This window comes from Ziziphus jujuba, chromosome 3 (genome assembly GCF_031755915.1).
Source record: "Ziziphus jujuba cultivar Dongzao chromosome 3, ASM3175591v1".
In the NCBI taxonomy this organism is placed as follows: domain Eukaryota; kingdom Viridiplantae; phylum Streptophyta; class Magnoliopsida; order Rosales; family Rhamnaceae; genus Ziziphus; species Ziziphus jujuba.
Window position 1 is genome coordinate 8,422,083 of NC_083381.1, and position 128,438 is coordinate 8,550,520.

General features: G+C 32.1%; 5 protein-coding genes, 1 long non-coding RNA gene and 1 pseudogene across 7 annotated transcripts; 1 reads left to right on the top strand and 6 right to left on the bottom strand.

Annotated features, from left to right (window-relative positions):
- Window positions 1-26,601: 26,601 nt before the first annotated feature.
- On the bottom strand, window positions 26,602-27,496 carry LOC132803082 (pentatricopeptide repeat-containing protein At3g18970-like; annotated as a pseudogene).
- An 8,104-nt stretch (window positions 27,497-35,600) lies between these two features.
- LOC112492370 (uncharacterized) lies at window positions 35,601-38,953 on the top strand. Its single transcript, XR_003056703.3, has 3 exons — window positions 35,601-36,858; window positions 37,494-37,572; window positions 37,743-38,953. It is a non-coding gene; the product is annotated as an uncharacterized LOC112492370 (long non-coding RNA).
- On the bottom strand, window positions 38,757-44,354 carry LOC107422145 (ATP synthase subunit gamma, mitochondrial). Its single transcript, XM_016031553.4, has 9 exons — window positions 44,132-44,354; window positions 42,824-42,867; window positions 42,505-42,657; window positions 41,918-42,031; window positions 41,706-41,833; window positions 40,759-40,881; window positions 40,553-40,672; window positions 39,992-40,113; window positions 38,757-39,016 (listed from the first exon to the last, which is right to left on the bottom strand). The coding sequence occupies exons 1-9, from the start codon at window positions 44,227-44,229 to the stop codon at window positions 38,947-38,949; spliced, it is 972 nt and encodes a 323-aa protein (XP_015887039.1). The 5' UTR covers window positions 44,230-44,354; the 3' UTR covers window positions 38,757-38,946.
- Window positions 44,355-60,662: 16,308 nt separating this feature from the next.
- LOC107422137 (pentatricopeptide repeat-containing protein At1g06710, mitochondrial) lies at window positions 60,663-66,589 on the bottom strand. Its single transcript, XM_016031543.4, has 4 exons — window positions 63,461-66,589; window positions 61,413-61,712; window positions 61,175-61,273; window positions 60,663-61,077 (listed from the first exon to the last, which is right to left on the bottom strand). The coding sequence occupies exons 1-2, from the start codon at window positions 66,476-66,478 to the stop codon at window positions 61,674-61,676; spliced, it is 3,057 nt and encodes a 1,018-aa protein (XP_015887029.3). The 5' UTR covers window positions 66,479-66,589; the 3' UTR covers window positions 60,663-61,077; window positions 61,175-61,273; window positions 61,413-61,673.
- Window positions 66,590-70,548: 3,959 nt separating this feature from the next.
- LOC107422119 (probable methyltransferase PMT19) lies at window positions 70,549-76,080 on the bottom strand. The gene is made up of 6 exons (XM_048476741.2): window positions 75,240-76,080; window positions 73,920-74,130; window positions 73,313-73,610; window positions 72,044-72,433; window positions 71,601-71,678; window positions 70,549-71,089 (listed from the first exon to the last, which is right to left on the bottom strand). The coding sequence occupies exons 1-6, from the start codon at window positions 75,915-75,917 to the stop codon at window positions 70,891-70,893; spliced, it is 1,854 nt and encodes a 617-aa protein (XP_048332698.2). The 5' UTR covers window positions 75,918-76,080; the 3' UTR covers window positions 70,549-70,890.
- An 8,113-nt stretch (window positions 76,081-84,193) lies between these two features.
- LOC107422143 (probable leucine-rich repeat receptor-like protein kinase At1g35710) lies at window positions 84,194-86,482 on the bottom strand. Its single transcript, XM_048476779.2, has 4 exons — window positions 86,458-86,482; window positions 85,567-85,728; window positions 84,798-85,186; window positions 84,194-84,641 (listed from the first exon to the last, which is right to left on the bottom strand). The coding sequence occupies exons 1-3, from the start codon at window positions 86,480-86,482 to the stop codon at window positions 84,801-84,803; spliced, it is 573 nt and encodes a 190-aa protein (XP_048332736.1). The 3' UTR covers window positions 84,194-84,641; window positions 84,798-84,800.
- Window positions 86,483-103,873: 17,391 nt separating this feature from the next.
- On the bottom strand, window positions 103,874-107,888 carry LOC107422129 (MDIS1-interacting receptor like kinase 2-like). Of its 2 annotated transcripts, XR_009638256.1 has the most exons (4): window positions 105,415-107,888; window positions 104,625-105,047; window positions 104,340-104,501; window positions 103,874-104,218 (listed from the first exon to the last, which is right to left on the bottom strand). XR_009638256.1 is itself a non-coding variant. In XM_060815564.1 (3 exons), the coding sequence occupies exons 1-2, from the start codon at window positions 107,882-107,884 to the stop codon at window positions 104,662-104,664; spliced, it is 2,856 nt and encodes a 951-aa protein (XP_060671547.1). In that variant the 5' UTR covers window positions 107,885-107,888; the 3' UTR covers window positions 103,874-104,501; window positions 104,625-104,661. The 2 variants fall into 2 exon arrangements, 1 of the variants encoding a protein (XP_060671547.1); XM_060815564.1 differs by having other exon boundaries at window positions 103,874-104,501.
- Between the last annotated feature and the right edge of the window lie 20,550 nt (window positions 107,889-128,438).

The following is a 128,438-nucleotide window of genomic DNA, read 5'->3' on the forward strand; positions in this document are numbered from 1 at the left end:
TTATCTATATAACTACTTATGGCCTACTGTTTTGTATACATCTTGACTTTTGTTTTTATAATATATGAGCTTTTTCCAATATTAATTGTGTTCCTATATAAACCATACTCTCAAATCTCTAAAATGTGGAAAAGTTTACAAAAACAATACATAACTCAAAGGAAAACCAAATCCATCAAGACTAAATATTGGTAAATATTTAAACCATAAGCAAAAATAAGCTATCAAATATTCTTTCTTTATCAAATAGTTCTTCTGTCAAAAGTATTAAATCAAAATAAAAATGATTATAGTTGTCGACCAAATTCTTGAGAAACAAAAAGATCATATAAAAGATCATACATATATGGAAATACGCATAGTTATAAAATCCGCTATCACACACTGGTGCTCCGAAAGTGTGTCCAATAGAAATATGTTAGACGTTTATTTTTATTCCCTATTTGTCGAGTTTTCATCCTAGATAAAATATGAATAGGATTGTTTTTTTCATTTTACACGCTAAGCCAATCTCCCTTCATGGAATTACAATTGTAATGAAAATATAATTTGTTGAATCTCAAATAAACTTGTTGCATTATTGCAAAGGGTTTGTCATTCCATCATTTCCTGAAATTAATTTTACATTCTCATTTTTTTTTTCTCTTGTGACTTATTGTTAAGCAGGTACAAAAAGGTGGATCTCTGAATTACCCCTCCTAAAAATGTTACAGAAATCCATGCTATATCTGAAGGAGCTTTCAAAAAATGGCCTGAATGGCTTATGAGCACTCCACCCAGAATCACAATTGACATGATAAAAGGAATTACAGTTAAGATATTTGATGAAGACACTCAATTATGGAGAAAGAGAGTTTCACATTACGATATCATTATGAAATCTCCAAATATCAGTAAAAAAAAGAAACATTATGAAGATGAATGGTGGCATTGGGAGTTTTATAGCTACACATAGGATCCGAAGATAAAAAATAGTGAAATAATGATCAGGTGAATTTCAAAAAATTTATTAGTTTCTTTTATGACTAGGATCTATTATAGATGTCCATAGTGTTAATAATAATTATAGTGAAAAAAAAAAAACCTCTGAAGTTATTAGAAGAAAATCAAAACATTTTCTTTACACCAGAGATATTCCTTGCCAAATCTCCCACTAATGAACGAACGAGTGGGAGTCATAGAAGAATCAATCAATTTTTCACTATCTTTATATCCTATTTTTCTATCTTTGTTCTCAACATATGAGAAGACAAAAAAATTCATGTATATTTTTTCTATCACTTTCCTTTTCCCTTTTATATCATAAATAGAAAACGATGGATATACTTTTACTTGAATTGAACCTCTCTTATTTTATCTTAAATAATTAAAACCTTTATACCTAATCAAAAGATCATATATGATAGGATTATTCAAAGATTATATCTGATAAGATAAACTTAGTTAATTGAAACATTTTTATTGATCACTTTGAATTTTCAAAATTCAAAATAGATTAGATAATATTAATTAATTAAAATATTTTTAATTAATTAAAACTAGTCATTTTGAAAACTATATCAAATAAGATAATCTTAAATTAAAACATTTTTAAATAATTAAAAATAATCACTTTAATTTATCTAAATAAAGCAAACACATATATCTTTTATTATTTAATTAAACAATTAATTCATAATTAATTAATTATGTTCAATTTTACAATATTTGTAATGACATAAATTTGTGATCTAGGAAACATTTTTCATGTATCATATTTTATTGAGTGACCTTAATTAATTTAAAATTTTATAAATCAATTATCCTTTTATATTCTTTATGTTCGATACAAGGATTTATGGAGATGAAGTGAGAATCTATGGGCCTATAATTTAAGGGCGGTATATTTAATCTAAAGTTTGAAGGATTTTAAAAGTGTTTAAAAGTTTGGAGGTATTCGATTTACATTTTAAAAGAGTGTATACAAATCCAATGATCTTGAATTTAGATTTTAATGGATTTGATAAAGGTCCATTAAAATCCAGGTGTATTCAATTAGGACTTTGTAGAATTCTTTCGAAATCTAATGGTATTTAAAAAGTTATTGATTTTAAAAGATTTCAAAAAACAATGGATTTTAATAGATTTGAAAGGATTTTAACAATGAAATTGTAAAGAAAATTGTCAATATGAAATCTAGCATTAATCCCAAAGATTTCGTTGGATTCTTATAAACTCTTTATGAAATCTATGAAATTCTATTACAATCTACCAAATCCTTTAAAATCTATAACTCATTTTAAATCCATTAAACTCTCGGTTGAATGTACCCTCTTAAGCTCCAATAAATTTGATATTTAATTAAACTCTTTAATTAGTATATCTAATTTATTAATTCTAGTATTACTCAACAAAAAAACTAGAATTGTAATATTAAATTATAGAATTAATTACATATAGATAGATCCTGCATAAATAGTTCATAATTAAAATTAGGTCCAATATCTGTTATCTTCTCTAATTATTCCTTTATCCTTGAATTTCAATTCTTTAATAAACAATTAATTCACAATCTATTGTGAATTTAGTGCTTTATTATCTAAGACCTAAACTATCATTCAAGGAATAGATTATATATTAGTATGTATCATTTCCAGCTATCTGTTTCATGATGTCTTCAACATACAAGGTTTTGTTCTTCATAAATACTTAACATTTCCTAGTAAATCAAAAGGCATCATGTCATAATTAGGATTCTGTTAAATATTCAGGATTAAGATTGTTCTATATATGATCATTAAATTGACAATATTATAACACTTCGTCTCCATTGGCAGATCTATCACTTTCTGCCGATATTATTTCCAATTTAACCATTGCATTCGGTATGAGATTTATTGTTTAAATCTTCCCAAGAGGTTAGCCATCTTTAGATTGCTCTTTCTTGAGCATGTTTAACTTTGGAGTTTCTTCGATGCTCTGAAAATGTTCCAGTGTTATATGAGTGACTATTGTTACATTTGAATCATTATGAGAGTGACTATTATTACATTTGAATCATTCCCTTATCTACACCCAGGCGATGTGGCATTAGACACCACGTACTTTGCCAATGCCCCACACTCGCCTACACTGGTCATCACAATCCACCCTTCTTAAGCCTAGTGTCCTCATTCGTGCATTTCTGATTGAGTATAGACTCTAATACCATCTAAAATTTCCCGCCTCCACCGATGAACCTATCATTCTCTACTGATATTGTTTTCAAGTTAGCCACCACACTCTGTATGGGATTTTTTGTTTAGAGCTTCTTAATAGGTCACCCATCCTTAGATTGCTTTCTCCTGAGCATGCTTAATTTTGGAGTTCCTTTGAACTCTCAAGCTAGCCCCTTTGACAAGGCATTAACATTATAAGAGTGAGTATTATTATATTTGAATCATCCATTGATTTACACCTGAATGATGTGGGATTGGACACAAGGTGGCCTACCAATGCACCGCATCTGTCCACACTGGCTGTCACAATATAAATACTTTGTACATAATGGAAATTATTAAAGATTCAATGTTCATATGGTTCGGAATAAGATTGTTCCATTTTTCATGGTAATGGACCATACTAGTAATTTTAATTAATTAAAGATCTCAAAACATTAATTATTAATCACGCACTATTTTAGATTATATCCCTAAACTTAATTTTCACATATATAACTGCTATATATTAAGTTTAAAGTCACATTAATAATCTTGAAATTTTCATGATATTTATAAAGTATTAATAATCATACATGCAAGCAAATATAAAAACAAATATAACTTTATTTATTAATCAGCAATATATTTATAGTAAATATGCTTGTAGGGCACTATACCTAACACTAAATTTAATGCAAAGAAAAACACCTTTGCTATTGTTTTTGAACATGGTCTAAATGGAACTTACATGATATCATAAGGCTTGAATCTTTAGTCCTATTCTTTATTTTCCTTACATTTAAGACCTTGAAACTTATACCTTATACAAAACAAGGAAAAATTGCACTTTAGTATCTTCAAATTTAGTACTGAGGTGATTTCCGCCTTGAAGTTTTGATTTCAGCTATTTTTTTGGAGTTTCAAAATTTATGCAAATTTGTCCAATTCTTAATAGCAACCATTAAATTTAACAGATGACATTAGCATGATGTCATGCTAATGTCATAACTCAATTTTAAAAAATAAAAAAATATTTTATTAAAAAATAATTTGCAAAAATACATTTATTATTTCCATTTTATATTTATGGTTTATTATTTTGAAAGTTCTAACCATTCCTTTTTAATGTAAAATAATATACCCGCAATCATAACTAAATATGTTGGACCTAAAATTAGACCAAGAAATAAAGATTAAAATGGAATGGAATTTTTGGTTTAGTAAAAACAATTTTACTTGACTAAAAATTTAAAATATTTTTTTACGCCTAAACTAAAATAAAGAAGACCAAAAATTAAAAAAATAAAAATATTTTTAAAAAGTTGAAAAAATACATTTGTCATTTTTTCATTTTATATTTATGATCTTTTACTTGGAAAATTGTATGTAACACCCCACTTCCTTGGCAAATCTGTTAGTCTTTATAGATCTTGCTCCAAATTCAATATAGAATTCTTTTTTTTATTTTTAGACTTTCTCAGGAGATTACCCATCGTTGGACTACTCTTGCTTGAGGATGCTTAGCTTTAGAGTTTTTTCAAATTCTGAAACCAACCACTTTAAAAATCCCTCGGCATTCTGAAAGTGACTATCATTACAATTGAACTATTTTCTATTCCACATTCAGACGATGTGAGATTGGACACCAGATAGCCTGCTAGTACCTTTTGTATCTACCCACATTGGTTGTCACAATCCAACCCCCTTAGGTCCCAGCATCCTTGCTGGCACATTTCTGGCTTGGTACAGGTTCTCACACCATTTGTAACACCTCGCCTCCATTGATGGACTTATCACTTTTTACTGATATTGTTCCTAATTTAGCTACTACACTGGTTTTTTGTTCAGATCTTTTTAGAATGTCACACATCCTTAAACTACTCTCGCTTGAACATGTTTAGCTTTGGAGTTCTTTCGAACCTTGAAACCAGCTACTTTGAAAAACTCTTGGCATTATGAGGGTGATTATTATTACAATTGAACCATCCCTTGTTCCAAAGGGATAGATTGTGATAACCAGTGCGGGATGGTGCAAGAAGCATTAGTAGGCTACCTGGTGTCCAATTCTACATTAACCGGATGTCGAATAAGTGATGGTTCAAATATAATAATAGTCACTCATATAATGCTAAGGCCTTTTTAGAGTAGTTGGCTTCAAGATTCGAAAGAACTCAAAAGTTAAGCATGTTTAAGTAAGAGTAGTCCAAAGTGGATGACCTCCAAGGAAGCTATGAATAAAAAATTTCATACTAAGTGTGATGGCTAAATTGGGAATAATATCGACAGAGGGTAACAAGTCCACCAATGGAGGTTGGGTGTTATAAATGGTATCAAAGCTCATACTCAACTAGAAGTGTGCTAGCAAGGATACTAAGCCCCTAAAGAGGGTGCATTGTGACAACTAGTGTGAGTGGGTATAATAAGCACTGGCAGGCTATCTGATGTCCAATCCAACATCGTTAAGGTGTAGAATATGGGATGGTTCACATGTAATGATAGTCTCTCTCATAGCGCCGAAGTTTTTTCGAAGTAGTTGGCTTGAGGGTTCAAAAGAACTGCAAAATTAAGCATGCTTAAGCGAGAATAGTTCAATAATTGGTGACCTCTTAGGAAGCTTTGAACAAAAAATCTTATACTGAATTTAGTGGCTAAATTGGAAACAATATAGATTGAGAATGATAGGTTTGCTAGTAGAGACATGGTATTACATTGTATCTATTCTTTTTCTATTAAAATTAAGATATCCATGAGCATAATTAAATGCTTTTTGACCTAAAACCAAACAATGAAAATTAAACTAAAATTAGAATTTTGGTGCAATAAAATTAATTTTATTAGACCAGAAATTAGAAATAGATCAAAACACCAAAATTAGACTAAAAATTGAAAATTAAAATATTTAAATAATTTTGAAAAAAAAAATAGATCATTGCATAAAGTGAAATGAAGGCGAAAATGGAGTGAAAATGGAAAATAGACCGGAAAATAAACCATTCATAAATGGAAAAATAAAAATTAGGCGAAAAAAAAATGGAGGCCATTTTTCCATTTTTCCATTTTGGTCCATTCTAATTAACTTTTCTATTTTTCCATTTTTGACTTCCATTTTGGTTTATAAAAATGTCTAAGTTTTTTTGATTTTTTTTTCAAAAAAATTATTTTATTTTGGTCTAATTTTTATTTTGAATTTTGGTCTAATAAGATAATTTTTACTAGACCATAAAGTCTAATTTTATTTTCATTTTAATTTTTTTTTGTCTTATTTTAGTTCCATAAGTGTTTAGTTATGATTGTGGGTAATATAATTAAAAAAAAAAAGGAATGCATGAAAATTTTCAAATAAAAAATCATAAATATAAAGTGGAAAAATAACAAATATGTCTGTTAATAGTTTTTTAAAATAAAATTTATTTTCTTAAAATAATGTTTTTATTTTTAAATTTTTTGGTTTAATATTTATTTTGGTATTTTGGTCTTTTTCGGTTTAGGCATAAAAAAATATTTATAATTTTGGTCTAGGAATGTTCTTTTTATTAGATCAAAAATTCTAATTTTATTTTAATTAAATATGTTAATTTATATAAAAATGAATGGATACAATTTTACAAATAAAAAGCCATAAATATGAAATGAAAAATAGCAAATGTATTAATTGCTTTAGTTATGATTATGGGTATTTTAATTTGAAAAAAAAAAAAAACAAAAGAAGACATGGATAGAATTTTTTAGAGAAAAAACAATTAATATAAAATGAAAAAAAATAAAAAAATGTATATTTTTTTCAAAATTTTTAAATTTTTTTTACAAAATATTTGTTTTATTTTTGAAAATTGAATTGTGAAATTAGCATGATGTCATGCTAACATCAGCCATTAAATTTAAAAATTGGACAAGTATGTATTAATTTTGAAACTTTAAAGTCCAAATCGCTGAAATCAAAAGTAGGAACAAAATTGCATCAACCTTAAACTTCAAAGCACTAAAAGTTGAAATTTGCCATCAGACAATATATATATATATTGAAGATGATATGCAGTTTCAATTTAGAAGATACATAAGACCAATAAAGATACTAGTCCATATATTTATTAAGATTTCATGTTAATACATAGAATATTATTTCGCTTTTATTTTAATACAGAATGTTTCTTCTACTCCTTGTGAAAGTTTTTGTGGTTGAACAATTTGTCACTCCCAGAACTAGTTGCTTCAATCCAAAACCAATTGCAATGGAGTAGGCAGCTAAAGATTAATGCAGCTATAGATTAATTACCCCCTGGATTTCCCCCGCTAGGAACCTCGTGCTTGTTGTATATGGGAAGACTGTATTGGCCCCTTTGCGAATTATGACCCGGATTTCCCCCACTAGGAACCTCGTGCTTATTATATAAGTGAAAACTATATTGGCCCTTTTGCGAGTGATGAATTGGATATGATCCTCCTGAAGTTAATCTTTTTAAACCAGCTAGAATACGTGCTGAATTCTGTCTCTTTGAAAAATCATGATGGATAGCATCTGGTTCTTCTAGAGATTCTCTTTTGATATTTGACTTCTCTGAAGAAGCATGGTGGATGAAATCTTGTCGTCCTTGAAAAAATCTCATGGGGCCTAAAATGAATTGTGCATCTAAAGCATAAGTTCTCATGAAGAGTATTGAGAACAAAATGAAGAGCGCGATTGACAACTTTGTAGTAGCTAAGTTAGCCATTTTCTGAAGTGAATGCAGCTTAAATTGGATTAGTCTTTCTGGTGAAAAAGATAACAAGTCGGTCCTTATATAGGACAGAATATGAAGAGTTTTGGAGTAATAGAATAGTTTAGGTGTCTAGATTCTAGAACAACCTATCTTTGGCAACAGAGATAAATTTAGGAAGTTATACATGTGGCTGATTTCTATTGATACTATTAGAATTGTACAACCAATGTTCTTTTTTTTTTTTTTTTTGTTAATTAATTAATTTTGGAAATAATTGTGAATAATAAAGAATGCAAGGAATATTTGACTGTTGAGATTTCTTTTGAAGATTACCTATGAATTTAATTAATTGGAACTATTTTGCATGAATCTCTTATTTTGGTTTTTTGGAAAGAAGTTTATTGCTAAAAGTGGCACATAGAATGTTAAATCTTTGATTACATGGGACAATACAATAGGCTGTCAAGGGCTGGTACAAAATTAAATGGCTAAAAATAAACACTAGGTGGTCTAAGGGTCAACACTAAATAAAAACTAAATAATAGGTGGAAAGCCTACTCTATGTTGAAAACCAAAATTAAAAATGTGAGATGTTCTAGTGTAAAGAGATGTAGTAGAGGTTGAGCTCCTTTCAATGAGCAAATGAAGCTTCAATATAGAATAAGATAAGCCACCCATAAATTTCTTTTTTTTTTTTCGATGTAGAGTAATTGAAAACCTTTTATTTTTTAAGTTTTGATTTTATTTTTCTCAAATTTGGATTGTTTAAGAGATAACTTCTAATTTAAAAAAAAAAAAACAAAAGCAAAATTAAAAAAGAAAAAAAGAAAAAAAGAAGAAGAATAAAATCGTTGGCTATTATCGCTTGGCTTTGCTCCTTTTTTTTTTTTTTTTTTTTTGGGGATATGAATGGTGTTTTAATTTTATCAAATTGGATTGTTTAAAAGCTAGCTTCATGTAAAATAATTAAAAGGAAACAAAATTAAAATAAATATTTGCAAAGTAAAATAATATTTTAAATAAATTAAAAATTAACTCATATAATATTTTTACAATTTGGTCAACTATTTTTAAGTTTTGCTGTTATTTTTCTCAAATTCAGATTGTTTAAAAGATAGCTGCGAATTTAAAAAAGATAAAAGCAAAACTTCTTTTTTTTTTTTTTAAAAAGAAAAGAATTAAAGCCAACATTTTTAACTAAAAGCGTTGGATATTATCACTTTGGCAAATGCTTTTAGTTAAAAGCGTTGATTTGCTTCTTTTTTTATTATTATTATTTTTTTTTTGTTTGAATGGTATTTTAATTTTATCAAAATTGGATTGTTTAAAAATAGCTTCATATAAAATAATTGAAAGACAACAAAATTAAAATAAATATTCGCATAACAAAATAATATTTCAAATAAATTAAATATCAACTCATGTAATATTTTTACAATTTGGTCAAATATTTTTTAAGTTTTTCTTTTATTTTTCTCAAATTTGGTTTGTTTAATAGATAACTCTGAATTTGGAAAAAAAAAAAGTAGAAGAAAAGCCAATGCTTTTACGTAAAAGTGTCGGCTAATATCACTTTTATCGACGCTTTTGTTTATAAGCGTTGGCTTTTCTTTTTTTCTTTTTTTCTTTTTGGGTTTGAATGGTGTTTTATTATTGTCAAAATTAGATTGTTTAAAAGCTAGCTTCATGCAAAATAATTAAGAGACAGCAAAATTAAAATAAATATTTGCATAACAAAATAATATTTTGAATAAATTAAATATTAGCTTATGTAATATTTTTACGATTTGGTCAACTATTTTATATGTACAAACAAAAACAATTAAACTACCATGCATACATAGTCATTGGGTTGAAATGTTTGAGATCATAATTGATATCCATTTACCTTTAAATTGGCTGACATTCTCTTGTGACCAAGTGACACCTTTATATTGTACATGAAAAAATTATGTTAAAAAATTATTAACGCATATATTAAAGATAATTTGTGGATACCAAGCGGTTATGAATGAAAAGGTTGGAGGCCACTACAAATAATTTTAAAATTTTAAAGAAATTTTAATTTGATTAATATTTTATTCATTTTCGTGTATATTTTTAAGCATTTGCAATATTTTAGTATATTTCATCATATTCTAAATGGTATATTTAATGTGTCATAAAATTAAAAGCAAGAAATTCAAACAATAAGTTTTTACAATGAAAAGCTTCAGCCAAACATTTTCAAAATAAATAAATATATCACATTTTTATTAATTAAGACTAAGGTTCAAAATATCGATATCGATGAAAATGTCGAGAGTTTAAAATACGGAAATTTCTATGGAAATATCGGAAAATATCGAATATCGATAAAAAATTATAAAAAATGATGGAAATTTGTTTTAAAAAATAGAAATTTTTATTGAAACTTTAGAATTAGCTCATTTAATCCATCAATTATCAAATTGATTATAAAACTTGCTAAAATATTGAATAGATGTTATATTCTTCTTAGTGAATTGATTTATAATAAACATTAATGACCATAAATGAATTATTATTAATAAAAATATGTAAAAAAATACATATATGATAAAATTATTTATTAACTAAAATATATAAAACAATTATTACATTTATATTGTAGTTCACAAAGGTCATCTTAATACCATATAGAACTTCGAGATGGTTGAAAATCATCGATTTTTTTTCTCATTTTGATTTTGAGATGTAAAATGTGAGAAGTAGTTATGAAAAGATGTATCTCCTTGATAATTTGACATATAATTATTAATATGCCAACCATATAGATCTTGCATTATTGGTTAACTATATGTATAACTACTACTCTCTTATGGTTGAGTTTGAGACGGTACCCATGAGTTGCTACTTGATGACATTCCATAAATATCCATGAAATAAGGATTATGAAAATGACGTCCAACCCTTATAGATCCAAAATTCATAGAAATTGAATTTTTTTCTTGTTATGACATCTCATTCGCTTTACGTATATAGTCTTTTCCAATTGCACCGAATCCTTGACCTGCATCTCTACTCCTATAATCTTCATCTTGTATTGCATGTGTGTAATATTATTCACCAGTAAATGGGCTTAATCCAACTTCTCGACTTGATGATTCCCTTTGGCCACTACCTCTTCTAACTTCTAATTCCGATAATTTATTGAAATTATCTTCATTACTACTAGAGTTAGAGTGATTACTAAGAGTTTCAAATTATGAATGTGTACAACCTGATGGAGCTGAAGCACTAGTAGTTCTAGTTGGCCCTCTCATAAGCCTTTGAAATGAATCATAACTACTAGAATTTACTTCTTCAGCAATCACTTTTTGAACATTTATTCCCTCTTTTTCAGCTTGTTGAGCAATTTTTGGATTAGGATTCCCATCATCACCATCTTCCATTATAGTTTCAAATATTATTGTTGGATCCAAGTCTTGATGATTTTCTTCTTCAGCTTCCATATCCCTTAACTTGAGTTTCATATTACAATAACAATAGACTAGTTTTTCAACTCTACTATATGCTAGTCTATTTCTTTGTTTTGGTATGTATTAGTGCAAAGGTGCTCCAATTTCTTTAACAGGCACAGGATGATGCTGTTTGTGACAAAACTTTCAATGCCCATTTTTTTACTGTAGGTGTACTATCACCATACATGACCCACCATTCAACTGTTACAAAATAATTATTATATAATTACATATTTGTACTATTACAATTGATATTCACATACTACAATATTTAAACTTACCAGGAGACATCTCTTTTCTAGAAGCAATTGCTGTTGGTCTTGCAAATCCTTTCCTTGCATCTTTGAAGTATGTAAGCTATAAAATAAAATTAAAATAAGTTATAAACCCTTAAAATATATTATGTTAATATACTATCATCATTATACCTCCTTTCCAAACTGGCCAACTGTGGTTGATTTAGGATTCAATGTAGCATAGACATCATGTACAGCCTTTATAAGATTACAATCTTCTCCAACCCCACGTCTATATTGATATTGAGGATTCAAATAATAAGCTATATAAAAGGAAAAAAAAAAAAATATATATATATATATATATATATATATATATATATTTGTTTAATTAGAGATAAATAATGAAAGATATAAATTATAGTACATTAACAAAAACATAAAATTTTATATAAATTGACTATAAGCTTATACCTGCGGCATGCAATGGATGCTTTAAGGTTTTATCCCACCTATTATTGATAATCTTTAATATCCACTTGGCACCATGAATTTTGTCAAGTTCCTCTTTAATTATCCGCATCAACTCATACACTACTCCCATTGTTGGATAAACCTCAGTGTCAACGATACGTAAAAACTTATATAAAGGCTCAAATAATTGACATACCTTATGTGCTTGATCCCAGAAAGTATGATTAAGTATTATATTTTCCACTGTTTGACCTTCTTTTGATGCACTATAATTATGATTAGTTCAATCAGTAGATGTGAATAGTTGCTTAAGTCCTGTTTTCCTTTTAACTAAGCTATCAAGCAAAAGATAGTTTGTGGCAAATCGTGTAAGTCCAGGACGAATGATGTCACCTTTGCAAGTTTCAATCATCTTTGCTAGCAACCAATTATAATTGTAGATGTAAGTTGTGATTGTTCTAGCTTGCTTGATCACATTAGCCACATTCTCATTCTTCCCAATATCTTTAAACATGAGATCAATGCAATGTGTTGCACATGGAGTCCAGTACAAATTGTAATCTCCCATCAAATTCTTCCCAGCTTTAACAAATGCAGAACCATTATTTGTTACAATTTGTACCACATTTTTCTTTCCAACTTCCTTAATTCAATTGTTCATATATGTATTTATGATCCATTATCTGGTTTGAAGCATCAATGGATTTTAGAAAAACTGTGCTTCCTCTTGAGTAAACCATGAAATTAATAATAGATCCTAGTGGGACCCATCCATCCATCACACATGATTGTACAACCATAGGTTTCCCATTTGTAGACATCCTAGTGGGACCCATCCATTCATCACACATGATTGTACAACCATAGGTTTCCCACTTGGCTTTCATTTTGTTTACATGGTCTTTTATCTCCTCATACTCCATATTCAAATATTTTGTGCTGATCTCATAAGAGGTAGGAGGTTCTATACCTGGTCCTGCTTGTTGGCATCCTACCACCAAATTCTTGAAATGATGGGATGATGCTTTATTTGCTGGTAAAATTTCATAAATAAAAAATTTACTTATTATTCTTCCCATACTATTTTTTATTTTTCCTTCAGAAATTTTTTTTTTAATATTTTTTTGCTTTGCTTAAGAGGACTTGTATAAGCTTGGTGCAACAAATCATGATTGTGGTTCTTTAAGACCTCTGTGTTCATTGTATTGCAGGTTTAGTATGACTACTAGATTCGCCTCCTTCAACTTGATATCAAACTTTGTGAAGATGACTTCTTTCCCACTTTGCTTGTTTAGAAGCGCGAATTGCCTCCCGATAATCATTTTTCTCATGTGGATCCATCCCAGGTGGATACACTGTCATCATCATCCTCATCATCCACATCATATGCTCCAGTATGCAGTTGTCCTCGTAAATCTACACGAATCTCTTCCATTCTATTTGCTTTTTTGATCTTATGTTGTTGTTTTCCTTTTAACTAATCTGTTATGAATTTTTTTAACTCCAAGAGGCACTTGACCACAAGGTTGTACGTTGTGTGAAGGATCAATACCACTAAGGTGTTACTTTAATCGTGTTACCCCACCACTCTTCATTATGCGATTACAATATTTGTATATTGTTCCATTTTTATTACCTTCAATTGGAAAACGATGTTCCCATGCAGGGTCGCGTTTGCGTCCTCCACAAGCCATTATCTTATAATAATAATAATAATCATAACAAAAGCATAAGAGTAACAGTAACAGTGACAACAACAATAACAATAACAATTTTAATATTTGTATATGAATATATATATATATATTTGAATATTTGTTTGGAATTAGGTATAGATATTTGTATAGAATTTGGTCATCATTGAATTTGAGATTTGATATATAATTTGAATGAAATTGGGAAAGAAATTAAATTTTTGTATATACATACAAGGTCAAATCTACAATTGAAAAGGGGTAAAAAAATATAAATGCCACAAATTTTATTAATTAAATTTATAAATTTGAGTAAGATATCTATTGATCACATAAATGAATCACAAAAAGAATTAAAATATTCTCTTCTAACTACGAAAAATAACTTAGTATAATAAAAAAATCAAGATCTTTAAAATTAATAATTCGTTTTTAATGTATGTACCTGGTACGGTAATGATTCCTTACAGCTCTCCAATGCCTTGAGTCTAGATGTTTACAATTGGAAAGGGGACAAAAATATAAATGCCAAAAATTTTATTAATTAAATTTATATATTTGAGTAAGATATCTATTGATCATATAAATGAATTACAAAAGGAATTAAAATATTCTCTTCTAATGATGAAATTAAATAACTCTCTTGTAATATATGCACCTGGTACGAAAAGGAATACTTATGGCTCTCAAAGTCTTGAGTCTAGATGTTCTCTGCTATGTTATCAAATATAAATATATTTGACACTATAAATAAATAAAAAGAAAAATACTATAATATAAAACACTATATAAAGAAATAACCAATATATTTAGGCAAACTAGTATACTTTAACAGCGTATATTCTAGCCAACAAATATATATATATGTATAAGATTTATTTTCTAATCAAGTTTTTATTTTTATTTTTTATAAGTTTTTACATATTATTTTATGAAGTCTTGTTTACGTAGAAGACAATATGAAAAAAATGATGGAGTGGGTTTTTTAAGTTATGCATTTTATCCAACAAGAAAAAAAAAATTGTATTTTCAATCACACATTATAAATTAAGTTTAAGGTATATATTAAATTTGGGTTTGTAAATCTAATCATTTATGATTACTACATAAATATATATATATATACACATGTTACATTTTCACCATATATATATATATATAGATACATATGTTAATATATAATTAACTAGAGCTTACAATTAAGAATTCGAATAACAATAATACAAGTGAATTAATGAATTTAGATCTTAAAGTATAAAAGTAAATATAAACTTTTTTTTTTAAAGATAAATAAACTAACTTGTAAAAAGGATATTCAAATAAGTTGTATGAAAGAACTTGAAATTTTGTAAGAACCGAAAATATGTATGAGAAACAATGTTAAGAACAAAGGCATCAAACTTGCTCTTTAAATAAAATAATAATGTAAATTTTTTTTTTTCATAGAATATTTTATAATCAAAAGCACACCCATGACTCATGAAGAATATTTTCAGAAGCAGTGCTGGCAACACTTGCTTTAACACCCGTTCTGCACTCTCTTGTCTCTACATATTACACTATCCTTTACTTTTTGCCAAAAACAACATATATTTCATATGAAATATAGCGCACATTTCTTCATTTTAATTACACAAGTGCCCTTTATGGACATGGTTTTCTCTTTTTAAACTCTTTTTGCTTTTAAAGTTTTTTTAATAATATTATATGCACGAAATTGCCTTGGATGGGATTAAAGTTGGTAAGAGCCATGGGTCACCGAACTACTAGAGAATTCAATACACACATCTATATTTTTTTAAAAAAAATTCAAGAGGATTTAGTATTGAAATTTTAATTTTTTATTAATATTAAAATTATTAAATTTATTTTTATTTTAAAGACATTAGTGTCATTAAAAAATCTATTTAGAAAGGGCATTTGTGTAATTAAAATGAAGAAATGTGGACTATATTTTATATGAAATATGTATTGGTTTTGGCAAAATATATAAAAGACACGTGAAATTATACAAAGACAAGAGAGTGCATAGGCAAGTGTAATATATAGAGACAAGAGAGTGCATAAGCAATGGCCAAACACATATTTTTTAATTTCAAAACTATATAATGATGTACTAAGATTCTCTGGCATAAAAATATCTTTTTAATTTTAAAACTATATAATACTATTGTAAGATGCTCGGTGGCATAAGAAATTCGTGGAGAATATTTAGTTGATTGATATAATTGAATTATATATTGCCTTCTTCTAAAAAGAAAATGAAAAATAAAACCTGTTTTAACTTATGAGGAATATATTTTAAACAATTTTCTTCTTTAAAAATGTGGAAAAAAAAAAAATTTGTGAATTGTCAGGAATTTTTTTTATTTTTCAAATAAATATTATTATTTCACATGTATATATTTCATCATCTATTTATCCACATTTGTAAAATGGATATTTCCGACAATAAGATTTACCAGGTTCAAAAATACAATCTATAATTTTTGTATTTTTGCTTTATCGACATTAATAAGTAGAACTTATTAATGTTATTCAATTCAGTTTATTCTATTTTGCTTATATCACTAAATGTCTAAAAAGTAATTAAAGGGAAAAAAAATTATCAACGAAGTTAGTTTGATAAAAGTTTTTTTACTAAATATCAATAATATTTATGAATTGTTTAAACAAATTAAAAAATTTTGTGGATATTTTTGAAATTTTAGTGAAAATTTCATGGAGATTTCGCAAATTTTCATGAAAATTATAGATTTTTTTAACTTAATTGTTAAGGATTTCATGTGGATATTTTATAGAAATTTCCATAGAAATTTTGGTGAAATTTCAAAAATTTTGATGATAATATGAAAATTATATCTATTTCTATACCTAAAATTTATATCGACCCATCCAAAAAATGGAAATATCGAGGAAATTTCGGATATTTCAAACCTTGACTAAGACTAACTAGCTTTCAAATTATTAAATTTAAAAATTTTAATTTTAAAAAAATTATTAATTTAAACAATAACTTCTTTAAAATGAAACACAAATAAATTAAATGAACAGCTTTAGTTATTTTGCTTCATATGAATCAAACATAACATTAAATAATATTGTCAAAAATAATAATAATAATAATAGACGACACTTTTCATATAAAAAGAGTAAGCTATCACATTAAATTTTAAAAAAATTTAAAATTTTTTACTTCGCTTTGCTAAGTGTTATATTTGACTGTATTATCAAGATGTTCAAACATTTATATTTAACATTTTAAATGCAACATTGAATCACTATACCTTAAAACATTAAATATACATTGAATCAATAACTAGCTTTTAAACAATCGAATTTTGACAAAATTAAAAGAACATTCAAAAGAAAAAAAAAATAAAGAAGCAAAACTGATGCTTTTAGCTAAAACCATCAGCCAAAGAGATAATAGCCAGCGCTTTAGCTCAAAGAGTCGGCTTTGCCTCCTCTTTTTATTATTATTTTTTTAAGTTTTGCTTTTATTTTTTTCAAATTCGGAGCTATCTATTAAACAATTCAAATTTAAAAAAACAAAAGCAAAGCATAAAAAATAGTTGACCAAATTGTAAAAAAATTACATGAGTTAATATTTTTTTTATTCGAAATATTATATTATTATTCAAATATTTATTTTAATTTTTTTGTCTTTTAATTATTTTGCATGAAGCTAGTTTTTAAAAAATTAAATTTTGACAAAATTAAAAGACCATCCAAACAAAAAAAAAATTAAAAACAAAAAATAAAAAAAGAAGCAAAGCTAATGCTTTTAACTAAAAGTACGGGCCAAAGCGACAATAGCCAATGCTTTTATCCACTTTTGACAAAAGTGAAACACCATTCAAACCAAAATAAAAAATAAAAAATAAAAAAAGAAGCAAAGCCGACATTTTTAATTACAAGTCTTTGCCAAAGTGATAATAGCCAAAGCTTTTAGTTAAAAGCGTTGGCTTTTCTTTTTTTTTTTTTAAAAAAAAAAATTCAGAGATATCTATACAACAATTCAAATTTGAGAAAAATAAAAGAAAATCTTTAAAAAAAGAAAAGAAAAAAGAAAAAAGAAAAAGAAGAAAAGCCGACGCTTTTAACTAAAAGCGTCGACAAAATTTATAACAGCTAACGCTTTTACATAAAAGCATCGCCTATTTTATTTTTTAAAGTTTTATTAATATGCATATAATTATGTAAATATATGCACATAGATAAGTTGGAGAATAAGTAGTTAGTGAATTAACACAGTACATAAGATACAGAAATTAGGGCTTGACATATCCGTGTATATCTGGCTTATGAAAACTTGAGTAGAGCAGTCTGTCTGATAGGCAGTACTATTGTTGTCACTTTGTTATCTCTTTTGTAAAATAAAGAATTTTATATTGATTCAAAGGCTGCATTTAAAAGGTTAAAGATAGTGTGTGAAGAAATTGGTAGTATCGTTTAACATACCAATTAGCAATATTAAGTAAAAATGACAAAGTGTTTTTTTTAATTATTTCAATAATAATAGGTGACGCTTTTAGCAAGGAAAGCATCGACTAATTTTGTTTCTTTTTTTTTTTTCCCCTTTTTGTTGTGCTTGCAGTTTTAACTTAATTTTTTGCATTTTTAACTTATATGTTTGTTAAATTTAAGAACTTCAATTTTTTTTTTTTAATATGAAAACATTAGGCGATGCTTTTCTCATCAAAAGCATCGCCAATTTACCATTTTTGTTTGCAATTTTCTTTTTCTTTCATTTGTTTTATTTGTGGTTGCCTGGTTTGTGTAAACTTGAGTGGAAAATTTGGAGAACAGTGTGACCGTTAGGCAATACTGGTCATGTCAATTTGATATCTGTTTTGCACATTAAAGAAATTTATATTTATCCGATGATGATCTTAAAAAGGTAAATATTGTTAGTGAAAATCTTGGTAATACAATTAAAGTTTTTTTTTTTTTAATTTGAAGACAATAGCCGACGCTTTTTTTGCTAAAAGAGTTGCCTATTGTCTTTTCTTATTATTATTATTATTTTTTTGCAATTATAAATAATTTTATCTTTGATTCAAATGTATATAAATACTAAATATATTAATTTGAAATATGAAGCAAAATAATTGATCTATTTGTTTAATTTATTTGTGTTTCAATGTTAACTTAATTAGCAATGTGAAGTGAAAGATATATATATATATATATATTATATAAATTGAATATAGTAGGCGATGCTTTTTACATCAAAAGAGTCGGCTATTATTTGTTGTTTTTTTGTTTTCTGGCAATATTAATAAATGTTATGTTTGATTCATATGAAGCAATATGAAGCAAAATAATTAAAGCTATTCATTTAATTTATTTGTGTTTCATTTTAAAGATCTATTGTTTAAATTAATAAAATGCAAACAAATTTAAAAATTTTAAATTCAATAATTTGAAAGATAGTTAGTACATAGTTAATCAAAATATAATATGTTTATTTATTTTGAAAATGTTTGGCTTACGCTTTTCATGGTAAAACCGTCGCCTATTGTTTGAATTCTTTTTCTTTTAATCTGTTGACACATTAAATTCTCTCCAAATTTAGTCACATTTTTCAGTCCCCTTTCTTTTAAAAAACTACATCAAGTACAAGCCCTAATAGATGTTAGCTTCAAGAGCATTCTATGAAAGAGTTGAAGAGACTGGTTTTTGGATTTTAACCTTTCCTTTGCCATTGTCGCCATCAGGAAGCTAGGTTTCTCTTTGTCACCATCGCAGTTAGTTGGGGTTCATCTTCCTTTGTTGCCATCGGTTAAGTGGGTTTCTTCTTCCTTTGTTGCCGTCTGTTAGGTGGGATTCTTCTTTCTTTGTTACCATCAATGACCTGTGGTGGGTTTGGGTTTTTGTTTCATTTTAAACATAGGTTAGCTAGGTTTATTCCTTCCTTTGTTTTAGCAAGTTGGGTGGGTTTGTCTTGCTGTTTGCTGTATTACATGGGTTGGAGGTGAAAAAAGCTTGGGTCATGGGTTGTTCTTCAAATTTAATCGGCGGATTTTCTTAATCTTGCTTTGGTTGATATTTTGTTTGCAATTTTGCTTGAGATTGGATTTGCTTCGGTACAGAAAAAATAAACATTCAATATCATTGTTTTAGCTTTAGGTTTAGTGAATAATATTTTTCATATTTTTTTCCACTGTCTAGATTGAACAAGAGCGAAGTTAACCGAATCACACAGTTTCCGAAACATTAAGATGGATAGCAGATGGTTTACAATGGGTGGTAACGAAGCATGAAGGATACGAGATTAGAGGGGTTTGATTAAACACTTTAGATAGGGATAATAAGCGATCATCCAGAATAGTGGTGTGAAAGTAATTGTCAAAAGTGAGCATTTTGCTAGTGCTAAGGACAATAATCCTGTTTTAAAGAGAAATCTAGGATGTCAATTGCACTATGTTTTGAATTCTTGTATTCAAGTGTGATTGGGTTGACAGTAGTGGTGTGAAAGTTGATGAGATGAGGTTTACATGTGTTAACTTAAATAAAATTATATGTAAATTTGACCCATTCATTATGGCTTCATAAGTTCAACAAGTATTTTATGTCGAGGATCAACTTGATTTGAGATGGTCTGTAGTTTTAACTCCACCTCAACATGGTACTTTTGTTGAAGAAGATGTTCTTGGCGATACTACGATGGCTAATAATCCTTTATGATACAGTTGCCAAGTGTGGTTGAAACTGATAATGAAGATGAATGTTAGAATGGTTATGTTCGTAATAACTGCGAGGGGATATGGATAAAAAACATGCCATCTACTAAATAAATTGGTAAGTAGGTTCATTAACTTATGTTTAAGTAATTATATTAGTTATTATTGTTTTAATTAATTTTTTATTCATTTCTTATTATGTGTTTTCCATTGTTAGGAGAAACGTACAATGCCAAAACTTAAAAACAACGGTAATTTTAACATTTTCATTTACTAAATTATTTTATAATAATTAATATTTAATTATTTTGTATATGTGTTAATAATTTTTTAATATAATTTTTTGTGTGCAGTATGAGAGTTTCATTTGGTCACAAGAGTATGCCAACCAATTTAGAGCTAAATGGGTATCAATTATGATCTCAAACCTTTCATCGCAATGAGTATGATGCATGGTAGTTTAATTGCTTGTGTTTGTGTATATAAAATAGTTGACCAAATTATAAAAATAGCACATGAGTTAATATTTAATTTATTCAAAATATTATTTTGTACACAAATATTTATTTTAATTTTGTTGTCTTTTAATTATTTTGCACGAAGCTATCTTTTAAAAACAATTTAATTTTGACAAAATTAAAACAATATTCAAACCAAGAAAAAAAAAAGATAAAAGGCGAGAATTTTATGTAAACATGTCACCAAAGGTGAGAAAAGCATATGCTTTTTATTTATTACATTTTTAGTGACTCTTTCAAGGAAAGTGTCGACTATTATATAAATATTTAGCAATGCTTTTTTAAAAAACGTCGCTAAAAGTCTAAAAAAAATCTGATGCTATTTAGAAAAGCATCGCTAAAAACTTAATTAATAACTGACGCTTTGCCCTAAAAAAACAAAAAAAGCAATATCTAAACAAAAGCCGATGCTTTAGGGAAAGTGTCGCTAAAAACTTAAACAATAGCCGACACTTTTCCTTAAAAGCCTCGACTTTTCTCTCCTCTTTTTTTAGACTTTTTAGTGACGCTTTTTTAAAGTCGGATATTCTTGAACATTAGCGATGCTTTTTTAAAAAAGTGTTGGTTATAGATCTAGCGATGCTTTTTAAAAAAAAAAAATTGATTTTTTGGAGATTTTCAGCGAGGCAATACTTTCAAAGCGTTGTTTTTTGTTTCATAGTTTTATGACACTATATTGGGCGACGCTATGTGAAATATCGGTATTTATTTTGTACGATGCATTAATTGCATCTTCTTTCATTGTGATTCTTATAATGAGTGTGGATTCTTTTTATGTGGCATAAAAAAATTATATTGGCTAAAATTAAGTGACATAAATATACAATTAATTTTAAAATTATTCTCCAAAGTTAATGTGCATAAAGCTATATATGGCATCAAGATTTGATTGTAAAGTATATAAAAGCCAGTAGAACATATCATGTAACGACCTATTCGGAGAAAACACCATAAATTTAAATATTTGAGCGATTTAACCAAGGTTGAGCAAATTCGATCAAAATTTAAGTATGACAGTTTTTTTTTTCTTTTAGTGATGGAATTTGGTTTTACCTCTTATATCATTGCGTAGAGCTCGTACATATGAGTTCTTAGACATGTGAAACATCGAAATCGAAGCTATAGCTTGAAAGTTATGGTCAAAACAAGTTTGTGGCATTTTTATAATTATGGAGCACAAAAATTAGGTTAAATTGGGTCATCTTCTTCCTCTTTGTACCCCAAAATGGCAACCATCATTGTTGTCTCTCTCTATATGTTTTTTCTTCTAAAACCCACAATTTCAAAAGCTCATAACTTACTTTACTAGCCTCTGTTTTCTTTGTTATTTATGGTATTGGAAAGCTTGCGTGGCGAGGAATATTTTAACAAAGTCTAACTAGCTAGCTGCCAAATTCTTGCAGGAAAGTTAATGGATTCCATTTTTCGATCTCCAAAATTTGGGTGCTTTTCACATATTTTTAATCTTTTGAGCTTACTTTTGGTACACTCCAAGCTCAAAATTGTCTCCAATTTTTCCTAACAAAAAGATGAAGTTTTAGCAACACTTTCTCTTCAATTTTCGTGCAACCTTCGACCACCATTAATTTTATATGAAGGTAGATACTTACCCTACATCTTTTAAGCTTTATTTTGATATATTGATTGCATAATTTGGTTAAATATTTTTAAAAAATCAATTTTAAGTACAAGGGTACTTTAGGTTTGACAAAATTAGACCATCTAAGGATGTTTTCTTTTGCTATTCTTGTATATTTTAGATACTAATGGTGTATAAGGATTTATTGAAGTATTAATTTCGAAAATTATCAAGTAGATGGAAAATACCCCATTTTATGGTTAAAACATAGTCGATTTCAGCCAACCCCAGAGGGAGGGAGGGAGGGAGAGAGAGATAGCCTTTTTTTGTGCATGAGGGGAAGAACAGAGAGAAAAAGAAAGAAAAAGAAAATGAAAATTAAGATGACAAGTGACCCTCTTAGGCTATGACATGTGGCACGTAACCAATTAGTGACATGTGGCACTTGTTAGAAATCCTTTTAAATATTCCTTTATATGTTTTTTGATAAAAACAACTAGACAAAGTCAGTCTTAGAAAAATAAACACAACTTTACAGATCCATAACTTTTCAACCGTAAGTCTAAATGAAGCATGCCGCTAGTCTAGGGACTCGTATCAATAAACACTATATGATAGTATAGAAGTCAAAGCCATAATTTATACAGATAAAAAAATTCAACCTTGACCCCGCTCAATGAGTTCAAATCGTACTTTGATTTGACCATAACTTTCTGATCTCAACTCTGATTTTGGCATGCTATACTAGTTTATGAACTCAAGTCGATGTGTACTTTGCCATGATGCCTCGGTCAAAGTGAAATTTCTCTTATAACAAAAAGCCAACTTTTGTACCCACTTGGTCAAGCCAATCAACTCTAATCAAACTTGGTCAAAAATTCAAAGTCGGAGTGTTTTCTAAGGTCGGGCTATTATAAAAAGTTCGTTTGAAAAATTTACAACAAACTAGCATAAAACATTTATAATACTTAAATTCAACTCAACGTACATCACCTTGACAAGTAAACCAAAGTACAAGTAAAATAATCATTAAAAAAAAACTTAGACCACTTCTCGATTTGACCAAAAATATTAATCCAAAACTAGAATTAAGAACAATATACCAAGTAAAATTCAACCCTATAAAAATTTACTTATAACATTAGGCAAAACAAACATCTTAAACTTGAATAGACCAAAAGAAAAAACTTGAAAATACAAGGTCAAGCTTTATGGTGTAACCTTATAAAAACAAATAATTTTTCTTTTGAGAAATCAAACAAATTCCAATCAACAAACAACATTAAAGCTGAAATGTGGTTTACAAAAGAAAAACCAACTAACATCATAGAAAAATAAATAAATATAAAATTTAAAAACCATTACACTCTCGATTTGAAGAATTCACAAAACTATAATACGGTTTTAAACGTGACAAGCAACATTAATACAAAACTAGCATTAAACTTCTAAAATTAATACACTTTCTCCAAAGAAAAATTTGGAAGATCCAACAAGAAATTTAAGAGAAAAGTTGGAATTCTCTCGGTTTTAACATACTATTACACTAAGACCAAAAATTTGTTTTTAAAATGTTAGATATATATAAATATTGTGTGAACTTGGCGTAATCAATAACTCACTTACAGGCTCACTTGTGCCATTAGTGGGCCTGACTCATTTACTAACTTATGTAGTAGGGTCCTTAAGCACATACTTTCTATAATACTCCAATTGATCTATTGGATTGGAGAATCAACTCTCTTTAGAGATCCATTTGACTTATCCATATTACTATTATTATTATTATTATTATAATATATATTATGAAATTATTACTTTAGTGTGAGTTAAAGTAATGAGTAAGTCATGTGACTTCCACGTGACTTCAGTTTTTAAAGGCTTAGGTTTTATTGATAGGGCAAATAAGTGAGAAAATACACATGCCATATTTCTTTAGGATTTTGAGAGATCACTTCAGATATATAATAGAGGGGTTAGAGAGCAGTGTGTCCATTATAGGTACTGCTATTATGTGTTTTCTACTTTGCAAATTGCAGATTAAGTTTATCAATAACTGCATTTGGAGGTTAATGGTTCAACAATCAATCTGTTAAAATTGAAATTAATTATGTGTATTTGATCCATATTTATTATTATATTTTCTCCAACAATTGGTATTAGAGCCACACACATAATAAAGTTCTATGATCTCTTTATTTTGTTGACTATATATGTATCGTCAGCCATTGATCTGGATCATATATATGTTCTTTTTTTATTTTATTTTTCCTTTCTCTGATTTAAATATACATATAATGGAAATTATGTTCCTTGAAATAAATTTGTTTTGGAACTTTTTCATGAAAATGTATTTTTGATAAAGCCATGACCTAATTATTTTTAAATGGTATTTTTGTATGGAATGGAATATTTTTAAGCCCTTATTTTTGTCTGAAACAAAGCAAAACTATGAAAGCCATTAAAAATCTGTGGGTATACCAACTTGTTTGTTCTTTGGTTTTGGGTTGATATTAATAAAAATTGGACCTGGATTCTGCTTGCCCACCAACGGACAATTGGATCCAATTGGAATGGCTGAAAACGACGATCGAAGGGGCTGTTTTTTCAGTGGGTCAAAACCAGGTCGCTCAAACCATTTTCTTAGAACCAGATTAACCCGCAAACCCAGATGGCTTTGGAAGATAACCCAAACAACATGTCATTTGGCAATGCTAACATAATCGTGCTAACGTTAGCATGTTGTCAGTCGACGTGTCGTTGGTGCTGACATCAACATGATGATTGTTGACCTCGGCATGATGATATCAGTGGACCTATTTTTTATTATTTAAAAATTGATGTGGTTATGTCGACAACCATTTATTAAAAAAAAGAAAAAAAATTAATTCTTTATTTATTATTATTTCCTTATTTGTTTATTTATTTATTTTACTTCTTATTTTTTTAATTTATTTTTTTTTTTTAATATCCATTCCAAAATTTTGGTTTAAAATACCTATGATCAAAATTATATATCTTTGGCTTTCCCTGAAGAGGTTTTGTGCAAAGTTGATATAATTGTGTGAGATTTTAGGTACTCATCTGTTGTGAGACTTATTTTGTCTACATTATGCGTACCAGTGTAATATGTCTTGATATAATAACTGGAGTTTTAGGCTTTTACCTATCATAAGATATCATTTTATCCAGTTTATAGGTGTCTATATAATATTGGCATAGTGGATAGGATGTTTTGGTATTTACCTATTTCATGAAATTGCCTAGGATGTTTTGGTATTTGCCTATTGGAATAATTCTCTCCCACTTATTAACCAAAAACTATACAGATGATTAGGCTACCTTGTCGATGGTTTTAGTTACTTTGTAGGACGCTTAGAATGCAAGTGGAAGTTAATTGAATATGATGAATCATAGATTTTGAGCTGCCCTGTTGATGACTCGGTTCAATGCATTAATGTTAGAACCCCTCCAAGTTTCCTTTCCTGAACTTTAGATAAGCCCTGATCCTAGGAGAAACCCTATCGGACCCTCCTACGGAAAATCTAACAACGTCTCACACTTCTAAAAGTACTACCTTATTCCTCCCACCTTACTACAACTAATTCTACAATTGGCAGCACTTTGATAATAAAATATAAAAATATATATGTATGTATACTAGAAATAATTTAATAAACAAACAACACCTTTAAATACTCATACGTGAAAATGTTGTCTGGTTTCTATTTTGTGTCCATAATTAATTTTGAAATTAAGTTTTCTAGATCTAATTTTATCTTTCTCTGTTTCTCTAGCATGATGTGGCTACACTTATTTTTATTTTCCATATTAAATTAAAAAGCAATGCATTCAAAGGATAAATTGCAGTCAACTAATAACATAAAAAAAAAAACAGAACAGTCTAATCAATGAATGTTAAAAAGAGAAAGAAAAATATGTTAGAAATACATTGACAATCATATCTGTAGGTAGATAGCTGCATACCTCAACTTTAGATAACGGCTTTTGTTGGCTAATTGATTTCCAAGTTCACTCAACTCCAATACAGAATCAGCATTCACAGTCTACACATAGAAGGACAAGTCCAACATTAACAAATGTATAAACTTGACATGACTATACACTAAGCATTGTACATATGGAAGAAGAAATAAAATTGCAGAAAAAAAACAATGGCAGATGGAAGGAGAAGAAGAAGGACGAAGATGAAGAATGAAGAAGGAGAAATTTTTTCTACAAATATGTATTAGCAGATTGAAGAAGAAGAAGAAATAAAATGGCAAAAAAAAAAATGGAGGCCTTCTTCAACAAGTCCACCATGGCAACAAGCCGAAAGCAAACTGGTGAAAGTCACTGAATTGGGTTTTACTCCATAAGCATCCATTTCATTGAAAAGCTTCAAAGCTTCTTTTCCTTTTCCATGAATGGCAAGACCGGTTGCCATTGCTGTCCAAGTTAAGACATTTTTCTCTTCCATTCTCATAAAAATGGTTAAAGCACTGTCAAGACATCCACATTTTAAGTACATATCGATAAGACCCGTGCTAATAAACACATCATTTTCTGGAAAAGGAATCGTCTTCTCAATATAACCATGAACACAAGCACCAGTTTCCAATACACCCAAATGAGAAGCTGCGGAAAGAATGCAAACCATAGTAGTATCCGTTGGTTTCACTCCACAATCATCTTCCAACAATCATCTTATCAAAGTGTTGAAGAGAAACAGGTTTGGTTTGTCAAAGTGTTTGAAAACTGAATAGGCATAGTTTTGGATGCTTTGTGGGTCTGGTAGGGTGCAGTATTGCTGGATTAGTTTTGCCAAAATGGAAGGTGAATTGAGGCCATTGATGATCAACTGGGCGTGGATTTGTTTGACCTGGGAATTGGATGTTCGTTTCTGGTGTAAGAGAGCAAGTGCTCTGAGTCTTGGTAGAGAGTGCATGTGACAGGAAGTAAAACAGAGTTGGAGAAGAACAGCCCATAACAGCAGAGGGTTGCTGAGCTCTCTTGAATGTTTTCAGAGAGTTGTAAAAATGCATATAAAACTATAAAATATGGTCTTTGGCAACCGTTCTCTCCTCTCACACCTCGCAGCCATAAGACAAAAAGTGACAACTTTGGCTTATCAAATTAATTAAATCTGTAAAAGTATAAGCTAAATACTCAACAAAATAAAGAAGGAAAAAGTTATAAGCAATTGCTGATTGAAAAATTATACAGCTAATCAAGGCCAATTTAATCGAACTGGGTATTACTCCAATAATTTATAAAGTTAATCATAGGCTAAGCTGCATGAATAGCAAAATCAATATTATTTGTGCATTTTTGTGATTGATTTTCCATTTTTCTTTAAAAAAAAGAAGAAATAAAATGGTCAAAAAAAAAAAAACCAATGCCAGATCGAAGGAGAACAGAGAACGAAGAAGAAAAAGAAGAATAAGAAATTTTTTCTACAGATTTGTACTCCCAGATTGAAGAAGAAGAAGAAATAAAATGGCCAAAAAAAAAAAAACAATGCCAGATTGAAGGAGAAGAAGAAATTTTTTCTACAGATTTGTCCTACCAGATTGAAGAAGAAGAAGAAATAAAATGGCATGCTAGATCGAAGGAGAAGAACGAAGAAAAAGACATTTTTTCCTACAGATTTGTACTACAAGATCGAAAATAAAATTGCAAAAAAAAAAACAAATTGCCAGATCAAAGAACAAGACAAACGAAGAAGAAACATATGGCCCGAAGGAAATAAATGAAAAACGAAGAAGAAGAAGAACAATGTAGATGATGAAGAAGAAGAACGAGAACAAAGAAGAAGAAGAAGAAAAAGTCTTTTCTGGCAGATCAAAAAAGAGGAATATGGGCAGATCTAATAAAAAAGAAATAAACTGAAACATGAAGAAGAAGAAGCAGACAAACAATGAGAAGAGAAAGAAGAAGGCAAACTCATAGATGCAAGAAGAAGAACACTACCACGAGCTTGATCTGGGCAGAGGCACGTGAGAGACACCAGCAAAGCCTTCGATGAGCTCCGGACAGAAACTTGACCCAGGGGGAAGGACGGGTTAGCTTAATCCTCCTCTCGGGGGATTATTTTACTGTAGCGGCTAAGTTATCCGTTTCTTCATTTGCTCCTACCAAACATCGGATTGGGACACAATCCTGTCCAATCCGGTGAAACAAACACGCCCTAAGTAAAGTTCTATATACCACAATAACAATAATAATTATTATTGTATTAATGATAGTAATAATAATAATAGTATTAGTACAACTTGTCTAAGGGCTACTATATAGCCGTACCTGCCCTACGACTACCATAACTACCCGAAGGCTACCACTTGCCTAAGGGCTATCACATAACCATACCTGCCCAACGGCCATCATACCTGCTCAAAGGCTACTACTTACCCAAGAGCTATTATACTTGTCCGATAGCTATTGTTCTTGCCTATATGATGTGATATTGGCTCGAAAGCTACCGTATGATAATAATAATAATAATAATAATAACAGTAATAAATGATAATAACAATAAAACTAATAATGATAATAATAATATTAGTAATGATAATAATCAAAACAAGTAGTAATAATGATAGCAATAATGAATAAATAAATACTAAAAACAATAATAATAATAGTAATAATATTAATAACAATAATAATAATAATCAACAGTATCAATGATAAATAAAAATAATAAAAATAGTGACAATAAAAATAATCATAATAAATAATAATAACAAATACAATAATAATAATAATAATAATAATAATAACAATAACGATATCAATAATAATGATGATAATAATAATCATAATAGTAATAATAATAATAACAATATTAGTAACAATAATAATAATCACATTAATTAATAACAACAACTACGGTGATAATTGATGACAATTTTAATGGTAAATAACATTAATAAAAATAGTAACAACAATAATAATAACGATAATAATAATAATAACAAATAATAAAAATAATAAATAAAAAATCATAATAAATAGTAATAACAATAACAATATCAATAATATTAATAAGAATAGTAATAATAATAATAATAATGATAACAATAATAATAAATAAACAATAATTAACAATAATAATAATAATAACAATACCAATAACAACAATAATATTAATAATAATAATAACAATAATGGCAAATAAAGGTAACAATAGAAAATCAAATTATGAATAGATAAGATACCATAAAGTAAAATAAAATCTTAAAATTCACAAATACACCACGAAATATGTACACTCGTACTTGAGGGACATATGATACCACATAACAAGTTACGCGATCCATGATATCAATTGTCATTGGTATCCTGCTACTAATACAGCCTAGGGTGGTTGCCTAAAATGGTCGCTCGATCACCTAGACACATATGCAATATAGTTACGAGGCTAAGCTATTTATAGACCGAATTGGATCGTTGCCCCCATACGGTGTGGAATATACAAACATAACTTAGTAAATCTATATATATATACACGTGTATATGAAAAATATACTTAATGCACCATACGATATACCAGTGGTGCCAGACAGTATCCGACGTCTCGACTATTACCTAACAAGGAGGTTAAAGAGAGAGCCTGCAAACGGTCGCCTTCGTGTCCCAACAGCACCGTTACTAACAGTAGTTATCCTGGCCATAGAGGGGGACGACTGATACTCACTATATATTATATCTGCCAACCCTCAGATCCATGGCTCCCAAAGGAAGACCCTATATATTTATGCGCTAACAACAGATACATATAGAATACCAGTACTGTGTGGTGCATCTAAACCATAATAACCTTACGCACCACACTATAAACCAGTGGTGGCAGGCAGTACCCAGAGTCCTAATTACAACTCTGACGAGGAAGTTAAAGAGAGAACCTGCAAACGATTGCCTTGGTGTTCCAACAGCGCAATCCTATCAACAATCATCCTGGCCATGAAAAGAAGGGGGGGTAGGGGGTAGCTGATGCTCACCATGCATTATATCTGCCTACCCTCAGGTCCATGGCATCCTACAGAACAACCATACAAACTTGAGCACTAATCAACAATATAGTATAGAACATCAGTATTGTATGGTGCAATTGAGTTTGTATATTTTTCTAAATCGATAAAATTCCATATCTCTTTTAAACCATCAAAATAAATCTAACAATTTCATAAAATTAGTTTCCTCCACAATAATTAGATTTCTCGATTATCCTAATACATAATATATTTTATATACTAAAAATTATTTTTTTCCTTAAATCATTGAAACTTATTTATGCAAAGATTATATTAAGTCATATAAAATTCACATATAATTTAATTTCACATAAACATATTTTATTATACAAAATAAATGTAAAAATAATTTCAATAAAAAAGAATATATATATATATATACACACACAATTAACTTTTTCAAACCATATAATGAATATTATACAACAAATATATTTAAAATCATGTAAAATGGCATAATAAAATTAAATACCAATTTTCTTAATTTTTGAAACATATGTAATACTTTCTAAAATGTTAAATAATTCAAAATATACATTCACACGCACATACACAAATGTGCAACCTTTTGGCAATTATATACACACTCACATATATATATATATACATAAATATTTGCACCTACATATATACACAAGTAGGCATATATATATATATATATATATATATATATATATATATATATATGCATATATAAATATATTCATAAATGTATACATAAATATTTACACCTACATATATACACATATATAAATATATTCATAAATGTATACATAAATATTTACACCTACATATATACACAAGTAGGTATATATATATATATATATATGCATATATAAATATATTCATAAATATGTGTGTAGATATATATATACATATATATTTATATATTCACACACATTTGTTCAAATACATATACACATTCTTTCAACAAATAAATAATGAATATTGACAGCCAAGTAGCCTGAACTTTATTGAGGTTGACACATTGCATCCTAAATTTTTTTTCCTGGCATTATGTACCCCAAACCTCCTTTTTGCTTGCACCGTTGGTTCTTCTGCAAAAATACATAACGGAATGATCAGGTGCCTCGCACGTGCTTATCAAATGAGGATAGATCAAGTAATTTCATTGTTCTCAATTTAGAAATTAGGATTTCATTCGAGGAATTTATTCATCGAAATCCTTTCTCCTTCTTCTTCTTCTGCTTCCTTCCACATACATACCTATTCTCTTTCATTCCTCACCTTTTTCACTCTCCATGTGCTCTTTCAAAGCCAAAACCTTTCTTTTTCTTTTTTTTCTTCTTCTTCCAAACCTTATCTCAAAGTTGTGATGGAATGAAGTTCTCTCTCTCTTTCTCCACTTTCTCTATCTCTATCCTTTTTTTTCTGCTTCTTTTTTTTTGTCGTACTCTCTCTTTCTCTATAACTCTCTATGTCTCTCTCTCTCTCTCTTCTCTTCTTTTTGTGTATTCTTTCTCTCTCTCTTCTCTTCTCTTTTTCTATCCTTTTTTTTATGTACTCTCTTTTTCTCCGTAAATCTCTCTGTTTATCTTTTTTCCTCTCCTTTTTCTCTGCCTCTGTTCTTTTTTTTTTTTTTTTTTTTGTACTCTCTCTTTCTTTGTAACTCTCTTTGTCTATTTCCTCTCTCTCTCTCTCTCTAGCTGATATTTTAGGAAAGAAAAACTCCATTTTAGCAATGGATGGAAGCTTTTTTTCGGCCCTTTTTTTCCCCTCAATTTTTTTCCTCCACATTTCTTAAGTTCCAAACAGAGCTTAAAAGTTATAAAATTACCTGATCTACCCTCGTTTGATGAGCACGTACGAGGCACCTGGTCATTCCATTACGCATTTTTAATAGAAGAACCAATGGTGTAAGCAAAAAGGAAGTTTGATGTGCAAAATGCTAGAAAAAAAAGTTTAGTGTGCAATGTATCAACCTTGATAAAGTTTAAGGTGTTTGGCAGCCAATATCCCAATAAATAAATGTATGCACATATTTACATATTCACAAAATGTATATATATCAACCAAACACATATCAACAGTGTACAAACACACACACACACACACACACACACACACACACACATACGAAATGTATATATTTACAAACATACACATGCATATGTGTACATAAACATATACACATAATCTAACTCAATTTTTTCAAATTTTCACATTTATTACAATAATTTACTCAAAAATAGCAATTTTTGAAATACACCACCATAATTCGCAAATAGATATCAATAGAAAGCTAAAGAGACGAAGAACACGTTACTAACCTTCATTAGGCTCAACTCGATTGGTGGTGGCTGGAAAATAGTTGGAAAGTTTTGGCTGAAGTTCAACTTGTTATATGGTATTTTTGGACAACATGTGTAAAATATGGAATTAAAGGAACTAGCTGATGCATGCCATGTGTTAGCATGAGAACCACTCCCATGAGTGCATATTGGCACCAAGAAAGGTCTTTATAGGGTAACTTGGTCATGTGCAAAAAGGGAGAAAAAGGGGGGGGGGGGGGGGGGGGGGAGAGAGAGAGAGAGAGAGAGAGAGGGAGGATCGACAACCCTTGAAACACCCATCTTCAGCCACCTCCTTGTTGAACGTGTTGCCCTACCATGAAGCCCACCTCGAACCCAACCCAGCTAGCCACAAATCATAGCGTGATCATCGACGGTGCATCGAGATTGAGCAATTTTCAACGGCAGCAACTGTTGGCTTTCCAAGTCGATTTCACCAATTTTCGGTCACCATCCTTCCTCATCGCCACAACCACCCTCTTAAGCACCCAAACATTGACTTACCCCCAAAAGTTTAGGGCCAATGGATAGCCTAATGACAAAATCGAAGGCTTTTTCCTACGATGGTGACACTACCTTATTCCACCATTTTTTACCATCTTAAACCCAAATCTGAGGTCCATTTGGCATAATTTGAGCTAGTTTATGAGATCGGGGAGCATTAAGTTGGTTGGGTGTCTCCGGCAAGATTCTGAGCATCATCAGCCTAATCTTTAATAGGTAAGATGCAATTTGTGATTCTCGTACTGTGATGACTAGTGTGGGCAGATACAAAAGTCACTAGCACACTACCTACTATTCAATCCCATACCATCCGGCTATGGAATAGGGGATGGTTCATATATAATGATAACCACTCTCATAACGCCAAGGTGTTTTCAAAGCGGTTAAAGGATTGACAGGTATTCTGCATTGTTAGCATTAATCACCCTCGTCTTAGCAATAGGATGGTAAGTTATTAGCATCGGCCCCTTGGGACGCCAAAGTATCCAATTGCAAGAATCTCTTCCTATCTATTTTTATCATAGGGTATTTGGGACGCCGAGTGCCACGTAGTATCACTCGATATATAATGTGATGTATCAAGTATACACCTGGTATGTGTTTTAAAATGTTTTTAATATAATTGTTTAATTTATATTTTTAATAATTTAATTAATCATTATTAATTTATTTAATTATTTTAAATATAATATTTAATATATTATATTAACATTTTCATCTTAATTGTACTTATTTTAAAATAATATTTTTGGGATATTTGTTTAAATGATATTATATTTCATTTAATTTTTATTTTATTTTAATTTATGGTATTTTATTTTATGGTATTTTATTTTACTCTATTTCCCAAAACGATATTTAAATATTCGGGGATACAAAATTATGGATTTTGTGAAAATAATTTTTAAGTGGGAAAACTTTTCAAATTGAGTGAATTAGTAAGCTTCTAAGAGAAAATCATTTTTTAAATATGTCTTTAAATTTCTTTAATTACATTTACTATTATTGTTATCACTAATAATATTGCCATCATTAATTTTTTAATTCCTATTTATTTATTTGTTTGTTATTATCATTACTATTATATACAAAATATTTTTTTATTAATATAGGTACCATTTACCCGAATGATTAGCATCTCATTAGTTTTTCTTATTTTTTAAACTCGTTGCCCCTAGATTCAGGTACTTAGCAGATTGATCGCCAGGCTACGCATTTTTTTGTTGCCTCCTTTCGTTGCTGTAATCAAGTAGGAACTCTCCTTTCTATCCCTCTGGATTATTATTGCTTCTCCTGTTTCTATCCTACCTATGTTTCTTTAAATAAATTTTAGATTGCCTTGATACTGAACTATGGACCAAGAGTTTTGTATAACTATTTTGGTTTATTATTAATCATTTTTGCACTGTGTTCCTTTATTTTTGAAGTGCTACAATCTTATAAATTTTTTTAGTAAGGGGATAGGAATGTACTCCCCCCACTTGTTCATTCTTGTGTATGCTTTGCTCGTTATCCATTCTATGTTCCTCTTCCTAACAGACAACACAATTGAGAAAACAGTAAGCCTTCTTTTATAATTGCATTTATCATGAAATACGAGTACAAAAAATGGGGTTTAAATGATTATGATAAACTTTTTTTTTTTATTATTATTATATTTTTAACCCGTTTGTTGTTCTAAACATTTCCTTGAGCAGATATTCTTGTGCTAACATATATGGGAGAGAGGATCCTTCGTGCGGTAAGATCAGGGTGCTTTGAGGTGAAATTTCTGTAGGTATACCATCAAATTGCCCCATAAACTAGAAAAATATAGAAAAGGGATATTGTGAGTTTTCATAATTTTACTGGGGAAGATGAAAAAAGTGGAAGTTGAGGAGACAGGTTGTAATTAAATCTCTCATTATCTCACACGTAAAAACACATATATATGTACCTGTATGTATATATGTTTTCCTTCTTGTGAGGTTACAGGATTTTAGTTTTGTTAAAAATGCAATCAAATTTAGTTTTCTTTTGGGGAAACTATTTGCTAATTGTTCTTGTTGCTTCTTTTTGTTTTCTTTTACTTGTTTGCTGGCAAGTTTTTATCCAGGAAAGGTTTTGTACCTAAAATTGCAGAAACCAGAATCTCTTAGTTATCGGAGTGGCATGTACATATTCATTCAATGCCCTCAAATTTCATCAGTAGAAAGGTAATTGTTATATATGCACCTTATCAAGTAATTTGTTTGTTTTTACACCTTATACATACAAATATATATCTGAGGGTTACCTTGCATTGCATACAAATATATACAATTTCTACATGTTTTCCTTCTGCTTGCTTAAAGCCTTAAAGCACCCAAGAAGTCAATATAATTGGAAAAATATTTCCATATATAATGGTAAATTTCTCTTCTCTCTTACAACTTCAGGCACCCATTTTCCTTAACTTCAGGACCAGAAGATGACTTCCAAAGAGTGCACATAAGAATTCTTGGAGAGTGGAGCTATGAAATATATAGTCTTTGCCAAGAGGTAAAAACTGGGAGAAACTGGATGCAGACTACCAAACCTTAAATTTAGCTGGAAAACTATCAAATCCCTCCGAAAATTTCATATCTTCTCAAGTTTTGCAGGCGGCGTCATATGGGGTAAAGGAGCATCCTAAAATATGCATAGATGGACCTTATGGAGCTGCCTCCCAAGACCATATCAAGTATGATATAGTTCTTCTAATTGGCCTGGGAATAGAAGCTACACCTTTCATTAGCATCCTCAAAGACATTGTTAATTTTATCCAAAATGCTTGCTGCAATAATGTAAGATCCTTGTCTTTACAATCCTTCCTCTATGTCTGAAGTTTGGAATCCAGTAAAATGAGAAAGGAAAAAACAAACCGAGATCCTGACATTTTTAACCATGCTACAATAAAGTTTTTCCTTTTTATTATTTGATTCTCTTCAACAAGACAATGAAAATTGCTGTCTTGGTAATTTTCTGTTGTCCGAACCCAACCTTCATGTCCTTTCTGGGATTGAAGTTGTTTTTCTGATGAACTTACTAATACTTGCAGTTGCTTTTCTAATATTCTTTTTCAACATCAACACTTACTTTAGTGTACTAAAAAAAACAGAGTAGTTGCAGAGATTGCAGCATTTGAAAATGTCCATTAAAAGCTTACCTTTACTGGGTTACAAGGGAACAAAACTCCTTTGATTTGATTGGTTTAGAGATGAAATGAAGGGAATATCAAACTCAGACCAAAAAGAGGTATTAAACAGAAGACAACAATATTTAACCTTATGTTCATGATTTTGCAATCTATAAATCCTCCAAACATTCCAACTAGTGTCTCTGGCAATTTTTGCAGTCTGCTATAGAGGTTCAGAGGAGACGCACGATCGGCTTTGATCAGCGCTATTCAAGCCTTGTATCATGCCAAACATAGCATTGATATCGTCTCTTGCACACCTGTAAGTACTCTTGACTTCTTTTCTTCTTAAAAATCACTAGTGATTCAACCAACAGAAAAATATTAGAAAAGGTCTCAAATGCCTCTAAAATTGAAGGATACAACATAAATGGATACTAGCATATTTATTATTATTACTTTTTGGCTTGTTTATTTACTTATTTATTTTTTTATTTAATTTCCAGAGCTATCCTTTTGAGATGCTTATCGTTTAGTCAATATGCTTACTTGCTTAGCAAGGAAACATTAACAAGGAGCTTTGTTTAACTCTCTTTTGGCAGAAGCGATGCCGTGCCTCATTTCTTCAAATTAGCATATGCATTTACATACCAATAATAGTCTCCACTTTCTTATCTTTTTCTTCATTTGAGGATTAGGCACTCTAGGAAAGGTATATTAGTTGAGAAATTGACATACAGAAAATGATTTGTTTGAGAAGGCATATGTCCAAACCTAACATTGACACCCTACAAGTTTTCTAAGCAAATTCTGCGCATTAAACAATTCACCATCACAATTCCAAATCCCATAGATTGAAATCTGTTCCACTATTACATGAGTTTCTATTTTGGTTGACCAAATGAATTGCATTATTGGTTTTTGAAAATATAAGGTGTGCTTTAATGGAATTTTCAGGTACGCACACATTTTGCCAGACCAAATTGGTTCAGCATCTTCTCAAAATTGGCTTGTAGACATAGAGGAACAAAAACTGGTGAGACGAAAGAAAAATTTTCACAATGCATTTGGCTATAGAATTTCTTTGCATTGATAATTTTAGTATAAATTCATATTTAGCTTTCAATATAACTAGTGGAATTGTTTCATTAATGAGCAGTACTTATTCAAATTTGGAATTTTTTTATTTTTTTTTTAATTGGACAGGGGTATTCTACTGTGGCCCACCAGCATTAGCAAAACAGTTTGAGAGATTTTGTATCAAATTCTCTACCAAAACCTCTACTAGATTTGAATTTCACAAGGAATATTACTAGATTTTTCTCCAGGTGTTTATGTTGTTACCAGTTCCATAACTGGTTTTTGAAGGTGCCTAACAGTCACAGAGGTTTAAATTAATTGTATATAAACAATATAATAAGGTTTAGCGCTATTCCATGCTTTGGAAGTAAGTTTTAATATTCTAACCTACTCAACAAGAACACTTTAATATTCTAACCTAACAATAATATAAAAGTGCTTTTGACCAAAACTAACCACAATTTCGTGCCTTGGCATGTAAAGTTTCAACTTATTACAGTTAAATTGCTACTATACATATGAAAATGGCTGGAAGATAGATTATCATTTGAGTCATAACCGAGAACTCAACCGTGCCGAAAACTCCCCTTGTAATAAAAGATGGAAGGACAATAACGCCCACATTTTTTTCCTACAGCATTGAAACTGGGTACATTTGTATCCGTTCTTGGCTAAAGTTGGGACTGGAGAATCAAACCAGGGATTATTATATGTAGCTTAGCCACTGTTGCGTTCATGTAAAAGATCTGCTGTGCTTTCTTTGCTCAATTACTAAGACAGAACACAGTTGCACTTCTCTTTTCACGAAGACAAAATATGGTTTGACCTCTTCATTTAGGGCACCTTAATTGAAGTATCAAATCTAAGTTCAGTACAATTTCGCCCTCCAACAACATTCTTTCCTTCCCCACCCGTAACACAAATTTGTCCTGGTGATGAAAACAGATACATGCACCATCCCTATATCCCTATGGACACTCCTTTTCAGCTACTAGTGATTCCATAATTTTAAAACGTGCTCAAAAAAGAGATTATTGACATTCGATTGATCTTAAGTCTTTTAATTCCGAAGAAAATAAGCCATCTTACCAAATTATACAAAAGCCTCGAGATGTTTGAGATGAATTTTATATGCAGAAATACGAAGAAAAAGAATCCCAAAATCAATTGAAACCATGTTCACAATATTTTTTATCCCAGAAACTAAGTTCAGTTCTGGCACAATTATTAGAGATAAACCCCCTCGAAAGGTAGCACCATAAACACAAATAAAGCCTCTGCTATAACCTTATTTCATCACCGTCAGATGAAAGACCTGTGGATCTCATGTTCAACCCTCCAGTGCTGATGCTCCAGAAATAATCTCGATCAATTCTGTGGTGATAGATGCTTGTCGAGTTCTAATGCAAATAATGACATAAACAAACAAGATCAGTCGTGAACACAAACATATAACCATACTACTACAAAATTCATAGCATGTAGATAACTAGTACTGACAGAAATAGCCCATTTGACCAGTTAGGAACAACCATGAGGTTTTTCTTTACATTCATCTAGTTAATCCTTTTCCTCAACTATGGCTATGCTATCATACAAGGGACCGTAAAAATTTTTAATCAGCACGACTGACAGGATCAAATCAACAGATGATTTTATAGTGCTGGTTCAGTTCATTTCTAAAAACTTCAGAATCCAAATAAATAGAACGCATGCAGAATATATTTACTTTTAAATTGATAATCACAAAAATGTCATGATTTTACTGGATAGATAACTCTATGCACCATCCAATCTAAACTGTGTCACTCAAAGTGCCACTTTTATTTTCAATCTCCTCTCTCTTTCAAGCAAATATCTCTAAGGCCTCTCTAAAACACTGTCTCATCTCATCTGTCTCACAGTCCTAAAGCCAGATTGCTCTATGCACCTCTCTAGGGCCAATTCATTTTCCAACCCAGTCTCTTTAGTTAAGTCTCTCTGAAGCCTCCCCGATACATTGTCCTATCCCATCTCGTCAGACTTTTAGTCTACCACCCTACTGCTCTCTGGTTCTCTCATGTTTCTTTGCTCTCCTGGTATTCTCTATGACTTAATCTTTTCTCTTTGCTCCTAGCCTAATGGTCCAATGGCCACCACATTTACCAGATGTTGCATTCTACAGCTAAAACCAACCATCTGATCTAACTCATACAAAAACATGCAGCTTGCAAGCGGCTCAATTTCCACGGGCATTTTGACTTTCATCAAATTTCTTTTTTTCTCAACCCAATTTACTCAGCTTGTTCCAACTCCAATGAGATAGCATGGACTCTGAATGGTCTATGCATGCATGCCACAGAGAGAGAGAGAGAGAGAGAGAGAGAGAGAGAGACCTATTATAGGTAAGTGTGAGGCGATCAAGCATCTCGCCAGCATTTCTGCTGGAGCTATCCATGGCAGACATCCTTGCTCCTTGCTCACTGCAAGCATTCTCCATTACCGCATTGAACAAGACCTGAGGAAGAAGTAACAATTCTTTTATGAAAAGTATTGTAAATGCATCATGAAATTTATAGGCATTATACTTTCTAGTAGAGATTTTCACTTGGGGGAAAAGTTGGATTGCATTCTCATGCTGCAATAAGCACTAAAATAAAACATAAAGGAATGTGCATATATAACTGCGAGGCACAGCCACTCATATGTTCACGGAGAGGGACACCAGAAACTAAAATATATTAAGCATCTTCAGTACCTAGGGCTGTCAAAAGTTATAGAATCAGAAATGTGAAGGTTAACGCTATTCATTTATACTGACCAGATTTCTCATATTAGCTTTGTTCTTCAGAAGACAACTTTTTCAGAGAATTTACAAGAAGACTAATCATAGGGTATAAATTCAATTTAATTCCCATCCACTTACATAATAATCAACCTCACAAGAAAGAACTTACACAAGAAAACTGGAACTCAGAAAGATTCTGAAGTATTTCTGACTTCGTTTCACCACCTTCAATCTCATATGCGTCCAGATCACCAAACTTTCCCCCAGATTCAGATTCTCTCTCCACAACCTATACAAAAGACAGCATCATATATCCACTAAACAAAGAGCATAAAACTATATGAAAAAGAGATTTTCATTAACTATTCCTTTTACCTCTGGAGATAACACAGTTGACATTGTAGGGATGAAAGAGACAACTGAGTGAAACTTGTTGAAGATAATTCTCAAAGCATCAAATTCCACATTTTTCAAAATGTCATCAGCCAGAACAGATACCTGATGAAAAAATGTACAAAGAACAATGTAGGAAAATTTCTTTTAATACATTTCGTATAATAAATACTCACATATGTTAAAGCACAAAAGAGTATATCAAAGAGATTTAATAGAATCCACATCATTAAGGAGGGTGGCGAGGGGAAAACCCTTGACTCTATCCATCTATGGAATGAACAGAAAATGAAGTCCGCAATAGGAAACTAATTAAAGCTAAAGAGGGAAAGTATCATACCAACATATAATACAAAATCTTATATTTTACACATTGCCAACCAACAGTAGAAGGAAACCATGAAAACCAGAGGTGAACCTCGTCAAGTGGATGAAAAGATTTTGACCACACTTCCAGCTTTAACAATATTAAAAGAAAAATTACAACACCTTTATGTTTTGCATAAATGCCTTTGTAATTTTAGGAATTTACAGAAACACCCCTTACTTTTTATTTTGCAATGACACCTCTTTTGTACATTTAATTTTTGAAATTGTGTCAATCAACTGTAAGAAAATGTGCAAATGAAGTTTAATTGATTGTTAATTCGTATTTGAAAATCTGATGTTTAAGGTGAAAAATTCAAATTCAAATTCAAAAAATTGTGTACAAAAAGGATAACATTGCAAAAAAGATAAAATTTATGCAATGTTTATGTAAATTCTGAAAATTAATGGAATTTATTCAAAACTGGCAAAACAGATGCAGTGTCATAATAATTTTCCCTATGATAATAAATAACCTATACAAGGCTAAAATTCAAGAGCATACATGTGCTTGTATACATTTGAAAATCATTTTTATATGGGCAAGAAGACAATATACTAACCTGACTGTAGTTCAAAGGATTCTTCTGCATCTCAGTAACCGACAAATCAATGTCCTTCTTTGAGTCACGTATCAATTGAGCCTTTGCTTTTTCCCCCAAAATTACATATTTTGTTTCTTTATCAGGACCTATAGTGGCAACAGATATATTAATTCACATAGTATCCAATCTTCATAGAGATCAAGAGACAGACAATCAGCTTGCAAAAATACCAGAATTCAACTTATGCAAAGCCCTGCTTATCTTGACTGAAGTAGAGTTTATTCCACCACATAGACCTTTGTCCGAAGAAACAGTAACGATAACATTCTTCTTAACATCAACACCTAGCAACAAGAGAATATACAAATGAGGACAACTTAAAATAAACAGCGCAATAGAAACATGATCAATAAGGGGCACAGGTAAACCAGTAGAAAGAATCTAATTCATAAAATATTACTTTGAAAAAAGTGAATTATCACACACTACTTTTTCAAAGAAAAGATTATTGCGCAAAGAAGTAGAATATTTTCAGCTGTATTCGTGGTAGAACTATAACTCTTTTGACAAATCTAAACTGCATGATTTTGATTCAGAAAACTCGCATGCACTGGTAAATGTGCAGTACAAACTAAAAACTACAAACAATTAAAATTGAATACACTATTTGTGCTGGTCTTGGTGCAGAATTATCTTATACACTTATCAGAAATATATTTTAACATATAGTAAAACACATCATCAAATGATTAAGAATATGCCAGGAAGTAATCCTCTTGAGAATTGTATAGACTAGAAAATGACTTGAAAGACGTACTTGGAGTATCACCAAGAAGTGCAGTAAAAGGTTGCCAGAGGCCACGAGAGTTTTCAGCTTTAGTTTGAATTGCTCGTAACTTTGAGGCTGCAACCATCTTCATTGCCTTTGTGATTTTTTGGATATTCTTCACACTCTTCATCCGATTTCTAACTGTATAATAATGCAGTACCAAATCAACCAATGCCAATTTTCCCCCCCAGACAAAAAAAAAAAAAAAAAAAAAAAAAAGAGTCATTATTTTAGTAAACGATGACATGAACGCAATTATATCACAAAAGAGAAAGGCAACATAATATAATGACCAAAAAAAACTTACCAACTTGAGTTGAAATAGAGCGTACTCCATAAAGGGCCTGTTCCCTGTCCATCCAAGCCAACTACTTTAGTTGCAGGCAGAAATATAATAATTTTTAAATCATAAAGCAAACAAGTATACTTAAAAATATAAGATGACAGCAAATATGCTCAAAGTACGGTTTTTGTCATTGATATGGAACTTTTCTTGATTTGCTTCTGATTAAGAACAATCGTTAAACAAATCATTTCCAAAGAAATCCAATTATAAACAGCAGAATGAGAAAACAGAACTGTAACTGTCTATTAATCCTATTACTACACCACCGATCAAAAAAATGAAGAAAAAGAAAGAAGGTATAAGAGTATAATATTAAGCAAATATTATCTAAACAAAATTTAAAATAAAATGAAACAAAAAGCTGTCTTAATGAGTTTAAAGAAAGAAAAACTCATAGCATTCAATAAAAGCAACAAGGTAATTTTTTGAGCCAAAACAGGTTACATATGCTTATAGATTACTCAAAGAATAAAACTAAAAATAATAGCTTTTTTTTTTTTTCTTTTGTCCTTTATTTTTTTTTTTTCTTTTTTTTTTTTTTTTTTCCTTTTTAAATTTCAGGCATAGTTAGAAGAATGAAGTTTTTAGATCTCACCTTATATCGATTTGTCACTTCCTAGCACAGCTATGCCTAATGCAACCATTTAACTTAAAAGGAGGAAACTGTCTCCTTTTAGTCACCAAGTAAACACAAATTGCAATATAAAAATTATATCCCCGATTTCCCATAATTTTCTTTCACTGCAAGTACAATATTGAGCAAACATAACAATAAGCTCAGAAAAAAAGAATAGAAACATTTAAAGAAAAACCATAGTTAAATGCCTGTAATAGTTCATTAGACCTCAGAAACAGCTCTGACATTTTTTATGTAGCAATTATTTGTGTCCTTTCTCTTTCTATTGTACTCTCAACAGGCAAAATTTATAGATTCATAAATAAAATCAAAAAATAAAAAATAAAATAAAACTTATTTTCTGTTTGTTAACCGAGAAAGTTTCTTCATAATTTAGGCATTAGAATGCACATAAACCGTATAACTACAGCCACAGCTAAGTCGAGCCTACTACATTCACTCGTCAAACCTGATGCAGACCAAGATTCGAACTTTCTAACGATTATCATAAAGACACCAAAATGTTCATCTTCCTCAAAACTTATTTTCCCCTCAACTTTCTTTATGACCAAACAGGAGAAAAACGAGAAAACACGATGCACAGAACAGTAATAAAAATCAGATATTACGAAAATGAAGAAAAAAAATCGTACCCAGAAGGGAAAAGAGAGGATTGGGAGGCGTTGATTGGACGGGAAGAGATGAGAGGGGCCAAGCGCCTCCCTTCTCGTCTCAGAGCAGCCATCGCCATTGCTTTGGAATGGTATAGATTCTGCAAACCCTAGAACTAGAATTGGTAGCTGCTTGCGGATCAAAATTTTGGAAGAAGAAAGTCGGGAGCTGGCTTTTCACTCTCTGATGCTGAGGGCAGGGAACGGAGAAACCCGTTTCGTGTGAAATTGTTATTGACAACTACGTTTGACCCACATGCTTGGCACGTGTATTGATGAGTAATAGTGTTGAATATATATATATCTATATCTATATATATATTCACACCTCCAAAAACAAGAGCAATTACTTTATAGATGTTAAAAAATTTTATCCACAAGATAATGTAAAATATTTTTTATTTATTAGTATTAATTAATCAACATAATTTTTATAAATAATATAAAATAACGTATTATAAGCTTTTTAAAGATCCCATTAATACACACACATATATATATATATATATAATATGAAAATGATATTTTAAAAATTTTATATTGAGTTAAAGATGATAATTAAAAATTTAATTTCAAAATATTAATTTGTTGACATACATTGGCATTGCGTTTAATCTTTAAAATTACATTGGTAATATTATAGAATAACAAAATAAAAATTAAGAAATAATTTTTTTTAATTTACCAAAAACAAAAATGGATTTCAATCAATACAATTCTAATAGTGAAATATCAATTTCATAAGAAAATAATTAAAGCATATTGCAATACCAAAATTTAGATAAAATAAATAAGTAAATTATAACTTATTCCTTCCTGTATGATGAAGAAAAAAAAAAAAAAGCCTTTTTTTTTTTTTACTGTCTAATGGCTGCCACTGAGAGGTCAAATTCAGCAACCATAAAAAAAAATAAAAAAATAAACAAAAAGTAAAAAACAAAAAATAAAAAACAAAAAACAAAAACAAAGGGGTAAAAAAGCAAAGATAGGGTAAATATAAAACAGAAACTACTGATTTAACCTTGGAAAGACATAAAAATTTAAATTATCGATTTTAACGTTTTCTTTGCGCTATTGAACCCCAAATTAAAAAGGTTATTTATGTAATTTCAGGATATCTGAAAGTTTTTAACAATTATGTTATTCCAGTTTTGGACTTTCAATAGTGAAATGACGTGTTTTATGAAATTAGTTAAAAAAAAAAAAAAACCCAAATCCAAAATGCTAAGGAGATAGCCATTTTTAAACCATTTTAAATAGTAAAAATAGATCAAAATTTGATACCACTTCTAGCTTATAGTATAGACTAAAGATGTGAAATTGTTATTAACAAGGACAGTTTTGCTATGTACAAGAACAATACTTAAACGTGTGGCCAAAATCACATCATCTTATTCTTTGGGTTTATAACTTTAGGTTATAAATTATAAATTTTAATTTTTTTTTTTTTTTTTTTTTGCATTTCTATTTCAAAGCAAAATATTTTCTAAAAGAAAAATAAACTTCAAAGAAAAATAATATTAGTAGTAGTAATAACAATAATAAGACTAATTATATTAATAATGAATCATTCAACTTCTACATCATAAGTGAAATTTTATAATAGAAATGAGATCATACATTGCATATTTTATTCCTTTATTTTACTCAACTGAAATTAGCTTTATTCAAAATTTAAAATACCTTCTCCTTTATGCTTTTGTTAGTGGCTCTACATTCCATGGTCTACCAATTATTACTTCTTATTTTCTGAAGAATCATAAGTTACATCTCTCATTCCATTTGCATCATACCTCTAACACCCCGTTCCGAACCATGTCGGAATTTTTGCACGTTGACCGAGGTGACCGTTGACTTTGACTTTGACCGTTGACCAAAGGGGTCAAAAGTTGACTTTTTGACCCGGTTGGAATTCTAGGTTGACTGAGGTACCGTTACAAAGTACACGTTGGCACGAGTTCGTAGACTGGTAGCACGTCAAAAACGGAGCTACGGTTTGAAAGTTATGGGCAAAACAAGTTGAGGTTCAAACTGTCCAAAAGGTGCCGGGAGTTGATTTTTCTCGAGATGTAATTTTGGGTTGACTCTTGTATGGTTGTAAAGTACTCGTCGATACGAGTTCATAGACTAGCGGCACGCTTGAATCGGACGCTTGGTTAAAAAGTTATGGACGTTTGAAATTCGCCGAATACCGTATTATTTTAATATATCTGGCTTAAGTGCATAGTAATGCCACGTGTCAGCTTCTGATTGGTCCACGTGGCATGAACAGTGTCACACATGGGTTTTTATTTGTTAAAACTCTCGGGGAAGAGAGAGAAAGAGAGAGAGGAGAGAGAAAGAGAGAGAGAGAAAGAGTCGCCGGCCACCGGAGATTTTCAACTTTTCCGGCCGAGTTACTGTACACGTGCCGGCCAGCAAGGTTGCCCTCCCCATTTCCGGCAAAACCTCCAAGTATCACGGCGAACGGCCGCCGGACGCGCCCGGATCGGACCTCCGAAGATCGGCGGCGAGTTTTACCCCTCCACCGCCGGCCACCGCAAATCGACCCACTTCCGGCCATTTTCCGGCCACACGCGCCGTACACCCATCATCCTTTCCTCAAGTCCGGCCGACCCACCAAAAATCACGGCCATCGGACCACCGACGCGCGGGGATCGGAGCGTTTTCCGACGAGGGGCCGGAAATCTTCAAACGGTGATTTCTCCGCCGTCCGGCCTCCGTTTTGCTCACTGCCGGTTCCGTTGGATTGCTCTCCTCACGATCTACAAGTCTGCAAAATTTCACGACCAACGGCCACCGCACGCGCCGCCGCCGGCGACAGTTGTCGGTGACCGTGGCGGCTCGTCGGAAAGTACTATTCCAGCGAGTATCCAGTTTTCCGGCCGGCTCCAGTCCGCTGTGTTCGACCTCCTGAACCCGAATCCGGCATCCGTTTCCGCCAATTCGCGAAGGTTTGGGAGAATTGTGGAGCCGAAATCCGAAAAGCTTCCCGGCGAAATTCAAACCCCGTCGGGTACGATCCTTGGAAATTGAGACCGAATCTGTGATCAGCATCACTCAAGCTTTGATTCGATATATAACTCGTAAATTCTAGATATCGTTTGTGTTTTGACCCCCCGGGTACCGGGTATTATTTACCCGATTAAAATATTAATTTATTTGACTGTCTGTGAATTTTGTTCTAGGAGCACCGGTGAGTCGTAGAATTGATCCCGTAGTGGATCGTGGTTTAATTGCATGCTCCAGGTGAGTGACCCACCTTCAAATAAATTTTGGGAATTTAAATTGTGATTATTATGTGTGGTCTGAATATTTGGAATTTAATTTCTATGTGCCAAATATTTATTTGATTTATTGTGGAATTATTTGTGAAATTATCGGATTTAAGAAAATGTGCATTTTACAAATTTATGCCATGTGAAATTATTTTATGGGTTTGAGGATTTTGAAATTCGTGTGGTTTTAATATTAAATTGGGCACGATTTGATTTTCAAATATTTCAAGGAAAATATTTGGTTATGTTGGTGATTTCAATTTTTATAAAATATGCCCATGGAATATTATGAGATTTGATTATGATATTTCGAGAAATTATTTATGCTTGGAAAAATGTGGATATTTGAATTGATGGATTTGGGAGTTGGTGGATTTGAAAATCATGGAATTTATGGTATTGATTATAAAGAAATTACGGAGAGTTTCCGGGTTCAAGCGGATGGACTATGCCCGCTATGTTTATGCAAAATGTGAAATTTGTTTTATAATTTAAATTTGTGGATTTTATGATTTTTAGATGCACCGTGCACGTACTGGTGTTCTGTTTATATGTGATATGGTTAGTGTGCACACGGTTGTGATTAGCGCGCAGGTGGGTGTGATTAGCGCGCAGGTGATGTGATTAGCGCGCAGGTGGGTGTGAGTAGCGCGCGGTTGATATTATGAGGTTGTCCTGTGGTTGCCATCGGATGAGGGTAGGCCACCCCCCTTGGCCGGGACACCAGGTTAGCAGCGCCGCAGTGGGACGCCACTCGACCGTATGCCGGTTTCTTTCTATAGCCTCCTGTCTGGCGGTACCTTGGGACGCTGGGTACTGTTGGCGCCACTGGTATATAGTGGGTGCATCAAATGATTTTCAGGACAGTGTTTTAAAAATAAAATGTTTTAAAGCTGTATTGGAACTAGAAATATAATTATTACTGTTTCTGGTATTTATTTATTTGATGTCTTGGTTTTCGAGGAATACGAACAAAGGGTTTTGTGAAAAGGTTTTAAAAAGGGGAACTTTTCCAGCTGAGAGAATTGTAAGGGTTTTGAGAGAAATTATTATTTCCAATTAATTATTATCTATCTACTTATTACTGTGATATTATATTGTATAGTAGATAGGGTCACTCACTGAGATGATTAGCATCTCACACTCTTAAATTCCGTTCCCCTAGGTCCAGGTCGGAGACGTTGATTGTCCGAGGCGAGCCCAACGTCTCAGTTCGTGCCGAAGGTCCAAGAAGTATTTCTTCCCTTTTTTCCTCTCTATCTTGTATTGCTTCTTTATCTGTCATTTTATAAATTCCATATTGGTTGTATAATGCTCTGTATACTGTATTGGACGTGTAGTTGTTCTTTATGCACTGGGTTGCTGCTATTGTTTTATATTGAAGTGCTGAAATTTGTGGAAACAATTTGTAGTCTGTGGGAGGAATAAGGGGATGTTGTTAGAAGTGTGTTTTCAGTGCAGGTAATTTGTGGTAAGTAAATCCCTTAGGGGAGGCTCTACCGGATTTTCCATTGGAGGGTTCGGTAGGGTTTCCCTGGGATCAAGGCTGTCTAAGGTTCCGGGGAAGGAATTCTGGACGGGTCCTGACAATACCCTTCGTATACTATCATAGAGGTAACACATCAGCTTCCTTATTTGTGATTCTAAACCTATAACATTCTGCCAAATTATTTAAAATTAATCATATTATTATATTATGTTTTAATTAAAAAAACATAGGTAAATTTTTCCATTTACTACGTCTTCTTTTCTAGTTGCCATCTTCAACAAATTTTAATTCCCTTTGTCCCCGTTTTTGAATCAAAATTCAAAACTCATTTTTGAAACTTACCGAAACTCATAACTATGGAAATTTTAGAGAGAAAGATAGAAGGGGTTTCTGATAATCTAAACCGATGACCTCTTTATAAATAATAGATATCTAAGATCTCTTCACGGATAGGAAATCTAAAATTGTAACCAAAATATCTTTAAGATATTGGCCCTTTTAAGTTTTTTTTTTTTTTTTTCCTTATTTTCATCTTCTTCTTGTGTATTTCTCTCAAATTTTTAAGGCATACATCATCAAAAGTAAACCCTAAACTTGCTAAAATCTAATTCAGAAAAACCCAAAATTAAAACTAAGAAGCCAAACCTCTAACGTGTTATAACCTCCGTTCTTATTTTGCTCTATCATTAAAGTAAGAAATTACTTAGGGTTTTTAGAACTATATAGTTATATAGATTTTATTACATAATTTTTTTAATTATTATTATTATTACTCTATTTTTTTTTTTTTTTAGAATTATATAGTTGAATTCCACACTTTGTTTTCTTATCGGCTCTAAGGATAACAAGTGCATTACAAATAGCAAACAAGTTGGGGTCTACATAGATAAAGATAACTTTAGGTGTTATGAAATGTGCTTTTGATCATGTTGTTTTCGCCTGGTTCTCATGTGTTTCTCATCCATGTTTATCCCTCTTACTCACATCCCTACACCTGTTAATACCTTGATGTATTCTTGCTAATTTTGTTATTTCTATATATATATAAATGTGTGTGTAATCATCTGGTGTGTTGTAGGGAGAATATGGTTTGACAAATTGAGTATGATAAAAAAATGAATGATAAAACAATCCACTTATATACAAGTTAAATACTGCATTTGTGATTTTCATGTTGAACTTTTCAGCAAGAAAAAATTATTCAAGACAATCAAGCGAAGATCAAGTTAAAGTTTGCTTGAATGAAGAGAAAAATCAGAAGAATCAATCGATGAAATACATCCAATTGTGGAATGACACCAAAAGATTTCAAGTCACTTTTCAATGGCGATTTAAATGAAGATATATTATGGCATATTGTTAAATTAGACAATAAAAAATATGTACAAGAAAAATTAGAGTTGAATAAAGAATATATATGGTAGAAATTGTTTGTAAAAATCATTTTTGCGTTGTGAAAAAGGTTTCATATATTACAATATTGTATATCTTTGCTCAATAATCGCAATAAATGAGAATATTTCTTTGGTGTATAAAGGTATTGAATGTTATGATACGTACATTTCAATTTACAATGTCAATATTAGTATTTGTATATTAGATAAAGACATATCTTATAACATGGAAACTAGAAAGAACCTTTATAAGAATAGTTTACAAGTTCATGACAATTAATTAATCAAAAACTCTTCAGTTGCAAATGGTCATCTATCACACCATTTCCAATACAGTTGTATTCATCAAAATAACTAAGAAATTCAATCTCCTTTACTTTAAACAAAAAAAAAAAAAAAAAAAAAAACACACACACACACACACATAAAAGAGAAGAAAAGAAAAGAAAAAACTCAGTTTCCCATCAAAGAGTAGATTCTCTAAGAGCAAGAGCTTATCCACGATATCCTCACCTGAATGTCAAACAAAGGCTTACTAAATTTCATGCTTTTAAAGCAAGCAGTGGAGAAAAGAAAAGAAGAAACTCAGACTCAAAAATTAAGCATATCAATTGCATAAACAAGAAATTTCTTCACAAGTTTATCGTGGACATGAAGTTATGGTAATATTTCAAAACTATCACATGCTTTTGGAAGTTTATTAAAGTTACCTTTTTGGTGAATTCTTGCATTGGATGGATTATTCAAGTTGATGAATATATTAAATGCATGGTAATTTGGACTTGGTGAGGTTCTAATGCATGAAGACTTGCGCAAAGCTAACACCTATTTCAATATCACTTTACAATTTTATTCAATAAAATTACAAAGTAAAAGGAGAAATGTTTGACCATATATTAAATTTTCCAAAATTAATATTTTAATTTATAAAAATATTATTTTAAGCCTGATTAAATTATGAGTGTCCAACTTTGATTGGAGACTAAAAAGACATATGACTTTTACAAGTAAAAATTGAAATTTAGAAGATTAGAAATGTGCTAATCTCAAATCAGATGCTTGAGTAGGAGCTTATTCATTTCTTCACGTATAAATTGAAGCTTCACAAGCTTTGAAGGTATCCTGATGAGAATTCGCCCATACCCGTACCAACAACTACATGCTGGGGTGCTGATCCTGTACAACTGAAGACTGAACCAATTATAAGGTACAAGCTAAGAGGTTTAAGGATAATATTATTAGTTTCATACAAGGAGTAATTAAATCTCAAGAAAACATGATTATATTGAAAGATGCTAAGTCCGTTTAGAGCATACAAGTTTTGAAGGCAGAAATGGACTTGAGAAGCTATTTTAGTGCATTTGAGGAGTCCAGGCGGCAAGGGACGAGTTTGTACATTTATGAACCTGCTTGAGTTTTCTAAGAAGTCACAAAATCATGTCAAGGCAGTGGCAAGGGTGTTCAAGCACGTATGAAGGCGCACAAGCTTCAACATTGTCGGTGTTGCTTGTTTTGTCACTCGGAAGAACTTTTCTTGCAATCCAATTAAGCTTTGATAATTCCAATCAATGGCAACGTGTAGGGATCAGTTCTAATCCTACTAGGCATCCTACATGGCATATTGGATTTGATTTGGAGTTTAAACTAGCTGGTGATTGAACAAAAGCAGCTTATTTGGAAAGCTGGTCAAATACTTTCCGAATCTGAAATTTGAATTTTGTTTTAGGAAATAGTTTTTAGTTTTGTTTTTATTTAATTATTTGCTAAACAAATTAATTTAGAAAGGTCAATATTTAATATTTGTATTTTTAAATTAATTCATTTCTCATTAAAAATTAAGGAATTAATTAATACAAATTAGATTATGAAAGACACATAAAATTCGGCCGTATTATTGTTATTTTTTTATTGGCAGGTTTTACCTATTGTTTTTAGGTTTTTTGTTTTTGTCACTCTAACCTATTTAAGGGTTTATTTTCTCAATAATAGACACAGCATTATTCATATAGAAAATTACTTGTGACCTAGAACACCTAAACCCCGAATAGAGAATGAGTGTTTTAGTTTGATTTACCAATAGGACAATCCATAACCTATTGTAGCATCTTCGAAATATACCAACGTCTCTAATTTCAAGTTGATTAGGGGTCAAGGTGGCCATTAGAATTTAAACTTAATTTCGAGGCTAATTGAATACAGGTTTAGGAACAAGGCGACCTAGGTTCATATCATTTGATATCAGAGCCAAATTTTATTCAGGTTTGATTTATCTTATTTTATTTGTTTTATTTTTGTGTTATTCTGAAATTTTGACATTTGGTTAAGGTTGCTTCTATCCATACGCGTTCTGTATATTTAAAAAAAAAAATTCATAGCCGAATTACATTTCTTTTTTTTAGGCGAATTTTTGCTTTCTAGTTTGTTAGTTGGTTTTGCATATTAGTTCTTAGTAATTTGTTTGTTGTTGATTTTCTTTTTCTGGTTTTAATCTTAATTAATTGCACTTATATATATTCAAAAAAAAAAGGAATTTTGAAAACATATTGCATAACCTTTAAATTTAAAAATCTTGCAATTTGTTTTTCCTTGGAAGATAGAATCGGGTTTGAGAATTTGTTGGCCTTGGAGTTGCATTTTTGTGGTGGTTGTGGTGCTGGAAATTGTGTGATATTATTCTATTTGTGATAAAAAAAAAAAGAAAAGGAAAAAGCCGAAGTTTAAAAAAAAAAATTGTGTAAAAGGCCAATTTGGAAGGTTGAAAATTTGAGTTTGTTTGGATTTCGAAAATTCAATTGTGATAGCTGGAGTTGTTGTTTATTTAATATTGGTGGCTTGATATTGGAATATTGTGTGTTAATTGATTGAATTAAATTTGGTTTAAGGATTTGAGACAGAGACATAAATTACGATAACTACAACCAACAACTATCTCATATCTTGGTTCGAATTGTGTTCTCATTAATTATTTGAATCCTTTTCTAAATTTTATCTTTGAATTTTGGTCTCTTAATTTTCTCGTTCATTTCTTTGTTGAATCCAAAAATTACATTTGTTATTTTTCTTGTCGTTGGATAGTAAAGCCGAGAGTTAGGTTTTATAAATTCGCTCGGAATTTGTTAGTTTCTTGCTTCTGTTTTATTGATAGGGTTAATTAGAACATATTTGTGATCTAGCTACTGTTTTAAATGTGTTTTATTAGAACTTTAAGATAATCTTTAGAGTGGAAAAAGGCAAGAGAGTGTGAGCTTATAAAAGAGTTAAAAGCCAAAATGAGTGTGAAATATGAGTGAACATGACCTTGTTTGAGTTATACACGTGGGGGAGTGAACTTAGTGAGGTTTCTTGCATTATTTCACTAACATGACAAATCCAAGAACGAGAAGAGGAATTGGAGCATTAAAAGCAATTAAAGAGGAATCCATGGGGTATAAGGGGGAATAGTAGAGCTAGAGATTCTCTAGTGGTTCCGAAATAGGAAAAGAAAAGTCTAAACATGAATTGGACAGGGTACATTTACCAGCAAGAAAATATAGCATACTGACCTGCAAAAAAAACATTTTTTCCCCTTAAATAAATCAATCATGTCTTTTACTAAAAATAATCAAAAGACGTATTCTAAATTATTAAAGGAAAGCCACTTTGTTGGGAGACATACCTGGGGCAAAGTATCCAAAAGTTCCAGCAAATGGAGTCCGATTTGATGTGTTTGGATCTATACTTATAGCATAACCAAAGTGAGCTTCATAGCAGGACAACATTTATAATGCATATATGATATGGCATTGGCTAAACCTTTCATAATATTTAATCTCTTGCTCCACTACAACTCTACTACCTTAACATGATCTATCAATATATTCTTTAAGCTTCCCCCTTTTAAGAACTCATAAACCAAATATGAGTGTCTTGTATGTGAACAAAATCCATAAAGCTTAACAATATTTCGGTGGCGTGCTCTTGTCAACACGTTAATCTCAATTTCAAAAGCTTCCTTACTAGCCACTCCTCCATTCTCATGGAATTTTTTCACAACAACAACTTGACTAGTTGACAACAGTGCTTTGTAGACACTTCCATATCCGCCAACTCCAATGCAATATTTGGACTCGAAATTTTCTGTGGCTTCAACTATTTCTCCATGAACTCTCTTCATGTCATGGCCACATGCTTCAAAGAAAGTTATAGTCATTTGTATTAGCCCTTGCTCATATCCGTTCCTTTCTCTTTTTTTGGTAAATAAGAAGCACTCCAACAATGATCAATAACGGAACAAGTGTACAAGATATAGACATTATGACTAAAATTTTACTCCTATTCTCTTTAGATGTGTGGCAAGGCTTCAAATTTGTTTTTTTTCAACACTGCCCTTTATTATGTTCTAGTGCGTCAACTGAGGCCTCAATGAAGGCTTTGATGTTGGGGAGAGAACCTTTCAACTTATTGTATGATACATCAATTGATGTAAACTTATTAGTTGTTGAAACATAGATGGTAATGCACCAGAGAGTTTGTTATGGGAGAGGTTTAGTGTTTCTAAGAGAATCCAATTCTCCAAGCTCTGGAGGCAACACTCCTGTAAGCATATTTTAACTTAAATCAACATTTCGAAGATAGCGAACATTCGCAATCTGAAAAGGAATAATCCCACTGAATGTGTTCTCTCCTAAATACAATTCCCGTAGTTTCAAACATTGTTCCAAATGTACAACAATTGGTCCCCTCAATTGGTTTGCTGTAAGGTCAAGCATTTCAAGGTTAAATAACATTCCAATTTCTATAGGAACTTTTCCAGAATGTTTATTGTTGTTGAGAAAGAGATTGTACAATTATTTGAAACATCCAAATTCCTTAGAAATCTTCCCTACAAGAAGATTGGAGGAAAGGTCAAGTATGTGCAATTGAGTGGCTTTCCCAAGTTCAGAAGGTAGCATGCCAGAAACCATATTTTCATATATGTATAGCACAGTGAGTTTTGGACACTCCCCAGCTTCCAGCAAGTTTTCCAAAAAAATTGTTGCTGCTTAGCTCCATATATTCTAGGTTTGGGCATACTCCAAACTATTCTGATATATTTCCTGTCAGTTCAGTCCCTTGAAATTCAACATGGAATAAAGAAGTGCAGTTTCTCATGCTTTTTAGAATGGAACCTTTGAAGTAGTTATAAGAGGCTGAAAACCATGTAAGCCTCCCACTATGACAAACAGTTCTTGGTAGATAACCAAATAAGAAGTTTTCACTTACTTCAAAATCTTCTAGATTTGTAAGGTTGTTGAATATATGGGGAGGAATGGCTCCTGTAATTTTGTTAGTGAACAGAGTGATGTAGGCGAGTGAGCTAAGATTTCCAATAGATGCAGGAATTGATCCAGTGAGATTATTTTCATACAGAAAAAGCTCATGAAGCGATTTAAGCTTTCCAATCTCATGAGGGATGGATCCAATCAGTTTGTTTCCATGAAGACTTAGCTCGATTAAGTTGCTCAGGTTTCCAATAGACTTAGAAATTGATTGTGAAAGGTTGTTACCATAAGAATAAAACACCTCAAGAGACATCAACAAGCGAATTTCAAGTGGTATAGAGCCATTTAAATAATTCGTTTCCAAATAAAGGAATCGCAAACTTGTCAAAAAGCATATTTGGGATGGAATGTTTCCAGAAATATAATTTCTAGAAATTTCAAGGTAGGTGAGTCTGAAAAGTGTGTAAGTATGGGAGGGGATGCTTCCATAAAGGGAGGTCAAAGGCAACTAAGCCTGGAAATGATGAGAAGTTGAAATTTTGAAGCGTACCTTTTAGACTACTATCTGTGAGATTAATCTTGATGACAAATCCAAACTCATTACAAATGATACCAAACCTGTGGCAGCAGGAGGTATTTTTGGGATTATTGTGAGTCTAAGACGAGAGAAGATAATGTGTGGTTGGATTAATATCAAAGGTTTCCAGTTATTGTTTTGATTCAAAGGTGAATAAAAATATTATTTATTAAAATAGAAAGGACTCTTGTGGAGCTCTCTGTAGCATTCAAATTAAAGCTATCTTTAGGAAACAAATATCTGTTCAATGTAAAGGAATATGATATTCTATATTCACAACTTGGCTTAAACAAGAGAAATAAACAAATATCAAATTATTCATATTTATTCACCAATTAATATTTAAGTGTACATAAAGAAAACAAAGATAAAGGAATCCAATTATATCTCTTTTGTATTTGAGTAATACAGTAGAGTCTAAAACTATCTTGTCTACCAAAATATCTATTAAGTATATATGTATCATTATTTTATTGATTAATATATTAATATAATTTAGACATTAATAAGTGAATCCTTTAAAAAATAAATATAATTAAATATAAGCTAATCAAATAATGACATATATATATTTAGTATGTTAGAATAATGATGTGGACTGGGTATAATTAGTTTAAATTACTTACTTGGCCATAATAGAATTGGATACTTTTTATTCATTTGTATAATCAGGCCCATTGGAATCACTTATTTTGTTCGTTTCTTTTTTATTTTTTTGGGGGGGTTAATCTTTTGGTAATTTTATTTGACCAAATGAACCTGATATCTCTTTCTATGTTAAACCCTAATGGCTTTATGGGCTCATCTTTATTTGTAAAATATTATGATTATTATCATTATTATTATTATTATTGCTGCTGTTGTTGTTGTTATCATACCAATAGGTTAGAAAAGGATGGCTAGGGCTTTGGTGATTCTTGCATTTTTTGACTTCCATAATGTTCCATTGGCGTAATTGGTTTCTTGCTCTTTGTTACGGTGTTATCTTGGGCGATTGTTATAGAGCCTTCTACTGCAACAACTGTAGCAGTTCCCTGTTCTATTTCACATATTCGAGGTGGTATTTCTTTCAATGAAGTTGTAATAGCCAAGACCATCCGCGTCCAATATTGTCATCTTTGGGCCTGGAAATCCTCTTACAACTCAGCCCTCAAGATTTTGTCAAAACACATCGTACGGGAAAGGTATCCACACCACCTTATAAGGCGTGCTTCGTTTCCCTTTCCAACCGATATGGGACTTCACAATCCTCCCCCTTTGGGGCCCAGCGTCCTCGCTAGCACACAAATCCGGGTACTGGCTCTGATACCATCTATAACAGCCTAGACCATCCTCGTCTGATATTGTCCTCTTTGGACCTAGAGAATCCTCTTGCAACCCAGCCCTTAAGGTTTTGTTAAAACGCGTCGTACGGGAAAGGTATCCACACCACCTTATAAAGCGTGCTTCGTTCCCTTTTCCAACCGATGTGGGACTTCACCGAAGTTCTTAAAATCCTAAGTATGGTTTGCTCTCTCTGGTTGCAAAACAAACAAAAGATCCTAAATGGAAAGTTTTAGTAGTCACTTCTGGCAATATAACTTTGCCTGTTAAGGATGTTTCTTCTTCTGGTGTTCTAGTAGCTAAGGCGTTGACTTTTCTATCTTGCTTGTTAAGGGCATTACTTCTTTCAGTGTTCCTTCTGATCATGCAACTGTAGTCCCAGTTTATAAAGATTTTGAATGTAACACCTCGATTCAAGAAAACAATCCAAGTTTGAACTTTTAACTAAGTTTGACTATGGTTGACCGAGGTTGACCAATGGGTTCCAAGTTGACTTTTTTACTGCAAAAGGAAATTTGTTTTGACCAAGGCACCATGATGAAGTACTCATCAATTCAAGTTCGTAGATTAGTAGTACACCAAATTTGGAGCTGAGATTAGAAAGTTATGGTCATAACAAGGTATGGCCATGATTGATTAGCGAGCTTGAAGTTGACTTTTTATTTGTATGGATTTTGATTTTGATTTATATACCATATAATAATACTTATCGATATGCATCTGTAAACTAGCTACACGCTTAATTTGAATCTACGGTTGAAAAGTTACGAACTAATAGTACCATAAGCGTCATGTTTGTTTATGAAGTCATTTAACAATGGGTTAATTGAATTTTGGCACGGTCAATTTTTAGGGTTTTCCAATTTATATCCTCAATTTTTCAACTCAATCATTTAGGCTTTCAATTTTTTAATTTATTACAATTTAAACCTTATTTGATTTTTGACTACAAAATTTATCTGCCATCTTAAGCGAGAATATTCATCTGTATCAATTTTAAAATTAAAAATATATTAAAATGCAAAATATTAAATTTATTTATAAAATTATACACTTTGATACCTTCTATTAAAAAAAAAATAGTGCAAATCACTTAATAAACATTAAATTGTATTAAATTTTAGATTAAAAGATATTAAAATTGCATATGTTTAGAATTAGCTTTAAAATTTTGTACTTTGCCATTTTTTAATTCAAAATTTAATATGGTCGCATAAGACAGACTATTAAACTTTATCAGTCAAAAACTAAAAATATTTAAATTGTAACAAATTGAAAAATTAAAAATATAAAATACTGAGTTGAAAAGTTAAAAGTCTAAATTACAAAACTTTAAAAATAAAGATGTCAAAATACAACTAATCTTTTAACTATTAATATTACAAATGATATAATATAATTTTATCAAGTGAAATATAAATTAAATATGAAAAAGTGATTTCTTTTGTTTTTTTTTTTTAATAAGCATAATCAATACGAGCTATTGAAATGATATCATGTTATTTGGACATTGGCAAAAGGTTTTGTTTTTTGGTTAAGTGACATTTGCAATAGATTTGGTAAGTGAGTGCCGTGCACACAATAGAGGTGAGTATGCCCATGGAATAATAATTGAAAACTTCAAAATAAATACCGGCTTCATATATTTAAATAAAAATCTGAAGGGAAGTCAAATGAAAAGGTTAATATCATTTACATACCTTGAGGTTTGGTTTAAATTCAACTTAATCTTAATTTTTTCAAAAATATAAAAATATCAAATACATACTTGTTGGTTTTCAGATGTTGTTCATGTATCTCGTCCATTTTAATGTATTCAGTCCTTTTGAAACCAATATCTTTATTATCATGGTCACATACTTATCAGTAGAAGTGTAAAATTATCATTAGAAGTGTAAAATTAGCATTTGGGTACTATTAAAAAAAAAATTGATATTTGGGTAAATAAAGGAAATTCCTGATTTTTATAAAAATTATAGAAACTGCCCCTAAAAGAATAAAAATCCTACACTTGGCGCCAGGCCCCCAGGTGACTCAATAGAATATTCTTTTTTGAGCATCTTAATTATTAATATCCAATTCTCGACCAAAATAAATAAATTCTTAACATCCGTAAATGGCAAAAAAGCCTTACTATGTTAAATTAATAAAAATACATTAACAACTAAAAGTAAATTCTTATTGTTTAAATGAATTATAACATTTTTATTTTTTTTGGTGAAATAAAAATATATTTTTTTCATTAGGCTTTTTCTTATCATATATTTATTATTTTCAGCTATTACTCTTCATTTAAAACCATCATTTTATTTCAAAATAACCTATTTATTTTATTATTCATAATTTATAATTTTAAGACAACATTATAATTTTATTTTTATAAAAGATAAATAAATATTAACACAATTTATTCTTTTAACTTTTTTTTATTGATAGAGGAAAGATCCTTAATAGTTTTAGCAAAATATAGGCGTCTACATAATAATGTGTTTATTATCAAAAACATATTTTTACGTGTTTCTTATAAAAGGGAGATATGGTCATTTTAAATGATAACAATGGCGGTTAGTTAACAAAGAAGGTAAGATAATTATTCAAAAAAAAATTTTATAAAAACAAAGGCGTGGTGAGTGTGTTTTGCCCTTTAAAATGTTTAAAAAACCCAACAGGATTTTTAAATAAGCCAAAACATCAGGAGGTGCAAAAAGAATAATCTTATCAATGAAAAAGCAAGTTTTAAAATATATTTCCTTCTTTTTTTTTTTGTTTTTTAAATATAGAAATAGTAAAAGGGGATTTGGTACAATGGCGAGAGACACCCCTACACTCCTAAAAGATGCGTCGAATGGGGCAAAGCAGGTAATGGGGATTTTTTTTTTTTTTTTTTTTATAGGGGATAAATAGCAGTTGATGGGTATTGCTATTTAGGGTTTGCTTGCCATTGCATATTTTTAGAAACAAACTGTTGATAACTAGAGATCATTTGGTTTATAATGAGTTTGATTTTATTTTCCGTCTTAGAACTTTACCTTTATTAATATTATTTTTATTTTTATCTTTCCTTTTTTTTATAAAAAAAGGAAAAAGAAAACTAAAGATCTATTTTCAAAATCTGTAACTAATGTAGTCACATCTACAACTACAAAGTGATAGGTTTGAAATATTGAATAAGAAGGCAAAATTATTAAAAATGATTAAAAAAAAAAAAACACTTATGAAACAAATATTCAAAATATATTTTCATGAAAATATATTTTTTTTATATAATTAATCATTTTGAATTTGTCCTGCGCCTAACTAGACCAACCTGAACAGTGGGCAATAAAACTACAATACCGTACATCTTATCAAGAATTGGACTGTTATCTGAACTATCCGTATGACATTAAAAATGAATATGTATGCCTATATTTATCTAAGTGTACTTTTTGCCAAGTAGTGAAGGTCATTTAGTTTCACTGAATCTTTTTTTGGTCTCCTTAATGTTAAACTCCATCAATTTTATTTCTGTTTTTTGTTACTCACATATGGATGCTTCAAATTTCAAATTAATTGCACCATACTACCTTTGAGCTTTGGATTTCACACTGTATGCATGTTTCTGTGCATATCCTCCTCATTGAGAAGCTGCAGAAAGAAATAGATTAGAAACAGCATTTATCTTTATCTCTTTGTAATGATAGTGGATGATAACTACAGCACAAAACAGATTCCCAAAACCAACCTGCACCGCGTCGAATAATAAAGATCTGCAGCTATAATTGACAGAACTACGCTGTAGCCTATTCAAACCATTAGCTAGCAAAGGGCATGATGAATTGACCTGCAATGAGTTATCAAAATATATAAATAAATTGATGCAGTTACTTCAATGTGAGGTTTTACATACAACATAAAGATTGAAGACTGAAAAGAAATTTTTTTTTCCCCCCTTTTTTCTGTAAAATCTAAACAGGACTTACCAAGTTTATGAGACAGAAAAACTGAGGAACCAAAATTTTTTCAAACTTTCTTGCAAATATTTAGCTTCTTTACAATGCGAAGCACAGCTTTCAACTGTCTGAACAATTGTTCTGTTTAGCATGCAAGTCACTCATCTGCTAGCTGAAAGAATCCTCTGACAGATGGTAAATTCTTTGGCAGAGCTTTATACCGCTCACCACTGCTCGTTACATTAAGCATGAATGATTAAGAATAATAAATGTGAGGAAAAGAATCTTATTTTAGTCAGATGTCTCTTCTTGTTGAAGCCAAATGATATCCTGTTCAATTACAAAAGTTTAAGACCATTAATATCATGATAAGAAGAAAGAAAAGCAAACAAAGTAACAGTTTTTGTTTCAGCAACCAAAATAGTGGTGAGCAAAATTTTCAGCGCCAGCAACATTCTAAATGACATATTATAATAGCTAGCAGAGAATTGCTTACCACATCAAACTGAAAAAAAAACTTCAATATTTCACCCCCAAAATTATAAATTAGAAAAACAATAAACTAGTCATGAATGGAACATATATTTGAATTGTTAAAAGGTAAATGATAATAGATCTCATCATTACTAATTTTTTAATAAATACAAAAAGTGTATACAGATACTTATTGTTAATTAATAAGAGGTAAAGAAGAAAAAGATAGACCGATATATAGAAGAATACATTATAAAACAAAGGAAAAGAAAGTCATGACTCATGAATACAGTTGGCACTAGCAAAATGAGAAAAACTTTCTTGAAGACCAAATAAGCGAAGCTGCCTAGGCCCCAGGCAAAGAATTAAAGCATGCCAATTGGCTGGAAGGTTTGACAACCAGGTTCAACAAAAGCCATAAGGGTTTATGCTCTTCTCCAATAAAATATCCTACGGCAGAATCATTGTAATCCAAGATACCCATATAATTGTTATAATTTCAAGCAAATTTCCAAATTTCAATTTAATCATTATATGCTAGCAGAGTGACCGTCTCAAACCTTACAACCTTGGTTTAATAAATCAGACAACAAAATCTAGTTTAAATGATATCCAAGCACAATGCAATTATCAATAGAACAATAAACTGAAAAAAAAAAAAAAAAAAAAAAAAAAAAAAAAAAAGAGCTAAAAGTAGGCATGATTTATCAAAGAGAGAAGAAAGAGACAGAGAGTAGTTGGTGAGATAGAGGCAGAAAGGATGAAGGCTGCATAACCTTTTATCCCTCAAAGAAAATTAAGTTAGATATGGGCTAAAACAGGACATTTTGTACGTAAGGAATAAGGATCAAGGAATCTCGGAAGGAAAACTTTACACTCCTATAAATTGTTTTTTTTTTTTTTTTTTTTTTTTTTAAACACATATCTACAGCATTCAGCGCTGCAGGACCAGCAGACCAGCATTCCATTAATCATTAAACTAAACGTTAGTCATGCATAACAAACATAAAAACAATTGGAGATACTAAAATCATACTCTTTTCGCCCCTAATATTCTCATCAGAAGCAAAACAAAATTATAAATTCAGATACCATATCAATAGGACAGCTTTTGGCTTGATGCAGGAAAAATTCATATAATTTAATGGTATAAAATTAGCAATTTTTATCAGACTATCCATAATATATAGGCAGTAAAGGATCCACAAAGATATATCTTCTCACAGCTTGCAGCATGCGTGAATAACATTGTCCACAAAGAAAAATACACGCACATATATGCTAGTGCACTCACTTGCATGTGCATGCAATTACCTAAAGAACAAAAATTTCCTATGATATTTAGTTCACCAAAAAAAAAAAAAAAATAATAATAATAATAATAATAATAACAACAACAACAAAAAAAATGTTAAAAGCATCATTCTGTCTTGCATGGTATACAACAAAATAATCATAAATTAAGAAATTTTGGGAACAAGAAAGCTACAACTTAATTAAAATATATATATATATATATATGTATGTATATAACAATTTTCTGATATCATCACATTACTTTGTCCATATAACAAACTACATAATCAAGGAGTTAAGAGACAAACCATTTGGCATATGCTATCTGATAGCTGCAAAGCTTCTTCCCACTTATTAACTTTACGGAGCCCTTTAATAAGGTGAATAAATGTACTTAGCTCTGGAACCCCACCCCGTGTTACCATCTTCGCAAACAATCCAAATGCCTTGTCAACGTTACTTGCATGTGACAGGCTTTCAATCAATGAATTATACATTCTTTTGTTCAAAGACGTCAAAGGTGAAGATGATGATATCTCTTCATGCAGCTGCAATGCCACATCCAGTTTTCCAGCCTTAATAAAATTATCAACCAGAATACTATATACAGGAAAAATTGGTATATTATCACTCTCACTTATCTCATTTAGAAGTCCAAGAGAGGCTATGAACTCCCTGTTGTAACCTTCAATAACCTTACAGTAGCTTGCCATATGCTTTGGCCAATACGTCTGTTTCATTTCATCCAAAAGTTCACGAGCCTCGTCCAGAAGGCCAGCGGTGCAGCAGTGGTTTATTAGCACCCTATAAGTGACGAAATTTGGAGCACAACCCTTTGAGCCCATCTCTCTTAAGAGCTCAAGGCATTTGTATATTTTACCTGCTTTCCCAAAGCCATCTATCATTGCAGTATAAGTCACAACATTAGGGTAACACCCTTTCTCTTCCATCATTAACATAAGCTTATAAGCTTCATCGGTTTTTCCAACTTTACAGAGCCCATCAATCATCTCAGTGTAGATAACAACATTTGGTTCACAAGAGTTTTCTAGCATTTTAGACAATACTTTCAAAACAAGATCCAACCTCTGATCCTTAAAAAGCCTGTCAATCAATGAGCTGTAAGTATATGCATTAGGACTATACCCATGCTCTGACATCTTAGTAAACACAACTTGAGCTTCATCCAGCTTCCCAGCTTTACAAAATCCATCTATGAGTGCGTCATACACAATATGGTTAGGTACACAATCTCCTGCCAACATAGCATCCAACAAATCACGGGCCTCTTTGACCTTGTGAGCTTTGCACAAACCATCCACCAAAGCTCCATATGTAAAAACATTTGGCTCTTTAGAATTGCAATCACCAAGTCTAAAGTAAATATCCATATCAGAATTTTCCACATCACCTTTCATTCTTGTATAAATCAAACAAGCTTTTTCAATCTCTCCAGCTTTAAAATGGCCATCAATCAAAGCAGTATAAGTAACAACATTAGGAATGCAACCATTATCCAACATCATCTCAAAGAGTTGATTTGCATCGTTCACCTTCCTAGCTTTAAGGTAAGCATGTATTAGAGCAGTATAAGTCACCACATTTGGGGAACAGCCTTTTTCCATCATTTCATTAAACCAATTGCGAGCCTGTTGAATGAGGCCAGCTTTACAAAAATTGTCAATCAAGATAGTATATGTATAGACATCGGGAACAATACCATTCTTTTGCATTTCTTCAAACAAAAAAAATGCTTTTTCTACCTTGGAGTGACTACACAAAAACTCAATTACATTAGAATATGTACTAGCATCAGGTACAAAACCCTTGCTCATCATTTCACTTATGACATTATAGGCTTTCTCAAATTTTCCAGCCCCACAAAGACATCTTGCAAAATTGCTGACATTTACCTTATTCAACACAATCCCTGCATTAAGCATCTCACTGTAAGCTTTCTCAGCCAAATCTAACAAATCTGAGCTAGGTAACTCATTTTTGCTGCAAATACCACCAATCAAGATATTATAAACAACATAGCCAGGCTTGCACCCACACTTTACCATTTTCCTTAGCAATTTATAAGCATAAGAGTAGTCTCCTGATTTGCAATAAGCATGAACAAGAGAATTAAATATTTTAGGGCTCGGATAACAACCTTCCGCAATCATCATACTGAGAATTCTCTTACACCTACCAAGTTGTCTTTTTCTCAAACACCCACATAGCAGAATCCTATAAGTTACAACATTTGGAATACAAGAACAAGACCGCATTCTGTCCAAAAAATCCATAGCTACATCAAAAAGGGAAGCTTCACAAAGTCCATATATCATATTCGTATAAAGAGCTGTGGTTGGCACAAACTCTTCGTTATCAATCAAAGTAAGTGCTTCCCTCCACCTCCCAGCTTCGCAGAGGGCACGGGAAAGACATCCTAATGTTCGATCATCCATCCTAAACCCTGAATCCCACATCTCCCTATGAACCAATTGCGCTGTGTCCAGCTTATTAGCTTCTATAAACACTTGAATCAAAGCATTGTAAGTTGGCCTTGTCGCCTTGTACCCAAAATCCTTGAGCCTCCCCAACTCTTCCAGAGCTACATTCCACAACCCATATCGACAACACTTCCGAATCAAAATATTAAGCAATTTCCCAAGCACCTCTTTGTCATCACTCTTAATTTCTCTAAGAAAGTGTTCAGGTACTCTAAAATTATTATTATTGTTATCACTTTGCAACATTTCCAACAAAGCATCATACACGTAACCAGTGTGACTATATCCAATTTGACGACCTGCCCACATGAAAAACTTCATGCCCAATTCGGGATTTTGAACAAGCTTCAAAACCTCAACAACCAAATTTCCATTCAATTTGTCCCTAAACTGCCTAAGAAATTTCTGGGTATGATCACCAAACTCATCTTTATTGTTTCTAATGGCATTGGAAATCAAAAGGGCTTCGCTAGAAAACTTACCCAAATCAGATTCACCTACTGAAGACCCAGAATCAGAACTCGAACCCAACAACGAGCCGCGCAAGAAACCGAACTCTTCAGCCGAAAATGACTCGACCTTCGAACCATCCAAGGCCAATGGGTCCTCCTGGTCGACCAATCCTTCGAGAGTGTCCGAAGAAAAGGTGGAAACGAATCTGGAAATAGTGGAAAACAGAGTAAAGTTGGGAGCTTTGGAAGTTGTAGGGTGAGAGACTTTGGACGAAGAAGATCGGTTTACAGAGAAGAAAGGGGTGGAACAGAGAGTAGAAATGGTTGGAAAAGAGTGAATGAGAAGAGCTTTGAAGCCTCTTCTGGCGATCATGGATGATGAAGAATTTGAAGAAAAAATGAGCGCTTTGCTTCAGGATTTAAGCCTGGGTTTATGGAAGCGACACTATACAACGGTGAGACTCTTGGGCTTCCATTTGGTTTTTGATTTTTTTTTTTTTTTTTCCTTCTTAAGAAAATAATAAAAAAATAATAAAAATAATATTGAAAGTACATCAAATTATTTAGGAAAAGTATATATATTTTTATTTAATTAGTTATTTTTTGTTATATTTATTTTTTTTAAAATTAATTTATTCATATTTAAATTATATTAATATATTAATTAACTAAAATAATTATATGTATATAAATAATTTGAATGATTAGATATACCCACAGCATTACTATAATAGTATATGTTTTTATAAAAGATAATAATAATAAATAATATTTTTATAAATACTTAAAAATAAATAAAAATAATTATTTTTCCTAATAAAATAAAAACAGAAAATAATTACTTTTTTCTAATAAAATTAAAATCGATGGTTAATAGTTTTATTTGCTTTTCATCCTTCAAGGTTTTTTTTTTTTTTTTTTTCCTTCTCTTTTTAATACCAATCCTCATTCCTTGCTTTTAAAAGCCTAAAACCAAGATTTATGGATGAAATCATTCAGTTTCAATAAAGGTCAATTTATCATAACTTTGAGTGGTTTTATTTATATAATAAAATTATTTTGTGATTTTTGCACAGTAAAAACTAAGATATGTGATATTCAATTTCAATTTATTTTATCAATCATAATATATATATGAGAGATTATATCATCAGGACCGATATGAATAAATCCAAGCTAAAAATGTGAAAAAAAAAAAATTATAACTATTGAATTCAAATTGCAAAACACAAACGACTCATATCAAAACTCCCTCACATGAGAAAAACTTGACAAAATGATTCCACTTTTCTCGCTTGTTCCATCCTTCCCGTTTGCATCACCGTTCCAGCGACTGGCCTGACCAACTTTTTTAAAATTTTTTTTCTTTTTGCAGTTTTTAATTTTCAAACGCATAGATCAAGAAAAATTAAAGGTCTTTGACACGTCTAAGGCAAGAAGTGTAAACCACAGGCACAGGAAGGTTGAAAAAAAATAAAAAAAAATAAAAGAAATAAGCATTCAAGTAAAAACTTGGTATTGGTCTACGTTTGTGGCATCCCGTGGGATACTATCGTAAGTGAATAGCTTCTGTTCCGCATCTGCTCCTTTGCAGTATTTTCATCATCGATGTATGTAGCTTCCTCCCAGGAATTCGTATTTCAATGCACGTCTCCATCTGTGCATTGTTTCGATTGCACCAACCATCCTGACACAATGGCTGTTGACATGGCCATAGAAGAACAACGCGAGGATCTTAGATGTATCCTTGCAGCTATAGATTCAAAAATTAGAACTGATAGATGGTTTTGAAAGTCTCTCCATATAGAATCTCTCTCTCTCTCTCTCTCTCTCTCTATATATATATATATATATATATATACACAGAGAATTTACTTTGGAAAGGACATTTAAAAAAAGGAAAAATGGAAGCTTTTTTTTTTCATAAAAGCATATGCTATTATATAGGGTTTTAGTGACGCTTTTGTAAAAGCGTTTTAAAAGCTTAAAATAATCAATATTTTTAGAAGAAAAATGTTGACTTTTTTTCTTTTGAGAATGTTTTTTAAAAAACAATTGCCTTTTCTTTTTTTTCTTTTTTTTAAGTTAAAACGCTTTTTTTTTTTTATTGCTCTTTTTAAAGTAAATTTTCTGTACAGATATGAGAAAGAACTCAGAATTAATTGTTAAAGCAGACATAACATTATAAGAAAATCATGCTTTTAGTAATTTTTTTTTTTTTTTTTTCAGATGCTAAACTCGAAGTCTATGATATAACCATCGGTTTTTCATTTCATTTCCAATGAGGATAACATAATTCCATTCAACCAACAATAGGGTTTCAACCAAGAAAAAATCCCAATTTCCAACCATTATCATGAAGAAAATATAGTGGCTACCCAAGATTTCATTAGGAAAAAGAATGGAATTCTAAACATCTTTCTACAGATTAGATATTCAGAAACTAAATTGATATTTGCTTTAATTTCGTGTCATCTAGATGATATCCCATTTCATAATTTTTTGAAACTTAATGGTCATAATTCCAAAACTTGAATAAAAACTGTTACATATTTTGATCCCGTCCATAATTCATTGTCAAAACCACATATATTAAACAATTCAAAAAACCATCTCAACCTCTTATCTCAACCTGCAACAAGTTCATAGGATTGAGATAAGGGAGATGGTGATAGGTTGGGGCCAACGGGAAGGAACGAAAATTAATTTTTTTGGTCAAATTTTTATCACATGAAGTAAGGAATAATCTGAATCATTTGTTTAATAAATTTTGAATTCAATAGCTATTAATTTTTGCGTATTTTTGGACCGTTTGAATTTGGTTCATGTTAGTCCTACTGATAATAAATGGGTAACCATTCCTCATATGCTTTGCTACATTTTGCTTTATAATGCAAAAAACCGAGTAATTTGGATACAGAAGGTCTCGTGGTTATCTACACATTATCAGAATGACATATAGGAGCTATTAGCAATCAATTATTCATTGGAATCATCGTAATAACACGCAAAAAATAAAAAAATAAAAAGTTAAATTTGACTGCTAGATTGTTTGATATACTTAGTAGTACGATGAGATGAGAACTTAAATTTGAAATCATTATTTGGCTGCTAGGTTATCTGATATACTTTTTAATTTTAAATAAATAATAGGGTTATTAATTCAGTTAATCCCTCAATTATATTCATAGATACATTTTGAATACTGAATTTATTTTGGCCGTGGGAAGGTCTCAATGTTTTTGCACCATTTAAAGAAGAGAACTTCATCTTTGGCCACCAAAGAAGACAATCACTTTGAGAATAAAGGGAGTTTTTGTTTGGTTAATTTTCAACTCTTTTTTTAAGAATTAATTTATAAAATTAATGAATAACTATCCTATATATATATATATATATATATATATATATAGGGGATTTCAAAAATAAAATGAACTAAAACTATCATATGCATAGGGGATGTTCCAATCACGATTAAAAAAATAATAATAATAAATAATACCTTAATTAAATTAGAAAGAAAAGTCCCTCTTAGGCCATGTACTTATATAAGTTATTTTCATATTTAAAATATAAGTATTATTCTTTATAAAAATTATTATTATTATTATTTGTTTCTCATGTTTTTAAAATCATGAAATAATTTTTTAGTATTTGATTAAACAAATATTTTACACACACATAATGTACAAACTTAATGGATCTTTAATTTTTAATTGTGCTTAAAATTTGATGATGGTGACCTATGATGATTCCAAGTTATCTTCCTTGCAGGGAGAGACTTGTTGGTTTTCTCATAAGTGCTAAAGCTAAGCTTGCGAATTTGCCTAACATGGATGCTAAATCGAAGAAGCTTCAGGATGTGAAAAATGCACAATTAACTGTTTGACCCCAAAAAAAAAAAAAAAAAAAAAAAAAAAAAAAAAAAAGAAGAACTTTGTGAGATTTCTTTTTGCACAATAACTGTTTAACAAAAACTTTCTGATATTTCATTTTTGTGTGTGCATTTTCCTCTCTGCATCTGTGTTAAGCTTTCTAATTTATGTGTTCCAACCAAAGAATTAAAAGAAAAAGTGTTGCAATTCCAATAGGCTGAGAGACTTGAGGGATGATTCTTGCAAATAACAAAACTGGTAAGCCTGCTTTTCAGCTTTTACTTTCACTGAAAAAATTGAAACTTGCTTCATGTTTTGATGTAGATGATATATAGCTTTATTATTATTATTATTATTATTATTATTATTTTGGTTCTTAGTTTATTGGATTTGTTTGCATTATTACTGTTTTGGAAAATAGAGTAAATGGACGGCTACCTTCTTAACTGAATGCTTTCAATTTCAAGCATATAATTTCCCATTGGTTTGCAATCTTAACAGTCGTTTAGATATAATTTCCCATTGGTTTGGAAGAAGTTGGAAAAAAAAAATAAATAAATAATAAAAATAAACAAACAGATGTAATATAATTTTATTGGAATATATTTTTACTAATCCATCTAAAAGATCAATTTGCAGCATTGTACCTAAATATGTTTAAAAAGAAGTCACAAAATATGAAAAATACAAAATGTTAAAGTGTTCCTTTTTTTTTTGGGTATGTTTCTTATCTCCTTCCCAAGATTGTTAAGAAATATCACACTGCTCTCCTTCCCTCTCTACCTCATTGTTATATGATGTAACTTGTAATAAGTCTATAATTTACATGTAGAAGTAGCATGCATATTTTACCTTACAAATCATAGGTTGCAAACAGTTGCCCGCAAAAAATAACCACTGGAACTGCTTTCTACTGGGAGTTTCCAAGAAGTAGTATTTTCTCAGGATGAAATGGACCATTTTCAGAGTGGAATATTTTGGCATTCCATCTCATCTTATCAGTAATGTCTTTTACTTTAACAATGATGTCCACATGATCTCTTATAATAACAGTACCATGCGGACGAAGAATACGTTGCAACTCGAGGAGGATATCTATAATGTCACATCTGCATTAGGGCTCACAAAATTCCAGTTAGAGACATTTAACAAAGCGATAGCTAACTAAGCATGTTTATAATTACTTTATCCAACTTCATACAGTTTCAAATCTCATTTCTACCTGACCATTGAAAGCATTATATAAGAAAATATGAAGAGAAGTTATTCTATACAGAAAATATTTCACTTCCGGAGCTAGAGTTTGTTTTCAGTTTTCTACTTAATGTGTTAGCATATATCTAAATGATTTACTTTGCCAAATGTTCTTTTAACTCTGATGGAATGAAGTAAACTTACCGCAAAAAGTTGATCAACAGTTCTATTATGGTGTGGATTGATAGGATAAAGAATGAATGACAGACAACCCAAATTTTAAAACTGCAGATATCTGGTTGGGTTTCGCACAGGTTCTATAAATTTTCAGGATTTAATATGATACAAAACATAAGTGATTAAGAGGATATGTATAAAAGACTGCTAACAAATAGCATATAAATAAGAGTGAATTTTGAAGCTTACTTGTCTATATACATGCTGAAGACACTATAGGCATGTATCAGATCGTATGTTCGGGGATATGTTGAGAAGGCCTCACACCTGCAGGCATTTTTAATGGCATCCATTATCTTAATCACCCTCAAGGGAAAAATAATCATATTTAGTTCTCACTTCTCAGGTGCAATTCAATCCCTCAACTAAACAAACAATCCTAAAAATAGATCATTACATTGTCTTTTTACAAAAATAAATATATAAAGTTTGAAAAGGTGAAACCATAATAAAAAAAAATGGCTGTACAATTCTATCAATAGGAATGGAAATTAGAAACTTTCAATATTCATTTGTAGCAAAATTCCTACTTTTGACTACACATTTTAACAATCACCTCTTACCTCCATATTATATTTGACTACAATGTCCGTAAAATGTACAATGGAAAATGGGAAAGATTCAAGTCTTACCAGTTCATGTAAGTTCCAATTAGGCCTCGTTCAAATACAACACCAAGGGTGTTTTTCTCTGCGTCAAATGGTACCACATTCATAACCCATACTGGAAATTCCACTAATGCAGCTGCAAAGCTCCCTATGCCGGCATTCATGTCCATAATGTTTCTATATTTATCAGTTTTTAGAGATTTAAGAACGACATGGTAATGTGAAACTCTCTTCCTCCATAACTGAGTGTCTTCATGAAATGCCTTAACTGTAATTCCTTTGATCAGGTCACTTGTAATTCTAGGTGGAGTGCTCATCAGCCGTTTAGGCCATTTTTGGAGAGCTCCTCCAGATATAGCATGGATGTCTGTAACATTTGGGAGAGGGGTGATGCAGGGATCCATCTTTTTGTACCTGTTGAACAACAAATTACAAAAGAAAAAAAAAAAAAAATTGAGAAAGTGAAATTTTCAGGGAAAGGAGGAATGACAACGCTGAGTTTTGTAACATGTTTTGCAAGAAAGGAGAATTATGCATTGGCTTAGTGTCTTAAAAGAAGAAATTCTTGTTTATTTAGTATGAAAACTCAATAAATAAGGGATAAAAACTAAACATCTCACCTTAGGAACATGAAGAAATGGAATCCAAGGTACATAATATGTTACTTCAGAATTTTTTGTACAGAAAGTTGTTAGTAGTATAAAGCCAACATGTCATGTTTATTTAGTATCAAAACTCAATAAATAAGGGATAAAAACTAAACATCTCACCTTAGGAACATGAAGAAACGGAATCCAAGGTACATAATATGTTACTTCAGAATTTTTTGTACAGAAACTTGTTAGCAGTATAAAGCCAACATGTCAGCAAAACCTAAAATTAGTGATACCCCAAAGTAAAAGTATACAAAAGCTAAAATAAGTGATACCCAACGTAAAAGCATACTGAAATATTTTCCGATTTCAACCTCTATGAGCAAGCATCATGCTGCTGTGAGATTTAAACATCAAGGGATTTGAATACAAAATTAAACTAAAATTGCAACACTATGTCCTAGCTAAGTTAGCCAAGACACAAATAGATAAAGTGCATAAAATGGGACGAGGATGCAGTACACTACTGCTAGAACATGAAATGATAAGGATAAGCTTCAAACAACTTTCAAACAATGTGTTTTTAGTAATTAGAATAAGATGGACTTGGAAACATTAGCATTAATTTCGAAGTTTTGAAGTAATTTTCTCTTTTCTACATAGGAAAAATCAAAACTAAAACGGGAAAGAGAAGCTTTACCAACTAGCATCAGGATCATTTCCAACACATAATTGGATAGATTTCCAAAGCTTTAATTTTTGTATACAATGTATATGATTTGTTGGCTTTCTCCATACAGCAATTGGTCCCCTTTCTGCTACCTTTTTCCAGCACATTCGCCGAGCAAGATCTTCCAAACTGATTTGCTCTTTTTCAAAATCTTGAGCCTGACTCTGGTAATCTTTGTATGTAACCTTCCAATTTATAGGTGGACCAGACAAAATCCAGTAGCCACCGGGACGTAAAACCCGATCAATCTCCATCAAGTACAGTCCACCTGCTCATACCAATTACTAGCATGGTGAGTATGAAGTGAATGCACCTGAAGAAGCATGGAGATATGAACTACTACCATAGATGGTGGTAAGTTTTGTATAGTCATCTAACAATTTTCAAGACATTATTTTGTTTACAGTTGCAAAACTAAATTTGCATAAAATTTTTCTTTATTCTTTTAAAGAAAATTCAATTGCAAATGGACTCTCATGCCTCAAATTCCATACAAAATGAATTCAGGTAATTCAGATTTAGTCCTTAGAATATCTAAAGACAAATACGTCAGCTTTGAAGATTCAAGGAAGATTACCATATTGAGTCCATGGTACAAGGCACCGCGAGCAATGTGCCATATCAAATGATCTTGATGGGTATGGTAACCTATGGACGCTTAGTATGCCAAGCATTGCTGGAAGTCCTCTTTCCAAGGCAAACTGTACTTGTGCTTCATGATTATCAATTGGTGCAATTGACATTGTCAAGATGTTGTAATCCATTAGAGAGGCTCCAAAACTTGCAACCTAAGCAAAATACATATTAGATCTTAAGAGTGACTCTTTACATTTTAGAAACCAATGTAGATGACAGTCTAATAGACATCTCCTTATAAGGCTTGTTAAATGCTTATAAAATAATAATAATAATAATCATAGTAATAATTCCACTTTCCCATTTGAAGAACGGTAGAGTAGATGTCAGATTGGTAAATTGATATAATTGTAGATATCTCAAATGAAATCGTTGTGGAAAAAAATAATGAGCCAGATACAGTATGCTAAATTTGGGTTGTGATGTATATGTATGTCTCTTGAGGTTTGAACCAAAACTGCAGGTCATGGTAGTTTACTCTCATTTGACATGCAAAAGGACTCTTAACAACAAAATAAAAAAAATAAAAAATAAAAAAAGGGAAAACGTAAACGAATTATTAAATTCAATGGTATAATAGGATCTTAGATCATACCCTGTGAAAAGCAAATTACATATATGCGGACATACCAAAACTACAGAATATACCAGAGACATCCAATTTGTCAACAAAGTGTATCAATTGCTCTCTTTAAAAAACTTGTGACAAGTATTTTGTTCCACATAGTATTCTTTCACAATTTCCCCTTTTAAAAAACAAGTTGTTTGGCATTAAACAATATTAGCAAATCTTGAAATCATAATTATCTCTCTCATCCCCTGTTTCCTCCCTTTTTTTTTTTTTTTTCTCTATTTTGTTCTTTTTCTTGTCTTCTTCCTACTTCCCCTTCTCTCTTCTATCCAGTAATATGTCTTGGTGACATTAACAGCCTAATAAAACATTGCAAAATTGTAATAACCATTCATGCAACATAACATAAGAAAAAAAGACAAAAACCATACCATGACGAAAATTTCTAAAACAATCCAAAAGCTAAAACAAGAATTTAAAAAAAATAAAAATAAAAAATAATAAAAACCAATTATAACATAGATCAAAACACAACAATATTTACCTTGTATGTTTGGAATTGAGGATTTCTACTAATGAAAGAAGTGAAAAAAACAAAAGAAAAACCACAAATATGAAAACTAAAAATTAAAAACATTCACAAAATCCAAAACTCGGGGAAAAAAAAAATGAAGGTTTGATTATACTCACCCCACAGCCAACGTCAAGAACAGTTCTTATACTCCCAGAAGCCAATGGCACAACTTTCTTGATCTCCTCGATATAACCCTTCACTCCCTGCCGGAAAGACGTCCCGCCGCCCGGAAAAACAAGCCGGTCACGTTCCAACCGAACCCAATTCTGCGATTTCTTGTACACAGTCAACCGAGGGAAAGGCACATTGCTAAACCAAACAAACTCCCTACTCTTCGGCCACGGAACTGGCCTACGGTACCTAACCGGTGCCGGAATCAAGCACCGGAGTCCCTCACCTGTCTCCTCAGGGCAATGCCGTTCCTTATCAAACTTCTTTTCAGCTGGGAATCCATTCTCTCTTGATGGATCATGACATGGGCAGTAGTTGGTAAAATTTTCAGAGCAAAAATCCAAGAAATTTGGAATTTTCGGAGGTTCTGGTGGGAGAGGAAGAGTGTGGTGAGCTGAAAATTGCAGAGGTGGTGAGATTGAGAAGTTGGGATTGGAACAATGGAGGGAATGGTCGTGTAGGAGAGGTGAAGAAGAAGAAGAAGAAGAAGAAGTGGAAGTAGTGGTGGAGATGGTGTAAGAGCCGAGGATGAAGAAGAAGGAAGAAAGGAAAATGGTGAAGAAGACCCTAAAGAGAGAACTTTTTATTAGAGGGTTTGCAGAAGCAGGTGGAATAATCGCCATTTTTGCAGTGGGGTTGGTGTTCCTTTTGGCTCTGGACTAGTCTGCCATTGAAGATGTTGGAGGGTTGGTGGAGTGGGAGAGTGTTGAGAACAAGAATTTCAAACCCCAAGAATCTTGTTTACTAATTTACAACCATTATTTTGTCGGCTAATAATAATATTGTGAATGTTTTCTTTGTTTTGATTCCTTAATTTCAGTCAGTCAAACATATAGTAATATACTGATTTTTTTTTTTCATTTTAAATTTTAATTTTTTTTTGCTTAATACCCTTTTATTTGATTAAAATAATAGGCCAGAAATATGGAAGCGTGCCATCTTCAAATTTGAAGAGAAATAACAAAAGCAAAAATAAAATAATAATATGTGAATAATCTAACTTTGGATTAAATAACAGTACTTAGAAACATGAAAAATAATAATTACATAAAAGATTCCATTTAATGTATAAAAAAATGATTTCACTAATTGAGAATAAAATATAACAATAAAAAAAACTATATTAAAAATAAAAGAAAAAAATTTAAAAAAATATTGTTAATTATTACAATTTATGATAATTATTAGTTTATATGATAAATTTTAATTTTAAATATTTAATTATATTATTTTCATACTAAAATTTTAAAAGTGGATTTTTAATAGTAACCACTTAATTTTTTAATTTTTTAATTTATAATTTTATATAGAATCTGTTAAACACTTATATACATAGATATCTTCAATATATCATGAATTAATTTTTCTTTTGGTAAATAGCCAAACTAATTAAATTGATATTATTCTCACATTCAATATACATTATGTAGTTCTAAATTAATATGTTCTTTCTACATGTGATAAACATGTTTTTTTTTTTTTTAAAATAAAAAAAAATAACAGGATTATAAAATTTTAATAATTATTAAAAGAAAAAGGATGAATATTACTATAGCCCCTTCAATTTTATTATTTTTCAACACTACATTTCTATTATGAAAATATGTGCAACTCCTTACATTTCGGTTTCATTTCAATATAAAATCATTTTTTAAAACTTTTATCCATAGAATTATAATTTAACTCTTTTACCCTTTAGCAAATGAAATGCAAGGTTGTGACAAGTTTTTTTATATACTTTTTTAAGAGGCTATATTATCATTATTACAGAACATCTAAGCATTCTTACATATCTCTTTAATATTTATACCAGCCACTCACAGATTAAACAAAGAAATCAAAAATTCTTATTTATTATTATTTTTAAAATAACTCATATAAAAATAAATACTAGTGTCGTAGCCCTTTTCTCTCTTTTCTTATTTTTGGCTCACTTTTAAATCTATCACAATCTTTTCTTAAATTCCACTACCTGTATCTTCTTCTAATAGGATTGTTTTCGGGGCTTTTTCTAGATATTCAAAACTGTTCCGTTTAGGAAAACCCTATTGAATTGATATTGATATTGAGAGTTCAATTGATGTGTCACCTATGAATGTGTTATTTTAAGAATATAAGAAGAAGTTGATCTCATCATGGATGTGTCATTTTTAGAATTCCAAAAAAATTAATTTTTGGATTTTTTCTTTAAAATACAAATTTAAATTTAATTTATTATATAATATTAAATTTAATTACTTATACGTTTTAACTTTCTTATTACTTAGTAAACATAACAAGTGGAAAATTGATTCTTAGAAAATAAATTTCTGATAAATTAAATCTCAAAAATTAATTTTTTTTTTCTAAACTTTGATATTTTTCAAATAGGATTTAAAGGAAGCCTAACCAAATTATTCCAGTTAGTTTAACATTTGGCCTTTCTTTCTTTATTTATTTAATTATTATTTTTTTTGGAGTAAAGAACATTTTGTCTTTTTAAGGATGATCAGATGATTTTAATATGAGGTCTTCATTTAGTAGCTTTAGACCACATCAAATATTAAGATTTAAGATTTAAATAGTGACCAAATATAAATTTAGTAACATACTAAAATTTTATTTAATGAAAATAAAACATGTTCAGGTGATCAATAAATATAATTTTAAATCGCAGCATTTGATACTATTGAAGGATTAAAAATAATGTTTAATGTTAGTTTTGATATTAAATGTCAGGACCCATCCAAGATTCCTCCCCGGAACCCTAGACAAGCCCTGATCCCAGGGAAATACCACCGAACCTTCCAACGGAAAATCCGACAGCACCTCCCCTAAGGGTAGGACTAACAAAAAATTTCCTGCACTGAAAACACACTTCTATAAACATCCCCTTATTCCTCCCACGTTACTACAAGTTGTTTCCACAAATTTACAGCACTTCAAAGAAATAACAGCAACTAAGTGCATAAATAATAACTACATGTCCAATACAGTATATAGAGCATTATACAAATAAATATGAAATTAATACGATGACAGATAAGAAATAATACAGGATGGAGAGGAAAAATGGAAGAAATACTTCTTGGACTTTCGGCAACGAACTGAGACGTCGGGCTTGCCCCGGATGATCAACGTCTCCAACCTGGACCTAGGGGAACGGAATTTAAAAATGTGAGATGCTAATCATCTCAGTGAGTGACCATATCTACTGAACACCTTTAATATTATTAATATACCAAATAAAGAAATTTAATTAATACCAACAACTAAATAGATAAATAAATAATAAATAATTGAAGTAATATCTTCTTTCAAAACCCTCACTATTCACTCCGTTGGAAATATTCCCCTTTTAAAACATTTTCACAAAATCCGATACTTGTACTTCCCAAAAACCAAGGGATCAAATAATTTAATAAACAACAAATAAATAAATAAATGTAATAAATTATAATAAATAATTTTTTGTACTCTTTGGGGTTTGAAACTTTATCTGAAAATTTCACTTGACGCACCACACCATATACCAGTGATGCCCTCCGATACCCAGCTTCATGAGCACCGACTGGCGGGGAGATTAAAGAGAGAAACTTGCAAACGGCACTTCGGCGTCCCGACAGTACCGCTGCTGAAACCGTCATCCCGGCCAAGGAGGGGGCGGCTGATGCACAATATATAAGACTTGCCTGCCCTCGGTCCAATGGCAACTCACGGGAGACATAATACTTGCACGCTAAACCACATAATACTTGCGTGCTAAACCACGTGTACATACACCAGAACACCAATACTGTATGATGAAAATATACCAAATTTTCACAAATACCATCCCACATATTTTCATTTAACAACCCGCCACGAAAACATCGATAACCAATAACCAATAAAAATAATTTTCCTCGCAACACGCGGTTCAACAAATAATATACCACAGGCATAATGATGAAAATTAAACCACCAATTTAAACAAATAATTTTCCTTAAAATATTCAAACCAATTATGCCCAAAGATAATATAAAATCCAGACACAATTAATTACTAAAAATACTTGCTCATGTGTAATAAATACCATTTAATCACAATAAAATAATAGTCGGGAATTTCTTAGTAACCCAAAATTCCGTTTAGTATCAATGGGTAAATATATATATAAAATAATATTTTGTTCCCGATTATATTTAAAATACGCCACATGAGCACAAATTACAGATATCGATTTAACACCACATAAATATAATTAATTGCCCAAAATAGTTTTCAAGGTGGGCCACTCACCTGGAGCACGCAATTAAACCATGATCCACCATAGGATCAATTCCACAACCCACCGGTACTCCTAGAACACAATTCACACACAGTCAAATAAATTAATATTTTATTCGGGTAAATAATACCCGGTACTCGGGGGGTCAAACACAAACGTTATCCAAAATTGACAAATTATATGTCTATGGAAAGCTTGTGAGATGAGGATCACATTACCGACCTTCATTGAGTTCAATTCGACCGGCGGTGGATGGAAAGTTTCGGCCGAATTTAAACTTAAGGGATCTCTCAAACGGTGGGGATTTTGGACAATCTAACCCCGGAAATGGACTCAGAGGGGTAAAAAATGGTGGGATAGAGGTATGGGTCAGGTTGGGTTGGTCGGAAACAGCGAGAATCACCGGAAAAACTTAACCGGCCGCCGCCGACTTCACCGGCCCGATCTGGGCGTGTCCGGCGGCGACTGGCCAGAAAAATTGGAGGTTGAGGTCGTGGGGAGCTGGGCTTCACCGGCGGCCGGTGCGTGTGGCCGTCCGGCGACTGAAATCCGGCCAAATGGTCGGTCAAAGAGAGAGGGGGAGAGAGTAAAAGGGGAGAGAGAGAGAGGGAGAATTCCTGCTGGTTTTTTGACGAGCTCGGGGAAGAAGAAGGGAAGGAAAGGAAAAGAAAAGAGAAAGGTGTTTTCCCACGTAGGGAAAAGGAAAAAAGAAAAAAAAAAAGAAAAGAAAAAGAAAGGAAAAAGAAAATAAATTAAAAATACTTAAATAATATTAAAAATAATATTATTACATAAAATAACAATAAAATAATTTGGTAATAAGCATGGTTGACATGTGGCATCTCAACATGGTGACACATGATCACCTTCATTAAGTCACACGTGGCACATCGTTACACGTTTAAAAATAATATTAAAATAATACAGTATTTGAAAAACTCTACAGGTCCATAACTTCCAAACCACATGTCCAAATCGGACGTGCCGCTAGTCTACGGACTCGTATCGACTAGTAATTCACAACCATGCATGAGTCAAAGCTTGCATGAATAAAAAGTCAACTCTGACACCTCTTGGACAGTTTGGACCTCAACTTGTTTTACTCATAACTTTCAAATCGTAGCTCCGTTTTTGACGTGCTACTAGTCTATGAACTCATGCCAACGTGTACTTCATAACGGTATCTCAGTCAACCTAGAATTCCAACCGGAACAAAAAGTCAACTTTTGACCCATTGGTCAACGGTCAAAATCAATGGTCAACAGTCAACCTCGGTCAATGTGCAAAAATTCCAACATGGTTCGGGACGGGGTGTTACATTAAAGTCCTATTTATTGCTATTAGTGGTGATCACCAGTTTATATGGCAATTTTTAATTGGCGGCATTTAATTCTATTACTTTTTATATTAAAACTTTAAAAACAAACTCTTTAATAGTAATCATTTAAATTGACATATAATTATAAATAAGTTTTACATATGATCGTTCACTAATAATGATAAATAATATTTTTTTGATATTAAAAAATTAATTTAAACCTAGTTCTATGTTTATATATTTATATATATGTATCTTTATATAATCATCGCGATTTATGTGTATGCAGAGACATTAGGTAACCATGCATTCAGGTATTCTCTCATACATATGAGCGACATTGCATTTAATAAGTAGTAAATATCATTAATTAATCTTTTATGAAGCATTCGATCATCAAAGTTCAACTTAAACCATTTGGTTTTAAAAATGCATCAACTTCCTCAAAAACATAAAGATATATATCTATGATCTAATTTGGAACTAAAAGAAAATTAAATTTTGCTAAAATCCAATGAACAATATAGTAAAAAAAGCGTCTCTTTAAGAACAAAAGATCGATGATAATAACTTCTAGTATTAACGTCCTAACAACAATGACTTCTAGTGTTTGAACTTCCATGTCAGGATCGTAGCAAACCTCTATGCTAAAAGAAAATTCAAATTATATTTGTGGATTATTACGGCAATCTGCTTGTGATCAATATGTGTTAGAGGTCTTAATAGTAAAATTTATGAATCAAAATCATATATATGACCATAACCATATGTTATGTCTTAATTAAATGTAGGCGACTTTGACAAATTGTGTGATATATATAATTTTAATCTATGTTTATTGGATTAGTGGCCTATTATATTTAATTAGAAGACCATTCTTTAAAAAATTTAAGCTATTAGGAGTTAGATTATCATTACATCAAGTATATATATATATATATATATATATATATATATATATATTTAATTAATACTTCACCTCATTTATAGCGTGTCTTTTTAGGATTCATTTTGAATTGTATATGTGCATTTGTACTGACTTGTTAAATTTTAAACTTAAAATCTCAATAACCAAAAATAATAATAATAATAAATAAAAATAAAGATAAAAAAATTACGACCCCAAGATCTTTAATTTCAATATGATATCATATAGAATTACTATAATTGCTTTTGGAAAGAGTTAAACTTTTTAAAAGAAAGGCAATTCAATAAAGTTTTAAAGTTAAAAACCTAAATGTAAACCTTGACAATTCCATTATAAAAAAACCAAAATACGTCATCCAAGGAGGTGTTAAACAAAACTAAATATAATAATGATCCACCGTTAAATGGCTTGAGTTTTTTTTTTAAAAAAATAGTAATAGTAATTAGGTGTTTGAAAATGGATCATTATTATTTTTATGCTTTTCTTTAACAATCCATCGAGTATACAGAGGGGATTGATAATTTATTATATATACATATATATATAGTAATAAGCTGGCGACATATCTTAATTCACTTTTATCATTAGCTACAAGAGTAGAATTAATATTTCTTTGTAAAGTTTTAAGTCAAATTATTTCCTTTTGAATATCTATATATATATATATATATATGTACTCAAACCAGCGACTTGCTGCAAAATAAGAAAAACTGAAAGAATTCCATTTCATTTCATAGATTTTCTTACTAAATTTTTGTTTTGTAATTCATTAATTTGACCCCTTTTTTTTTTTTTTTTTTCCCTGTTATTTTACTATAAATGAATGAAACAAAAGGTCCAAGACTCTTGATTGAGAGAATTCTCAAAGAAGCTAAAACCAAACTCAATCCATACCAACGGTTGAGGCTTGATCTTATGAGTTCATGATATTTATGACCAAATATTGCAATGTTTTGTTCGACATTTATGATACTTATGCTACCTAGTTTGCTTCCAATTTAAATTAGTCGTATGCAGTATCAGGTAAATGTATCCTAAGTATTCAGAATGCCTCTACTTTAAGACACGACCCGAAACATGTCCTGCCCTGTATATCCAAGCTCTGGCTATCTTATTAAGCAAGAAAAGGAAAAGAATTCTATGACTAACGAAGAACAAATTGCAGCTGTTAGATGATCAAACAGCTGCTTTACTTTAATCATATAGTAGGCAGCTTGTCACAAACTTGTCTCACATCTGGCCAAGACTGTGGACTTGTTTGCAGGCTTGAAAATGCTATCTCTGAAATGGAGACCACTTGGTCTGCTATTTGCCTCCTTGGAGGTGAGAGACGTTGATCCAATATATCCTTAATGAGATGATAAGATGATCTCGTAGATGCTTTCCCAGAGATCAATCTTCTAAATTTACTTCCATTGATCTTCAAAGAAATATGAGTTTGAGTTAATATTTTCAAACTGTGATATACTTTATACATGCCAATTGTAAATAAGTCAAGTACATTTTTTCCGGTCACAGTCATTTAAATTCTGTTCATGAACGTTATTCTATTTATGTATTTAAAGGCCTTAAATGAGCTTACACGGAAGAAATCTCTCTAATGTATATATAGTGAATATGCGTAAAGTACAATGATGATGATTTGGTTCTCATGCCTCATCAAGAAAAAGGTACAATGACCATGATTTTGTTTTAAATCTTTTAGCTATGTAAATCCCTTCCATTTTTCTAGGAATTTTTCAGTCCTTGTTTTAGCAAAAATAAAAAGTATTATTTCTACTGTTAGAATGATTTTTTGATGGAATTAACAGCATATGTGATTTCCTGGTTACTAAAAAGAACCAAGTTAAAAATGCAGTCTTGATTGTTAACAAATTAAGGAATCACATTGATTGAAAGCTTACCAATTTGATTTTCTGGTTCCTGCAAACAAAGTCCAATTTGATGAGCTTGGATATAAAATTTTAGCAGAACCATTATCTAGAGAACTGCTATAGGAGGGAATACAGCACCAGTTGATTGCAAACAGGAAGAGTAGCATGTAACCAAATTTTTTAGAGATTATACAGAATGACAGATCTTTTTTTAAAAAAAAAAAAATTATTAATTTCCATTTTGATGTAGCTTGAGAAATTTCAGAAATAATATGATGACAAATCAAAAGTATTTTAAACAACCTAATATGTGTTTCTAAAATCAATTTACCGTGAAAAAAAAAACAAAAAACCCGGTTTGTAACGTCGATATCTATTTTGTTCAATATCAGACAATATTTAAGCACTTATGCTCACAAATTCTTAAGCACTGCCTTTCTGTCTAGCAGTCATTTGGTTTAAAATCTCAAATTATTAATTGAGCTTAGAATATTTGCATATTCCCAACTAAAAATGTGTCTTAGGAAACTAACAGTTTTTCTATTAAAGATCTTTATAATTAATTTAAGAATCCGGGTTTAAAACGTGTAAAAGTGAAATAAAAACAAGACAATATGTGATGTAGTTTCTCCATTAAGCTATTAAAAACCAAATTTGCTGACTCAATGAGACATGTCACAACAGAGAAAAAGATGTCACAAACACATAGATAATATGAAGAAAAGGAAAAGCTGCAACTAATTTCAAACATTGCAACGGTGCAATGGTACAGAGCGGCTTTAATTTGGATGGTACCAAAGTTGGCAGACACCATGGACTTGAATGCATAAAACCAAATGCTGGAGTTGCAATGGAGACAACTTTTTCTTATACTTGATAATTTGAAGGTGAGAGGCGGTGATTCAATAAACAACTGGTGGTGATGATAATGATGATGTTGATAGAGACGAGATTAGATCCCTTGGTTGGATGCTTTCCTATAATCAAATCAATCATAGAAATACATGACACATTATAAATTCAAAGGAATTTTAGATAAAGACAAACAAAAAGAAAAGAAACATCCAACAAAGTGACAGAACGAAAGAAAATACATATAAACACACAATATGAAAGCAAGGATGGATTGCAACCTTTCAGTATATCCAAGTTGGGGGATCAAGCAGCTGCCTCAATGTACTAGCATGAAGAGGCTCTGATAACGATGGTAAAGAACTTGATAGCTTATCAGCGACTTGCTTCATAGTTGGCCGAGACCGTGGACTTGGTTGCAGATATGCAAATGCTATGTTCACAATGGAGACAACTTTCTCTCCTGCTTGCCTTTTTGGAGGTGAGAGACGTTGATCCAATAAATCCTTTAGCAGAATTTGATGAACAGCTGGTGTTGATGATGACGATGTTGATGCTGACAGAGACAAGATAAGATCTCCTGGATGTTTTCCCATGATCAGCTCCAATACTACAACCCCAAAGCTGTACACATCGCACTTGTCATTTACTTCCATTGTGTAAGCAAGCTCTGATAACAAAATGCATTTAAGTTAAATATTTTCCAGAAATGAGATAAGTTTTGCCAATTAATTAAACTATCTCCACTTGTTAAATAATGATAATGTTTCATGTCAAGCAAAGGCATAGACACGAAAGTTCTCAACTTACACAATAACAGAGTAGTAAAGCTAGAGATTCTCTAGTGGTTCCAAAATGGGGGGGGGGGGTGTTGGAGTCTAAACATGAATTGGCATAGGTACATTTACCAGCAAGAAAATATAGCATACTGACCAGCCAAAAAAGTTATTTTTTTTTCCCCTTAGATAAATCGGTCATGTCTATTACAAAAAATAGTCAAAAGATGTATTCTAAATTATTAAAGGAAAGCCAATTTGTTGGGAGACATACCTGGGGCAGAGTATCCAAAGGTTCCTGCAAATGGAGTCCAATTTGATGTGTTTGGATCTAAACTTATAGCGGAACCAAAGTCAGAAATGTGAGCTTCATATTCATCATCCAATAGAACATTCTTACTTGCTATGTCTCTATGAATTATAGTAGAACTTAATCCTATTGATATGGGTACTAAAGTTTTACCCCTGAGCAGGTTTAATTCATGTAAAACCTTGCTCAATATTGGGGTAGGCTAATGTTGATTTAAGGGAAGATTGCAAGGAGGGTTCACAGAGTTTCTGCTATTAATTACACTCTTGAGGATTAGGTGGAGGAATGTAAAGAAATAATCCTCAAGAGTTGAGGAGTTTGAGAATTGATGTGCATCTGCTGTCTAAGCTTGTGCATAAAGGAAGTAAGAAACGATGCGTTTTGGATATAATACATTTACACAGTTTTGAGAAGAAGAACGACAGCGTTTTTCATCTGGTTTTAATGATTTAAGTAGGATGGTGTCGTATTGGCGCAACGGTGGTTTTATCTGGATAACAGAATCACATGCAGGCCATGTGAATTAGTTATGGTGGTTATATGAAGGGCTAAGTATCATTGGTCCACGTCATTTGGATTGCCACATCAGCAACAGCAATGCTGGATATATATAACGGTCTTCATCTTCTTCATTCTTACTTCTGTTTTTCAGAATTGCAGAGCTAAGTGTTGAGTTTGTGTTTCAGTGATTGTGAGAGGAAGTTGAGTTCTTCGCGTTTGTACAAACTCATCAAGATAATCTGTAGGTGTAAGAACAATTTCTTTGTGAAATTGGTTAAGACAGATTGAGTGAGGGTGTATGTGGGCTTACGGGTTGGGTTGGGTGTTGTTTTGAGTGATTCACCATTAAAGAACCTGTTAAGCTCTTGTTTTTCCTCATTTTATCAATAATAGCAGAAGCTCAGAACCTGAGCACGAGGACGTAGGCAATAGTTTTTGGCCGAACCTCGTTAAATCGTGTGTGTATCTCATTGATTTTATTTCTTGTTCTTGCTACTTTCCACAACGAGTGGTATCAGAGCAAGGTTAGGAAAGTTGGTGGAGATTCTTTATCAAGAACCAGGTAATTTCATATGATCAAGAATGGCATCAAAGATTGAGGTGGAGATCTTCAATGGCAAAGGGGACTTCCTGCTTTGGAGGAAGAAAATGAAGGCTGTTCTTGTCCAGATGAAAGTAGCAAGAGCCATAGATGGAACATTCTCTGCAGATCTCTCAGAAGACAAGAAATTGGAGATGGATGAGATTGCTCTAAGTACGATCATTCTTCACTTGTCAGATAATGTGCTGAGAAAGGTAGATGATGTAACCACCACTTCTGAAATGTGGCATAAACTAGAACAACTGTATCTGGTAAGGTCTTTACCTGATCGTATTCTTTTGCTTGAGCAGTTCTTTGGCTTTAAGATGGACACCAATAAAGATTTAGACTCTAATCTTGACATGTTTAATCGTTTAATACTTGATCTTGCAAATTGTAAAGTCATTTTTAGTGATGAACACAATGCTGTGATTTTGTTAAATTCTTTACCTGAGTCTTATAGAGAGGTCAAGAATGCCATAAAGTATGGCCGTGATTTCTTGTCCTTAGATATGGTGATAAGTTCTTTAAAATCTAGGGACATTGAAATGAAATCTGAGTCTAAGGGTGAAGGACTTAATGTTCGAGGAAGAAGTCAAGCAAGGACTTTTGGTAATTCTGAGTTTAGAGCCAAGAGTAGAGATCACTCTAGATCCAAGTCTAGAACTAGAGGTCGAAAATGTTATTACTATAAGAGGGAAGGTCATATAATGAAATTGTATTACAAGAAGAAGAGAGATGACAAAAGTAAGACTCAGGTGAGTAGTGATCTTGCTGCTGTCACCTCAAGTGAAGAGTCTGGTGAGGTTCTTGTGGCTGACACTGAACAAAATAAGACTGAATGGGTTCTAGACTCAGGATGTTCATTCCATATGAGTCCTATACTTGATATTTTTCAGTCTTATAAGGAATATGAAGGAGGACAGGTTCTCCTTGGTGATGATCATTCCTGTAAAGTTGTTGGTATAGGTAATGTTCAATTTAAACTAGATGATGGTACTGTTAAGACTCTAAACTCAGTTAGATATGTGCCTGGTTTAAGGAGAAATTTAATTTATCTTGGAATGCTTGATGAGGTTGGTTATACCACTAAAACTGAGAATGGAAAAATGAGGATTTCAAAAGGCTCTTTTGTTGCTTTTAAAGGCATTTAGAAAAATGGTTTGTATGTTTTGCTTGGCGAGGCTGTGTCTAATTCTTGCAATGCTTCAATTCATACTTCTGCAGATAAAACTCTGCTATGGCATAATAGATTAGGCCATATAAGTGAAAAATGCATGTATTATCTGAATAAGCAACAAGTTTTTGGTAAGGATCAGATAAACAAATTAGATTTTTGTGAAAACTGTATTTTAGGTAAGCAACATAGGCTCAGTTTTAATTTGAATTCAAATAGAGCTATAGCTGTGCTTGATTATGTTCATGCTGATCTTTGGGGTCCTGCTAAAGTCTCCACTCAAAGTGGAAACAGATACTTTATGTCTATCATCGATGACCATTCTAGGAAAGTGTGGGTCATCTTATTGAAGTCCAAAGATGAGGCCTTCAATAAGTTTAAAGAGTGGAAACTACTTGTTGAAAAACAAGCAAATAGGACAGTAAAGGCTTTAAGAACAGATAATGGTCTTGAGTTCTGTAATAGGGAGTTTGATAATTTCTGTAAGACTCAAGGAATGGTGAGACATAGAACTGTCAAGCATACCCCTCAGCAAAATGGTGTTGCTGAGAGGATGAATAGGACCTTGCTTGATAAGGTAAGGTGTATGTTAGTGTCATCAGGCTTGCCAAAGCTGTTTTGGGGTGAAGCAGTTATGACTGCTATGTATCTTGTTAATTTGTCACCATCAACTGCTTTAAATTTTGAAACACCTGAGTATGTCTGGTATGGAAAGTTGCCAAATTATGATAATTTGAGAGTGTTTGGATGTGCAGCATATGCACATCAGTCAGAAGGTAAGCTTGAACCTAGAGGCATCAAATGTATCTTTCTAGGATATCCTCAAGGTGTCAAAGGCTATAGGCTGTAGGTTAAGGACATAAATGGTTTTAAAGTCATTGTTAGTAGAGATGTCATTTTCAATGAAAATATTATGCCTTGAAAGAATACTAACAGTGCAGGTACTGAAAGTGAACAACCACAACACATGTCAAGGCAAATGGACTTAGTAATGCCTGAGATTGATTTTCAAGACAATGAGGGAAGTGCACCAAAGGAATCATCATCAGAAGCTGAAGTCCATGGAACTCCTGAGCATTCAGAATTAGAATCAGATGAAGAAAGGCAAGGACAACAGCTTTCTTCACCTTCAAGAACTGTTGCATCACCATGATACCTGTTGACTCGAGATAGAGCCAGAAGAAGGATTATTCCAAATAAGAGATACAGCTATGCAGATTTTATTGCATATGCTTTAGTTGGATTTCAAGAATTCTCTGATAATGAACCTCAGAATTATAAAGAAGCTATGAAGTCTTCAGAATCAGCAAAATGGAAGCAAGCAATGGATGAGGAAATGCAGTCACTTCATGATAATCATACATGGGATCTGGTGTTGGCGTCTGCAAAACAAAGAGTTGTTGACTGTAAATGGATTTATAAAGTTAAGGAAGGGTTGACCAAGTCAGATCCAGTGAGATTCAAGGCAAGATTGGTAGTAAAGGGGTTTACCCAGGTTGAAGGTGTGGATTATAATGAAATCTTCTCACCTGTAGTCAAATATACCACTATTCGAATCATTCTCTCTTTAGTTACACATTTTGATTGGGAACTAGAACAATTGGATGTAAAGACTGCTTTTCTTCATGGGGATTTGGAAGAAACTATTTACATGAAACAACCAGAGGGATATGAAGTGACTGGAAAGGGTGGAGAGTTAGTATGCATGCTAAAGAAGTCTCTCTATGGTCTAAAACAGTCACCAAGGCAGTGGTATAAAAGGTTTGATACCTTTGTGGTGAAGGCTGGTTTTATGAGGAGCAACTTTGATAGTTGTTTGTACTTCAAGGAGACAGCAAGCTCAAATGCTATATTTCTGCTTTTGTATGTAGATGATATGTTGTTGTCAGGACCAAATGCAAAAGTTATTGATTCAGTTAAGAAGTTACTAAGTTCAGAGTTTGATATGAAGGAGCTTGGTCTGGCAAAAAGGATTTTGGGCATGACAATTGAGAGGGACAGAAGAAATAGAAAGATGAAACTTCAACAGACTTCATATGTTCAAAAGATACTTTCCAAGTTCAATATGAGTGAAGCTAAGCCTGTTTCTGTGCCTCTAGGTGGTCATTACAAGTTGTCAATGGAACAGTGTCCTAGTAATGAACAAGAAAGAGAAGATATGATCACTGTACCATATTCAAGTGCAATAGGTTCAGTTATGTATCTTATGATCAGTACAAGGCCAGATTTGGCTTATGCAGTAAGTGTGCTCAGCAGGTTTATGTCAAATCCTGGAAGGAGTCATTGGGATGCAGTAAAGTGGCTCTTAAGGTATTTAAAACTCACTGCAAATGAAGGATTGGTGTTTAAAGGCAGCAAAGATGGAATAGAATTGCTTGGCTACACAGATGCAGATTATGCTGGAGATCGAGATAAGAGAAAGTCAATCTCAGCATATGCATTCACTGTTTGTGGGAATTGTGTAAGTTGGAAGTCACATTTACAAGCCATAGTAGCTTGTCTACTACAGAAGCAGAATATATGGCAATCACAGATGCTGCAAAGGAAGCAATATGGATTAAAGGTTTACTGTCAGAACTTAATATGTTACACAAGGCTGTCATACTCTATCCAGACAGTCAAAGTGCAATACATCTTTCTAAGAATCCTGTATTTCATGAGAGATCAAAACATATTCAGATTAAATATCATTTCATACGGGATATGGTGGAAAGGAAGGAAGTAAAGTTAGAAAAGGTACCTACAGAACTTAATCCTATTGATATGGGTACTAAAGTTTTACCCCTGAGCAGGTTTAATTCATGTAAAACCTTGCTCAATATTGGGGTAGGCTAATGTTGATTTAAGGGAAGATTGAAAGGAGGGTTCACAGAGTTTCTGCTATTAATTACACTCTTGAGGATTAGGTGGAGGAATGTAAAGAAATAATCCTCAAGAGTTGAGGAGTTTGAGAATTGATGTGCATCTGCTGTCTAAGCTTGTGCATAAAGGAAGTAAGAAACGATGCGTTTTGGATATAATACATTTACACAGTTTTGAGAAGAAGAACGACAGCGTTTTTCATTTGGTTTTAATGATTTAAGTAGGATGGTGTCGTATTGGCGCAACGGTGGTTTTATCTGGATAACAGAATCACATGCAGGCCATGTGAATTAGTTATGGTGGTTATATGAAGGGCTAAGTATCATTGGTCCACGTCATTTGGATTGCCACATCAGCAACAGCAATGCTGGATATATATAACGGTCTTCATCTTCTTCATTCTTACTTCTGTTTTTCAGAATTGCAGAGCTAAGTGTTGAGTTTGTGTTTCAGTGATTGTGAGAGGAAGTTGAGTTCTTCGCGTTTGTACAAACTCATCAAGATAATCTGTAGGTGTAAGAACAATTTCTTTGTGAAATTGGTTAAGACAAATTGAGTGAGGGTGTATGTGGGCTTACGGGTTGGGTTGGGTGTTGTTCTGAGTGATTCACCATTAAAGAACCTGTTAAGCTCTTGTTTTTCCTCATTTTATCAATAATAGCAGAAGCTCATAACCTGAGCACGAGGACGTAGGCAATAGTTTTTGGCCGAACCTCGTTAAATCGTGTGTGTATCTCATTGATTTTATTTCTTGTTCTTGCTACTTTCCACAACAGTCCATATATCCCAGGTCTTGGTATACTCCAAACTGTTCTGATATATTTCCTGTCAGTTCATTCCCTTGAAGGTCAACACGGAATAAAGAAGTGTAATTCCTCATGCTTTGTGGATTGGAACCTTTGAAGTAGTTACCATACGCTATAAACCATGTTAGCTTCCCACGGAGACAAAAATTTTCTGGAAGATAACCAGACAAGAAGTTTTCGCTTACTTCAAAATCTTCTAGATTTGTAAAGTTGTCGAATATATGTGGAGGAATGGCTCCTATAATTTTGTTAGTGAACAAAGTGATGTGGGCGAGGGAGCTAAGATTCCCAATGGATGCAGGAATTGATCCAGTGAGATCATTTTCAAATAGATGAAGCTCACGGAGCAATTTAAGCTTTCCAATCTCAAGAGGGATGGATCCAGTTATTTTGTTTCCATGAAGACTTAACTCGTTTTAAGTTGCTCAGATTTCCAATGGAAATAGGAATTGATCCTGTAAGATTGTTACCATAAGCATAAAACACCTCAAGAGATATCAACATGCCAATTTCAGGTGGTTTGGTGCCGTTTAAATAATTCCTTTCCAAATAAAGGATACGCAAACTTGTCAAAAAGCATATTTGTGATGGGATGTTTTCAGAAATATGATTTTTAGATATGTCAAGGTAAGTGAGTCTGGAAAGTGTGGAAATATCAGAGGGGATACTTCCATAAAATGTGATACAAAAACTATTATCGAAGAAGTTTTAAAAATTACACTTTTTACATTTAAAGACCCTTTTTATTATATGAAAGATCCTTTTTATTTTTAAAAAATTCTTTAACCATGCCCTAAGGAAATAGAGAAACAAATAAGAGAATATCAGCCTCGGGCTTATTTTTTTTTAATTGTTCAAAATCCGATGTTTCTCAGGTAAGACGTCTCGTCTTTATTCCACTGGCCTACAATTTTTTAAAATTTCAATTATGACTACCAGTGGGAGGGACCATTGGCAGATAACAAATATTCGATTAAATACATTTAATTATGTATTAACTTTTTAATTTTCCATCTCCCTGTTCATATTATCTATATATTATTTCTTGGAACTCGGGTCTTTGTTTGGTCAATATGATCCTTAGAAAACGGGTCTTTGTTTATTAATTAATAAGGTCGTCTTTGTTGTTAGATCAAAAATTGCTTCGGTTCAAGCTAAGATTAAAGTATAATTTTCTATCTACCTGTTCATGTTCTATATATATATATATATAATATAATATATATGTATATGCCCGCTATCTCTTGGCATGGTGCGGCCTTAATCTGTTTTGATGAGCAAGTAAGAAATTTTAAATAATCCTATTTCTCATCTCTATATCTTATTCATAAAGTTTTGAATAGCAAAACTCGAAGAAATATCAAAGTATTTTTTCGCTGAAAAATCTTATTTATTTCATCGACGGCTAGAAATCATATCCATGGTTGTCAGTTTACATATTTCTAGAAATTATATTCATGAGTTAATTAAGATAATACTTATAAAGATATTGCTTTATATTTGTTTATTTTTCGTAAGTTAATTATGAAAATAAGAGGAATCATTTTGACTCTTGGAGCAAGTGCCTAGTATATTTTTTCTCTTGTATAAGGTGATTTCAAATTGGCGTTTTAGTTGACTACATTTCTTGTTTTCTGTTGTGCATGGTTTTGGCAGGTTTGCTAGACTACTAGATTCATTCGAAAGGATAGAGTGGAAAAGAAAGCGTATTTTAGTCTTTCCTATTATGCCTACTTTCATGAATATTATTCTCATTATGCTTCTTTGGATAAGTTATAAAATATCGGTACTATTGTATTTGTACGACTAGATATTCATTATCGTTTGGATACCTTTATGTTGATGTTGGGTTTTACATATTATAATGATTATTCTCTTTGCAATCACTAAAATTAAGTGATCCAAATTTCACTTAAAAAAAAAAAAAAGAAGGAAAAATTAAATAATAATAAATAAATAGAACATTTAAAAACTAAAAAAATAAAAAATAAAAAACAGAGTTAAATAGAAAATAAAGAGGAAATAAAGAGGAAATAAAGAGACATAGACCATAACCAAGCTAGTGGTAGCATCAATGTAGGATTGGTGTCACTAAATATATATTCTAAAAGTGGCAATATTACATAGTTGCCACAACTTAAGTGTTGAGTGGCAAAAATGCATCGCCATTAAATAGTAGCACCAAAAGTGGCACCATTGAATAATTGCACAAATATTTACTATATATTTGCAAATTTCAGTACCAAAGAGTGGCACGATTAATGACAATTGCTTTTGCCCTAGTAAATTTTATAGTGGAAAGATATACTGTACCACTAATAATAAAAGAAAACTGTGGCAAAATTTTTTATTTTTGCCACCAAGCATCTTTAGTGGCAACTAAGAAGCAAAATTTTTCTATCCCAATAAATATTTAGTAGCTAAAAGTATGTATTAGTGGCATGTGTGCTTGCCACTGAATGTGTTTTATCTTGTAGTGACGTGAGCATTCCTGGCTACTTAAAATATTATTCATTATGTATTAACTTACAACAAAAGGGTTTACCTTCTGTTTCCATAAAATTAATCAGTATTATATATTTATAAAGATTTATACTTCTTAAAAATGGAATTCAAACAAGACATTACATTGTTATCAACAGGTTAAAAAAGATTCCGAGCATGGTCTTTAACATGGTTATAATTCAAACCTGGGCTTTCCTAAATCAACTTGCTTGTTATTTTTCAACATTTTGATCACTTAATGGTCTTTAAAATGGTTAATTACATGTATACATATACATATACATACATATAAATATAAATATACATATACATACATATAAATATAAATATACATATATATATATATATATATATATATATATATATATATATATATATATATAAATATAAAGAGGTCCAAGATTCTTGATTGAGAGAATTCTCAAAAAGGCTAGAACCAAACTCAATGCATATCCAGATAGAGAATTCCATGAAAATAACCAACTTTTACAGACAACGATTGAGGCTTGATTCAAAGATTATTCATCTTAGGAGTTCATGATATTTATGACCAAATATTGCAATGTTTTGTTCAACAATTTATGATATTTGTGCTGTATAGTTTGCTTCCAACTTAAATTAGGTGTATTTAGTATCCAGCAAGTGGATCCTAAGAATTCAGATGTTTTTTTCCCAGTCAAATTGTCAAATACATATATCCTAATCATGAATGACAACTTTAGATGTTACGATTAGAGTTTAAACCATATTTTCGTTCATATGACTATTAAATGAGGAAATGCAGCATTCGGGGGGTAACAGAGTAATATATATATATATATATATATATATATATATATATATCATTGCTGTCGGGATTATATTCCCAAGGCAGGTGAATATTGAATATTGAATTTGTTTTTTGCAGGGCTTGTGCTTATAAGTGTTGTTGCAGCAGGATAACAGCGTGTGCCTCATGCTAGATAATGGACCGAAATAAACTGCAAATTTTGCTTCCATGACATCTGTTAAAATGTGTCATGAAAGTGTTTGTTCCCAAAAAAATTCCTCCATTATAAGAGCAAGAAGCTAGACACAACAAAATTCCTCTACTCAACAGGACATGAACAAATCCCTATAATCCAAGCTCTGGCTATCGTATTAAGCAAGAAAAGAAAAAGAAATCTATCGTATTAAGCAAGAAAAGAAAAAGAAATCTATGGGTAATGAAGAATGTGTTAGAAATTTTATGGATCTAAATATACATAATAAATTCCATAAATCATAAATTACTAACCTCCAAACGCAGCCATTGATAAATTAGATCTTTAATCCTACAAAATAAAAACAACGTAAAGTAGTGCCTATGGACACACTACTCTCAAACCACTCTCAGATCTCTGAAAACCCTAATATCAAAATACCGTATGGCATATGTTTATTTGCTTGCCCTAGACCTTTTATAGTCTCTGCAAGTCACACTTACCCATTAATTTTAACACACACAAAATACTAATAATTTAATAATATAATAATAGTAGAAAAATATGGGTAAGTCAATGGGCTTATAAAGAGAGTTGGTCCTCCAGTCCAATGGGCCAACTGGAGTCTTATAGAGAGTGTGTGACCAAGGGCCCTACTACAAAATAATAAAATAAGCCAGTCCCATTAATGGCATAAATAGACCCTGTAAGTGAGTAATTGATTATGCCAAGTCCACAAATATTAATTTATTCAACATTCTCCCACTTGGACTGCATAATCATCATCATATAAAATCCAAACTCACTTACTATAGAATCTCCCGAACCATAATGCCATTTCATCCAAATATATAGTATACCGACAGGGCACAACAATATACTAGACTAGGTAGTAGAGATTCTCTCAGTAAATCTCCCAAAACATGATACCATTTCAACTGAGTACTTTGCATGCCATAAACTCAGTCTAGGTAGTAGAGATTTACCTAACCATGTGCAATCCCCCAACGCACAAAACCATTTCATTCAAGCACATTGCGTATCGACAGGATACAACAATATATCCAAACTAGGTAGTCGAGATTCACCATGGTACCTGTGGATCAACATACACATATACATAGACTAATAGTCTCAACATGCCTGTAAATATAAGGAGCAATAATATGTGTAATAAATCATCTCATAAATAAATAATGATCCACATACATCAATGTATTAAAATATTCAAAGAAATAAATAATACTCAACATGGATATTACTACAGAAAACATAACAAACTCCCACTGACCCAAAGCAGTCTCAACTGCCTAACAATCCCATACAGGACACATGCTCCTCAAATATGCCTACCGGTAAAGCTTTGGTCAGTGGATCTGCCACCATGCTATAAGTCGGCGTGTGAACAACAGTAATGAGGCCCACTTCAACTTTCTCCTTTACCACAAAATATTTCACATTAATGTACTTCGCACCAGGAGTACCTTTTAAATTATTGGAGAAAGACACCGCTGCAGTATTATCACAATACATCACAATAGGCCTCTCAATGGAGTCAACTACTCCTAAATCACGGATAAAATTCCGTAGCCAAACTGCATGACGGGTAGCCTCATAACACGCCACATATTCTGCCTCCATAGTCGAGGATGCTGTCACTGACTGCTTGGCACTCCGCCAACACACAGCACCTCCTGCCATGATAAATATATAACCAGTGGTAGATTTCTTATCATCCACACAACCTTTATAGTCTGCATCACTATAACCCACGACTTCAAGAGAGTTGGTGCGACGATATGTCAACATATGATCTTTACTACCCTGAAGATACCTAAAGACCTTCTTAATTGCTTGGTAATGAATAGGACCAGGATTGCTCATAAATCTACCAAGCACACCCACAGCAAAAGCTATATCAGGCCGTGTACATACTTAAGCATACATCAAACTACCTACTGCTGAAGAATAGCGAACATTCTTCATTGCCATCCTTTCTCTATCATTATTGGGACACTGATCTTTAGAAAACTTTTCACCTTTCGTAACCGGTACACTTCCAGGAGAACAATTATGCATATCAAATCTCTTAAGAATTCTATCAATATAAGCTCTCTTAGACAATTGCAATACATAATTAGTTCTATCTCGAACAATCTTGATGCCCAAAACAAAAGAAGCCTCACCAAGATCTTTCATATAAAAATGGTTGCACAACATCTGCTTTATCTCAGTTAATAGGTCAGTGTCATTAGTAGCCAAAAGTATGTCATCAACATACAACACTAGAAATATAAAACTGCTCCCACTGACCTTCATATATATGCATCTATCAACAACATTCTCCTTAAAGCCATTTTTGGTGACAACCTCATCAAACTTAAGATACCATTGTCTCGAAGCTTGCTTAAGACCATAAATAGCTTTCTTAAGCTTACAAACCAAATTACCATTCCCTGTTTGTTGGAAACCAACTGGTTGAACCATATATACATCCTCATATAAATCACCATTCAGAAAAGCAGTTCTGACATCCATTTGATGCAACTCTAGGTCATAATGTGCCACAATTGCCATAATGATTCTAAAAGAATACATTGTGGATACAGGAGAGAATGTCTCTATGTAATCAATTCTTTCCTTCTGGCTAAATCTTTTGGCTACAAGTCTAGCCTTATACCTCTCTGCTTGACCATTGGAGTCTCTTTTAGTCTTAAAGACCCATTTGCACCCTATAGGCTTGCTACCCAATGGTAACTCAACCAAATTGTAACATCCCACATCGGTTGGAGAGGGGCACGAAGCGGTCTTTATAAGGCTGTGGACACCTCTCCCTTCAAGACGCGTTTCCAGCTTCCGCTGCGAAAGTAAAACCGTGAGGGGGGCTACGGCCTGGAATATCCCAAAGCGGATAATATCTTGATTGGGCCTGGGAGGCCCGGGCCAGTGGGACTGGCAGGTGTAGGGGTGGGACCCCTAACCATTAAGATGCGTTTTGACAAAATCTTGAGGCCAAGGGGGAGAGAGGGAGTGAACTCTGGGCCAAAGAGGACAATATTTTGATGTGGGTGGACTGGGCCGTTACAGTGGTATCAGAGCCAGTACCCGGATCGGTGTGCCAGCAAGGACGCTGGGCCCCAAGGGGGGAGGATTGTAACATCCCACATCGGTTGGAGAGGGGCACGAAGCGGTCTTTATAAGGCTGTGGACACCTCTCCCTTTAAGACGCGTTTCCAGCTTCCGCTGCGAAAGTAAAACTGTGAGGGGGGCTACGGCCTGGAATACCCCAAAGCGGACAATATCTTGATTGGGCCTGGGAGCCCCGGGCCAGTGGGACTGGCAGGTGTAGGGGTGGGACCCCTAACCATTAAGACGCGTTTTGACAAAACCTTGAGGCCAGGGGGGAGAGAGGGAGTGAATCCTGGGCCAAAGAGGACAATATCTTGATGCGGGTGGACTGGGCCGTTACACAAATCCTAAACACCATTTGATGCCATGGATTTCATTTCATCTTCCATTGCATCCAAGCAAAAGTTTGAGTGTGAACTGGTTATGGCTTCCTCATAAGTGACTGGATTTGAATCATCACTTATGTCAAACTCATGCTCCTGCAAGTAAACCTCATAGTCATAAGGAATAGCTGATCTCCTAATCCTTTGTGACCTCCTCAAAGGTACATCAGCATCTGTAATAGCTGGAATATCCTGCTCTTCAACAATGAGTTCAGTCTGACCAACTACTGGTTCATCAACTACTGGATCAACAATATCTCTATCAGGAACAACTATACTGGGAATGAAAACACTTTCTTCTCTAAATTGAGATTTCTTTGGACCATTACTATCATCAAACCCAAAATCATCTTCAAAATAAATGGTCCTGTCTGATTCCACGATCCTGGTGGTGTGAAAAGGATAAAAGAATCTTGAACCCCTAGATCCTATACAATAGCCAACAAAATATCCACTAATGGTTTATAAATCCTTACTTCAGCTTTGCAACCCCATATTCGAAAATGATGCAAATTAGGCTTTCTCCCTGACCACAACTCAAAAGGAGTCTTAGAAACAGATTTACTTAGAACTTGATTCAAAATATAAGCAGCCGTCCTTAAAGTCTCTCCCCACAAATAATCTGGCAGCCTAGAATTTGCCAACATAGACCGCACCATATCCAACAAAGTTCTATTCCTTCTCTCAGCTATGCCATTTTGCTGAGGTGTACCAGGCATCGTATATTGCGCATCAATGCCACACTCACACAAATAAATAGCAAAAGGCCCTGGGTTCCTTCCAGTCTCATCATATCTACCATAAAACTCACCACCTCTATCAGAACTTACAGCTTTTATTTTCTTATTCTTTTGAAGCTCCATCTTTACCTTAAACTCTTTAAAGGCAACTAAAGAATCTGACTTCTCACGAATAAGCTCAACATGTCCATAATGAGAGTAATCATCGATGAAGGTAATTAAATATCTATAACCACCCAAAGCATTTGGTGTAAAAGGTCCACATATGTCAGTGTGGATTAACTCCAAAACATCTCCACACCTAGCTAACTTATCCTTTCTTACCTTGGCAGTTAACTTCCCTTTCACACATTCAACACAAGTCAACAGATTAGAGAAATCAAGATTAGGAAGTATCCCATCCTTTACTAACCTTTCCATTCTGTGCCTAGAAATATGTCCCAAACGTTTATGCCATAACATTGAGGAATTATCATTAACTTTTGGGCGTTTGGAAGCAACAATAGGAGCAACAACAGAATTAACAGAGAAATTGAGACAATTATTAAATAAATTAAGCTTATATAAATTTCCACATAAAGTTCCAAAACCAACAACTTTACCATCATGAAATAATTCAACTTTGTTATTTCCAAACAAAAAACTATAACCTTGACTATCCAAAACAGAAATAGATAACAAGTTTCTTCTTATTGAAGGTACATAAGAAACTTCTTACAACTCCAAAACATATCTAGTGGCAAGCTTTAACTTGATTGTTCCCACAATGTCCACCTTCACTCTTGAGCTATCTCCCATATAAACATGCTGCTCAAGATTGGTTGGGCCCCTTCGGCTTATCATCCCCTTTCTTCTCTTGCTTTCCCTTTAAGGTCCAACAATCTATCTTCTTGTGTCCAACTTTATTACAATAGCCACACCTTCCATTGAAGTACTCTTTCCTTTCTCCTATCTGATAAGCATCATCATACGTAGTATTATTCAAAAGGTCTAAATAATAATGCTTCTCATTCATATCAAATTTGATAAATTTCTTTCCTGTCTCCTCAAGAAGTTCCTTTGCTACATCAACCTTAGGAATATTAGTATATATAGCTTCATTCATGTAATTCTCCATCATCATGATGCAGCACTTATTAGAATGCTTCCAATCCTAATAAAGTTTCCTAATTACTACACTACTATCATTAGTTGGTATCTTGGGTGAATCTATTTCCAAAGCCAAATCCAATTTCATAAATGTCAAATTCATAACCAAGGTTTTTTTCACTTCTGATAATTTATCCCATCCAATTTCATCATGGTAGTCATGGGCAGAAGGTTTGGGGTGCTACTAGCTGTAAAAATAGTAAACAACAAGACATTCAAAAAATTTAAGACAATTCAATTACTATTTTCCAGCCCCTCAACACAAAAACACAAACATAAATATCGTTTAGGGTCTTTGTAGCACTAAAGATACCCTTACGTGGGCCAGGGACAGTCAACCAAATAACCACAATCAAATGCATTGAACTGAATCACCGACATGGCAACTTAGAACCTGCAATACATGGCATTTAATTAACTTCCACTGCCATTCCAGGCGTCATACAAAGCAACTAGAACTACCGACAGGGTAGCTTAAATACCCGTATAGACCCTGGTTAATAAGTGGGAAAAAAATAACATATTGGCAATTTCATGAAATAGGCAAATACAAAACATCCCATCCACTATACCAATATACATTACATTGGTACACATAATGCAGATAAAATAAGTCTCACGACAGGTGAGTACCTAAAATCCCACACTACTATACCAACTAGGCACAAAGTCACTTTGGGTAAGCTCACACAATCCAATTTTCCAATCACAAATATTTAATTTAATTTAATAAAATTGGAATGTGATAATTAAACAAATAAACAAACAATAAATAAATAAATTGAACAATTGAATCACTAAATTAATTAATAAATAAACAACAAATAAATCAATAAAAAAAATAAGTTTTTTTTTTTGGTCTGCTGACATCATCTGCTGATGTCAGCACGACACGTCGTTTGTTGACGTCAGCAGATGACGTCAGCAGTCAGCCCAAACGGCACGTCGTTCACGCCTTCTTCTTCACCAAAACGGGTCACCGGTGACCCGGTTCCAGTCCAAACGGGTCACGCGACTCGCTAGTCTTACCCGGCCATATCTCACCGTTCCGGCCACCGTTTCCGATGATACCGACGGCGTTAGTTTCGTCTTCCCTTGGGCAACGTTTCCCATAAATCAATTTGATTCAAAATCAACCCAAAATAAACATCCAAGCGAGGTTTATATTCGGCCATGGAAGTTTCAAAATCAACAGTTTTTACAAGGTTTTGAACCAAATTGATTAATCTAATTCACTCCATTCAAACTGAAAAACAATTTCCAAGTTAACCCAGATCATAAATTCATACAAAACAAATTTTCCCCAAAATTTTGGAAAACAAATACACGCCTAATATTTACAATTTTTTTTTTTAAGGATTTTCAGATCCAATTAGAAATAATAAACAATATAAAACACAATAAAGAAGAATTTTTCACCATACCCAGGTCTTAATTCGAACTAAAACAAAAATTCACATAATTTGCACAAACCCATTATTGCACAAGAGAAGAGAAATTAATCAATAAAATTCCATCCTTAAAATTTGGATCTCCAAACAAGCCGCAAACACAGATGAATATCACATATTGGATTTCAGAAAACAAGCATGTAATAGCAGAATCACAAGGACGAGAGAATAATTATAAAATAAATATCATGTCATCAATATACACGATAAAAGTTCAGTGGCCGCATATGAATATAACAACAAATTTCAAAATAATTTATTATGTATATTAACCATGTTCTGATACCAATTGTTAGAAATTTTATGGATCTAAATATACATAATAAATTCCATAAATCATAAATTACTAACCTCCAAAGGCAGCCATTGATAAATTAGATCTTTAATCCTGCAAAATAGAAATAACGTAAAGTAGTGCCTATGGACACACTACTCCCAAACCACTCTCAGATCTCTGAAAACCCTAATATCAAAATACCGTATGGCATATGTTTATTTGCTTGCCCTAGACCTTTTATAGTCTCTGCAAGTCACACTTACCCATTAATTTTAACACACACAAAATACTAATAATTTAATAATATAATAATAGTAGAAAAATATGGGTAAGTCAATGGGCTTATAAAGAGAGTTGGTCCTCCAGTCCAATGGGCCAACTGGAGTCTTATAGAGAGTGTGTGACCAAGGGCCCTACTACAAAATAATAAAATAAGCCAGTACCATTAATGACATAAATAGGCCCTGTAAGTGAGTAATTGATTATGCCAAGTCCACAAATATTAATTTATTCAACAGAATGAATTGTAGCTGTTAGGAAGTCCATGTTGGGTAATCAAACAGCTTGTGAGATAGTTGCTTCCCATCTGGCCAAGACTATGGACTTGGTTGCAGGCTTGAAAATGCTGTCTCTGAAATGGAGACCACTTGGTCTGCTATTTGCCTCCTTGGTGGTGAGAGACGTTGATCCAATATATCCGTAGGTAGAACATCAAAAGCCGGTAATGGTGATGGCAACAGCGACAGTTTGAGATCTCGAAGATGTTTACTTCTATTGTTATAACAGAGATCAATCTTCCAACTGTGAGATACTTTATATATGCCAATTGTAAATACGTCAAGTATATTTTTTGGGTCACAATCATTATATTAAACTCTATTCAACCTTGTTCTATTTATGTATTTAGAGGCCTTAATTGAGCGTACTACAGAAGAAATCTCTCTGATGTACATATAGTGAATATGCACAAAGTACAATGACCATGATTTGGTTCTCATGTCTCATCAAGAAATCTATCAATGAAGCTATTTACAAAAAAATAAATAAAAAAATAAAATTAAAATTAAAAAAAAAAAGAGGAAACAAAAAAAGAAAACAGTAGGTTAAAAAAAAAAAAAAAAAAACCATGATTTGGTCTTAAATCCCTTAGCTATGTAAATCTCTTCCAATTTTCTAGAAATTTTTTAGTTCTTGTTTTAGCAAAAATAAAATTATTATTTCCATTGTTCGAATAATTTTGGATGGAACTAACAGAACATGAGATTTCCTGATTACCGAAGAGAACCAAATTAAAGATGCAGTCTGGATTGTTAATAAAGGAATCACATTGATGGAAAGCTTACCAATTTGATTTCCTCGTTCCTGCAAACAAAGTCCAATTTGATGAGCTTGGCTATAATGTTTTAGCAGAAATAACATCATGTCATGTTCAAAAGGAGTGTTGCCCACTACCACCAAGCTGTCCTTGTCCCTGATTTGACTGCCAACTTCTCTTATTCTGCTGGCCGTTAATATGAATTATGTTTTCTAAGAGAACTGCTGTATGAGGGAATGCACCACCAATTGATTAAAAACAGGAGGAGTAGAATGACAGATCTTTTTTTTAGAAAATTATTTATTTCCATTTTGATGCAGCTTGAGAAATATCAGAAATAATTTTATGACAAATCAAAGTATTTTAAAAAATGTAATACGTGTTTCTAAAGGCAAGTTACCTTCGAAAAAAAAAAAAAAAAAAGGTTTTGCAAGGTAATATCTATTTTGTTCAATATCAGACAATTCTAAGCACTTATGCTAAAATATTCTTGAGCTCTGCCTTTACTGTCTACCTGTCCTTTGGTTGAAAATTCGCATACCCCCAACTGAAAATGCGTTTTAGGAAATTAACCGTTCTACTCGTAAAGATCTTGATAATTAATTTAAGAACCCAGGTCTGAAACGTGTAAAAGTGAAATAGAAACAAGATATATGTTCAATGACAGAGTGAAAGAAAACTGAGGGATTTGGATTAAGCATAGAGCATATACAAACAAATTCACTAGGAAGTAAACATACTTGTAATGTAGTTACTCCATTGAACTATTTGTTGACGCACTGAGACATGTTGCAACAGAGAAAAAGATCCCAAATTAACACAAACACATAGATAATATGTAAAAAAGGAAACACTGCAACTAATTTCAAACATTACAAAATTATACAGAGCGGCACTAACTTGGATGGTACCAAAGTTGGCTGAGACCATGGACTTGTATGCATAAAACCCAATGCTAGCATTTGATAATTTGAATGTGAGAGGCTGTGATTCAATGAACAACTGGTGGTGATGATAATGATGATGCTGATAGAGACGAGATCAGATCCCTTGGATGCTTTCCTATAATCAAATCAATCATAAAAATGCATGACACATTATAAATTGAAAGGAATTTTAGATAAAGGCCAAAACAAAAAGAAAAGAAACATCCAACAAAGTGACAGAGCGAAAGAAAATACATACAAACACACAATATGAAACAAGGATGGATTGCAACCATTCAGTATATCCAAGTCGGGGGATCAAGCAGCTGCCTCAATGTAATAGCATGAAGAGGCTCAGATAACGATGGTAAGGAAGTTGATAGCTTATCAGCTACTTGCTTCATAGTTGGCCGAGATTGTGGACTTGGTTGCAGACATGCAAATGCTATGTTCACAATGGAGACAACTTTCTCTGCTACTTGCCTTTTTGGAGGAGACAGACGTTGATCCAATAAATCCTTTAGCAGAATTTGATGAACAGCTGGTGTTGATGATGACGATGTTGATGCTGACAGAGACAAGATAAGATCTCCTGGATGTTTTCCCATGATCAGCTCCAATACTACAACCCCAAAGCTGTACACATCGCACTTTTCATTTACTTCCATTGTGTAAGCAAGCTCTGATAACAAAAAGCATTTTAAGTTAAATATTTTCCAGAAATGAGATAAGTTTTGCCAATTTCACCCAATTAATTAAACCATTTTCACTTGTTAATTGATGATAATCTTTCATGTCAAGCAAAGGCATAGAAACCAAATTTCTCAACTTCAGCAATAACAGAATAGTAGAGCTAGAGAAAAAAAAGGTAAAAAAAGCCTAAACATGAATTGGCACAGGTACATTTCCAGCAAGAAAATATAGAATACTGACCCAAAAAAAAAAAAGTTCCCCCCCACCTTAAATAAATCAGTCATCTATATTACTAAAAATAGCCAAAAGATGTATTCTAAATTATTAAAGGAAAGCCACTTTGATGGGAGACTTACCTGGGGCAGAGTATCCAAAGGTTCCTGCAAATGGAGTCCAATTTGATATGTTTGGATCTAAACTTATTGCAGAACCAAAGTCAGAAATATGAGCTTCATATTCATCATCCAAAAGAACATTCTTACTTGCTATGTCTCTATGAATTATAGCAGGACAACATTCATAGTGCATATAGGATATGGCATTTGCTAAACCTTTCACAACATTTAATCTCTTGCTCCACTCCAACTCCACTGCTTCGACATTATCTATCAATATCTTCGCTAAGCTTCCCCCTTCCAAGTACTCATAAACCAAATACGAGTGTCTTGTATGTGAACAAAATCCATAAAGCTTAACAATATTTCGGTGGCGTGCTCTTGTCAACAGACTAATCTCACTTTCAAAAGCTTCCTTACTAGCTACTCCTCCATTCTCATGGAATTTTTTTACAGCAACAAGTTGACCAGTTGACAACAGTGTTTTGTAGACACTTCCATATCCGCCAACTCCAATACAATATTTGGAGTCAAAGTTTTCTGTGGCTTCAACTATTTCTTCATGAACTCTCTTCCCGTCGTGACCGCATGGTTCAAAGAAAGTTACAGTCATTTGTATTAGCCCTTGCTCATGTGTGTTCCTTTCCCTTTTTTTGTAAATAAGAAGCACTCCAACAATGATCAATAGCGGAACAAGAGTACAAGATATAGACACCATGACTAAAATTTTACTCCTATTCTCTTTAGATGTGTGGCAAGGCTTCAAATTTGTGTTTTTTCCACACAACCCTTTATTATGTTCCAGTGCTTCAATTGGGGCCTCAATGAAGGCCTTGATGTTGGGGAGAGGACCTTTCAACTCATTGTATGATACATCAACAGATGTCAAACTTATTAGTTGTTGAAACGTAGATGGCAATGCGCCAGAGAGCTTGTTATGGGAGAGGTTGAGTGTTTCTAAGAGAATCAAATTTCCAAGCTCTGGAGGCAACTCTCCTATAAGCATATTCTGACTTAAATCAACATTTCGAAGAGAGCGAACCTTTGCAATCTGAAAAGGAATAATCCCACTGAATATGTTGTCTCCTAAATACAGTTCCCTTAGTTTTGAACATTGTTCCAAATGTACGGGAATTGGTCCACTCAATCGGTTTGCTGTAAGGTCAAGCGATTCAAGGTTAAATAACATTCCAATTTCTGCTGGAACTTTTCCGGAAAGTTTATTGTTGTTGAGAAAGAGATTGTACAATGATTTTAAACGTCCCAATTCCTTAGGAATTTTCCCTACAAGAAGATTGTTGGAGAGGTCAAGTATGTGCAACTGAGTAGCTTTCCCGAGTTCTGGAGGTAGCATGCCAGAAACCATATTGTCATAGATTGTTAGCACATTGAGTTTTGGACACTCTCCCCAATTTCCAGCAAGTTTACCAAAAAAATTGTTGCTGCTTAAGTCCATATATTCCAGGTTTGGGTATACTCCAAACTGTTCTGATATATTTCCTGTCAGTTCATTCCCTTGAAGGTCAACACGGAATAAAGAAGTGCAATTTCTCATGCTTTGTGGAATGGAACCTTTGAAGTAGTTACCATACGCTGTAAACCATGTTAGCTTCCCACTGAGACAAATATTTTCTGGAAGATAACCAGACAAGAAGTTGTCTCCTACTTCGAAATCTTCTAGATTTGTAAGGTTGTTGAATATATGTGAAGGAATGACTCCTGTAATTATGTTAGTGAACAAAGTGATGAAGGTGAGGGAGCTAAGATTCCCAATGGATGCAGGAACTGATCCAGTGAGATCATTTTCATACAGATGAAGTTCACGGAGCAATTTAAGCTTTCCAATCTCATGAGGGATGGATCCAATTATTTTGTTTCCATGAAGACTTAGCTCGGTTAAGTTGCTCAGATTTCCAATAGAAATAGGAATTGATCCTGAAAGATTGTTACCATAAGCATAAAACACCTCAAGAGATATCAGCATGCCAATTTCAGGCGGTATAGTGCCGTTTAAATAATTCCTTTCCAAATAAAGGATACGCAAACTTGTCAAAAAGCATATTTGTGATGGGATGTTTCCAGAAATATGATTTCTAGAGATGTCAAGGTAGGTGAGTCTGGAAAGTGTGGAAATATGGGAGGGGATACTTCCATAAAGGGAGTTGTTATATAGGTCAAAGGCAAGTAAGCTTGGAAATGATGAGAAGTTGAAATTTTGAAGCGTACCTTTAAGATTACTATCTGTGAGATTAATCTTGATGACAAATCCAAACTTATTACAAATGATACCAAACCAGTGGCAGCAGGAGGTATTATTGAGATGATTGTGAGTCCAAGACGAGAGAAGAGGATGTGTAGTTGGATTAATATCAAGGCTGCCCTTCCATTTGAGAAGTGCATCAGCTTCTCTACTTGGTTCCTGCTGAGAATTATTAAAGGAACAACCAAAAAGTAGAATGACCTTAAAGAAGCTTAAAAGCACAAGGTTCATGGTCTTGCCTGAATACATATATATATATATATATATAGAGAGAGAGGGACAGGGAGAGGGGGAGAGAGAGAGAGAGCTTGTGGTGATACCAATTGCAAACTTTGCTACTATATATATTGATTTTTCTTTTCCTTTGCAGATCTTTATTGGAAAGAAATAATTGTTAATGTTATTCATTGAAGAACATAATTTAATAATTATTCCTGAGAATCTACATTAGCGGTTTCAAAAAATTATAATAAATAAATAAATAGCAGGAAAAAAAAAAGTTTCTTTTAGATTACTGCTCTCTTTAGATATTATTATTATTATTATTATTATTATTATTTTCTTTTTCGACTTTTGTAGCTTGTTTGAACTCCGACATGGAATTATTAACACGGGATAATATTTTTTAGATATGCTTTTTGAGACTTCTTAAAGAACGATTCAACAATTGGAAAGCCATAAGCTTGACTTGATTGGTCTTCCTTTCTGCAAATGAAATGATTGGTCCTTTTAGAAAAATATGTTTTATTAAGGTTTCCATGGCTGATAGCTTTTTGACAAAGAGATGAAAAAATGTCGTTTTTTAAACTTTTGCCAGGGACCAAGTCCTTTATTTTTTATTTTTTTATTTTTTATTTATTTATAAATGCCAGGGAGCAAGTCATCAGCACTCACAATAACCAGTTCTGCAATTAATTTAATTTAACATTCACCAAAATGTCGCAAACGACGTTGCCGAGGAGATATATCACATGTCACTGTGCCAAACTTCTAAGAAAACACAAACCACTACCACGGTCAGTTGTACCCATCTGTTCCAAAATATAACAAGATAAATTAATTAAAAATATTTTCTTTTTATTATTTTCTCTTCGGAAGATTGATCACAATCCTGTGGATTGTTGTACAATTTTGTTTATTTTCAAAATATAATGCCCTATTTTCAGATTCAACTGATAGTGTTGCTATTGGTAGGCCAATCTCCCTTTTCCCCTTTTTATTTTTCTTTTATTATTTTAAGTTTTGTTTATATTGAATTTTCATTGAATTTTAATGCAATGACACAAGTTTGGGTAACACTTATTCAGGTGACTGTTATTCGCCAAGCAAGATATCCACCTTTATTATCAGCTTTTAATTGCTTAAAAGCTGATATTTGAAAATGTATTAGCAATATTATATAAGCATAGTATAATATTAAAATTTTATAAGGATAAAATAAATCTTGTATGAACTTATAAATCTCATAAAAATTATATTTGCTATCACTAATGAACACCCATTACATTTCGTATTAGACTTTTAATATAAAAGTCAATATATAATTAAGAGAAGTGCTGAATGCAATATAGAAAAAAAAAAAACTTTATATAGTTTCATAATTTTTAAATTTCTATAATATTCTTATTGATTGAGGTATCACATCCCTTCAGATCCCTAATTATTTGATTAATTTTCATGGTTATATGGCAGGTAGTTATTGGACAGAAAGATGAAGTTAACACATACGGACTCCTCCTCTGTATCCTTGGACACTTCGTCTCTTCCCCTCCGTATAACCACTCCATTCTGTATCATACAGACACACACACACACACACACACAGAGCATCAGACCCATCTCTGAAATCAAACACACAAAATTAATGCGTTGAGGTATCACATCCCTTATTCTGCTTAATCGAACAAAAATATTAATGGTGGTTTTTGGGAGTTAATTAGGTTTATAAAATATTAGTGTGAGAAAGTAGAGAGAGAGAGAGAGAGAGAGTAATGGGAAATGAGGAAGACAGAGAGGATGCGGAAGAAAGAGTAAAAATAAATAAATAAATATATAAATAGGGATATTTTGGTGATTCAAAATTTTATGGGAATAGAATTTATTTTGCATTGCAAAAAAAACTTCTCTGTAATTAAATATATCCAATGATGTTTGACATATCAACATGATCCCTTTGTGTTTATCATCAGTGACAGGCAAATAAGTAAATCTAAATTTTAAATATATTTTAAAATTTTTATCTCTTAAAATAACCCAATGACTCAAAAATGATTATAATAGTTTTCCACGAAGATGAATATGATATCAAAATTCCTATTTTAGGCAAATGTATATGGATAATTCTAAGTTTAGGTTAATATATATTGCTTTTAATTTAAACCAGGAGACTAATAACGTGAAAAGCTAATGTATATGCTAGTACTTGACATAATAATATTAGAGTATCTCCAATAAAAATGCAAATTGTGAAAATAACCATGCCACATAAGTAATATCTATAGTGTTTCAAAATAATTACTCTTTCATAGTAATGTCAAGTTGATTGGCCTAGACATTATTAAAGTGAATGTCTTTTTCTAACGACTCTGTTTAATATTGCAAAGTTTTTTAAAAAATATTTTTTTTAAACAGTTAATTTCTTAACAGAAAAGATTTTCATAAAAAAATGTAATTAATTAATAGGAATAAATAACACATTACCGTTAGCTATTAATTTGATAATTGATTCTACATTTATGCATTCAAATTTAAATGTTGTCAATTTTTATATTTCATAAACAACAATTCATATTCAAGATTGGAAAATCTCTTAACGGATACGGGTGGGGATTCTTCCTTGTTGCCAAAGAAGGATAGCTTTGTTCTGCCTTTTGCAAAAGTAGACCCGCATGTTTGTTTTTTCCGTGGAATCTGATTTAGATTAATTATCGTATTCTACTTATAAGATGGAAAGCAAGGCGTGATGACTTCTTTTTAATGAAAATAGTTAGCCACCCTTGACAAACAAAATAAAAGACGAGCTTTTATGGCCCAGTTAGTGGCAAACTTTTTGAAAAAGAATGCATTAAAAGGTTTCCAGTTGTTGTTTTGATTCAAAGTTGAATAAAAATATTATTTATTAAAATAAAAAGGATTCTGGTGGAGCTCTCTGTAGCATTAAAATTAAGAGGTATCCATTAGGACACAAATAATTAAGTGCTTGTTGATTTTGCAGATTCTTCTCACAACCTAAATGCTTTGAAATTCATTCCCTTGGATTAAGACCCATCTTGGAAAACAACTAGAAAAAAGAAGCCTAGTCGAAAACCAAGATTTGAATAGGATAAAATTATTCATAAGTAGAAGGTAGCCAGTCTTACAAGCCTACGACTAGTGCTTCTTCTAAACCAATTCCTCATAAATAAAATTATTTATTAAAATTATCGGTGAGTTGAGAATGTGGACATACAACATGTTCTTCATCATTTATTCTCTGTTTACAAACCTGCAGTTGGTCATCTTGCTGAAACTTCTTATGGAGTGATCTTTTATTTCGGAAACTTATTGTTTTTCCTTGTGTCTTCATTGGGTCTCCTTTAATGTTCCTACAAATGTGATTAGTGAGCATTTTTGCTCACTAATTTAGTTACCTTAGCTTAATTATTTGTTTAATTTCTTAAGTGCTTAGTTATTTTAAATATATTTTGTTCTATTTTTGTAAGAAGAACTTCAATTATGGTTTTTGAAGAATATTTGCAAAATATTGAAAATTTGATAAAAAAGCTAGAGGCATGAAGATGAAGCCTCATGAAGCTAAGAAAAAGGCATGCTCTTTTACATTGAGAAGAGAACATACCACAAATGGAATTTCCAAGTTAAAATTCAGCATTTATGGTGTGCCCATCTTCTTTTATAAGGTGAATATGCAATCTTTGGTGAAAGATTAAAGGTGCAAGGAATGCCTACTTTTCATTGACCCATACCATTTCTCTCTTTTTCCATAGGTGAGGAGCTTACAAGGAGCCTTTTTTTTTTTGTTTTGTTTTGTTTTTTTTTTTTTTGAACTTTGGCTAGTCAAGGCTAGATCATCAAAGGGTCATATGATTTGCTTATGACTACTTTAAAAATAACCTTATGATCTTGATCAAAAGGTGGACATTAATCTATCTAAGGTAAAGATTAGAGATGCTTTTGAGAAATGGCTATTTATATTTCCTAAAGAGGCAAGACTTATAGCATTCTATCTATTAAGTAATTCATTAGTACCATTTGAATCCCTTGCTAGTAAGATAGCATGCCAATATCCTGAACTCATCAACATTTACTATAATAGCTTCATACTGTTTTACCTGTGGTTATCATAATTCAACCCATTGAGGCCCAGCATCCTTGTTGATAAACTTCCTATCAAGTACATGCTCGATAACCATTTGTAGCCTTTGCAAGTAAGGTATCCTATCAGTGCCCTACATATGCCTATATTTACCCTATTAGCCTCATATTATTTCACCCTTAGTCCTCACAATCCACCTCCTTATAACCTAGCATCCATACTGGCTCACTTCCATTTGGATACAAGCTTTGATAACATTTGTAATGCCCCACCCATTAGATGTCATACTTTGTTACTCCACTATTATTGTTCTTAATTTATCCACTGCACTCCTAATGGTATAGAGTTTTTTGTTCATACTTTTTAGAAGGCCATCCATTGTAAGATTGAATGCAATGGAGCATGCTTAATCTCAGGGCTTTTTTGAAACTTGAAGCCAAACACTTTGAAAAAGCCTTGATTATTAGGAGAGTGTTTACTTTATATTTGAGTCATCACCATTCTACACTTAGGAAACGTGGTATTTGAAATTAGGTAGCCTTTGCAATAAGGTAGTCTATTAGTGACCTACACTGTAAACACTTTCCTTGACAGGTTCGCACTATTTGACCCTTAATTATAATAGTTTTCCTTGAGCCAGCTTGTCAAACTCCCTTTTGATAGTAATGTCTAGATGACATTTAAGCGTTGTTTTTTTTTTTTTTTAAATCGGGCAATGAAGTTTTTGATCAACTCCATATCCATTTGTCATAGACATGATAAATTGATCATAAAGATGTCTAACCCAATCATGAATAATTGATCATGGAACTTCTACTCGAATTCTTGTCAGGTAATGATTGACTTTGACTGCAAGATCATATACCATGAGAATATCGAACCTATTGGAGAATGAGCAAACAGGTGGAGCCTTAGAAAGTCAATGACCGTAGCTTCTCCACACTAGATAATGGAGGTCAATATACTCCATCGTGGAATGTTTCTCTTCACCAAAAAAAATAAGGTGAGCTCAGGAAACCTAAATGTCCTTGGGAGCTTTATCTAATCAATAACATTGAGGTATGACCTTCTATAAGATTATTGGCCAACTTTTTTAAATGCGGGGCCAATCATTTCTCAGACAATGGTTTCAACAACCTTCTTATCCATATCATTGTCATTGTTCATCTAGTTTTGGACATTATGTTAATTCTATTTATGTTGATGATAGTTGATCTAGTACTCTTGGCCTTTATTAAAGTTTTGGCTATATTGCTTAGCATGCCCTTCACCATAAACTTAACTCCAAGCAGGTGGAAGGATATAGAGCTAAAAGTCTACCTTTCCTCCATTACCATTTAATGAGGCCTGAGGGATGCACACCGTAAGATGTTGCTTGAGGAGCTTACACTACATTAGGTACAATCTAGGAGGCTTGGACCAACTATAGTAAGATGTTGCTTGAGGAGCTTACACTACATTAGGTACGATCTAGGAGGCTTGCACCAACTAGAACTCTCGGCCACCTCTAATGCTTTGGCCTTGGTTCTCAACATGCCACCTGGATCTAGATCTAGTTCCTAGCCAGTGGAGAAATGTGAGTTTGGACTTTACCTAGCCAGAAAGGCCAATACTGCTATGAACCTAGGTCGACTCATGCCTAAACCTGTATTATATTAGCCCGAATCTCAATTAAGTTTAAGTTCTTATGGCAAACCTTAACCTTAACCCCTAACTAACTTTTGATTAGAAATCTTGGTACAATGAAGACACCATAATAGGTGATGGATATCCTATTGATAAGTCAAAACTAAAACACTCACGCTCTAATAATGTTTTAGGTGTTCAAAAAGAACACAGATAAATTCAATCTCACAATTAATTTTTCGTAAAATATTCCAGCTGCATTCTCATTGAAAAATAACCCTTAAATAAGTTCAAGACATGAAAGAATAAACCCTAAAAAGATAGGACAAAACTGGCCAATAGGATTAGGAAACAAGCTTGGTTGAATTTTCTCTCTCCTTTCCTAAACTAATTTTGATTAATTAATTCATTTATTTTGAATTAGGAATTAATTAATTTACAAAGAAAATAATAAAATATAAACTTTCCTAAGTTGATTTTTCCAGCAAATAAATAAATGGAAACTAAACAAAAGACTAATTTCCTAAAACAAAAAGTCAAAATTAAATTAGAAAACTAAAATACTAACTTTTTGACTAAGCTATCATTGACCAATCTTTGACCAATTTAAGCTCCAAATCAGATTCCATATGCCATGTAGGATTCCAAATAGGATTATCATGGAGTCCAACACGTTGCCTTTGATTTGAACAAAGAGAAAATGTCAACTCAGCAAAATACAATAACGCCAGCAAGCAATACAGCAAAACGGGCCAAATGTCTCTCTCATGTGCACAAGCCCTTTTTGATTACCTTTGAAGCTAATTTGACTTGATTGCATGACCTATTAGAGATATTTATTGAATCCATGAAGTGTTGGAACCGTTTCTTGCTGCTCGGAGTTCATATTTACACGAAAACAGCTACCCGGATCCGTATCGGCCTCCACCACTTGGTTGCTTAAAACAGATCTTGTATCTTTGGGTATTGACAATCTATTTTGAAAATTAATTACTCCCTGTATAAAGGCAGCCAGGTTGTGATGAGAATCCACTCGCGCCAGTACAACCGACAACCCCCTGGGGTGTTGACCCGATACGGATGAAGATGTGGCATATCACTAGGGCTCAAGCTAAGAGGTTTAGGGACAACCTCTCTGCCTTTATCTAGGGAGTAATTTATTCTCAAGAAGACTTGTACATACCCAAAGATACAAGGTCTGTTTTAAGTATACAAGTGGTGAAAGCCGATATGGACGCAGGTAGAAGTTTTGGTGCATTTATAGATTCTGGGCAGCAAGAAATAGGGTCAAATCTTCTTGAATTCACTTGATATCATTAAGAAGTCATGGGAACTGGTCAAGACCAAAGCTAAGCTGCTCATTTAAGGCTTGTGCACATGAAAGAGAAATTGGCCAGTTTTTATTGTTTTTTCTTGCTGGCTTTACTGTATTTTGCTGAGTTGGCTTTTTCTCTTTGATCCAAGCAAGGGCAACATGTGGGACTTCATTATCATCCTATTTGGCATCCTACAAGGCATATGGAAGCTGATTTGGAGCTTAAATTGATTAAAGATTGGTCAAAATCAACTTAGTCAAAAAGATAGTATTTTAGTTACCTTTATTTTTTGTTTTTATTTGTTTATTTATTGGACAAATAACTTTAGGAAAATTATAATTTTATTATTTTGGGTAGTAAATTAATTGATTCCTAATTCAAATAAAGGAATTAATTAATCAAATTAAGATTGGGAAAGGTTGTAAATTTCGACCAACACTTTAGTTTCCTAATGCTGGCCGGTTTTGACTTAGTTTCTAGGGTTTTATTTTGTAACTTTTCTAGCCTTTTTAAGGGCTTGTTTTTTAGGAAGAACATATCATTAATAATATTGAGAATTTATTTTGTAAGATTTGAATTTCTCTTTATTCTTTTGAACACCTAAAACACCATTAGTGAATGAGTGTTTTAGTTTTGACTTATCAATAGGATATCCATCACCTGTTGTGGCATCTTCATTATACTAAGGTTTTAAATCACAGGTTGGTTAGGGGTCAAGGGACCATTAGAACTTGAAGAAAAATTAGATTCGGGCTAATATAATATGGGTTTAGGCACAGGTCGTCCTAGGTTTGTATCATTTGGTATCACAGCCAAATTTTGTTCAGGTTTGATCTATCTTTATTTGCTTTATTTGATTTTGTGTTAATCTACAATTTTAGCATTAGGTTAAAGTTGCTTCTATCATCATACAAGTTCTGCATCTTTAAAATTAAAAAACAAAAAAAAAAAACAAAAAAAAAAAACTCATTCCTAGTTAAATTAGGTTTTCCTAGTTTTACCGTATTTTTTGTTTCCTAGATTGTTTGTTGTCCTTCATTAATGTTCTTGGTAATTCAGTTTATTGTTGATTTTTCTTTGCCGTTTTGATCTTAAATATTTGCATTCATAGATAATATGAAAAAAAAAGGGAAACACCGTAACTAATTTTAAACATTGCAACGATGCAATGGTACAGAGCATCTTTGACTTGGATGGTACCAAAGTTGGCTGGGATGTATCCAAGAGACGAAATACATGACACATTATAAATTCAAAGGAATTTTAGATCAAGGCTGAAACAAAAAAGAACAGAAACATCCAATAAAGTGACTGAACGAAAGAAAATACATATAAACACACAATATGAAACAAGGATGGATTGCCACCATTCAATATATCCAAGTTGGGGGATCAAACAGCTGCCTCAATGTAATAGCATGAAGAGGCTCTGATAGAGATGGTAAGGAATTTGATAGCTTATCAGCTACTTGCTTCATAGTTGGCCGAGACTGTGGACTTGGATGCAGACATGCAAATGCTATGTTCACAATGGAGACAACTTTCTCTGCTACTTGCCTTTTTGGAGGAGACAGACGTTGATCCAATAAATCCTTTAGCAGAATTTGATGAACAGCTGGTGTTGATGATGACAATGTCGATGCTAAAGATAAGTTCTCTTGGATGTTTTCCCATGATCAGTTCCAGTATTACAACTCCAAAGTAGTACATATCGCACTTTTCACTTACTTTCATTGTGTAAGCAAGCTTAGAGAACAAAATGCATTTAAGTTAAATATTTTCCAAAAATGAGATACGTTTTGCCAAGTGCAGCCAATCATTTAAACTATCTCCACTTTTTAAATAATGATAATCTTTCATGTCAAGCAAAAGCATAGAAACCAAAGTTCTCAACTTTGGTAAAATCAGAGTAGTAGAGCTAGAGAATGTCTTTACTGGTTCCAAATATGAAAAAAAAAGAAAAGTCTAAACATGAATTGGCATAGGTACATCCACCAGCACGAAAATATAGCATACTGACCAAGGAAAAAAAGGTTTTTGTTTATTCTTTTAATTTTTAATTTTTTTCCTTAAATAAATCATTGGTCTCTATTAATAAAAAATAGTCGAAAGATTTATTCTAAATTATTAAAGGAAAACCACTTTGATGGCAGACTTACCTGTGGCCGCGTATCCAAATATTCCTACAAATGGAGTCCATTTTGATGTGTTTGGATCTAAACTTATAGCAGAACCAAAGTCAGAAATGTGAGCTTCATATTCATTATCCAATAGAACATCCTTACTTGCTATGTCTCTATGAATTATAGCAGGACAACATTCATAGTGCATGTAGGATATGGCATTGGCTAAATGTCAAGTCCCACATCGGTTGGAAAAGGGAACGAAGTATGGCTTATAAGCGTGTGGACACCTTTCCCTTGCAGACGCGTTTTAAACCCTTGAGAGATGGGTTGCAAGAGGATTTTCCAGGTCCAAAGAGGACAATATCTGCATGCGGGTGGTCTGGGCTTTCATAGATGGTATCGAGTCGGACCCGGATCGATGTGCCAGCAAGGACGCTGGGCCTCAAGAGGGGAGGCTTGTTAAGTCCCACATCGATTGGAAAGGGCTGTTATTCGTCTTGATTCAATGGTGAATATAAAAGAAATGTTTGTTCAATAAAAAGGATTACATTTCTTTTTCAAAATTAGACTAATTTTTCCTTAGATTCTCTCCTTGTGGAGTATATTGTGAGATCCCACATCAGTTGAAAAGGAGAACGAAGCATGCCTTATAAGAGGGTGTGGATATCTTTCCCTTGAGAGGTCTTTTAAAACCCTGTGGGCTGGGCCCAAAGCAGACAATATCTCATGCGGGTGGACTGGACTGCTATAGTTGGTATCAGAGTCAGACCCAGATCAATATGCCAGTGAGGACGTTGGGTCTTATAAGAGGGTGTGGATATATTTCCTTTGAGAGGCCTTTTAAAACCATGACAATATCTCATGCGGTTGAGGACGTTGGGCCTTATAAGAGGGTGTGGATATATTTCCTTTGAGAGACCTTTTAAAACCATGCGGACCATACCCAAAGCGGATAATATCTCGTGCGGTTGAACCCAAAGGGGATAATATCTCATGCGGATGGACTGGGCAATTACACACATGTTGGTGCTTTTCTGGGCAATTACACACATTTTGGTGCTTTTTGGCAATCCCTTTGGATATCCTCTAGGACATAAAAAGGAAAGAAGGAAAAAGTAGTTCAATTATTTATCCTTTGATAAAACAACACATAAAACACTTATTCCTCCTCCATTTGACAGAAATGATGGAAAAAGAAGGAAGCATGAAAAAGTAAAGGGATGGAAAAGTTCATATTTATCCTTCTTCTTGTTTGGTTTGGCATGATGAAAGTAACTTTGCATCCTTTGTTTTGTATAGAAGGGAGAAATGTAAGGAAACAAAACTTTAAGTGTTAGACCAATTTAATCATTATTTTTCAAACACAAGCTTAAAAAATATAAAATAAAAATAATAATAATATATACACATATATATTCATAAAATCGGATATTCTTAATTTGACTCGAATTCTTCTTTTTTTTTTTAATATAAATTGGATATTCTTAACTTTATATATATATATATATATATATTTGTAACAAACACCTCTTTTATATTTATGATAAATTAAATATTCTTAATTTAATTTGGTTCCATTTGACCAGTCCAAGATATAATAAAAAAAAATGAAACGAAAACAAAAAGAACTTGATTTTAAAAAATAGTAATAAGAAGAAAACGAAAATGAAAGTGAAAATACTAGCTAAAAAAAATAAAAATGCATGAGTAAACAGAAAATAAAAAAACTTATGTTAAAATAAAGAAAATTACTAAAAAAGAGTTAAATGAAAATGTATAAAAATAGCAAATGTAGGGAAAATAAAAAGAATTGCATATGAAAGATGTTATTGCATGCATTTGTTCACATTTATAAGTAGTTTTTTGCATTTGTTCACATGCAATTTCCGTTTCTTTAAAACGTCTTAGAATTATTACATGCATCTTTTCCTCTGCAGTCAAACATGAATAGTACTAATATCTCCAATTTTAACATGAATAGAATTATTATTACTTGTTATTTGCTTCTTTACATTTTGCATCTTATAGATTCGCGAATTGTTTGAGATTAATAGATTGACACAAGGTCGGTAGATATTGGTTGGTTAAGAAAAATTCAATACTAAATAATTAAGTAACTGTTCATTAATAGAATAATCACCGCCAGCAAAAATAAAAAATAAAAAAACCTAATTGGATTAAAATTTTAGAAATTTATTATTTAAATTGAAATGTTTTAAATTTGAAAGTTGAAAATGTAATTTTCTCACTAGAAAATATTAGAATGTAACATGACAGACTAAATGCCATAGAAGAGACATAGTAAATGGGAATAAGAATGCATAAAAATTATTTGACAAAAAGGGCAAACTAATGCCACTATCAAAATTATGAATGCATTCTTGTCCTTAAATGATCGGTATTATAATTCAGAACAACATCTATCCTTAAGTAGAATATTTATTTTTGTACTTATAGTCTCTCTTTATTTTTATATAAATTATCTTTTAAATATTTTAAATAGGAACTTATGCTACATTGAATTAAATTCATATAATTTTGCAATAAAAGTAAATTGACCTCGCTGTATTTAAAAAACCAAAACCAACTTTAAATATTTAAAAGTTAATGCAAAGAGTCTATTAAAGATCTTTTCTAAAAACACTAGCCTTTATAGAAATAAAAAAAAAAAAGGGACAAATAAAGAGTCTTTAAAATGCTCCCAGCGGCAAACTTTTTTGAAAAGAAAACAGTAGAAAGTTTTTATAATATTTGTCTTAATCGATTCAAAGGTGAATATAAAATAAGTATTTGTTAAATAAGAAATTAAGGATTAAATTTCTTTTTCAAAATTGGTTAATTTGTCCCTTAGATTCTTCCCTTATGGACCACGCGTTGGAGCTTCCTTGCGATCACATTCAATATCCTTTGGGACATAAAAACAAAAAAAACAAAAAAAAAAGAAGACAAAAAAGAGTTCAATTATTTATCCTTTGATAAAACAACAAATATAATGATATAACACTTATCTTCAAGGTTGGTATGTGGATAACCCAACGATACAAAACTATTGTTTTCTCCATCAACTTCTCTAGTTCCAATCTCCCCACATTTATTAATATTACCAAAAAAAAAAACGCTGCTTCATATTTTTCAAATGCAAACTTTCTAATCAAATTATGTTTTGATCACATTGGTAAAATCATTAGCAGATTCATTTTTTTTTTATTTTTTTATTTTTTGCAATCTAAAATTCGCTGGCAACAATAGTTGATCATGAGGTCAAGCAAATTTTGTCATAGTTGCATCTGTTCATAAAATGCAATTTTGGTTTACTCCATCAACAATAAAAACCATTATTTTCTTTATCAAATGATCTGAGTTTTAATCTTCCCACATCTATTAGTATTACCAAAACAAAAAACATTTATTTGTATTTTTTTAGTGTAAATTTCTAGTGAAATTATGTTTTGATCACATTGCCAAAATCATTGGCAGATTTCATTTTATTTTAATTTAATTTTTTGCAATCTAAAATTCGTTGGCAAATTAATAGTTCGTGAGGTCAAGCAAATTTTAACAAAGTTGCATTTGTTCACAAAATGCAAGTTCGGTCTCTAAACTTCGTAGAATTATGCCACGCATCTTTTCCTCTACAACCAAACATAAATATTACACTTGTATATCTCCAATTTTAATACTTTATTTTCAGGTATTCCATGGATATCATCAGTATCATTATTATTACTTGTGATTTGTTTCTCCACATTAAATTTTGCATCATACAGATTCACGATTTGTTCGAAAGATTAATAGATATTGACACAAGGTCGGTATTTAGTGATTGATTTAGAAAAATTCAAATCTAAATAACTAAATAACTGGTCATTAATAGGGGCTTAGATCTTCTATTTGTTTTACTTTTATCCTTGTGTGTGCTTGATTTTTTAATACTGGATAGATTAATCAATGTTGGCCAAAAAATCTAATTGGACCAAATGCAAAAAGTTGAAATTTATAAGCCTAAATTGGGATGTTTTGAATTTAAAAACCACAACTACAACTTTCCCATACTGGAGAATACTGCAAAGTAATCAATTCTTTAAAACATAAATTATGAATTCTCACAGCCAAATTAATCGACTCATCATAGGTAAATGCAGTCAAAGAGATATAGTATGTAACAACCCGCACCAAAATACCACTGCTGTACAAGTTGATAAGGTTTGACTAAGTTTGACTAGATATGACCAAGTTTGACCAAGTGAACAGTATGTGGTGGCAAGTTTACTTTTTCTATGGATAAGATTTTTGGTTTGACTGATGTACCATTGTGTAGAGCCCTTCAATACAAGTTCATAGACTGGCGGCACGCCAAATTTTGAGTTATGGATAAAAAAGTTATGGTTCTGTAAAGTTTTAAATATCAGTTTTATATTATTATCCAAACTAGTCCCAAATTTTCGTCTGTTACTGATCCAAGGCTTTATATAAATGTGAGAAAGCATGCCCAGCAGGAAACAAGTTCCAAAATACCCATTTTGTCACCCAAACCCAAGAAATTTCTCTCCAGACCCACAAATCTGAATTGGGTCGTTTCAAACCCGTTTTACACCTAACTGGGTCATCACTGTTTTGCCCTCCGGCCACCCTTCTTATGCACAACCTCCTTACCCACCTTGAGACGACCTTGCATGCCAAATTTCAGGCCAAACTGCTGGTGGACGTGCTTGGATTAGCCGTTTGAAGCAGAGGGCAGCCGTTTGGCTATTTTTTTGCCATTTTAGGCCAACCCATAGACCTTTCGCACCATTTTTGGATCCTATGAGCTCATTTCCATGGTTATTTTGCCTAGATTCCTCACTGTTTGAGAGATACAACAACGGGGAGTTCAGCCGAAGATTCAACTGAGTTATTTGGCCACCGGAGGAACCGTTGGACCGAGGTGAGCGTACTGATGGGTTCCTTGTCTCTTGGGCTTTCTGTGGATATAAATTTTGTGAATTTTGAAGGTTCTTTGATAAATTTTCCATTTTTGGATCAATTAGTTAATTTTGGGATAAATTTGAACTGTGTTTGGACAAAATTGGTTAAATAGGAATTGGATTAGTGAAATTAGATATTATTAGGACCCATTAGAAGGTTCAATTTTGAAAGATTAGGTTTTGGGTGAAAAGCCCAAATTTTGGGTACCAGGTTCTAAGGGTATGCAGTAAAATTGGACCATTCGGTGTCGAATTTATGAAATTTTTTTAGCGGTACAAATTATTTTAAGACATTTGATTCATACAAGTGTCTTTAGTTTAGTTATTGGACCCTAAGAAATATTTTATTTATATTACAAACACTTGTATTGAGTTTGAAGGCGGTCCTACAGGGGAGCAGGAGTGAGCATCTGCAGTATTGTGAGTGGTTATATTATGTTTTAAATATTTTTGGGTATATAGTATATAATATATATGTGCTTCGAATATTTTACATATATACCATTCGATTGATATGTTTGGTTTATGCATATATAAATATTAGATTTTTTATATATATATTATCATTGACAATATTTTAAACGGTTTTTAATTGTAATGAGTTCATAAGTGGACTTTCGTATTTAAATATCTTGGAAATTGAATTGAGGTTTTAAAACATTTTGGAAGTTATTTGGTTGAGAAAACAGATTGAAAATCATATAATTTTAAGCATATTCAAATATTTTATAAGTTTATGTGCTTAAAATTGGTTTATGGTGAATATATTTCACTATAGTATTTCTGGTTTAGCATGAAATGATGAGTTGAAATTTTTTGAAATATTTAAATAAGTGGTTAAATTTGAATATTAAATTATTATTTATGATACAGTATTGTTGGAAAAGTATATATGATCTTACAAGATTGTTTTAAGGATACGGTGTTGGTTATTTTTAATTGATATACTATGTAGTGCTAAAGTTTCGTTCAGTATCATATTATAGCATGTTGGGTTTGCCACAGTACCATGAGGTTGGTTTCATCCAACAGTTTATTATTGCCACGGACTGTGAGGTTGAGTTTAACTGATGGTTTAGTATTGTTATAGTGCCATGAGGTTGGTTTCACCCAACGATTTATTATTGCCACAGACCATGAGGTCGGATTTATCCGACAGTTTGTTATTGCCACGGTACCTTGAGGTTGGGTTCATCCCACAAGTTATTTATTGCCACGGATCGTGAGGTTGGGTACGTCCCAATAGTTTATTATTTTTCACGATGTGTTCGTATATTAAGGATCATGAGGTGGGTGTATCTCATGGTTTACAGTTTGGTATATCGAATAATACATTGTATATGTTTGGAGGACATTGATGGTTTTCAAATATTGTAGTTATTACTGCACTTTCGTAATAATTTTGTGGATTTGCGTTTATAATATTTACGCTTAATTTTTACATCTTGATTAAGGCATTTTATAATATTATATTGATTATTCACTTTATACCTTTTGAGCATCCATTGCACGATATTGAATTGGGGTACAAGTTTGGGTTTTGTGAAATGATTTTTAAACAGGGAACTTTTCAAACGAGTGGAATGAGAGGTCTTGAGAGAAAGATTTTAAGGAAATAAATTATTATTTTTCTATTATATTATGCCACTCACTGAGATTTCTTTATCTCACGTTTTATTGTTTTAAATCCGTTCCCCTAGTTCCAAGCAGTTAGTAGCAGTCTACCTTGCGCACAACCTATCACTTTGTTCCTTTTACAATTGCAGCACTATTATCTTTTCTTTATCTTACCTTTTTCTTTCTGGACATCATTTATTTCTTATTTATATTTCTAAACTTTATTAACACTCTTAGGATACTCTGATTTAAATATTGGACTCAATAGAGACCATGTTACTTATGAGTGTAGTTATGGCCTGTGGTACAAATAAGTTGGTTGTGGACTTTGTGTTATTATGGATTTATTTATATTTATATATTGACGTATTATTAGTAATGCATGTGTTTGTTGTCCACGTTTTAAAGTGAGGTTCCATTGGATATTCTCTAGGAATTGTCCGGTAGAACTTCACTAGGCAGGACCACCCGGGAGATCCTGGGAATATTCCTAGAGGGGGTCCTATCATAGTAAATGGGATAAAAATGAATAAAAATTATTTGACAAAAAAGGGCCAAACTAGGCTGCATTCTTTTTCTTTTTTTTTTTCTTTTTTTTTTCCCAGTAGTTTTCTAGAAACCTAGTTAACTTGCTCCTAAATCCATATTATACTAATCTAAATCGAAATTAAGTTCAGATTCTAATGATCACCTTGATCTCTAATTAACTTGTGATTAGAAACCTTGGTATATGATGAAGACGCTGCAATAGGTGATGGATCTCCTATTGATAAGTCAAACTAAAACACTCAATCTCTATTCGGTGTTTTAGGTATTCAAAGAGAATAAAGAGAATTGTTTCTCACAAATAAATTTTTGTATATTAATCTAAGCTACCGTTCCATTAAAAAATAAGCTTTTAAATAGGCTAAATTTACAAGAATTCAAACCCTAAATAAATAAGGTTAAAAACTAGCCAATAGGAAAATAACATTGATGTGGCTGAATTTTATGTCCCTTTCCTAATCTAATTTGTATTAATTAATTTCTTAATTTTGAAATAGGAATGAATTAATTTACAATCAAAATATTATAATATCAACCTTCCTAAATTAATTTGTCCAGTAAATAATTAAATAAAAACTAAAATAAAAGACTATTTCCTAAAACAAAAGTCAAATTTTAAATTTGGAAAGTAGTTGATTAGTCTGCCAAATAAGCTGTCTTTGTTCAATCACTAACTAGTTTAGGCTCCAAATCAGCTCCAATATGCTATGTAGGATTCCAAATAGGATTATAACTGGTTCTAACATATTGCCATTGATTGAAATGATCAAAGCTTGCTTGAAATACATATAAAGTCCTTTCAAACGCCAAAACCACCAAAACCGGCCATGTTGAAGCTTGTGTGCATTTGGTCATGCTTAAGAACCTTTGCTTCTATCTTGGCATGATTTCATGGCCTCTTAACGAGTTCAATCTGATTCATAAGCTAACAAACCTATCCCTTGCTGCCCAGAGTTCATAGCTGCTTCAAAATAGCTTCCCAGGTCCATTTCTGCATTCACAACTTGGATGCTTAACATGGCCTTAGAATCTTCGAGTATAACCATACCTTCTTGAGATTTAATAACACCTTGAATAAATCTAACCAGATTATCCTTAAACCTCTTAGCTTGTGTCCTAATAATTGGTCTGGTCTTCAATTGCATAGGATCACCACCCCAGTGTGTTGTAGGTTGTGCGAGTATGGGCGGATTCTCATTAAGTCTGTCCCCCATGGTAAATTTCTTTGTGGTCAACCATTTGTACATGTTATTCTTGTTTCACCCTTACACAAGATGTACCATCATGGTTAAGATCCTCCAACAAGAAGGAAGGGTGAAGTTTCCAGTGTGTAATAACAAGACCTAAACCATAATAATAATATCATTAGAACCTTTGTAGGGTTGAGAAATAGAAAAATTATTGATGTCAATGGTAAAAGATGGGAGGCAACGGATTCCATGAGCCAGTCGGATGAGCACTAATTATTTCGCTTGGCAGTGTAATTTGCCATTAGTGGAAAGAAGAAGAATCTCCTTCAACATAACATTTTCAGACAGAATATCCAGGCTTATTAAGACCCTCGTAGGGTTAAGAAATAGAGAGATTATTCATGTCTAATGTAATAGATGGAAGGCAGTGAATTACATGATCTAGATGGGGTAGCATTAATTATTTCTCATGGCAACAATTTGCCATTGGTGGAGAGGAGAAGAATCTTCTTATAACTAACCTTGTCAGATAGAATGTCAAAGCTTGTCACAAAATTGACAAGTGACAGTGTTAGTAGAACCATAACAAAGTTAAAGTTGGTAAACTTAATATTCTAAGAGTTACAATTCCAACTATTGGCTTGGCTATTTCTTTTCTTCCCATTGCATCATGTGTTGAGTGCTGTTGGAAAAATTGGATATAGAAAATTTGATTTCTTCTTTTTAATGGAATGATTCATACTCTTGGACAATGTTAAGGTTTAGGGTTCCACCTTAAAAGGTTAACCTAATACGGGGAGTAACCTTCACCTTTTATATACTCTTTAGGATCCCCATGTTTAGCCAATTTAGGATTTGATTAGTGCATTCTCTAATAATCATCTCCTTCAATTAAAGACAAACCCCTTTATATCGACAATCCTTTCATGCCATTGAAGCCCACCAAATGAGGGTGGGTGTTAGGACCCATTCAGTATCCCTTCACAAAATCCTAGATAAACCTTGATCCCGAGGAAAACCCTACCAGATCGTCCTATGAAAAATCCGGCAGCATCTTCCTTAAGGGTTGAGTATGTCCCAAAAATTGCTTGCACAAAAAAAAAAAAAAAAAACACTTCTATACAACATCACCTTATCCCTCCCACCTTACTACAATAGATTTTACAAATTTTCAGGATTTCTATAGAAAAATGTACAAGTATATAGACAGGAGGGATAATTTAATAAAACACAATTACCTTTATATTTCGTGTCCACCCACACCACCCACTTAGTACAATTTTATATCTCTATACCACTTTATAAATATACCAAATACATAAATATAGAAAGAAGGTTAACAAAACAATAACCATAATAACAATAATAATGATTATTATATTAATGATAATAATAATATTCGCACAACTTGCTTAAGGACTACCATATAACCATACTTGTTCGAGGGCTGCTATACCTATTCGAAAGCTATCACTTATCCAAGAGCTATCATATAACCATACCTGCCAGAGGGCTACTGTGAGATCCCACATCGATTGGAAAAGGGAATGAAGTATACCTTATAAAAGGGTGTGGATACCTTTCTCTTGAGAGGCATTTTAAAACCGTGTGAACTGGGCCCAAAGCAGACAATATCTCATGTGGGTAGATTGGGCTGTTACAGTTGGTATTAGAGCCAGTACCCAGATTGGTGTGCTAGTGAGGACGCTGGACCCCAAAGGGGATAGATTGTGAGATCCCACATCGGTTAGAAAGGGGAATGAAGCATATCTTATAAGAGGTTGTGGATACTTTTTCTTTGAGAGGCCTTTTAAAACCGTGCGGGCTGGACCCAAAGTGGATAATATCTCATGTGGGTGGACTGGGTTGTTACAGCTACCATTCCTACCCGAAGGCTACCACTTGCCCAAGGATTATCAAACTTACTCAATGGCTATCGTTATTGCTTGCAGGCTATGATACTTGCTTGAAGACTACCGTACAATAATAATAATAATAATAATAATAATAAATGATAATAAAAGCAATAAAAATGATAATAATAATAATAATACTAATAATAACAATAATAATAAGAAGAACAAGTAATAATAATGATAATAATAATGAATAAATAAATAAATAAATAATTATGATAATAATACTAATAACAACAATATTAATAACAATAATAATAATCACAATAATTAATAACAACAACTACGAAAATAATTGACAACAATTTTGATGGTAAATACTAAATAGTAACAACAATAATAATAATGATAATAATAATAATAATAAATAATAGAAATAATAATAAAAATAATCATAATAAATAATAATAACAAATAATAATGATAATAAGAATAAACAAATAAATAATAACAATAATACTAATTACAACAACAATAATAATAATAATAATAATAACAATAATGGCAATAACAATAATACTAGTTACAACAATAATATTAATAATAATAATAATAACAATAATGGCAAATAAGGGTAATATTATAAAATCAAATCATAAATAGATAAGATAATAAAAAGTAAAATAAAATTTTAAAATTCACAAATATACTACAAAATATGCACACTCGTATCAGAGTTACATACGATACCATATAACATGGTACGCAATCTATGATATTAACTATCGCTCCTGCCCTGCTACCAATATAGTCTGGGATAGTTGTCTATAATGGCTATCCGACCCTCTAGACTCGTAGGCAACATAGTTACGAGGTTAAGCTATTCATGGACCGAATTGGATCATTGCCCCCATACGGTGTGGTACATATAAACATAACATAATATGTCTATATATATATATATACACGTGTATATGAAAAAGAAATTTTAAGCAAATATATATATATATATATGAAAAAGATACTTGATGCACCATATGATATACCAATGATGCCAGATAGTACTCGGTATCCTGTGTACTATCTGATGGGGAGGTTAAAGAGAGAGAACATGCAAATGGTCGCCTTAGTTTCCCAACGGCGCTAATGCTAACAATAGTTATCCTAGCCATGGAGAGAGGCAACTGTTACTCATTATGGATTATTCTTGCCAACCCTCAGGTCCATGGCTC

Excerpts from the sequence above, each read along its gene's own strand:
- LOC107422145 (XM_016031553.4), bottom strand. The coding sequence starts at position 44,229 with ATGGCGATGGCTGCTCTGAGACGAGAAGGGAGGCGCTTGGCCCCTCTC. Across the intron at positions 42,032-42,504 it reads ACTTCTTGGTGATACTCCAA|GTGTTGATGTTAAGAAGAAT; the intron begins GTACGTCTTTCA and ends TCTTGTTGCTAG. Across the intron at positions 40,882-41,705 it reads ATCCTTTGAACTACAGTCAG|GTATCTGTTCTGGCTGATGA; the intron begins GTTAGTATATTG and ends TTTTTTCATCAG.
- LOC107422137 (XM_016031543.4), bottom strand. The coding sequence starts at position 66,478 with ATGATCGCCAGAAGAGGCTTCAAAGCTCTTCTCATTCACTCTTTTCCA. Across the intron at positions 61,713-63,460 it reads CAGATAGCATATGCCAAATG|GATATCATTTGGCTTCAACA; the intron begins GTTTGTCTCTTA and ends GTAATTGAACAG.
- LOC107422119 (XM_048476741.2), bottom strand. The coding sequence starts at position 75,917 with ATGGCGATTATTCCACCTGCTTCTGCAAACCCTCTAATAAAAAGTTCT. Across the intron at positions 71,679-72,043 it reads ATTGGAACTTACATGAACTG|GTGTGAGGCCTTCTCAACAT; the intron begins GTAAGACTTGAA and ends AAATGCCTGCAG. Across the intron at positions 71,090-71,600 it reads TTCAGCATGTATATAGACAA|ATGTGACATTATAGATATCC; the intron begins GTAAGCTTCAAA and ends GCCCTAATGCAG.
- LOC107422143 (XM_048476779.2), bottom strand. The coding sequence starts at position 86,482 with ATGAGGAAAAACAAGAGCTTAACAG. Across the intron at positions 85,729-86,457 it reads GAAAAACAAGAGCTTAACAG|GATTAAGTTCTACTATAATT; the intron begins GTTCTTTAATGG and ends CCATATCAATAG. Across the intron at positions 85,187-85,566 it reads CTTTGGATACTCTGCCCCAG|AGCTTGCTTACACAATGGAA; the intron begins GTATGTCTCCCA and ends TTTTGTTATCAG.
- LOC107422129 (XM_060815564.1), bottom strand. The coding sequence starts at position 107,884 with ATGAACCTTGTGCTTTTAAGCTTCTTTAAGGTCATTCTACTTTTTGGT. Across the intron at positions 105,048-105,414 it reads CTTTGGATACTCTGCCCCAG|AGCTTGCTTACACAATGGAA; the intron begins GTAAGTCTCCCA and ends TTTTGTTATCAG.